Source organism: Thalassophryne amazonica, chromosome 12 (assembly GCF_902500255.1).
Source record: "Thalassophryne amazonica chromosome 12, fThaAma1.1, whole genome shotgun sequence".
Classification (NCBI taxonomy): domain Eukaryota; kingdom Metazoa; phylum Chordata; class Actinopteri; order Batrachoidiformes; family Batrachoididae; genus Thalassophryne; species Thalassophryne amazonica.
Genome location: NC_047114.1, coordinates 81,695,566 through 81,829,293, shown reverse-complemented (window position 1 = coordinate 81,829,293; position 133,728 = coordinate 81,695,566). Strand labels below are relative to the sequence as shown.

Sequence of the window (133,728 nt, the reverse complement as noted above, 5' to 3'; positions counted from 1 at the left end):
ATTTTCAATCCTCTGTCAGAAATCTTGTGAGGAGCACCTGGTCCTGATTCAGAAGTTTAGAAATCCTTCTGTAGCTAAATGCCATCATTAAGTTGTGCAACAATGAGGTGAAGCTCTTGACAGAGCTCTTTGCTTTTACCCTTCATGAGATGTTTCTGTTGTGAAAGTGTCGTGACACGGACCCACAACAGGGGGCGCAAATGAACGGACAATAGGAGAAGTCAAATTTGAACACTTTACTTGTGAATGCCACAACTGCACACCGCAGATTATAGAATGAATACAAAGTCAATCAATCAAGGTGTCGTGTGGGCAGGCTCGACGATAGGAGACGTTCGTCTGAAGAAGAACCGGAACTACACGATTTCCTCCGCCACCGAACCAGGAGAATACTGGAGCCGCCAAGTTCCGAGTCCCCCAGGTGGCCACCGTCTCCGCGTGTCGGATCTGGTACTGCTGGCGAAGAGCAAAAACAGTCAGGTGTGGGTGTGTGTACACCCCGTAACAAGTATGGTGATTATTCCACCTCCACCTCTCATCCACACTCGTGCAGCTACTGTCAATCACTTATCTGGCAGGATGCAGAGCGAAGCAGTCGCGGCATACGCCGGTTCTTCAGGAAGACAGCTGCAACAATGTATTTACTGAAAACAACGTTAGTAACACTCAGGCTGAGATAGTTACCTCCTTGGTAGAACGATATCTCGGCGACGTGGTGGAGGTGTCGTCCTGCTTTTATTTGGGGTGAGGCGCAGATGATTGGTGACAGCTGTCATAGCCGATGAGTGACAGCTGTCACCCAGCCGCTCTTGTGGGGCGGCAGCGCCCTCTCGTGCCTGAAGCCCGCACTTCAGACAGGGCGCCCTCTTCTGGCGGCCCACACAACAGTTTCTTCACCTTGGTAATGACACACTTTTTTTATTGGTCTTCAGTTGGGACTGAACAAGCTGATATTAATTTTAACTGGCAAGAATTACTTCCACAGTTGGCAGAAAGCCGTAGCGCACAATAAGTTTTTACAGGCATCACAGGGTTACATCATAACACCAGTCAGTTGCTGTGTTATTAACTGCACTGATCATTTCCTGAAGGGTTCAGGGATACGTTTCCTGCAAAGTCCAGATCAGGAACTGAAAAGATCTGCTTGGATTACTGCAATGTGACACAAGAACTGGGTGCTGCCGGCTCACTCCTGTGTTTGTTGGATCCACTTCCTGTCGGGTGAGTCGTCAGTAAATTTAAATCATCAGAAATGTCAAAGGAATAATTTTCTATTTTACTTTGGCACACCAATTCAATAAAGTTCCTCACTTTCCACTGAGCAGTAATTTATTTCCAGCATATATAAAGTGGTATAAATGTACAATTTCTAAATAATTGCCCTTTTGAGATTAATAAAATAATCTGAATCATATTTTATTTACATACATTGTTGTAAAATTTTTGTGATCTATTCAAGGGATGATGAGCTCGTCTGTCTGTTTAGACATTATTATTTAAATTTCTGTTCAGCTTCAAAATTACAAATGAATCCTTCAAAAGCCCAGATCTCTGTTTTACACCAGCATTTAAGTGCAGCACACATTTATTGAGGAACGTGGAACTGAACAGTGTGAAAACAGTGTTTTAAACTTCAAGCAACCTGATCCATGTAGAAATGTTCATCTGTAAATAAATGCAAAATGATGTCACAATTTATTTTTTTAAGAACCTATTTAAATGTGGAAAAAAAGAATCAAATATGTGAAGGTGAAGTTAAAAATCTGAAGGTAATATTATTATTTGTTCAGGTTATGATAAGAGTATTTCAGATTTATCGTCCATCAACACTGTAAACAAATCCAAAGTTTTTTTCATCCATGTAGGGGTATCGAACGATGAGCCAACTGACCCAGACTATGTTCCTCACCTGAGGATGGGCTACGACCAGGAACAGGCACCGGGAAGTAAGAGAACAAGAAGCGTTCGTAGAAAAGTCAGAAGTAGGTCAGGTGATGGTGTGTACTTAATTTAACCAACTTCACTTTTCCTGTTTCTTTTCAAGAGGTGTTTGAATTCAGATATCAGAATCAGAATAGCCTTTATTCACCAAGTTTCTGCAAGAATACAAGGAATTTGACTCCGGTTTGAACTGTACTCTCTCTGTACGAGCATGTATCAATACACTAAACACTGAATAATTCACAGTAAAAATGTGGAAATAAAATAAACCAAATGGAGATGGAGATGCACAGGACAGACTGGATGATGAATGTGTAGAAGATGATGAGCAGTTTCTGGGGCAGGTTGAACTTCTTGAGCTGTCTGAGGAAGTGCATCCCCAGCTGAGGCTTTTTCCTCATGGAGTCTATGTGGGAAGTCCACTTTAGATCCTGGGAGATGGTGGATCCCAGGAACTGAAAAGTGTCCACAGTAGGAACAATGCTGTTGAGGATGAAGGGGGGAGTGATGGAGGGTTCCTAGCATCGGGTTCAGCTTCAGGTTGTTCTGACCACACCAGAGGACCAACTGTTCCACCTCCTGTCTGACCTTGGATTGATCTACAGAGCAAAAAGAAGTGGAGTCAACAAATGGGTGTTGCATCACATTTTCAGATTCCTCTTTTTTTATTCATGATTTAGATCATTTTACTATGAAATACAAAGTAAAATGATAATATCTATGGAGGTTAGGGCCTGCTCAAAAACCTGTAGTACTCCTAAACTTAATCCTCGCCTATGAAATTAATGGTTCTAAATGTATTGTGAGAGCATTATTAACATATCTACAGGGTTAAATCTTTTTTTTCTCCTAAAATCTATGCCAGTTGTTTACAAAAAGATTTTGAAAGTTAGAAATACTCAATATTCTGCACATTAAAAATTCCTGAATTTGCCCTTTTATTTCACTTCCGATTATATTTTGGTTTTTATGGAGGCATATTTGATGGCAAATAAATATGAAGATACCTAAAATGTACAAATAATGCTCTTTCAGATATATTGTCCTTCAAAATGGGCTTTAAACATCTTGTACTTAGAGGCAAAATAGACAATGAAGGATTCTTGGAACAACAGGCATACTTCAGCCACTGGTAAATTTGTTGACAACTGTTCTACATGCAAAATTTGGTACCTCTACAACCTTTCCCACATCCCCTTTTTGTGTTCAAATATGAGCTATTTTGTAATCAGCATCATAAAAAAAAACATTGATTTGAGTGTCAATGAGATAAGCAAGCTGTTTGGAAAAAAAAAAAAAAAAGAATTTTAAAGAACTTTTTAAGTCACTTGAAGAATTTTGTCAATTTAATTCTTGATCATTTATTGAAAACCATGAAAAAATACTTTAAACATTAACAATGGCCATTTTCACCATATCTTAGTACTTCATTTAATCACTGACAAATTATTAAATTAACTTTTAACATTTTACATTAAAAGGTTCCACATAACACTTTTCAGCCCTGACTGTCACTAATTGTGGAGCTGCAACTTTCCAAAATTGGCCTTTATACTTAAAATGTCAATTTTTGAGTAGGAAATTTAAGATTTTAACATTTTATAACCTTGTTAACAGCTTTCAGGTTTCAGCTTTATGAGATGGCCTTAGCCATCTCATAAAGCTGAAACTTTACAAAGTATCTATTCTTATATTAGTAAAGCTACAAAAAAAGTTTGAAAGAAATCAGAGGAGGTCATGCAACAAAATTTTCTCAGATTTATTGATTTGAGATGGAACAACTCGTGTACTGTGAGATCATTAATATGCATATGTCGCGGACATGAATGAGCGAAGCTCGTCAGCATCTCACCATGTCATTTAGATCCTTCAGACTTTATTTTGAGTAAATGCTTCAGGGGAGCATTAGCATGGCAAAAACCTTTCAGCTTCTGGGAGGCTGCGTGAAACTGAAAGCAAATCTCTAAAACTTGATAAAACCTGTAAATAATAATCAGTTTTATTGCCAGTTTTCTTCAGACAAGTTGGGGCATGGAAACATGAACAATATGTCTTGGACTTTATTTACATCAATTATGAAGAAATGCTAAAGTTTCTTTCACCAAAACATCAAATCTAGGCTTTCATCTCAAATGTACTTTCTGTCAAATTGTAGCTGAACTTTCAGGTCTTCTTTTTAAGAAAATTCTCCTCTTCACCACTTCATCAGGAAGCTGGATGTTATATTTTTAATTAATTTATATCAATTTGTAGAGATTGCTTCAGTTTGATTTAAGGAAGATAATTTTAGAAAAAAAAAAGTATTTAAAATGGAATAAACAAATTAAAATGTGTGAAATACCAAGTGTTCCAATACTTTTGAGGGCAATTGAGAAACACTGAGGAGCAGCATTTTACATCTCACATATAGTGTAGCAGATAAGAGAATATTTAGAGTGGAATCCTGCAAATGGTGATACAAACATCAAATTTGGCACAAATAATCCATAGACATTAACTCTTTTGAAAAAAAAATGATTGGCCACTTGAATTTTCAATAGACAGCCAGGTAGGGGTCAATTGAAGAATTTCACAGGGGTCTAAATTAAAAGATGCTCCAATCATATAGAAAACTACACCACATTATTTGCCTGATCACAAAGATTCCAAAAAGGTATAGTTCGGACAGTCTGTGACTGAATGTTATGGAGTTATGAGGTAAAAGCAAGAATGGTGACAAAGGTCAGTTTCAGTTTGTACAAGGGTCAAAAGTTAAAGTTGCTCCATTAATTTAGCTCCAGCTGTACTTGTGCAGAATTTGATGCTTGTATCACCATTTGAAGGATTGTTTCAGTTTTCTGCTGCACATTAAGCCAACAGAGCATGAACCAGCTGCTGTCTGTTAGCTTAAACGTGTATATAAGCCAACCCAATTTAAAGGAGAAATGCTGCTTTTAACAACCTGGACCTCATTTCTGGCATAAAATATGGTCGTTTACTCATCAATATAAGTTTGGTGTGATTAGAAGTTTATAGTTCAAACGACGTGTTCAGTTCAAATCTGGAGCAAACATTTTTCTTCTTCTGATAAGGTGGATTATAACTTTTTGTGGTACACAGCACCAGCTACTGGACAGGAGGAACCTAGCAGTCAATGTGACTCATAGATTTAAAAATGCAACTCTTTCAACCAGACGTGTGCTGCTGTGACATGTCAATCATCTATGTCCAATCAGATTTCAGGAGAGTCCAGTGAAACCCCGGCCTCCACTCTAGGAAGTGCCAGGAAGTGCTTGATATTTGAACATTTCGTGTTTCACTGTGACTGATAAATTGGCGCTTCCTGTTTGAGTGTGAGCTTGCCACTGAGTTCCCGCGGGATTTCATGAGATCTCGTCTGTCAATCCAGGAAGTGTCAATCCAGGAAGTGATTGACATTTGAACATTTCCTGTTTTGCTAGGACGCCCTGCACCATGAGCGAGCTTCATGCCACTGCGCGACACTTCACTCATATTATTATTATTATTAGGCCTTTGACTCTGTCAGCCGTGAGGCCTTGTGGAGAATCCTAGCCAAATATTGCTGCCCTGAGAAATTCATCATCATTCTCAAACTTCTGCATGACGGCATGGTTGCAAGAGTCCTTGACAACTGCTCCAATGGTGAACCCTTTGAAGTGCGAACCGGTGTTAAACAAGGCTGTGTGACTGCACCCACACTTTTCTCAATTTTTACATCAGTAATCTTTCAGATAATGAAGGATGACCTTCCTGAAGGAATAAGAATCACCTACATTCTGGATGGGAGCCTATTCAATCTAAGAAGGCTGAAAGCTAAAACCAAGACCTGCACAACTTCCGTTATCGAGCTTCAATACAACCTGACAACTATGTCTGCGCCACATCGCAAGAGAACCTCCAGGCTATTGTGAATGCCTTTGGGCAAGCATACCACTGGCTGGGCCTGTCTGTAAATGTGGAAAAGACTGAGGTTCTTTTCCACCTTTCCCAAGTCAAGCAAATGGCCACTTTTCCTTTAAGATCAATTAGTCTATCCTGGGAGAGGTCAAATCTTTCCCATATCTGGGCAGTTTTCTTTCTGCTAAAGCAAACATCGATGATCCAGCATCGCCTTCGTGCCACCAATTATGCCTTTGGACAAATGCGTGAGAGGGTATTTGAGGAGAGAGGTATACAATCCGACACCAAGGTGAAGATCTACATAGCTGTCGTGTTAACATCCCTTCTCTATGGCTCGGAAACCTGGACCACCTACAAGTACCACTAAAAAACCGTTGAGAAGTACTATGAGCGCTGTCTGTGCCACATTCTAGGTATTAGCTGGGTGAAACGCCAGACCAACAATCGTGTACTAGAGGAAGCCGACTGCAGAAGCATAGAGGCCATGATGATCCAAAACTAACTCCGCTGGACAGGGCATGTTGTCAGAATGGATGAAATGCGCAGACAACTGGGAATCGCTTGCCTTGGATCGGTCCCGATGTAGAAGAACAACCCATGAGGGGGTCACCTCCTTCGAGCTTGCAAGACGACACAGGCAAGAGGAGAAGTGACAAAATTGCAAGGAGCGTGAAAAGACAACTCCTCTAATCGCCTGCTCATTTGTCTGTTCGGTGTGCCAGTGACGTTGCGCCTCCCGTATTGGCCTCATGAGCCACCGTAGGGTGCACAAGTAATCTCAGCCCTACTGCTCTTATACAGTCTTACTCGCAATGGACAATCTTACTCGCTCTGGAGGGATTCCTGATAATGGTGAGATCATTATTACATATACAGATGAAAACACCTTTCATAAGAGTCATTGAGATCACTGCACCAAATGGATGTTGTTGTTATGGTATTCCCAATGATGAATGACTGATGTTCTTATGATGCATCATGTGCTGATGTCCTTTACATTCCAAAAGTACACTAATACACACACACACACACATATACACACTGCCAAACTGAATCTATTAATTTTATACAGTGAGTCAAAAGTAAAAAATGTTTTGACATGAAAAACCTTTTTGCTGGTTATATTGTCATTTGTGCATCTAAATTCTGACCAAAAAGTCTTGGGGGCCAATCAAAATGCATGTTTTACACTGTTTATTGTATGATTTCAAATGTAAGATGAATGTTCATTTGAAGGGTGTCAAACATAAATATGCTGGTTTAAATCTGAAGAACACGTTTTGATTTGCCTGTTCCCGGGATGTAAGACTAAATTATATTTATTTATTTCAGATGTGCACATGTAAAAAATACCAACAGTCCATAGACTTCAAAAGAAAGAAAAAATACAGTGTAAAGGATGGAAAGACACATCAATTTAAAATCCTTAAACTGATCAATTCCCCAGTTCTTATAATAATTTTCTAATTGATCAGTGAGCTTGACAATTGCTGAAAGTAAAACTTGCACTCTGATCTCTTTAAAACATATAAAGGATTCTCTGCTGCCTCCTCGTGGTCAAGCACCGCAAATGTTTTATTGTGACGCATTGAAAGCGGATGTCACATGTCCGCTCAACACGGGTTGTATTCCTTTCAAAATAATATCACAATAAAGTTGAAAAAGTAAAAAAAAAAAAATCAACATTAAGTAATAAGCAGATGACACATTCACTGCGAAATACGAGTATCATCATCTTTTGGCATTTTCTCACATAATTGGATTTTACTGTTTTCTTATTTACTGTACTGTACTTTGATCACTTTCGAACCACCAATATATCCAAAGCATTTATTATTATTTATGGCACCACAAAGGAAATAATTGTTTTCCATTTTTCTGTGTGTCATCCATCCATGTTCTTTTTGTATATTGACTCTCTGGTCAATAAATTAAATTAGATTAGACAGAACTTTATTGATCTCTTGGGAAGACTCCCTCAAGAAAATTGAGGTTCCAGCAGCATTGCATAGCAGCACAAAGGGTGTCAAAAGTGAAAGTAAAAAAGAAAAACAGTTTGCAAATATAAATATGAATACACAATATAAATACAAGACATACTGATCAATACTGGTTACCACTGTTCCTCTCATTCCCAACCTCTGTCTTACACACACACACACACACACACACACACACACATATATATATAATATATATATATATATATATATATATATATATATATATATATATATATATATATATATATATATTTGTGCATTGAATTTGACAGAATGAACTCCATCAGTTCAGAGTATATCAACAGAAGTGATCACCAAATGATTCTTTCTTGTTTCTCGAACAAACTTTACTTCATTCTAAGAAGTTATATTGAATATAGGTTGCACAATTAGTCATGATAACACTGAGCAAGGATACTTTTTTCGTAAAACTTTGAACTGTAAATGCAAAATATTTCTACCAATATTACAAAGTAGATAAACTTTATTGGGATTATTTTCTGAATAAACTGTAATATTCTAAAGAAAAGGTTAAGTAGTATAAGGAATACTTATTTCCTCCACCATGAAGGATGTTACAGTGTGTCATTGCTGGTTTATAAAAGGATTACTCAAATACCCATGAAAACTGAGTGTTGATCAGGATCCAGATCTGAATTCAGGATCCACGTTTCAAGCACACATGAGATCAAAAGACTCACAACCTTCAGACTCGCTGTATGGAATGGGCGGAGTCTGTGGACAGATTAACTCAGACTGTCGTGGTTGTCATGTGACCTGTGTACGCGTCACATGAAGTCTACAAACGCTGTACGTGATTGCTGGAGTAAAGGAACACAACTTGCTTAATAATTGTGTGTGCAGTGTAGTTTGTGAACAGTCTTAAGAGCTCTGAAAAAAGAGGGACTATGTCTGAAAACAGTCAATAAAAATTGAAAGCTAAAAAAACAAACAAGCACATATGAGGGCAGCTATAGCTGGAGCCTGGGCCTGGTGGTGAGCAGTTGGAGCCTGGGCCTGATGTTGGGCGGCTGGAGCTGGAGCCTGGGCCTGGAGGTGGGCGGCTGTAGCTGGAGCCTGGTGGTGGGCGGCTGTAGCTGGAGTCTGTGTTGTGAAAGTGTAGGAACACGGACCCACAACAGGGGGCGCAATGAACGGAAAATGGAGAAGGTAAATAACAAGGTTTACTATTGTGAAACGAGCACAATAAATACAACAATCACAATTTGGGGTTGAATCCGCTGGTGTCGTGTGGGCAGGCTCGAAGGTAGGAGACGTCCGTCTCAGTCGAACCGGAACCACCCAGATCTCCTCTGCCACCGAACCCTGGAAATACTGGAACCGCCAAGTCCCGAATTCCCAGGTGGCCACTGCCTCCGCTCGTCGGATCCGGTACTGCTGGCGGGAGAGAGCAACAACACACAGGTGTGATGCGACCGCACCCAGTAACGGAGAGGGGAGAAGCCGCCTCCACCTCTTGTCAAAGTACAGCAGGAAGGTGAGTACTTATCCAAGCAATGAAGCTATCAGTAGTCAACAGTCCTGAAAAGGTTTAACAAGTTTAGCTGGTTGTTCAGAATATAAATGCAGAGAATATTACCTCAGTCTTAGGCAATATCTCGGCACTGAGGTGGAGACGCCGTCCTCCTGATATACCTCTGTGCTGAGTGGAACAGCTGTGTCTGGTGATGGGTGACAGCTGTCACCCAGGCTACTCCCATAAGGCGGCAGCGCCCTCTGGTGCCTGGAGCCCGCACTCCAGGCAGGGCGCCCTCTGGTGGTGGTGGGCCAGCAGTACCTCCTCTTCAGCGGCCCACACAACAGGACCCCCCCCTCAACGGGCGCCTCCTGGCGCACGACCGGGCTTGTCCGGATGGCGACGGTAGAAGTCGGCCAGGAGGGCCGGGTCCAGGATGAAACCCTTCTTCACCCAGGAGCGCTCCTCGGGTCCGTACCCCTCCCAGTCCACCAGATACTGAAAACCCCGGCCCATCCGACGGACATCAAGGAGCCGGCGGACAGTCCAAGCCGGTGCTCCGTCGATGATCCGGGCAGGAGGCGGCGCCGGACCCGGGGTGCAGAGGGGTGAGGTGTGAAGGGGCTTGATCCGGGAAACATGAAAAACTGGATGGATCCGCAGTGAGGCCGGAAGCTGGAGCCTCACTGCGGCGGGGTTGATGACCTTGAGGATCTTATACGGTCCGATGTACCGTTCTTGGAGTTTTGGTGAGTCAACCTGTAGAGGAATGTCCTTGGTGGACAACCAGACCTCCTGCCCAGGACGATACTTGGGGGCCGGGGCTCGCCGCCGGTCTGCATGTTTCTTCGCCCTCGTCCGGGCCTGCAACAAGGCAGAGCGGGCGGCACGCCACACCCGAGGCACTTCCGTAGGTGGGCCTGGACCGAGGGCACACCGACCTCTCCCTCAACCACCGGAAACAAGGGGGGCTGATACCCCAAGCACACCTTAAACGGGGAGAGGCCGGTGGCTGATGACACTTGGCTGTTGTGGGCGTACTCGATCCAGGCCAGGTGGGTACTCCAGGCCGTCGGGTGCGCGGCTGTCACACAGCGAAGTGTCTGCTCCAGTTCCTGATTCGCCCGCTCTGCCTGCCCGTTGGTCTGGGGGTGGTACCCAGACGAGAGGCTGACCGTGGCCCCCAGTTCCCGGCAGAAGCTCCTCCAGACGTGTGAGGTGAACTGGGGGCCGCGATCGGAGACGATGTCTGATGGTATGCCATGCAGACGGACGACGTGGTGGACCAGGAGGTCCGCTGTCTCCTGGGCCGTTGGGAGCTTCGGGAGGGCCACGAAGTGGGCCGCCTTGGAGAAACGGTCCACTATCGTGAAGACGACGGTGTTTCCCTGGGACGGCGGGAGACCCGTGACGAAGTCCAGACCGATGTGGGACCAGGGGCGATGAGGCACGGGCAGTGGCTGTAGCTGCCCTGAGGTCTTTCTGTGGTCGGCCTTGCCCCTGGCGCAGGTGGTACAGGCCTGGACGTAGTCCCGGACGTCGGCCTCCAGGGATGCCCACCAGAAGCGTTGCCGGACGACTGTCACGGTCCTTCGCACCCCTGGGTGACAGGAGAGCTTAGAACCGTGACAGAAGTCCAGGACTGCAGCCCTAGCCTCTGGTGGGACGTATAGTCTGTTCTTTGGTCCGTTAACGGGGTCCGGGACACGGGTCAGGGCCTCCCGGACGGTCTTCTCCACGTCCCAGGTGAGGGCGGCCACGATAGCGGACTCCGGGATGATGGGATCCGGGGGATCCGACGGTTCCATTTTGACTTCGTCTTCGTGCACCCGGGACAATGCATCCGACCTCTGATTCTTGGTCCCGGGACGGTAGGTAATCCGGAAGTCAAAACGGCCAAAGAACAGTGACCAGCAGGCTTGCCTGGGGTTCAGCCGCTTGGCGGTCCTGATATACTCCAGGTTCTGATGGTCAGTGAAAACCGTGATTGGCACGGCTGTTCCCTCCAACAGATGTCTCCACTCTTCGAGGGCCTCTTTCACAGCAAGGAGTTCCCGATTGCCGACGTCATAGTTCCGTTCAGCGGGGGTCAACCTGCGAGAAAAATAGGCACACGGGTGAAGGACCTTATCGGTCTTCCCGCTCTGGGAGAGCACCGCTCCTATCCCTGAGTCCGAGGCATCCACTTCAACCACTAACTGGCGGCTAGGATCGGGCTGCACCAGAACTGGTGCAGACGAGAAGCGCCGTTTCAACTCCTTGAACGCGGCTTCGCACCGATCCGACCAGGTGAAGGGGACTTTTGGTGAGGTCAGGGCTGTCAGGGGGCTAACTACCTGACTATAGCCCTTAATGAACCTCCTGTAGAAATTAGCAAAACCGAGGAACTGTTGCAGCTTCCTACGGCTTGTAGGTTGGGGCCAATCTCTCACCGCCGTAACCTTGGCCGGATCAGGGGCGACGGAGTTAGAGGAGATTATAAACCCCAGGAAGGACAAAGAAGTGCGGTGGAATTCACACTTCTCGCCCTTCACAAACAGGCGGTTCTCCAACAACCGCTGCAGAACCTGACGGACATGCCGGACATGAGTCTCAGGATCCGGGGAAAAGATGAGTATATCGTCCAGATACACGAAGACGAACCGGTGCAGGAAGTCCCGCAGGACATCGTTTACCAACGCTTGGAAGGTCGCGGGAGCATTAGTGAGACCGAACGGCATGACCAGGTACTCAAAATGGCCCAACGGGGTGTTAAATGCCGTCTTCCATTCGTCTCCCTTCCGGATCCGAACCAAATGATACGCATTCCTAAGATCAAGTTTGGTGAAGATATTGGCTCCATGCAAGGGGGTGAACACCGAATCCAACAGGGGCAACGGGTATCGATTGCGAACCGTGATTTCGTTCAACCCCCTATAATCAATGCATGGACGAAGCCCGCCATCCTTTTTACCCACAAAAAAGAAACCAGCACCCATCGGAGAGGTGGAATTCCGGATCAACCCGGCAGCTAATGAGTCCCGGATGTAGGTCTCCATTGATTCACGCTCCGGCCGTGAGAGGTTGTACAGCCTACTGGACGGAAACTCACTGCCTGGAACCAAATCAATGGCACAATCATACGGGCGGTGGGGAGGAAGCGTGAGAGCCAGATCCTTGCTGAACACGTCAGCGAGGTCATGGTACTCCGCCGGCACCGCCTTCAGATTGGGCGGGACTCGGACCTCCTCCTTAGCTTGGGAGCCGGGAGGAACCGAGGAACCTAGACACTCCCGATGGCAGGTTTCGCTCCACTGAACCACTACCCCGGACGGCCAATCGATCCGGGGATTGTGCTTTAGCATCCATGGAAACCCCAAAACCACACGGGAGGTGGCCTGAGTCACAAAGAACTCGATCACCTCCCGGTGGTTACCTGACACCACCAGAGTTACTGGAGGTGTCTTATGTGTGATTGGTGGGAGTAGGGAACCATCTAGCGCCCGAACCTGCACAGGCGAGGTAAGAGCCACCAGAGGGAGCCCTATCTCCCTGGCCCATCTACTGTCAAGCAGATTCCCCTCAGAGCCCGTGTCCACCAGTGTTGGGGCCTTCAGGGTTGAATCCTCAAACAGGATCGTGACTGGGAGTCGTGTAGCAATGTGGGTGTGTCCCACGTGAATATTTTGGCCCACCCCTGGCCCAGTCTCTAGGGGCGGGCGTTGGAGTTTAACCGCTCGGGGCAGTCGTTTGCGAGATGCTCACTCGAGCCACAAACATAACAAGCTCCGTGGGCCCGCCTCCTTTGTGCTCCAGGTGCCCTAAATGTTGCCTTGCTCGTGTCCATAGCTTCGTCAGCAGGGGGAGCCATAGGCGCACGGAGCGCAGGAACAGAGGAGCGTGGGGAGGGCGGAGCTCGATCGGACCCGGAAGGGAGAGGGACGACGCGTGCCTGGCCACGCCCTTCGCCTCGTTCCCGACGGCGTTCTTCTAACCGGTTGTCGAGTCGTATGACTAGATCGATGAGCCCATCTAAATCCCGCGGTTCGTCCTTAGCCACCAGGTGCTCTTTTAGGACCAGTGACAGTCCGTTTACAAAGGCAGCGCGGAGGGCAGTGCTATTCCAGCCGGATCTCGCCGCCGCGATGCGGAAGGCGACTGCATAGGCAGCTGCGCTCCGATGCCCCTGTCTTATTGACAGTAGTGCGGTTGAAGCGGACTCTCCTCTGTTGGGATGATCGAACACCGTTCTGAGCTCCCGTACAAACCCATCGTATGTATGAAGGAGCCGTGAGTTCTGCTCCCAGAGCGCTGTAGCCCAAGCGCGTGCCTCCCCGCGAAGCAGATTTATCACATAAGCTACTTTGCTAGCATCAGTCGCGTACATCACGGGACGCTGTGCGAAGACGAGCGAACACTGCATCAGAAAGTCCGCGCACGTCTCCACACAGCCTCCGTACAGCTCTGGAGGGCTTATGTATGCTTCTGGGGACGGAGGAAGGGACCGTTGAACGACCAGTGGAATGTCACTTTCGCGCGCAGGGTCCTCGGGAGGGAGAGCCGCAGCGGCGCCCGAAGGGCGCGCCTCCACTTGTGCGGCGAGAGCCTCCACCCTGCGGTTTAGGAGAACGTGCTGCTCGGTCATTAAATCGATCCGAGAGGTGAAAGCGGTGAGGATCCGCTGCAACTCACCGATTACCCCTCCCGAAGCCTCCGCCGCGCCTTGGTCTTCCATTGGCCGTTCAACAGCCGGTTGACGCCCCTCGGGGTCCATGACGCTGGCCGAGATATCCTGTTGTGAAAGTGTAGGAACACGGACCCACAACAGGGGGCGCAATGAACGGACAATGGAGAAGGTAAATAACAAGGTTTACTATTGTGAAACGAGCACAATAAATACAACAATCACAATTTGGGGTCGAATCCGCTGGTGTCGTGTGGGCAGGCTCGAAGGTAGGAGACGTCCGTCTCAGTCGAACCGGAACCACCCAGATCTCCTCTGCCACCGAACCCTGGAAATACTGGAACCGCCAAGTCCCGAATTCCCAGGTGGCCACTGCCTCCGCTCGTCGGATCCGGTACTGCTGGCGGGAGAGAGCAACAACACACAGGTGTGATGCGACCGCACCCAGTAACGGAGAGGGGAGAAGCCGCCTCCACCTCTTGTCAAAGTACAGCAGGAAGGTGAGTACTTATCCAAGCAATGAAGCTATCAGTAGTCAACAGTCCTGAAAAGGTTTAACAAGTTTAGCTGGTTGTTCAGAATATAAATGCAGAGAATATTACCTCAGTCTTACGCGATATCTCGGCACTGAGGTGGAGACGCCGTCCTCCTGATATACCTCTGTGCTGAGTGGAACAGCTGTGTCTGGTGATGGGTGACAGCTGTCACCCAGGCTACTCCCATAAGGCGGCAGCGCCCTCTGGTGCCTGGAGCCCGCACTCCAGGCAGGGCGCCCTCTGGTGGTGGTGGGCCAGCAGTACCTCCTCTTCAGCGGCCCACACAACAATCTGGGCCTGATGGTGGGCGGCTGTAGCTGGAGTCTGGGCCTGATGGTGGGCGGCTGTAGCTGGAGCCTGGTGGTGGGCGGCTGTAGCTGGAGTCTGGGCCTGATGGTGGGGCGGCTGTAGCTGGAGCCTGGTGGTGGGCGGCTGTAGCTGGAGTCTGGGCCTGATGGTGGGCGGCTGTAGATGGAGCCTGGTGGTGGGCGGCTGTAGCTGGAGTCTGGGCCTGATGGTGGGCGGCTGTAGATGGAGCCTGGTGGTGGGCGGCTGTAGCTGTAGCCTGGGCCTGATGGTGGGCGGCTGTAGATGGAGTCTGGTGGTGGGCGGCTGTAGCTGGAGCCTGGGCCTGATGGTGGGCGGCTGTAGATGGAGCCTGGGCCTGGTGGTGGGCGGCTGTAGATGGAGCCTGGTGGTGGGCGGCTGTAGATGGAGCCTGGTGGTGGGCGGCTGTAGCTGGAGCCTGGGCCTGGTGGTGGGCGGCTGTAGTTGGAGCCTGGGCCTGGTGGTGGGCGGCTGTAGTTGGAGCCTGGGCCTGGTGGTGGGCGGCTGTAGCTGGAGCCTGGTGGTGGGCGGCTGTAGCTGGAGCCTGGGCCTGATGGTGGGCGGCTGTAGATGGAGCCTGGGCCTGGAGGTGGGCGGCTGTAGATGGAGCCTGGGCCTGGAGGTGGGCGGCTGTTCCTGGAGCCTGGGCCTGGTGGTGGACGGCTGTAGCTGGAGCCTGGGTCTGGTGCTGGGCGGCTGTAGCTGGAGCCTGGGCCTGGTGGTGGATGGCTGTAGCTGGAGCCTGGGTCTGGTTGTGGGCTTCTGCTCCTGCTCAGTGTTGATGCTGAAGAAAAAGTTGACAGTGCAGCATTGGTTTGTTACATCAATAGTCACAGTTTTGTGGAGGAGTGGAGCAGGGAAGGGTTTTAATAAAACAAATCTATGCTCGCATCTGGCAAACTGTAGCTGAAATTATGAACCTATAATATTCCCAGCAGTAACTGAAGAGCAAACAGACCAATGTTTGGTTAGAAACCTTAGATGAGACTTTTGTAAGATGCTTATGTTACCCTTTAGTGGATGTGACTCTTCAGGAGGATGTTAAGAGGAAATGTTTTGGTCAAATTGTGCTGATGTTAGAATACCGTTCAACTGTCTCCAGCTGCCATCTTTGCCTCACTTGTGGGAATAACATTTGATTGTTGCCAAACTACTTTGTCTGCTAAGCACTTTGTGTTGGTAAATTTCACCTGTTGACCGTTCAAACTCTTATTCACTTCCTGCACACTCACAAGTTATTTTGTATTACCACAACAAGCTTCCTCTTTTTTTCACTTCCCTGCCCCATCCCGTGGTCATTGCATTCATTCTGTTCTGCCATTATGAATGAATGATTAGTGTTATAATTCAATTCAATTTATTTTCATTTATATAGTGCCAAATCACAACAGAGTTGCCTCAAGGCGCTTCACACAAGTAAGGTCTAACCATTCTAACCCCCAGAGCAGCAGTGGTAAGGAAAAACTCCCTCTGAGGAATAAACCTCAAGCCTCGAAGGGGTGACCCTCTGCTTGGGCCATGTTACAGACACAAATTACAGAACAATTCACAAAACGAATATACAGGAAATGTTGCTGGTGCACAGGACAGGAGGGTTACAGAAACAGGCACCACCCCCATCTCTGGATGGAGCTGCACCTTAAACAGAGAGAAAAAACGGAATCAGGCATCAGAAAGACAAGAAATACTGTATAATTTGACAGCATGAAACAACAAGAAAAACAGGATACTAAGGTGATCGCCGGCCACTAGACCTAAACTTCACTAAAAGACCCAGAATTTAGTTAAAGTTGAGGCCGCGGCGCACTCCGTTTCCTAAAAATGAATTAAGAGTAAAAAGCACAGAACTATACTATACCAGTATGCTAGCCATACGAAAGGGAAAATAAGTGTGTCTTAAGTCTGGACTTGAAAGTCTCCACAGAATCTGACTGTTTTATTGACACAGGGAGATCATTCTACAGAGCCGGGACACGATAAGAGAAAGCTCTGTGACCCGCAGACTTCTTATTCACCCTAGGGACACAAAGTAGTCCTGCACCTTGAGAAAGCAAAACCCGGGCTGGTATGTAAGGTTTAATTAGGTCAGCTGGGTAAGGAGGTGCCAGTCCATGAACAATTTTAGAGACTAGCAGAAGAACCTTAAAATCTGATCCCACTGGGACAGGAAGCCAGTGAAGAGATGCCAAAATGGGTGTAATGTGGTCAAACTTTCTGCTTTGTATCAAAAGTCTGGCTGCAGCATTTTGAACCAATTGGAGAGCCCTAATGCTGGACTTTGGTGAACCAGAAAATAGAACATTGCAGTAGTCCAATCTAGAAGAGATAAACGCATGGATCAAGGTCTCAGCATCAGCCATAGACTGGATGGGACAAATCTTCGCTATATTTCGCAGGTGGAAGAAAGCAGTCCTCGTAATAAGGCAGGCAGGTTCCCGCAGCTTTCAAAGGACAGCTCAGTAGCTCAGTGGTAAAGTCTCTGACTGGCAGTCAGAGCTTTTGGAAGGTGCAGGTTTGAGTCTCGTGGGTGGGATGTTTTTTTTCTTTTTTTTTATATTTTCCACATAAGCAGCATGATGTGGTTCCATAGGAGGTACCAGCTGGTTTTTATTTTTTATTTATTCCACATAAGCAATGTGATGTGGTTCCTCAGGTACCAGCTGTTTTTTTATTTATTTATTTATTCCACATACGTGGTCTGATGTGGTTCCACAGGTACCAGCTGGTTATTTTTTTGTGTGTTTTGTTTTTTGATTTTTTTGTTTTTTATTACACATAAGCAGCGTGATGTGGTTCCACAGGTACCAGCTGCTTTTTTTTTATTTTTTTGTTTTTTATTCCACATAAGCAGCATGATGTGGTTCCACAGGGACCAGCTGGTTTTTATTTTTTAATTATTCCACATAAGCGGCACAGTGTGGTGCATCTCACACTGTGTTCCTGCTTGAAAGACACTGTTGCGTGCATGAACTCTCGCACTAGGATCGTGCACGCCTGCCTGTCGGTGCGATGTTTTGTAGTGTGCTAATTCGAACTGTTTTGTGTGGTTTCACCGTATTCGACCAAACTTTGAAGGGGCCCTAACCTTCGTTTTTCATCAAGTGTACAGCAACACACTGATAAGTGTAGGGACAACTGTACTGCATTTGTGAACTGTTTTTTTTTTAACCAAAAGCATGTAGCTCACCAAGCGCTCAAATGGAGAGAAACGTTCAACTGAGATATTTGGTTCAGTGACAGTGCACAGAGCAAAGTTTTGAGCCTCACCCAGAAAAGGTAGGGTGTGGGTCTCCATCTTTTGCATTGTAACATTTCTATATTGCATTTAGTGAGTTATAACTTCACATTTGTGAAAAAATGTTGGTTTCTCAGAACGCAAAAGATGAAGAACCATGCCCTACTTTTACTGGGTGAGGCTCATAACATCTCAGTCGCACCTCATATGATGTGGAAATGTGGTTTGCATTTTGACTTACTGTATTCAGTGGTGGGCACAGCTAACCAAAAAGTAAGTAAGTAAATTTTATTTATATAGCACTTTTCACAGACAGAGGAAGCCACGTCTGGAAGTTAGCTTCGATAACAGCTAATCAGCTGACTGAAAAGTTATCTTTTATGAAGCTAAACCGATAAGTCACCCAAAAAATTATCAGAAGCTACAGCTAACCGATAACTTTCAGTATTGCCTCCGGTACACTTGCAAATACTAACAAGCTGATTATGAGTTTTAACACCACGATCACTTCTGGTAGCAACAGCCCTACACAATGAGTCAGCACTTCTGTCTTTGTGCGCCCTGCCCACTGCTGGAAGCTCCTGTTTACTACATAGCTTGAGCAGTGAAGCAGCTGAGAGGAGCAGCGAAGCTCACGAACACACACACACACACACACACACACACACACACACACACACACACACACACACACACACACACACACACACACACACACACACACACACACACACAACATCATTATTCCTTAACAGAATATAGCAGTGTCGTCGTGAGACAGAGGTCTTGGAAAATAAAGCTGTTTTGACGTATGGTTTTGATTTATAAATCAAATTAATACAGATAGAATAACTCCATTAATGTGAATTCTGTCATTTGTACAAAGGTAAAATATAACATATATCTTTTAATTTTAAATAATGCACTAATTCTGAAGTTTTGTAACAAACACAGACAGATGCCAAAGGGATTATGGGTAAAATGTGCCTCCGCTAACACTGATTTGGTTGAGCACTGATTGGTGAGTGGGTGCATTAACTTCCTGATTTGTGCATGTGACATGAAGAATTTGAGAAAGTCTAACTTGTGTTTATTGTGTCACTTGAAATTTATTGATATACAGTACCTGTGTGATGTTCTTCTACAACCACAAATTTGAATGTCACAGGTGTTCAGGTGTTTTGAACCACATATAGCTATGGTCAGATTTACTGGCATTCCTACAGTGGCTTGTAAAAGTAGTCAGCCCCTTGGTATTCCACGCATTTTAATTTGTTTATGGCATTTCAAATACAAAAAGTAAATCAGGCTTCTCAGTATAAAAATTTCTAAAATTATCTTCCTTAGACTCAAACTGAAAGTAAATCTCTACAACTTGATAGAAATTAATTAAAAATATATACTCAACAAAAATATAAACGCAACACTTTTGGTTTTGCTCCCATTTTGTACGAGATGAACTCAAAGATCTAAAACTTTTTCCACTTACACAGTATCACCATTTCCCTCAAATATTGTTCACAAACCAGTCTAAATCTGTGATAGTGAGCACTTCTCCTTTGCTGAGATAATCCATCCCACCTCACAGGTGTGCCATACCAAGATGCTGATTAGACACCATGATTAGTGCACGGGTGTGCCTTAGACTGCCCACAATAAAAGGCCACTCTGAAAGGTGCAGTTTTGTTTTATTGGGGGGGGATACCAGTCAGTATCTGGTGTGACCACCATTTGCCTCATGCAGTGCAACACATCTCCTTCGCATAGAGTTGATCAGGTTGTCAATTGTGGCCTGTGGAATGTTGGTCCACTCCTCTTCAATGGCTGTGCGAAGTTGCTGGATATTGGCAGGAACTGGTACACGCTGTCGTATACGCCGGTCCAGAGCATCCCAAACATGCTCAATGGGTGACATGTCCGGTGAGTATGCCGGCCATGCAAGAACTGGGACATTTTCAACTTCCAAGAATTGTGTACAGATCCTTGCAACATGGGGCCGTGCATTATCCTGCTGCAACATGAGGTGATGTTCTTGGATGTATGGCACAACAATGGGCCTCAGGATCTCGTCACGGTATCTCTGTGCATTCAAAATACCATCAATAAAATGCACCTGTGTTCTTCGTCCATAACAGATGCCTGCCTATACCATAACCCCACCACCACCATGGGCCACTCTGACATCAGAAAACCGCTCACCCACACGACACCACACACGCTGTCTGCCATCTGCCCTGAACAGTGTGAACCGGGATTCATCCGTGAAGAGAACACCTCTCCAACGTGCCAAACGCCAGCGAATGTGAGCATTTGCCCACTCAAGTCGGTTATGACGACGAACTGGAGTCAGGTCGAGACCCCGATGAGGACGACGAGCATGCAGATGAGCTTCCCTGAGACGGTTTCTGACAGTTTGTGCAGAAATCCTTTGGTTATGCAAACCGATTGTTTCAGCAGCTGTCCGAGTGGCTGGTCTCAGACGATCTTGGAGGTGAACATGCTGGATGTGGAGGTCCTGGGCTGGTGTGGTTACACGTGGTCTGCGGTTGTGAGGCTGGTTGGATGTACTGCCAAATTCTCTGAAACGCCTTTGCAGACGGCTTATGGTAGAGAAATGAACATTCAATACACGAGCAACAGCTCTGGTTGACATTCCTGCTGTCAGCATGCCAATTGCACGCTCCCTCAAATCTTTCGACATCTGTGGCATTGTGCTGTGTGATAAAACTGCACCTTTCAGAGTGGCCTTTTATTGTGGGCAGTCTAAGGCACACCTGTGCACTATTCATGGTGTCTAATCAGCATCTTGATATGGCACACCTGTGAGGTGGGATGGATTATCTCAGCAAAGGAGAAGTGCTCACTATCACAGATTTAGACTGGTTTGTGAACAATATTTGAGGGAAATGGTGATATTGTACATGTGGAAAAAGTTTTAGATCTTTGAGTTCATCTCATACAAAATGGGAGCAAAACCAAAAGTGTTGCGTTTATATTTTTGTTGAGTGTAAAAGCCAAGATGATGGGTTGCATAAATAATCAGCCCCTTTGGCATAATACCTGTAAATAATCACTTTAATTGCCAGTTTTCTTCAGACAAGTCAGGGGATGGATACATAAACATTTCCAAGTCACTGAATATGTCTTGGACTTCATTTCCATCAATCTTTCAGAAATACAAGAAGTATGGTACTGTATGGTAAATCTGTCTGGAGGTGGCAGTTCTGAAAAACTGAGTGACCATGAAAGAAGGAGACTAGTAAGGGAAACCACCAAGACATCCAGACAACACTCAAGAAGTTATAGGCTTCTGTAGCTGTGACTGGAGAAATTTTGCATCGTGTGAAGTTTGAATTTTGCATCACCCCTCATACAGCTTCATGGTGGAGCAAAACAGAGAAGGATTTCTTAAAGATGTGAAATTTTAGCTATAGTTTGCCAGAAGGTATATGAGTGACGCAAGCCTAGATTTGATTTGCTTTGTTGTATGAAAATCCTTCTCTGCTCCACTTCACTATGAGGCTGTGAGTGGTGGTGCAACAGACAAAAGTTGCACTATGCACAATTTTTCCAATCACAGCCACAGAAGCCTATCACTTCTTGAGTGGTGTCTTGGTGGCTTCCCTCACTAGCCTTCTTCTTGCACAGTCAGTCAGTCAGTTTTTGAGAACTGCCTCCTCCTCCAGACAGATTTACCATACTGTTTGTACTTCTTAAAGATTGATTTCACTTTTTATATAGCGCCAATCACAATCACAAATTTATTGATATAAATGATGTCCAATATGACTATATAGCTTCATAAAGAAGAGCACAAAAACCTGGTTTCAACAACCCAACAGATAGGAGGTGCCGTCAACAAGTCTTACAGTGGCATCAGTAGACCAGAGGAGTGATCAAACTAGCGTGGCATCAATCCTGAACTTGGAGTTTAGTCAACCTAACACAAATTATCGAGAGCTATCGATTCCTCAACACCAGTCATAAAGTTGTTCAGTCAGCTCTGTGAGTTGTGTGCATTCATGGCCAACCTATGAAGACATCATCAGTTGGTGTTTAGACACATTTTTGATTTGTCTGACTTCTCCAGCTGCCGTAACTAAAGGGAACCACGAAACATTGCACCTGCTGTCAGGAGGGACGCATGGTCGGGCAGGCATGCACGACACACCTGCGACGGTTTTGTGCACGCCCATGTTTGAGCCCACAGTGACACGTGCCTCGTGGTGATTCTCAGCATGGCACGATATTCACCAGCACTGCGGTTGAAACAGTGTGCTCTTCATCATGTCCACATCTGCTGGCCCGACGTGTCCAGCCGGCCCCGCACACGTGTCCAGTCAGTGGCACGCCGAAGGACAGACACCGCGCCATGTGGACTAGAGCTGGCACGCGGGTGACGTGACATCAAGATCACCAGCTGAGTGTACACATGATCAGACGGTCTGTTTCACCTGGCACAGCCTGTGAGGTGCACGCTGTGTGGCCACTGCAGCCCGTCGCAAAGGCAGTATATTTTTATGTATTTCCACGTGAGGACAGCAGGCACACACACGCGCCTTACAGTGGACAGTTGTAAGGTCATGTACTTCAAAAGACGGTACATGTTCTGCAGCTGTGACGTCCAGGTCCAGAGATCTTAACAGCAGCGGCTCACATGGGCACACCCACCTGTTTGATCAACCCACAGAACAAAGTGTCACTCTCCTTTTTTTTGCTCTGTGATTATTTATTTTAGTTATTTGTTACGTAATTGTGTATGTAGTTAATGTGGTAATTATTTATATACCTGTCCTGGCTGTGGTCTCTGTGTTTTTAATGTAACATTTTGTGTCCACTGAGTCATCATTTCCAGCTGTCAGTGTGTGGCTGGGCAGCAATCATCTGAGAAGCGCCTTGCCGTGCTGTGTGCACTCAGGCGTGGCTGGCTGGTCCCCAAGTGATCATGTCTGTACATACAAATCAGCATTTCATGCAAGTGTGTTCCCCCCCCACCGCATGCGGGGGTACAGGGAGGGTGCATCACAAACGCACACACGTGATACACATGCACGCCACATGTGCTGAGGAGGGAGCAGACACTCTGGCGTGACGTGTGTTGCTAGGTTATGCCACTTACGCACTTAGACACTTTTTACAGACAGCTTGAATGTGGTTGCCTGCTGTCTACTGTCGTGCCAGGAGTGCAAATAGCCCCACCTTTTCTAAGTTACTGGCGAGTGGTGTTAGATGTTCATGTGTGGCACCTGAAATTTGGCCAACACCTGCCGAGAGAGGGGTCGAATGCACACACACAGGGCATTCGCAATCTTTCGGCCGCTTATCTGCGTGAATGGTTGTGGCGACAGCTGTACGAGGCGTTTGAGGCAGTTCCGATTTTTCATGAGTGGCATGCAATTCCTCCTTCGTGTGCCAGTCGGCTTCAATCGTGTTATGTGTGATGTGCCCTGAAGCACATCTGTCTGCTGCGGAATTAACAGTGATTTAATTCTATATTTTCATTGAATTGTTGTCTTACATGTGAGGCACAATATATTGGGAAATACATATTTCCCATCAGCAAGACATTCTAAAAAGCTTTCAGGCATTCTTGAGATGTTCCAGGAGAGACAGAAAAGAACAAATAGTCAGCAGGATGGCTTCCTTGTGGTGAGTGTTGCACAACACTTCACCCCCACTTAAGCGGAAACTAACAAGAAAACTGAACCAGTAAAAATTCGATGTTCTCTGATTCATGCACCGCTTTGTCAACCGCAATCTGCGTCACGTCTGCTTTCCTGTGTAACATATAATCATAAAACAGAAATTTCTTTGTGATTAAGATTGGGGGAAAATAACTTCCAATCTTTGATATTTTGGAAGAGTTCGTTAGTTTAGTGACAGCTACATAGCTCTGAACAATCAAAAGTTAAGCCCTCTCATTGACAGATGTCTGTGTTTGCCTTCACCCATTGGTGTTTCGAAGGTCAGCGAAACATGCACATCCTGTCTGTTTGTTACGCAACAGGACTGGCCAAAACAAATGTGTAAATGTCAGCATTTGGGCAACAGTGAAATTAAGGACACATACAACCTGATCCCTCCTATTCATGAGAATTTTTTTTCCCAAAAAGCATGACACAGTCTTCAAAAGAAAAAAAAAAGTTGATTACATCCGAGCTATTAAGGATCCATTCTTACAACATAGATTCACACAACTTTTAAACATCGCAAGACGATGCACGGACGTTGGCTTCTGTAAGTCACCCCAGAAAAAAAATACCCACAATGAGGATACCGCTTGCAGTTATTCTCCTCCTCATCCAAACATCGATATGTTTGGCTAAAGATGGTACAGTATTCCACATTTTTGTGTGTGTGTGATTGTGTACTGACTGTGTAGACCATGTTTACAGCGTAGATTTTACACTTGCTGCAGTTTAGTTTTCAAAGCAATGGAATAGTTGTTGTCTTAGTTGGAAGTCAAGGAGAAAATTAAATTTCTTTATTGCACCGATAACTCGAACAGATTTGGCATCTATGTTTTGAACAGGAACTACAGCATGAAGCCATGATTGGGTTGATACATTTACATTGTTTGCAAGTTTCTGTAACTGATAACCAACTTTTAGGTTTGAATTTTTCTCTTTATATTTGCAGATTTTTTTTATTTTATTTTTGGCCTGCTTCATGTTGTGTAATGGCTTTTCAATTCAATTTATTTTTAAAAACCAAATCATAACATAGGTCGCCCCAAGACACTTCACAAGGGTAAGGACTAACCTTACCAACCCCATCTGAGCAAGTGTATAGGCAATAGTGGTGAGGCAAAACTCCCTTTTGGCAATTTTGAAGAAGAAACCTCAAGTCAAGTCAACGTTGTCAATTCTGCAATGCATACACAGACATTTTGAGAATTGAAATTCCGTTACTTTTGGTCTTCCAGACAATACAGAGTAAAAAAAAACAAAACCATAAGAACAGTCTCTTATGTTTAGAGCTATCACAACAGTAGAATATAAAATAAATATATAAATACAGTAGACAGTAGAATGTGGTCAGTGAGGTACCTGGTGGTAACAGTATGTCTTGTGCAACTTGAGCAGTGATTCAGTATTGATGAGCTTATTCAAACTAATTTAAAGTGCACGTAGTGCATAACAGTCTTTGGAGATATCTTGTGAGGTGTGTGTCCTCGTTCTCTTGGCTTGGATTACAGGGTGTGTTTCTGCCAGTGTTGAGCGGAAACCCATGTCTGTCTCCGACTAACAGACTAGACTCAGATGGGTGACCAACTGCTTTGCCATGCAACTTAACAATAACAAAAATTAAGTGAACAAAATACAACAACGACTTGTCAAACATGCAAAATCTATCTATAAAACAAGAAGCGTCTATGTGTAGGTATGTGGCTCGCATATCTCTGACTGTTTATCAGATTGACCTCAGCTTTCGGATATGGCTTACGCATGTCGTGATGATGTGCATCCCAACATTGTAACATTCGTACTTCCAAGATGGCCTGGCTTGCTGATGTTACTGGTAGCAAAGTTAAACAGCATCAGATAGTTCATGTTGCTGGCACCATTTTACAATAAAATTAATGCCAGCATCCCAGTAAATACTTTTACTGTGAAAGGCATGCTGTCAGTGTTCCTTGCAACTGAGTTTAACTTGACAACACTGAGAAGACGTTAGCTAAAATCCATTTTTTTTCGTAACACCAACAAATTTCCCACTATTTGTATGTTTCATTAAGTACATAAGTGAGGGGGTGGTGGCCAAGTGGTTAATGCGCTTGGTTTCAGTGCAAAAGTTTCTGGGTTCAAATCCCACCCCTGCTACATTTCTCCATGTAATGTGGAGTTGCATCAGGAAGGGCATCCGGCGTAAAACCTGTGCCAATTCAACATGCAGATCCACCTTGGATTTGCTGTGGTGACCCCGAGTGCAAACAAGGGAGCAGCTGAAGGGACTTACTATTAAGTACATAAGCTTAAAATCTTGTATTTGCTGAGAGTTCAAGTTGAAACAAACTTTGTTCAGGAGGTGGGATATTGATTTGCCTTTTCAAATATTCTAAATGTTCTGTTTAATTTTGTCTGACTCTCTTCCAGTAACCTGTCTAAAAGGCATCCTGTTATTTTCATATAATTGCCTTTTTAAAAACAATATTAAATACTATTGTCAAATAATAACATAATATAACATAAGTACACCTCTTTCTACATCCCACCTTCAAACACAGCCTCATACGACCATCCATGGGAAATCTACTTAAGATCCTAATTTTTTATGAGAATGCATACTTCCTACAGCCACTGTACTAGTAGAAATAGATGTTCCCATGATGAACCCCAAAGGGTATTGGGCTTTTCCCCCATTTTCCACATGAAACTTTTAACAGCTTATTATTTCATGCCTTTAAAGTTGCTGCTGTTGTGCTTTATTTATTTATTTATTTATAGCATTTTTGGACAGATTGTGACTATCAGTCAGTCTGGGTTAGAAGCTTTGCATTTAAATCACACTAATGAGAAAGTGTGTCCAAACCTTTGATGGGTAATGTATCTGTTATTTTACGTGCAAATTGTTGACTAATAAACATGCACTTTTATCCTTATATTTTGCAATTCTTATTTACTTTTATCAATTATTCATTGTACCACTATGTTATATTGTACTTTCTTTTGGTTTTATGCCACTTAAAGCACTCTGAATTGGCTTTGTGCTACTACTACTACTACTACTACTAATAATAATAATAATAATAATGATAATAAAGTGCTCAATAGTGTATATCACTCTTGTCAACGTATATGTGCACCACATTTGGCTCAATTCTTCAGCACAAAAGTGTCTCTCCGCTTAAGCACTACTACTACTACTACTAATAATAATAATAATAATAAAGTCCTCAATAGCCTATGTCAATCCCTGTATGTCACTGTATGTGTGTGCCAAGTTTGGCTCAGTTCTGCAGCACATAAGTGTCTCTCCCCTTAAGTACTACTATCTAATAAAAATAAACAATAAAATAGCCAATGTCACTCTCTGCATGTCAAAGGATATATGTGCCAAGTTTGTCTCAATTCCGAGGTGTTGTTTGGACAGGAGAGGGACACATACATACAGGCATACAGTTGTCTCTTCGTATAGAGACACAGTTAGAGAAGGACTAATAGATGGTTCAGGATACAATGTTCTGAAACTCTCTCTCTCTCTGTCTGCAGTTTCAGAGTTTGAACTTACAAACCCAACTACAGGCTTCTGCTTGTATAAAATACATGACTATTGCTACAGAATGCTTTGGACAACAGGTGATCGGCTTCTCTTCAAATGGTTGGACAAGTGCCTCGGAGTCCAGGGGAAAAGTGTGGGAAGTGAGGTTGCCCTCTATGATTGTGATGAGAAAAGCGAGTTGCAACGGTGGGAGTGCAAAAATGAAACTCTGTTGGCCCTCAAAGGCACTGACTTCTACATCAACCTCAAAGCTGACTCGACAGCTGTTCTCTCCAAAACAGTTGGACCCAGTAACCACTTACACATTTCAGACGTGTCCCAAGGTCCTTGTTCAAGAACAGCCAGAGGTAACCTCCTGTTTTCCTGCTTCCATTTTGCATTAAATTGGCAAAATTTACATTGTGTTGGAATAGAGTAATTACAAGGTAAAATATCTTGATTTCAGCGGTATATCACAAAATTACAGCTCATTTTATTGTGGGAAAAATTTTTGTTTTTAGGGGGGCAAATATGACATTGAAAATAATACCTGTTTCATGTTGTTTTTTTAAAGTCGTAACTAAAGGTCTTCTGCATTTCTTTGACTTAATGATGTGTTGCCACAGTTACTTTGAAAAGTTACTTTATTAGTTATTTTATACAGTTACTTCATTAGTAGCTTTATGCAGTTACTTTATTAACAGGTGCCAACAACTTGTAACTAACAAGTAATGTAACTAATAAGGTAACTAGTAATCTAGCTTAGTTACTGTTGAGATTGAGTAATCAACAAAGTGATTAATCAGCAAAGTAACTAATAGTTACTTTGCTGATTAGTTACTTTGCTGATTTATTAGGAGCTGCCAACAACTTGCAACTAATAAGTAAATAATATTTATTATTACTTTATTAGTTATTTTATACAGTTACTTCATTAGCAGCTTTATGCAGTTACTTTATTAACAGGTGCCAACAACTTGTAACTAACAAGTAATGTAACTAATAAGGTAACTAATAATCTAGCTTGGTTACTGTTGAGATTGAGTAATCAACAAAGTAACTAATCAGCTGATTAATTACTTTGTTGATTACTTTATTGATTAATTTATTAGGAGCTGCCAACAACTTGCAACTAATAAGTAATGTAACTAATAAGGTAGCTAGTAATCGAACTTGAAGATTAGTTACTTTGTTGGTAACTAATCAACAAAGTAACTTTGCTGATTCATTACTTTGTTGATTTATTAGGAGCTGCCAACAACTTGCAACTAATAAGTAATGTAACTAATAAGGTAGCTAGTAATTGAACTTGGTTACTCTGGAGATTAGTTACTTTGCTGATTAGTTACCAACAAATAGTTACTCTGCTGATTAGTTACTCAATCTTAAAAATAACCAAGTTACTAGTTAATTTGTTAATTACATTTAGCAGCTGCCGACAAGTTGTCCACAGCTGCTAATGAAGTAACTGTTTAAAGTAGTTGTAAAATGTTACTGTATAAAGGAATTAAGTAACTTTTCAAAGTTACTATGTCAACACTGCAATGTTGATGCAAACCAAATTTCCCAGCATGCCATTTTGAGGAGCCAATAATCCAACCATTTGAGGATCCAATAATCCAGCCATGTCACCTGTGACATAACCACGAAAGTATGTCATGGCGTTTTGTGCTTTAACCCAGGTGGGTTAAAATTATAAAAATTGTTTCCAGAGAAATTTTATTTTTATTGGCAATATAAAAATGTGGGGTTGTATGTACGTATATGAGATTGTAAATCCTTTTTTAAAAATCCCCTCAAACTTTTTTTCCACTGTGCTGAATAAAATCCTTATTGTGACTTAAACGTTAATACCGTCATGGTGGTACTTCTGTATTTTGTGTACACAATTTAGAATTTGTTCAGAAATACAAGCAAAGCAATTTTGTTTAATTGAAGTATTTAAAAATGTTGAGTTATTTGGCAGCGACAACAAAACAGAATGCTTTCATAAAGTGAAAAAAATACTATCATAAAATGTATGCTGGACACAGTTACCCTTTGATGAATTTACAGTAAATCGAAACTTTTACAGCCAGTTTCCTTTAGACAACTCAGGGGATGGATACATGAACATTTCCAAGTCACTGGTTATGGCTTGGATGTCATTTCCATGAATCTTTAAGAAAAACAAACAGAATGGTACTGTATGGTAAATCTGTGTGGAGGAGGCAGTTCTAAAACACTGAGTGACCATGCACGAAGTAGACTAGTGAGGGAAGCCACCAAGACACCTCTGAAGAAGTGATAGGCTTCTGTGGCTGTGATTGTAGAAATTATGTGTTGTGCAAGCTTTGTCTGTTGCACCACAACTCACAGCCTCATAGTGAAGTGGAGCAGAGAAGGATTTTCATACAACAAAACAGATCAAACCTAGGCTTGTATCTCTCATGTACTGTCTGGCAAACTGTAGCTGAAATTTCACATCTTTTTAAGAAAACCCTTCTCTGCACCGCTCCACTATGAGCTGTATAACTGTTGATTTGTAAAAGTCAAACCTTGCACGATGCATAATTTCTCCAGTCACAGCCACAGAAGCCGATAACTTCTTCATGGTTGTTTGGGTGTCTAGGTGGCTTTCCTCACTCATCTCCTTCTCACACGGTCACTTAATTTTTGAGAACTGTCTACTCCACACAGATTTACCATAGAGTGCCATACTGTTTGAATTTCTTCAGAATTTATATAAATAAAAGCCAAGACCTATTCAGTAACTTGGAAATATTCATGTATCCATCTCCTGACTTGTCTAAAGAAAACTGGCTGTAAAAGTGATGATTTACTGTCAATTCATCAAAGGATGCCCATTCCTGTATTCAGCGTACGTTTACGCCAGGATTTTTTGCTTCACTTTGTGAAAGCATTTCATTTTGTTATTGTTGCCAAATAACTTTGAACATTTTTAAAAATATTTTAATTAAAACAAATTGCGTTGTTTGCATTTATTTCTGACCATATTTTAGAAGGTAAACATAAAATATAGGGCTACTCTGACCACAACTGTAAATGTGGCAGGGACTGCAATTTTAACTGTTCCTACAGAAGAGTATGAAAAATGGCAAATTACACGTTCACCTTATTTTAATCAAAATAATGTTCAACATAAGACCACTTAAAAAAGTTAATCTCTGAAAATCTAGATGTAATTGTCATTATTTATGTTTTGCTTGTATGACGTTTCAGTACTGTACACCATTGAAGGAAATGGTTTTGGTCGACCCTGCATGTTTCCCTTCATGTATAAAGAACGTTGGTACTCAGAATGTACAGAAACCGACTCAGCAACTTCACGTAAATGGTGTGGCATTGAGACTAAATACGAAAACGAACTGTGGGGCTACTGCCCAACTACACGTAAGTATGAACTGTGAGCACTTTAACTCTGCTTCTTAAGTCATAACTGCAGCTTTGTTTTCTCTTGGCAATTATTCTGGCTGTCAGTGTTTTTCAGAGCATCTACAGACAGGTACTTATTTGGTCTGGACCTACCAGATGTTGCACTTCAACCATTTCAAGCAATTACTACATATATTTACAATTTTTCATCTGATGAAATTCTTAGTTTACCTTTTTCACACTTTTATGTGCACATTTTGTAGTCAAAAAAGACTGGACTAAGCATCCTGTAACCGGAGCCTTTTACCAACTCAACCTTGAGTCACTTCTGCAGTGGGCCGAGGCCGATGCCAGCTGCAAGCAGCAGGGAGCATCTTTGCTCAGTATCACTGATCCCCACCAGCACGCTTATGTCCTAGGTAAGGTGCAAGTCAAAAATACCTCCAGAAACAGTCCAATCTGTTTAATATGTGGCACAGTCTACAACAGACCAAGGACGTGCTCAAATTTGAGCAGGTGTTGATTTTTTTTTTTCTGTTAAGGTGTTCAATCTTATATTTACTTACTACTCCAGCAGGGATTTTACTTGGCAGGTCTGTTCCTTACAGAAAGCTTAAAAACATATAAATGAACAATGAAGAAAATTTTAACTCAATGTGTGCAATGTCTTATAGCAGGTTTGTTTTGAACAAATGAAAAAAAAATTATATATGAACAGATATGGTTGTGTGCACTTTAACTGTTTATTGATTTACGTAACCAGGTTAGTCCCTTTGATATCTCTTTTGCAAGGGAGAACTGGACAATTCTAAAGTTTCCAATTCACTTAACCTGCATGTCTTTAAATGTGGGAGGAAACCGGAGCACCCGGAAGAAACCCACACAAACATGGGGAGAACATGGAAACTCCACACAGGTCTAGTGGTTAGGGCTTGAATCCAGAAGATCATGGGTTCAAATCCCCGCCTGACTGGAAAATCACTAAGGGTCCTTGGGCAAGGCCTTTAATCCCCTATTGCTCCCGGTGTGTAGTGAGCGCCTTGTATGGCAGCACCCTGACATCGGGGTGAATGTGAGGCATAATTGTAAAGGGCTTTGAGCGTCTGATGCAGATGGAAAAGTGCTATATAACTGCAGTCCATTTAACTGAAGCAACATCAGACTTAAACTCCTACCATGGTTGCTGTTGGAGACAAAAATGGAACTCTTTCATTCTTGTCCTTTTACTCTATGTTGCTCTCTCTCTCTCACTCTCTCTCACTCTCACTCTCTCACTCACTCACTCACTCACACACACATGCACTCACAAAATGTACTCATTCAAGTAACACATGAAAAATAAGACAATATCAATATGCAGTCATGTACTCGGCTGCATGCAGTGACCATCTGAGCTCTTAATATGTGAGTGGCAATATATGCAGTGAATTAAAACAACTGTTAGATGAAATAAAAGTAAACAGTCATAAAAACACACAAAATTTTACCTTACTGCTTCACCTCAGGAAGCTTTGGTGGCTGCTCTCTGCTGACACATTGCCGCTAATCCACTAACTCTCTAGAAAAATGTTTCACTTGTGTTCAGTTTTTCAGTACCACAATGCTGTAAATGGACTGTATTTATATAACGCTTTTTCATCTGAATCAGAACTCAAAGTACTTTACACTGATGCCTCACATTCACCCACCGATGTCAGGATGCTGCCATGCAAGACACTTAACTGAACACTTGTTTCACTCCCATCCTCTAACTAAGACCCAAAGAGTGTAACATGTTGAGGTTTTGCACTATATCACTTCTCTGTGGACACTTCTGCAAGCGCAGATCAGGTCTGGGAGCATGCACTGGTGCTGCACATCACCACATCCACCACACTACCCAACCACCTTGGGTCCTGGATGGCAACCAGACAGGCAGACAAACAGTCCATTCCCCCTGCTCAAAAGTAACCATCTGTCTGCCACAGCCAGGCGAAACCTAAGTGTGCTTTAAAAGGTCGAGTATGCAAAGACATGAACCTCACTGCCATGATAAGTGAATGCTGATGTTCAACACTCGTGTTTGCCGAGTTCAGGATGTCACTGAAGCCAGGATCTTCATCTTGATCCAAGACCATCCTAAACCCAGACAATGCTGAATCCTCACTCAGCTTCTCAAGTGTTGCAGTCAGGGTATCGACTGATTCTGCATCATCCTCAAAGTCACTAATCATTACAGGGTAGAAATGTAATTAGTGCAGCTTGTGTATGCGTGACTGGGTGGGAAGAAACTAACTTACATTCCCGTCCATTATAATTATTTCTGTCATTTTCCAACAACTGGTGCAAAAATTTTGATTATGTTGTACCTTCACATGTAAATATTTTGAGGGAAAGACTAATTTTTTCATTCCGTTTCTCAAATCCCACCCTCTCTCTCTCACTCACTCACTCACTCACTCACTCACTCACTCACTCACTCACTCACTCACTCACTCACTCACTCACTCACTCACTCACTCACTCACTCACACACACACAGCTCTTCTTGGCAATGGGAATTATAGACTTTGGAATGGACTGATCCTGGATCTAGAACACGGCTGGCAGTGGGCCAGTGGGAGGCCTTATGCTTATCTCAAGTGGGACTCAGGTATGTTTTAGTTCCACTTCACTTTGATACGTTGTTTGTTTGTAGATTTGTCAGCCTTGATCATTTTTGTGTTCATATCTGTATGTATGGTTGCAGAACATTGACAAATGCCAGACGTTTTATTGAATGGTATCAGTAAATATCTGTGTTATTATATATTCTATACAAATTTATTAATGTACCCTTGGCACATATAACTTTCACCTGCTGTATTGTTACACCCATAACTAGCAGTATTTCTTGCAAGAATATTGGTTTTCGTCTGTATGTGCATCCATGTGTGAACATTTTTTGTTTTGGTCAAATTTGGGTCAAACTTGGTGGAGTGATTTTGAGACAACCAAGGTCAAAGTGACTTGATTTTGAGAAAAATCCCTTAAAAGTCCAGATCACAGGCCAAGGTCAAAAGAAAAGAAAACTGGCAGCCAGATAAAAAAAAAAAAAATCCTTTAACTGTTTGTCCAGTTACTTAAAATAGTTGCACCGTGTACGTACGCTGCATTAAAGTATTCACAGCACTTCACTTTTCCACATTTTGTTATGTTACAGCCTTATTCCAAAATGAATGAAATTCATGTTTTCCCTCAAAAGTCTATACACAATACCCCATAATGACAATGTGAAAAAAGTTTGTGTTTTTTGTTGTTGAGATTTTGCAATTTTAATAAAAATAAGAAATCACATGTACGTAAATATTCACAGCCTTTGCCATGAAGTTCAAAGTTTACCTCAGGTGCATCCTGTTTCCAATGATCATCCATGAGATGTTTCTGCAGCTTAACTGGAGTCCACCTGGGGTAAATTCAGTCGATTGGACATGATCCAATCGACTTCTCAGACTGCAGGCTTACTTGTAGTTCCTAGGGTTTGTAAGAGTAGAATGGGAGGCAGAGCCTTCAGCTTTCAGGCTCCTCTCCTGTGGAACCAGCTCCCAGTTCAGATCAGGGAGACAGACACCCTCTCTACTTTTAAGATTAGGCTTAAAACTTTCCTTTTTGCTAAAGCTTATAGTTAGGGCTGGATCAGGTGACCCTGAACCATCCCTTAGTTATGCTGCTATAGACGTAGACTGCTGGGGGGTTCCCATGATGCACTGTTTCTTTCTCTTTTTGCTCTGTATGCACCACTCTGCATTTAATCATTAGTGATCGATCTCTGCTCCCCTCCACAGCATGTCTTTTTCCTGGTTCTCTCCCTCAGCCCCAACCAGTCGCAGCAGAAGACTTCCCCTCCCTGAGCCTGGTTCTGCTGGAGGTTTCTTCCTGTTAAAAGGGAGTTTTTCCTTCCCACTGTAGCCAAGTGCTTGCTCACAGGGGGTCGTTTTGACCGTTGGGGTTTTACATAATTATTGTATGGCCTTGCCTTACAATATAAAGCGCCTTGGGGCAACTGTTTGTTGTGATTTGGCGCTATATAAAAAAATTGATTGATTGATTGATTGATCTGGAAAGGCACACACCTGTCTGCATATAAGGTCCCACAGTTGACAGTGCAGGTCAGAGCACAAACCAAGCATGAAGTCAAAGGAATTGTCTGTAGACCTCAAAGACAGGCTTGTCTCAAGACACAAATCTGGGGAAGGGTGTTGTAGTGACACGGACCCACAACAGGGGGCGCAAATGAACGGTCAATAGATGAGCCAAAAGGTAACAATTTAATGTTGTGAATGTGCACGACTATACAGACAATCTCAGAATATGATAGCAGTCAATACACAAAGGTGACGTGTGGGCAGGCTCGAGGATAGAAGACGTCTGTCCTGAGAAGAGCCGGAACCACACGATTTCCGCCGCCACCGAACCTGGTGAATACTGGAGCTGCCATGTCCCGAATTCCCAGGTGATCACCGTCCCCGACTGTCGGATCTGGTACTGCTGGTGAGGAGCACAAACAGTGAGATGTGGGTGTGTGCACACCCAGTAACAAAAACAGTCAGAAGGTGGAAAGTCACCTCCACCTCTAATCACACACTCGTGCAGCTCCTGTTAACCACTTATCTGGTTGGAGTGTGAAGTGAAGCCGTCGCTGATCACACCAAAACGCCAATCCCACAGATAAGGCAACACCCACAGGAAAACGGCTGCAAAGAAGTTCAGACTATAAAGTCAGTGTTAAGTTCAGACACAGCAGAGAATATTACCTTCACAGGTAGATGATATCTCGGCAAAGAGGTGGAGATGACGTCCGGGTTTTATGGAGTAGTATGATGAAGTGTAGATGGGTGACAGCTGTCATGAGATAATGAGTGACAGCTGTCACCCCCGGCTGTGTCCGTGGCGGCAGCGCCCTCTCGTGCCTGAAGCCCGCACTTCAGGCAGGGTGCCCTCTGGTGGTGGGCCAGCAGTACCTCCTCTTCTGGCGGCCCACACAACAAAGGGTACATAAACATTTCTGCTGCTTTGAAGGTCCCAGTGAGCACAGTGGCCTCCATCATCTGCAAATGGAAGAAGTTCAGCTCCACCAGGACTCTTCCTAGAGCTGGCCGCCCGTCTAAACTGAGCGATCGGGGGAGCTTCCTCGATCACCTCCCCGATCACCTCCCATGATCACCTCCCTGATCACCTTGGTGACCTCCCTGACTATACTCAGGGAGGTGACCAAGAATGTGATGGTCATTTTGTCAGAGCTCCAGTATTCCTCTGTGGAGAGAGGAGAACATTCCAGAAGGACAACCATCTCTGCAGCAATTCACCAATCAGGCCTCTATGGTAGTGTGGCCATATGGAAGCCACTCCTTAGTAAAAGACATAGCAGCCCACGTGGAGTTTGTCAAAAGGTACCTGAAGGAGTCTCAGACCATGAGAAACAAAATTCTCTGGTCTGATGAGACAAAGCTTGAACCCTTTGGTGTGAATGCCAGTAGTAATGTTTGGAGAAAACCAGGCACTAACCCTACAGTGAAGCATGGTGGTGGCAGCATCATGCTGTGGGGATATTTTTCAGCAGCAGGAACTGGGAGACTAGTCAGGATGGAGGGAAAGAGGAATGCAGCAATGTTCAGAGACATCCTGGCTGAAAAACTACTCCAGAGCACTCTTGACCTGAGACTGGGGCAACGGTTGATCTTTCATCAGGACAATGACTCTAAGCACACAGCCAAGATATCAAAGGAGTGGCTTCAGGACAACTCTGTGAATGTCCTTGAGTGGTCCAGCCAGAGCCCAGACCTGAATCAGATTGAACATCTCTGGAGAGATCTGAAAATGGCTGTGCACCGACGTTCCCCATCCAACCTGATGCAGCTTGAAAGGTGCTGCAAAGAGGAATGGGAAAAACTGCCCAAAGAGAGATGCGCCAAGCTTGTGGCATCATATTCAAGAAGACTTGAGGTTGTAATTGCTGCCAAAGGTGCATCAACAAAGTATTGAGCAAAGGGCATGAATACTTACCTACATGTGATTTCTTAGATTTTTATTTTTAATAAATTTCCAAAAATAAATAAATAAATAAATAAATTCATGTTGTCACTATGGGGTGTTGTAAGTAGAATTTTGAGGGAAAAAAATAATTTGTTCCATTTTGAAATAAGTCTGCAACATAACAAAATGTGGAAAAAGTGAGTCAGTGTGAATACTTTCTGGATGCATTGTAAACGGTCATAATTCCGAAATGGTTATCACTATCTTTTTGTTAAACCCCTTGAGCTAAAGCTGAAAGTGTACAAAACAAGAAGATCTTGATTGTTTCTTTTCAGGTCCATTGTGTTGGAGTACAGATGTAAAATTATGAAAGTTGCTCCACTGGCCAATTACTTATGGACTTGATTGTAAGACTTCTTATGGGTATCCATTGGTGTATTTGTACCTAACCCATTGAAATTGCCATTCTGAAAGTGTTTGGCCTGTTAAGGTTGACAAGAGGATAAAGGCAATTTAACCAACAGAAAGGTGATATATGATTTCATATTTGTATTTAATAGTATCCATATCTGTCTTTTTAACCAATTCTTCAAAATAGCCATTCAACATATTCCTTATATGTAAGAACCTGCACCAAAATGTTGACTCTGGCATACAACATTGGTTTTTAACCAATTTCTGTGAAAAATAAACCACTTTGGCCTTGCCTGACCCTGAATATTTCCACCAGTCATTGAGTCATTCACACAGACAGATAGATGGACATGTAGAACACATGTGCTACCGTTGCAAGCAGGGATAATAAAAAGAAAGTTTTTCCAATTTGACAATGCAGAATTGTTCAGTGCACAATAAAAAATAACCAGTTCTATCACTGTCACTTTTTAGGATACCCGCTTCTCAATCCAGGCTATCAATGTGGAGTTATGGACGGTTCTGTCGAGTATTCCTGGCAAAATTCACTGTGCAACAAGAAACTGGGCTATATCTGCTACGGCAAGCCATATGTGCAAAGGCCAACTGAAGGTGAGAAAAAGTCACTTTGCCTACACTGCACTTCTGCTCACTGCTGTGACATGTTAATTGTGTGATGGTTTCTTGATCTTCATCCAGCGTTTCTTCTCATTTTCATGACCAGCTCCTCAGGCAGGTTTTTGTTCACAACACTGGATTCCCTACAGCGGTCATTGCTTCTTCCTTCAACGTACGAGTAAAACATGGTCTGATGCTCAAAAGGAGTGTCGTAAAGAAGGAGGGGATTTAGCGAGCATCCACAACGTGGAGGACCAAAGTTTTGTCATCTCTCAACTTGGATATGGTACATGAAATTTTTTTTAACAGGTCATAATGTGCATTCTCAGCACACGGTCTACAGGACACAAGTTTGTCTTTTGTCCTTATCTGCAGCGTCCAATGATGAGCTTTGGATTGGTCTGAATGACATCAACACAGAGGGGCTGTTTCAATGGAGTGACCATTCCACTGTCACCTTCACCAGCTGGATGTTTGGGAATCCTGCCATCTCTACTCAGCAAGAGGACTGTGTTCTCATCAAAGGACAGGTGAAATCAGCATACGTTTTGTAAATCACTCCAGAGGTGTTACAGAAACAGTAATTTCAGTTTTAGAAGTGTTTGTGACTAGCTTTTACATAAGATATGACAAAGCTGTTATATTTACACAGAAATGAACCAGAGTTAGCAGCTAGCTAGACCAGTCAGTGATGTGCGTCCACGAGATGTCTTGTAAATGACTCCAGAGGCGTTAACACTTAACAAAAACATTGTTTTCAGTTTTAGAAGTGTTTATTTGTCACTAGCCTTTACAGAATATATGACGAAGAGGCTATATTTATACACAAACAGAGTTTGCATCTTGCTAGACTACTCACTGATATCACAGTGCCCAGGGGCATAGGTTTGCATATGGACCATAGTGCTTAATTTGTAAAGTGGGAGGTCCCGGAGCACAGAGGATGGGTGGCTCCGGTGCAGAAAAACAAGAAGGGCGGGGGGGCTTGCGAACAGTGCTGTGCGCCACACTTAAAATAAACTGCACACCCACACAAACACGCACACACACCTTCACAAATGACACTAACACCCTGCCTTTTCCTCAAAAATTGCTACATTTATGTTTGCTGTCTGTCTCTGTACTTTTCTGTCACTTTTGCGCTCTTTTTTGTTGTGTGAAAGTGTAGTGACAAGGGTGGGTGTGTGCACACACCCAGCAAACAGTCAGCAGAGTTCTGATAGTGAAGGGAGAAAAACACCACCTCCCACTTCTCACAATATCACAGTCGTGCAGATCCTGATTTCACTTAACAGCTGAGGAGTGGAAACGCCAACTTTGGGCTCCATGCAGGGGCGTGAACACCGAATCCAGAAGGGGTAACGGGTATCGGTTGCGAACCGTGATCTCGTTCAGCCCTCTGTAATCAATGCATGGACGGAGTCCGCCGTCCTTCTTGCCCACAAAAAAGAAACCAGCACCCTTCGGGGAGGTGGAGTTCCGGATCAACCCGGCAGCTAATGAGTCCCGGATGTAGGTCTCCATTGATTCGCGTTCCGGATGTGAGAGGTTGTACAGCCTGCTGGACGGGTACTCAGCGCCCGGTATCAAATCAATGGCACAATTGTACGGACGGTGCGGGGGCAACGTGAGCGCCAGATCTTTGCTGAAGACGTCAGCAAGATCATGGTACTCAGCTAGCACCGCCGCCAGATTGGGGGGGACTAAAACCTCCTCTTTAGCTGTCACACCGGGTGGAACCGAGGATCCTAAACACTCCCGGTGGCAGGTTTCGCTCCACTGCGTCACAACCCCAGATGGCCAGTCAATCCGGGGATTGTGCTTTAACACCCATGGAAAACCCAGAATCACTCGGGAGGTAGAAGGTGTTATATAAAACACAATTTCCTCCCTGTGATTTCCAGACACAACCATTGTCACTGGCTGTGTCTGATGTGTGATTAGTGGAAGTAGGGTGCCATCTAGTGCCCGCACCGACAATGGTGACGGTAAGGCCACTAGAGGGAGCCCAACCTCCTTTGCCAATCTGCTATCCAGCAGATTCCCCTCCGACCCCATGTCCACCAGTGCTGGGGCATGAAGGGTTAAATCCCCACTTAGGATCGTAATTGGGATTCGTGCGGATTTGTGGGATTTCCCCTCATGAGTGTTATGGCCCACCCTTAGCCCAGTCTCTAAGGGCGGGAATTGTAGTTTGACCGTTTGGGGCAATTTCTCTGTATGTGCTCACTCGAGCCGCAGAAAAAACACTCCCCACGGACCAGCCTCCGTTGTCTGTCTTCTGATTTTACTTTAGCCCTGCTCGTGTCCATAGTTTCGTCAGCAGGGGGAGCTGTCGCTTCACAAAGGGCTCTGTCAGTGGAGCGGGGGAACGACGACATCCATTCAGACCCGGAAGGAAGAGGGACGGCTCGTGCCCGGCCACGCCCTTCGCCTCGCTCCCGGCGATGTTCTTCTAGTTGGCTGTCTAGCTGTATAACGAGATCAATAAGCCCATCTAAATCCCGCGGCTCATCCTTCGCCAGCAAATGCTCCTTCAGGACCGGAGACAGTCCGCTTACGAAGGTGGCGCGGAGCGCAGCGTTATTCCAGCCGGACCTCGCTGCCGCGATGCGGAAGTCGACTGCATATTCGGCTGCGCTCCGACGCCCCTGTCTCATCGACAGCAGCACGTTCGAAGCGGTCTCGCCTCTGTTGGGATGATCAAACACTTGTTTGAACTCCCGCACAAACCCAGTATATGTAGTAAGGAGCCGTGAGTTCTGCTCCCAAAGTGCTGTAGCCCAGGCGCGTGCCTCTCCTCGAAGCAGATTCACCACATAAGCCACCTTGCTAGCGTCAGACGCGTACATGACCGGACGCTGTGAAAAGACGAGCGAACACTGCATTAAAAAATCAGCGCACGTCTCGACACAGCCTCCATACGGCTCAGGAGGACTTATGTATGCTTCAGGGGACGGGGGGGCGGGGTTCGTGGAACGGCCACTGGAATATCTGTATCTGGCACTCGGGCAGCAGGAGGAGGTGCCGCAGCGTGCGCTTCCACCTGGGCGGTGAGAGCCTCCATCCTCCGATTGAGGATAACGTTCTGCTCGGTTACCAAGTCCAACCGAGCAGTGAAGACGGTTAGGATTTGCTGCAGCTCACCTAGTACGCCTCCTGCTGGTCCCTGTGCCTCCTGCGTTTCCATTGGTGGTTCACTCGATGGTTGACGCCCCTCAGGATCCATGACAATTGGCCGAGAAATCCTGTTGTGTGAAAGTGTAGTGACACGGACCCACAACAGGGGGCGTAAATGAATGGTCAATGGAAATAAAGAGTAACACTTTTAATGTTGTGAAATGTGCACAACGGATACAGATACAGTTCAATACTACAGTCAATTAGTATAGTTGGTGTCGTGTGGGCAGGCTCGAGGATAGGAGACGCCTGTCCAGATAAGAGTCGGGACCCACACGATTTCCACCGCCAACGGATCTGGAACACACTGGAGCTGCCAAGTCCCGAGTCACCAGGTGACCACCATCTCCAGCTGTCAGATCGGGTACTGCTGGCAGGAAGCAGAAACAGTCAAGGGTGGGTGTGTGCACACACCCAGCAAACAGTCAGCAGAGTTCTGATAGTGAAGGGAGAAAAACATCACCTCCCACTTCTCACAATATCACAGTCGTGCAGATCCTGATTTCACTTAACAGCTGAGGAGTGGAAACGCCAACTCCTCCTGACCAGCTGCAAGTGTACTGAAACGTCTGCAAACTCAGAATATAAAGTACAGCTTTTCAAGCTTAGCAGCAAAGTACGTTGCAACAATAAGCTTAGCTGAAACAGACAAAAACGGCTGAGAGTTTACCTGAGTACCTCAGAAGCTTTCTCGGCAGGGGTGTGGTGTCTGCTCCAGGATTTTATGGATGGCTAGATGAGATGATGAAGGACAGCTGTCAGGGTCCCTGGCGGCGAACTGCGCCCTCTGGTGCCTGAAGCCCGTCTACAGGCAGAGCACCCTCTGGTGTTGGCCAGCAGTACCTCCTCTTCGGGCGGCCCACACAACACTTTTTCATACTTTTCCCTCGTTTCAAAAGTCACCGAATGCACTTTACCGTAATATATGCAACATATAGCATACTGTTGGAAAGCACGGGTTCTTGGCTTGCTGTCAGTGTTGAAATTTTTCAGAGTGAGGGCTTACATGAGAACTTACCGTAAAGAGAATCAGCGGCACACTAGTGTGAAACTTCCGTGTTTTTCCTTTGCGTTATGACATCACAGGCTTACGTTTACCGTAATACACCATATATCATTGGAAAGCCCTTTTTTGGCAAATTAGGTTGCCAGATACCTACAACTGCATTATTGATGAAGAGAATAGATTATACATCTTGGTTGCAAAAACTTTTTTTTTTTTTTTTTTGTTAGCTCCACAAGTATTTTTTTTGTTGTTGTCTTGTTCTCTCAGGTGTAGGCCTATAGAATAGATTCGTGATTTTGGGTGAAATTTTGTTAAAGCTATTTGTTTGTTTGCCTACACACTTAATAATGTAAATAAAGTGTTAAATTATTCAGCATTATGTCGTCATATGTATTATGCTGTACTTGTGCGTCTAATGGTATGAGTGGGTTAGGGGGTGGTGGTGGTGGGCAGGGGGGCCGGGGGGGTATTGTCCCTACCAAAGCTGAAACCAAACCTACGCCCTTGACAGTGCCGCTCTACTCTGATTGGCTGTTTCATTGGCTAAAAACAGAACAGAATGAAAAAGAATGTGATTTTTTTTACCTTCTTAAAATACCTCTTTAAATACTTGATGGTCAAGGTTAGCCATCTTTATACATTTACACAGAAATGAACCGGAGTTATCAGCTAGCTAGACCAGCCAGTAATGTCACCACGCTAATGTCCACGAGATGTCTTGTAAATCACTCCAGAGTTGGGTTATGAAAACAGTGTTTATTACTTGCTAGTGTTTACATAATACAAGTACATATTGCTGACTTCACACGTGGTTAAAGTATGTATGGTTGTGTAATATCTTTCGTGTTTGGTGTGTCTTGTTTTGCAGAATGGTAACTGGGATGACCGTCAGTGTAAGGAGAAACACGGCTTCATCTGCATGAAGCCAAGTGCTGCAGAAGCATCTAGTGATGAAGAAGACCTGAATGCAGGATGCAAATCTGTGAGTTTATATTGTTTTTCCTAATGTCTGTGTACACAAGTGGTAACTGTATTTGGTGAAAAAGAAGTCAGCTGTGGACTGGGTTTTCTCCTACCAGCATCTACTACTGTGTAGTAATCTGCATGCTGAGGTTAAGCAGACAACATTTTTACTCTGGGACCTATAATTTTTAACTTGGTCTTATTGTATTATGGTACTTTTAATGACTTGGGAGACCATCAGCTTCAGTGCCTTTGTTGGCCATGAAGGTTTACTGACCTTAACTTCACTCTGTGATCTTCGTGAAATTTCTGATCACAGCACTTGAGAAGCAGTTGGATGGCTTCGAGACTCTGTTTGTGATCGTCGTGGATCAAGGCTGAGATCCAGACTTTCAATGACATCCTGGACTCATCCATCAGAAGTGTATGCGCATGCAGTAAAAGTGTTGATCTTGCAGAGACATTCCTTTATCACAGCAGTGAAGAGCTTAACAAGTCATGACATCAGTGGACAGAAGTGTTTGCGATGCTGAGATCTTTACAGGTCCATGTCATTGTGGTACTGATGCTTCCTGTCTGACTGTAAGGTCATGAGACCTTGATGCTAACCAGCAACCGAAGACAAAGACTCTTCAAAGTATCCTTTGGTCCCACTGACCAGTGTATCAGTGTTATGAGACTCCAGCGGCTGGGGGAAGGCCAACGGGACCTCCATGTTTCACCTGGCTGCAGCAGACAGAGGGTTCCTTTCGAAAGGAAGAGATGAGTTGGTGGTCTAGTCATCCAGGATCTAAGCTACTTTTGCATGCTCCCAGACCTGAACTGACATGACATGACCTCTGATCTTTATGTATAATGATTTCATATTGCTTTTAATTGTCTTTCATGAGTATGCTTTTCAAAGTTTCTGTGTAGGCTCTCAGTTGTCCAGGTGGTTTCCATAGTAGAGAAGCTTGACGCTTCGACTGGACTGGGTTAAAAAAGCTTTGTTGTATTTTGATGCCAGAAAGCAATTAACATTTTATTTTAAATAATCCCTAAATAAATAATCATTAGATTGAAATTTATTGATCCCTTAAGAAGACTCCCTCGGGGAAAGTGAGGTTCCAGCAGCAATGTATAGCAGCACACAGGGTAAGAAGCACACAGAGTGTCAAAGGTGAAAGTAAAAAAGAAAAATAGTTTGCAACCAGACATACTGATCAGTACTGGTTTACTGGCTACTACTGTTCCTCTCATTCCTATCCTATGTCTCCCTGTTGTTATGTTATGAAGTTATTAATAGGTTATTAATTACAGCTGAATAATTTGTCTTCCTGCATTCCAGGGCTGGAAAAGACACGGTTCCTACTGCTACTTTATAGGGTCACAGACCAAGACGTTTGATGAAGCGCAAGAAGACTGCAAGACCTCAGATTCCTACTTGGCTGATATTTCAACTGGGTAAATAATTAGATTAAAACAAACAAACAAACAAACAAACAAAAAACTGAGTAGTCTTATGAGAGCAGCAAACCTGATAATGTTGTTTCTCTAAATATTTCCAGGATAGATAATGCATTTCTTGTCAGCTTGGTGGGGATGAGGCCAGAGAAATACTTTTGGCTTGGGCTCTCAAACCAGAAAAACATTGATAATTTTGTGTGGACCAACTCAGCCTTGGTGAAATTTACTCACTGGAACGCAGAAATGCCTGGTATGAAGAAATTAGAAGTTCTGTCTTGTTCAGCAGAGAAGTAGGTACACAATTAACATTTTGTCATTCCTCCCTCAACAACACAAGGTCGAGAACAGGGATGCGTTGCCATGGCAACTGGGATTTTTGCTGGACTTTGGAATGTGCTGCCTTGCACCAATAAGGAGAAATACATCTGCAAGCACCTGGCAGAAGATGCGACTTTAACCCCTGCACCACCGACTCTTACCCCGCCCAACTGCTTTGAGGGATGGACTCGAGTGGGAAAAAGATCTGATTGTTATAAGGTACAGCCATAAAATAAGCTACGCACAGTGTTTACCAAAATCAGACCTGAGCGCACACCTGTTTCAAACAAGGAATCAAACCTCGTGTTGCAGAATTATTGGATAGAGAAGCAAAGTTCACAACTGCTGATGCTGCACAATCCAGATAAGGATACAGCTTCAACTCACCTTTTTATTCCTACCTTAGAGATGTTGTTGTCATTTTGTTATGTCCACTAAGGACATAATAAAATGACCTGTGATTATTTGTCTGTCTGTCTGTTAGCAGGATTATGTCAAAACTACCGCACTAATTTTGACAAACTTTTCACCACAGATAAATATTAGGCCATGGAAGAACCCATTAAATTTTGGAGTTGATCTGGATCCGGATTCTGTATCAAGTTTCAGTTTAAATAGGCTTTGAAGGATTACTGTTAGTAGGATTACGTCAAAATTACTGCACGGATTGAAGAAATTTTCAACACAGATACATATTATATCATGGAATACTCCATAAAGGTTTGGGGGCGATCCAGATCTGGATCTGGATTATAGATCAAGATTCAATTTATATAGTCTTTGAGGGATTACGTCAAAAGTGCTTCACAAATTCTCACCACAATTTCACCACGGATAGCTATTACACCATGGAAGGCTCCATTAAATTTTAGAGGTAATCCGGATCCCAATCCAGTTTCTGGATCAAGATTTCACTTTATATACACTATACACTTGGAATTTTCTGAATATTGTTCGCACCAGTTAATATGAAAGTCTGCTTACAGTCTCCTTACAATGGATGCTTTAAAAATTGTTTGTGGCCAGAATAACTTCTACTGCACATGCCTGATTGCCACTAAACTTTGTGTCTATGTTACATGGCCCAACTCAAACAGCCTTATTGAATTTAAATACAGAAGATCAAGCAGGAATTTTATTTTAGCTTTTTGTAAACCACAAATTTGATTGTGTGCACAATATTCCAATCATTTCCAAACATGGTATACTGTATATATTAGATATCCTGATGCCAAGATGCTACAGATGTTGGTGTCAGACTCAGAATACCAAAGACCGAGGTCACTGAATGGCTTTATTTGATAGAAGGGGAGATATGTGAAATGATTGTTCATTTTATAATTAATGACACCACATTTTACACAGACATTGTCTGTTATAAAAATAAATTTAGATATCTTGGCGTCTCTGTTTTTCATTTTTTTTTAAATCAATGCAATTGGGGTTAGAATGGATTCAGTGCACAAGAAGATATAGAAAAGGACACTTTATTTGAGCCTGTATGACTTATATTAATAAAGACAGAGTATTTTAAGATATTCTGGAATTGCATGTCCACCATCTTGGATTATGCTATTTATGATGGTCAAGAGAATGGCAGAAATTTCTTTTTACATCAAACAATGTATCTACAAATTTGGTGGTTTTACCATAAAACTTACAGTTGTGTCATTCAGACACAAATGGCGTTTTTGTGTTTGTTTGTTTTGTTTTTTTCTATTTCAAACACAAAAACTATGAAAAAAAATTGTGAATCTCTCTCTCTCTCTCTCTCTGTGTGTGTGTATATATATATATATATATATATATATATATATATATATATATACATATATATATATATATATATAAACAAAATTACATATTTAATATAAAATATATAATTCCTTCACATATGTACCCTGCTGTATGCCATACAGATGCAAATTAAGTGTCTTTTTCTGTTTTCTTACATGCCAAATCTATTCCAAACACAGTTACATTGATAAAAAAAATATTTAAAAAGACCTTGGCAGATATGTATTTTTTTTTATTATATATAAAACAATGTCTGTGCAAAATTTGGTGCTTTTACCATAAAATGTACAAGCATTGTAATATTTACATCTGGCCAGCGATGATATTATCTACTGCATGTGGTTGATTGTTACCAAACTTGATATGTATGATAGGTAGCCTGAAACCAAGAATCATACTGACTTATTCTATATGCACATGGTTGTAACTTTTTTCCACATCTGCTGGGAGACTAATATTACACTGTTAAAATCCCATTAATTATTCTGGTCAGAGGGGTAATTTGTCTGATCTACCTGTTTTCTTCTTTTATCTGCTTAACTTGCTAAAACCCAAAATATAAAATTCATTGTTTCTGAATTGTCTCCTTCACTCTTATTAGTACTGTAATACAGTTAATTTGGGCATTTAATATTTCAAAGTGATGTGACAAAATCCTCTTATTATATTTCAATCCTTCTTTTCAGAAAACCACCCCGCTGATTACAATAGAAACCACTTTATGACATCATCTTTTCACAGTTCAAGCCGATATTGATTGTGCTTATAGTATTAAACAATATCTCAAAATAATAACTTGGAATCACCAGCAGATTTACACATTTAACACACCAATAAGTAAAAAAGACCAAAACAGAACTGATTTTTTTTTTTTTAACCACAGCTACTGGCATTATAACTACACACCCCTTGGGTACATCTGTGAAAATCTGGAGGAGTCATCTCACACTGACTAAAGTACCTTTTTAATTTTCCTATTAACATATTATTTAATAAACCTTTCTCTGTTGTTGTGCTTGTTTTTACATTTCTTATATCTCCACACATCAAGACAGTTTTAGGTCCTTTATAGACTTTTAAAAAAGCACGAGACCACAACCGCATTTGTCGTTCCTACTACTGCAATTATTCTTATTGTTGAAAAGTGACTGAGATGACTCAGTCGTCTGCCTACCCACCATCAGTTAAAATTTAATGTCTAGACAGGCTCAAAATGAATTTGTTGTTTCACATGAAAGAGTTACAGCACAACCTGAAATCAGTTTTAATCTGTTGGGCACTTTGTATGAAAGTATATTTTTTTTATTATTATTTTAATTTGAAGAGATCTGTGAGGTTAAATGTGACAGATTAGTTGTTTGTTTTTAATGTGGTAAAGCTACATTGTGTTAGGATTTAGGGGTATTTATGAGCAGAAAAGGGATGTGGGACATTTCTTTATAACAACGTACCAAGTTGTGACATGATAGTCAGATTTTCAAACTGATTAAATTACGATGAAATAGTGCTCGTTACAAAGATTCATGTAATATATTTCACGAAATTGAAACAAATGATACATTTATGGAATACATTTTTTTGTCACATATGCCAAATGCAGCAGTATCTTTATCCCAAGCTCACTGCCTAAAACAACAATGGCTCCTTGAGGAAAGTACGTGATGAGGTAGTTTGCATCTGCGTAGTTTATATCATGTGGTTGATTCATTCATAAAATTCCCAGACAGGGCTTGATGCCATAAGCTTTGTAAGCTGTAAGCGATGTAAGAAATCATGCACAAAGTGGTGGTTCGACCAACAATTTGACTAAAAATGCACAGTAGCTGTTCCGCAAATGAAATGTATTATTTTCAGCCAAATAAATAATAAGCAAGTATATAAAAACACTTTGTGAATGTAAATTTCCCATCACGTTTTGTTCTCACACAAATCCAAATTAAGCAACTACAACATAATCAAGGGGACATGAAAGATTACATCATGAACATCGAAATTTGTGGTTAAAAAAGAGAATTGCAATTTGCGTGCAGATTATATCTAGTATGTAATAATACATGACAAATTCAGTGGAATCTTGGGCTTTCTAATATATCTTAACATTGACTAAAAAAGTTGCTTTATTTGTGTTGCAAAAATATGCAAAAACGTTGTGGACACAACAATTTTTTTCCTGTAAAATGAAACAGTTTTCGCTGTCAACACCCTTGAGATGTACTATGTCTACATAATAGATAATAGTAATAATCATTTACATATATACGTAGGGTTTTCCCAATAATCAGAAAAATCCATCCAGCTGATTTTTCTTTTTGTTCTAACTACATTAAATCGCATCCAACATGTTTTCCGTCACATTTATTTGTTCATGTTGATTATTTTTGCACTATACAAGTTCATATGTTGCACACTGCTTCCGGTGTCGCAGACTGAATGGTCCCCCCTAAAACTCAGTCTTCTCTGCCTTCACTACGCATGCGTCATCAGCTGCAATTTACCAATTATCACCTTGTTTCTGCTTAAAACTGTACTCCAGTCATCTTCTATCAGCAACAGATATCTGAAGGTTTTGTACAACGATTTCCACATAAAATCAGCGTTATTTCATCATAAAAGACAGAGAAAGCGATCAGAGCGGTGCAGCAGCACGAGCTGCTACCTGATGTGTTCACTGCGCCTCCGTCATTTCAAAGTGTCACGGATTATTGCCTCGTTTCTGCTTAAAATGGCCTCGTTTCTGCTTAAAACTGACTTTTGAATGATTTAAGAGGTTTTACCTTGTCATCTGATGGTTAATAATCCCATTAATCCATTTAATCGCTTTGGGTGATGAGACTCTGTCTGAGACGTGCTGCTGACGCTTCGAAATGATGCCTGCACAGTGGAGGCAGGGGAGACCAATTTTTAGGGGGGACTGTTCAGTCTGCGACAACGGCAAAGGTCATCTGTTCACTTCTGCATCCACGTCCATCTGACTTTTTTTTTTTATTGTTGCTAAGATCCAAAGTGTTGTTATTCACATGTTGTATATGTTCCTTTATTTGTTTACTTGACTATTTTTTAAATTTAAAAGTCTCACACAAGTTGATCCCAGTGTGTAGTGAGCGCTTTGCATGGCAGCACCCTCACATCGGTGTGTGAGTGTGTTTGTGTGAATGGGTGAATGTAAGGAAGAATTGTAAAGCGCTTTGAGCATCTGATGGAGATGATAAAGCACTATAAAAATGCAGTCCATTTACAGGGAAACACTGTTAGAAAATTGTGTTCCACATACAGAAAACAACTCCACACTGACTTATATATATTTTTTTTCTGATGAAGGCAGAGTGCAATCTGCAACCTCACCACTAGATGACACTCAATGCTACACACTGCGGCTTTAATGAAAAGAAATGTGTATGCCAAAAATGTATTGTCCATGTTTTCATAAATGGTGCAAAAAATTTTAAATGATGTGACATAATCAAACCTTTAATGAGACTTGCTCCAATTGTGCTCCAGCTATTTTCACTGACTGATCCCGGGAATGGTAAAACCTGGTATGAAGCCAGAGACTTCTGCAGAGCCATTGGAGGAGACCTGCTCAGCATCCACAGCGCTGCTGATCAAGATATAAGAGGGTACAGTATGACCTACAACTTCCTACTCTCTGCAAAATTCCACCCAAAATATATCCATCATCCTAAATTGCACTGTTGATGCATCAAAACTGAAAGGAGGGGTGATATCCTTCACATGCACGTGATACTCCTTAAAAATGCAGGCGTATAGTAATTAGATTAGATCAAATAGAACTTTATTGATCCCTTGGAAAGACTCCCTCAGGGAAACTGAGGTTCCAGCAGCATTGTATAGCAGCACACAGGGTAAGAAGCACACAAAGAATCAAAAGTGAAAGTAAAAAAGAAAATCAGTTTGCAGAATAAATACACAATATAAATACCAGACATAGTGATCAATACTGGTTTACTGGCTACTACTGATCCTCTCATTCTCAACCTCTGTCTTCCTGTTACTTCTCCTCCCCTGAGTGAGGAGTTGTACAGTCTGATGGCCTGAGGGACAAAGAAGTTTTTCAGTCTGTTGGTCCTGCCCTTGATAAGGAACAGTCTGTGGCTGAAGAGGCTCCTCTGGTTGCTGACGGCAGCATATAGAGGGTGACTGACATTGTCCAAACTGTCCAGCAGTTTGATCAATGTCCAGATTTATTTTGCCAATAAATCTAATATTTATGTATCAAACATAATGCGTGATACATAAATAATGTTTGATACTGCTGCTCCATTCAGTTTCCATTCAATTCAGTGGGAATGTGTGTCCAAACCTTTGACTGGTTTAACACACACACACACACACACACACACACACACACACACACACACACACACACACACACACACACACACACACACACACACACACACACACACACACACACACACACACACACACAGTCTAATTTTAAGCAAGAAATTATTGATGTTAGGGACAGTCACTGGAATTTTAATTTTGTTTTGTAAACAAAAACAACAACAAAAATGCTTCAAGACAATCTGTCATATCTGTGACATTTGACAAAAGGTTCATAATTAAACTTGTAACAGGCTGCAGATGCATACAAAAATGATTTATATTAGCTTGTGCTTTATAGGTACAGCAGTGCGTGGATTGGACTCAGTGCCCCCGACCCAGTCACTGCTTATGTGTGGAGCGATGGATCCCCAGTAAGTTGACAGTTTTGATGTTGTTTAACATTATTATTATGATTATGATTATAATTATTATTGGCAGCAGTGGTTTTGTGGTTAGCATTGTTGCCTCATTGCAAGAAGGTTGTGGGATCGCTTCCCACCTGCGTCCTTTCTGTATGAAGTTTGCATGTTCCTGTGTTTGCGTGGGTTCTCTCTGAGTGCTCCGGTTTCCTCCAACTTCCAAAGACAAGCAGGTTAGGTGAACTGGAAACTTTAAAATTGGCCATAAGTGTGTGTGTGGGTGTGAATGTGTTTGTCTGTCTCTATGTGGCCCTATGATGGACCGGCATCCTGTACAGGGTGTACCCAGCCCAGCCTCATTTTTTTTCATGCCCGCGTGGTTTTTAAATTTTGCTATTTCTAATCCCCCTTCCCGCCCCTGCTAACTATAACTATAACCATAATATAAGTATCTCACGTCCCCTTACCCTAACCATAATCTCCCCCAGATCGCTATGTCACCCCTCATTTTGTACCCCCGTCATGAATTGAATATGTGCTCCCATCACAACAAGCACTCCATTTTCGTGACAGTATGAGGAAATAATAGATTAATTTACTTTTTGTGATGCCTTCACAAACTACTGTGAGATTGACCCCGCCTCACACCTTATGACTGCTAGAATATGACTGCTGGGATAGGCTTCAATCCCCTGTGACCATTAATTAGAGTAAGTGGGTATAGAAACTAGATGGGTGGTGTTGTGAAAAGTGTAGGAACACGGACCCACAACAGGGGGCGCAAATGAACATGAACGGACAATGGAATAAGCCAAATATAACAATTTAATGTTGTGAATGTGCACAACAGAGCAACAGACAACACAATTGAGATCAACAGTCAAATAAGTTACAGTGATGTGTGAGCAGGCTCGAGGATAGGAGACACCCGTCCAGAAAAGAGCTGGATCCCACACGCCTTCCACTCCACCGGACCTGAAGCAATCCTGGAGCCACCAAGCACTGGGTCCCCAGGTGGCCACTGCCTCCGGCTGTCAGATCGGGTACTGCTGGCAGGAAGAACAGACAGGTGATGGTGGGTGCGTGAACACCCAGCAAACAGTTCAACATAAAGGTGGAAAGCACCTCCACATCTCAATCACAATGCACACGGAGCTTGTACAGATCCTGAAGTCACACTTAAACAGAGTCTGCAAACTCAGAATAATGTCAGTCAGTACAGAAGTAAAAACGTTACCACTGTATGATACCAAAAGGCTGAGACGTTTACTTGTTGGTAGACGATTTCTCGGCAGTGAGGTGAAGATGCTGCCCGGCTCTTATGGAGGTGTGGATGATGGTGATGAGTGACAGCTGGCATTGTTGATGAGTGACAGCTGCCACTCCCGGTGCTCCGGCGCCTTCACATGCCTGAAGCCCGCACTTCAGGCAGGACGCCCTCTGGTGGTGGGCCAGCAGTACCTCCTCTTCAGCGGCCCACACAACAGGACCCCCCCCTCAACGGGCAACTCCTGGCGCCCGACCAGGCTTGTCCGGGTGACGGGTGTAGAAGTCGGCCAGGAGGGCCGGGTCCAGGATGAAGCTCCTCTTCACCCAGGAGCGCTCTTTGGGTCCATAACCCTCCCAGTCCACTAGGTACTGGAACCCCCAGCCCTTACAACGGACATCCAGGAGCCGGCGAACTGTCCACGCAGGCTCCCCGTCGACGATCCGGGCAGGAGGCGGCGCCGGTCTGGGGGCACAGAGGGATGAGGTGTGGTGAGGCTTGATCCGGGAGACATGAAAGACTGGATGGATCCGCAGTGAAGCTGGCAGCCTCAGCTTCACCGCGGCAGGACTGAGGACCTTAATGATGGGGAAGGGGCCGATGTACCGATCCTTCAGTTTTTGTGAGTCCACCTGCAACGGAATGTCTTTAGTCGACAGCCAAACCTCCTGCCCGGCCGGGCTGGTATGCAGGGGCCGGGGACCGCCAGCGGTCTGCATGGGCCTTGGCCCTCGTCCGGGCTTTGAGCAGGGCAGAGCGGGCAGAGCGCCACACCCGACGGCACCACCTCAGATGGGCCTGGACCAAGGGCACCCCGACCTCTCCCTCCACAAGTGGAAACAATGGGGGCTGGTACCCCAAACACACCTCAAACGGGGAGAGGCCGGTGGCAGACGAGACTTGACTGTTGTGTGCGTACTCGATCCAGGCCAGATGGTTGCTCCAGGCCATCGGGTGCGCCGAGGTCACACAGGGAAAGGCCTGTTCCAATTCCTGGTTGGCCCGCTCTACCTGTCTGTTGGTCTGGGGATGGTACCCAGACGAGAGGCTCACGGTGGCCTCCAGTTCTCTACAGAAACTCCTCCAGACTTGCGAGGAGAACTGGGGACCACGGTCAGAGAAGACATCGGATGGAATCTCATGCAGACGCACGACGTGGTGGAACAGGAGGTCTGCAGTCTCCTGGGCCGTCGGGAGCTTCGGGAGGGCCACGAAGTGGGCCGCCTTGGAGAACCGGTCCACTATCGTGAGGATGGTGGTCATGCCCTGGGACGGCGGGAGGCCCGTGACGAAGTCCAGGCTGATGTGGGACCAGGGGCGGTGGGGCACAGGTAACGGCTGGAGGAGACCCTGTGCCCGTTGGTGGTCTGCCTTTCCCCTGGCACAGGTGGTGCAGGCCTGGACATACTCCCGGACGTCGGCTTCCATAGACGCCCACCAGAAGCGCTGCCTGACCACTGCCACGGTTCTTCGCACCCCTGGGTGACAGGAGAGCTTGGACCCGTGACAGAAGTGCAGGACAGCAGCTCTGGCTACCGGTGGGATGTAGAGTCTGTTCCTTGGGCAGGTCCCCGGGTCCGGGTTCCGTGCCAGGGCCTCCCGGACGGTCTTCTCCACATCCCAGGTGAGGGCTGCCACGATAGTGGACTAGGGGATGATAGGTTCCGGTGGATCTGACAGCTCGACCTTGACCTCCTCTTCATGGACCCGGGACAGGGCGTCAGATCGCTGGTTCTTAGTCCCGGGATGGTAGATAATCCGGAAGTCAAATCGCCCGAAGAACAGTGACCAGCGGGCTTGCCTGGGGTTCAGACGTTTGGCGTCTGTTCCGATGGTCCGTGGAAACCATAAATGGTACCGCAGCTCCCTCCAACAGGTGTCTCCACTCCTCAAGAGCCTCTTTCACCGCAAGAAGTTCCCGAATGCCGACGTCATAGTTCCGCTCCGCCGGGGTCAACCTGCGGGAAAAATAGGCACATGGATGGAGAACCTTGTCGGACTCTCCGCTCTGGGACAGTACGGCTCCTATCCCTGAGTCCGAGGCATCCACTTCAACAACAAACTGGCGATTGGGATTGGGCTGCACCAGAACGGGTGCAGATGAAAACCGACGTTTCAACTCCCTAAACGCGGCTTCGCACCGATCTGACCAGGTGAAGGGGACTTTAGTGGAGGTCAGGGCCGTCAGGAGGCTAACTACCTGTCTATAACCCTTAATAAACCTCCGGTAGAAATTTGCAAAGCCGAGGAACTGTTGCAGCTTCCTACGGCTTGTCGGTTGGGGCCAATCCCTCACTGCCGCAACCTTGGCCGGCTCGGGTGCGACGGAGTTGGAGGAGATGATGAACCCCAGGAAAGACAAAGAAGTGCAGTGGAACTCGCACTTCTCGCCCTTCACAAACAGCCGGTTCTCCAACAACCGCTGCAGGACCTGACGTACATGCTGGACATGGGTCTCAGGATCCGGGGAGAAGATGAGGATGTCGTCCAGGTATACGAAGATGAACCGGTGCAGGAAGTCCCGCAAGACGTCATTAACCAATGCCTGGAACGTCGCGGGCGCATTGGTGAGGCCGAACGGCATGACCAGGTACTCAAAGTGACCTAACGGGGTGTTAAATGCCGTCTTCCATTCGTCTCCCTTCCAGATCCGAACCAGGTGGTACGCATTTCTAAGATCCAATTTGGTGAAAATTTGGGCTCCATGCAGGGGCGTGAACACAGAATCTAACAGAGGCAGCGGGTATCGATTACGAACCGTGACTTCGTTCAGCCCTCTGTAGTCTATGCATGGACGGAGTCCACCGTCTTTCTTGCCCACAAAAAAGACACCTGCACCCATCGGAGAGGTGGAGTTCCGGATCAACCCGGCAGCTAAGGAGTCCCGGATGTAGGTCTCCATTGATTCGCGCTCAGGACGAGAGAGGTTGTACAGCCTGCTGGACGGGTACTCAGCGCCTGGGATCAAATCAATGGCACAATCGTACGGACGGTGCGGGGGAAGAGTGAGTGCCAGATCTTTGCTGAAGACGTCAGCAAGATCATGGTACTCCTCAGGCACCGCTGACAGATTGGGGGGGACTTTAACCTCCTCATTAGCTGTCACACCGGGTGGAACCGAGGATCCTAAACATTCCCGTGGCAGGTGTCGCTCCACTGCGTCACTACCCCAGACGGCCAATCAGTCCGGGGATTGTGCTTTAATATCCATGGAAACCCCAAAATCACTCGGGAGGTAGAAGGTGTTATATAAAACACAATCTCCTCCCTGTGATTTCCAGACACCACCAATGTCACTGGTTGTGTCTGATGTGTGATTAATGGGAGAAGGGTGCCATCTAGTGCCCGTACCTTCAATGGGGAAGGTAGTGCCACTAGAGGGAGCCCTACCTCCCTGGCCCATCTGCTGTCCAGCAGATTTTTTTCAGACCTCGTGTACACCAGTGCTGGGGCGTGAAGGGTAAGATCCCCACAAAGGATCGTCACTGGGATGCGTGTTGATCTACGGGCTTTTCCCGCGTGGATGTTATGGCCCACCCTTAACCCAGTCTTTAAGGGCGGGCATTGTAGTTTAACCGTTTGGGGCAGTTTCTTTGTATGTGCTCGTCAGAGCCACAGAAAAAACACTCCCCGTGAGCCAGCCTCCGTTGTCTGTCATGTGATTTTACTTTGGCCCTGCTCGTGTCCATAGCTTCGTCAGCAGGGGGAGCTGTGGCTCCACGGAGCTCTCTGACTGTGGAGCATGGAGCGGGCGGCACCCTTTCGGACCCGGAAGGAAGAGGGACGGCTCGTGCCTGGCCACGCCCTTCGTCCCGCTCCCGACGGTGTTCTTCTAACCGGTTGTCTAACCGTATAACCACGTCGACAAGCCCGTCAAAATCCCGTGGCTCATCCTTAGCCAGCAGGTGCTCCTTCAGGACCGGAGACAGTCCATTTACGAAGGCGGCGCAGAGTGCAACTTATTCCAGCCAGACCTCGCAGCCGTGATGCGGAAGTCGACTGCGTACTCGGCTGCACTCCGACGTCCCTGTCTCATAGACAGCAGCACAGTCGAAGCGGTCTCGCCTCTATTGGGATGATCAAACACTTGTTTAAACTCCCTCACAAACCCAGTATATGTCGTTAGGAGCCGTGAGTTTTGCTCCCAGAGCGCCGTAGCCCAGGCGCGTGCCTCTCCTCGAAGCAAATTGATGACATAAGCCACCCGGCTGGCATCTGACGCGTACATGATGGGACGTTGTGCAAAGACGAGCGAACACTGCATTAAGAAGTCCGCGCACGTCTCGACACAACCTCCGTACGGTTCCGGTGGGCTTATGTATGCTTCAGGGGATGGGGGGGGGGGTCTCGGTTACTAAATCCAACCGAGCAGTGAAGGCGGTTAAGATTTGCTGCAGCTCTCCTAACACGCCTCCTGCCGACGCCTGTGCACCCTGTGTTTCCATTGGTGGTTTAAGCGATGGTTGACGGCCCTCGGGATCCATGACGCTGGCCGAGAAATCCTGTTGTGGAAAGTGTAGGAACACGGACCCACAACAGGGGGCGCAAATGAACGGACAATGGAATAAGCCAAATATAACAATTTAATGTTGTGAATGTGCACAACAGAGCAACAGACAACACAATTGAGATCAACAGTCAAATAAGTTACGGTGATGTGTGAGCAGGCTCGAGGATAGGAGATGCCCGTCCAGAAAAGAGCCGGATCCCACACGCCTTCCACTCCACCGGACCTGAAGCAATCCTGGAGCCACCAAGCACTGGGTCCCCAGGTGGCCACTGCCTCCGGCTGTCAGATCGGGTACTGCTGGCAGGAAGAACAGACAGGTGATGGTGGGTGCGTGAACACCCAGCAAACAGTTCAACATAAAGGTGGAAAGCACCTCCACCTCTCAATCACAATGCACACGGAGCTTGTACAGATCCTGAAGTCACACTTAAACAGAGTCTGCAAACTCAGAATAATGTCAGTCAGCACAGAAGTAAAAACGTTACCACTGTATGATACCAAAAGGCTGAGACGTTTACTTGTTGGTAGACGATTTCTCGGCAGTGAGGTGAAGATGCTGCCCGGCTCTTATGGAGGTGTGGATGATGGTGATGAGTGACAGCTGGCGTTGTTGATGAGTGACAGCTGCCACTCCCGGTGCTCCGGCGCCCTCACGTGCCTGAAGCCCGCACTTCAGGCAGGACGCCCTCTGGTGGTGGGCCAGCAGTACCTCCTCTTCAGCGGCCCACACAACAGATGGATTATTATAATCATTATTATGATATGCTATGTGCTGGTGAACTTGCTGGAGGGGACTGGTAAGGTTAGACCTTACTTGCGTGAAGCGCCTTGGAGAAGCTTTCTTGCAGTTTGACGCTATATGAATGAATTGAATTATTATTAATATGCATATGTCGCGGACATGAACGAGCGAAGCTCGTCAGCATCTCACCATGTCATTTAGGTCCTTCAGACTTTTTTCATTAAAATGATTCTTGGGAGCATGAGCATTACTAAAACCTTTTAGCTTCTGGAGGGGCTCCACTTCCCCCAGACCCCCCGCCTTTTTAAGCATTTTCCTTGATTTGCCTCTCACATACTTGGAAAAACTCCTCGCCATCTCACCATGTCCTTTAGGTCCTTCAGACTTTTTTCAGTAAAATGGTTCTTGGGAGCATGAGCATGACTAAAACCTTTTAGCTTCTGGAGGAGCTCCCCCCCCCCCCCCCCCCCCCCTCGCCTTTTTAAGCATTTTCTGTAACCATGTCCTTTAGGTCTGTCTCCGCCCTTTAGGACCCTCTGCCTTTTTAAGCATTTTCCTTATTTCGCCTTTGAGAGAAATCATTGTCATTTTATGGTTTTGCTTCTGTTTGCAGTTAAACTTCCAACACTGGGAAGAAGGAGAACCAAACAATAAAAATAACGCAGAATCATGTGCAGAATTTGCTATCTATAGGCACAATTCTGAAGGCTCTTGGAACGATGTGCACTGTGAAAAGCTCAACAGATGGATTTGTCAGATACGTGCAGGTATCTTGTTTGGTTTTGCCTTGTTTGCTGTGAAATGCTTTTGACCGGTATGCTTTTCCTTTTACCCTACACATTCTCTGCATGTGTAATTATCTCCTCTTTCCATATAGGATTCAGTCCACATCCGACTCCACAACCTGTTGCACCTGGTAAGTTGTCTCTGTGATGGCTGTCATCTGCCACCTGAGTGTCAAAGGAGAGTAATGAGAATGCTGGTTTATGCTTCGGTTTAATGACATAACTCAAAACCTGTTGCTGCTAATTGGAATAAAAATGTTAAGGTAAAAAAAAAATCTTTCCCTATGTTTCAACTAAATATCTTTGCTACTAGCTTTCTTTGGAGGAGCGTAGAGTACCACTGGAATGACATTGCATCAAACGAGTGGTTATTTACACCCCATCACACTAGAAGCCGAATGAGCTCGAATGCCATCTGAATGAAAATTTGACCTCCATTTGGACAAAGTCAAGGTGTAGTCGAAACTGTCGGACAGCATTCTGCGTGCATTCCAAACAGTCAAGCAAATTTGTGTTGCCGGCCCGAATGTTTAGCTCATGCACTCAACAGTCGAGGTGCAGTCAAGGTGAGAAAATATCGTACGGCAGTCGAGGTGTACTCGAAGTACAATCTGACTGTGTTTTAATCATTATCACGGTCTCAAAACAGCATTTGAAACAGTCTAATCTTGTTCAAGGGAAATTCAGCATGGGCAGGCACGTCGAATCCTGCCAGCATGTCGCACACTGCACCCCCCCCCCCCCCCCCCCCCGTGCATCCCGTTTGGGGCGTGCAAAGGAAATATTGCAATGTGCAGTGTCTGTGGTACGCATTAATTTTGTGAACTAGATGTGAACATTGTGCAGTCAAACCGAAAACACTGTGTGCCACTGCGGGTCAGCGCGTCTCTGCACAGCAGAGTAAAACGCACAGCTGAACGCAGTCTTACATCCATAATGAGCATTATATTACAGATCCACAGTCAGTACAGCTCATGTGTTAGAATGTGTATCTGTAATATTATGTTACCATGGCTGTAACACCCCGTTCAGACAGCCGCGCTGCGCCTCAGCACATCACACTGATGCACCTCTGTGCCTACCCCACCTCTGTCTCTGTGATGGAGGTAGGGGAGGTAATGGTCTTGTGGTTAGGCGTTGGGCTTCAGACCAGAGGATCCTCAGTTCAAACCCCAGCCTGACCGGAAAATCACTAAGGGCCCTTGGGCAAAGTCTTTAATCCCCGAGTTGCTCCCGGTGTGTAGTGAGCACCCTGACATCGGTGTGTGAGTGTGTCTGTGTGAATGTGAGGCATAATTGTAAACCACTTTGAGCATCTGATGCAGATGGAAAAGCGCTATATAAATGCAGTCCATTTATCATTTATAATGAACATGATGTAACAGATCCATTGTCAGTCCACCTCATGTGTTAGAAGCTGTATCTGCAATACTATGTTATCATGGCTGTAACACCCCATCCAGATGCATCAACACATCACTGAGACACCCTGACGCTCAGCGCTTGTGAACGTGGTGTTACAGCAGTAATAAACATATAATGACCAACGCATCTTCTAAACCATTAGAAGGACTGACGATGCAACCATTTACCAAAGCCCTACAATGTAAATAAAGTAAGTCATCGCCTTTGGAACACCTCCAGATGCGCTTCCCACCACAGGGTGGTCACCAGCTACACCGCAGCCATCAGCTGTCATGTCATCCATGTGACATCGGCATCGATTTCTATTTATACACTAGATGGCGGATGCAGCTCATGAGCTGTTGCCAGGCAGCCGCCATCTTGCTTAGTGTAATTACGCATTGCTGAATAAAGGTTAGAAAATTATTTTTTGTGTCAATCTTCAATCAATATTCTGTAAACTATTTTGCTTCCTGAATGCTTTGTCGTGATAAATATCGCCCCATTCGTTTTGCAATTCATTTCGAAGTCTCGCTTTCATAAGTCTCAATTTATCCCTTTTTAATTAGCCTTTTCTTCATTCTGTAAGAGCAAATTCACAGAATGGAAATGTTTTTTTCTCTCAGTTTGGTGTGTGACATGACAGTCATTAACATCTTTGACATATTCTGCTACTAATTTAGGAATATCCATGAATGAGATTAATTTCTCTATAATATACTACATATTCCAATGTAGTGCTTTTAGATCACGCTGGAGTGGCGCGCACACAATCTGAATTAACAGGGAAAAACTTCAGCACCAACAAAACTGGCCAGTTTTGTTTTATTTATTTTATTTGAAAGTGAAGTGCTGTGTAAAAGCGGTGCCGCAGGTGAGCAGTCTTTAATATTAATATCTTTAATATGATGTGAGCACGTGAAGCTCTTACTTTCACCCCTGATTATTTCCCATCTTTAACATGAATGAATGAATGAAAATTTTATTTTGGACATGAAAAACCAAACAAATAAAGGACAACAACGAACATAGAAACCAACAAATCATTAAAAAAACTTAACTTCATAATGGCATTAAAGCTAGAATACCGGCAATCCTCAATGTACACCGTCAGACACCAGTCACCAGGCAACTCACCTGTCCAAAAGCAGTGCTGCAAAATCCTTGTGAGTTCGATCGCCAGTCTTCTGTCGCAGTTGCTCCCAATGATCTCTCACCGTCGCTGATCTTCTCTTTTTCTCTCGCTCCAAATGATGTCTTTTCTTCGCACTTTCTGTGTATATCGCTGGTCTTCCTCGCTTTCTTCCACTTCTACTTTCTCTCTCCCCCATGTTGCCTTCTTCATGCATCGCAGCTAGTGGTGAAACCCCCCCATGTGACCTGTGACGTCACCCCGATGGTGTCCTGGCTTTCGAATTTTTGGCACGTGCCAATAATTCAGAATTTGCTTCGATATGGACGACTTTTAATCACGTTCAGACTAATATTTTGGGAATCCTTTATATTCACACTAACGAACAAAATTACTTTGGTCCCCATCAAAATTCTAACAATCGTCTCAATTTCAATATGCTTCCTGGCACTCTAGCTTTAATTAAGGGTCAGACTAGTATCTTGTGTCATGGCAGTTATAGTGTGTATATGTATGTTTCTGTTTGACAAACTGATGGTGTTATTTTCTATCTTGATAAAGATAATGATTTCAGTGATTGGGATAGTATCACCAAAATTCATAACTCCAGGTGAACTCGTCATAACATATGGACTGGAAATAACAAATTCATTCAAGGCTGTTATATAAACAGTCTGATCTTTTCTGTATTTGTTTTGACAAATATTGGCTTTACAAATGTGGGACAGAGTTTGAATAAATGTAACATCACAGTTATACCATGGAAAATGCAGATTTATTGTGAACTCTCTTGGAAACATTGATCATGCCCATCGATTTCTATTTATGCCTGGTTGTTATATGATAACCAAGATAGCGTTGCTCTGGCAACAGCCAATGAATGAGTGGATTGCTCCGGTCCTCCATCTAGTGATTCAATAGAAATCGATGGACATGGGTGCGAAGTGGGATGGTGACATCCACCATGATCCGAGAGCAGATGCATCGTCCACTACGAATTATTTATTCCATATGACACCGCGTCCAGACAGTGCTCACTGCTCGCTTGCTCACCTGGTGCCATCTCTCTCTCTCGCTCTCTCTTACTCCTTCTTATTCACCTGGCATTCACGCCAAAGAGTTCAATCTTTGTCTCATCAGACCAGAGAATTTTGTTTCTCATGGTCTGAGAGTCCTTCAGGTGCCTTTTGTCAAACTCCAGGCGGGCTGCCCTGTGCCTTTTACTAAGGAGTGGTTTCTGTCTGCGCACCATACAGGCAGTGGTGGACATAGCTAACCAAAACGTTAGCTTCGATAACAGTTAATCCGCTAACTGAAAAGTTAACTTTTATAAAGCTAAACTGATAAACCCCTAAAAAATTTAGCGAAAGTTACAGATAAAAGCTAAACCGAAAACGTTTAGTATTGACTTCAGTACACTAGCAGCTACTGACACAACAATGAGCCAGTGCTTCTGTGTGAGATCAACCTTCTCTCAGCAAAAGAGACCTGGTGACCAGAGAGAAAGGAAAGAGAAGTGCAAAAGTAAGCGGGAGGGGAAAAGTAAAGACAATTTCTCTTCACACACATGCAGCAGTGCATTATGGGTAAATTCGTTTCCGGTTGGTTGGCCGGTATGACACACAACTTACTGAAATGTGTAGTGGGTTTTACAAATAATTCTGTATTTGTAAATATGTCATTTTTTTCATTTGTAATAAAAGGCAATTTGCCACACACATTCGCTAAAAATGCTGAATCCGCTTAAACAGAATTTTCAGTTTTCAAATTGCCTTTTTTACAAATGAAAAAAATGACATATCTTCAAATAAAGATTAATTTGTAAAACCCACCAAACGTTTCAGTAAGTTGTGTGTTGTACCGACCAACAAACCACTCTTCTCAGGAAACTAATTTACCCATAATGCACTGAGGCATGGGAGTCTCAACGCTAAAATCTTCAAAATTATTGCATTACTTTAAAACTAAAACATACACCTGATATTTTCACTTTATAAAAAAACAGACGTGATGTTAATTTAAATAACGTGTCTGGAATTAGTTTGTTTAAAATTTTAACCATAAGTCAAAATTATTTGTGCATGACTTGCGTGCTATGCCAGAAAGTCTGTATTGGTGTGAAGAGAAATGATCTTTTTTTTCCTCCCTCTTCCTTTCTCTCTGGTAGTCAGCTCTTCTCTGCCTGCAGAGGATAGAGCTGTACCTCTGGTGAGCAGCCAACTCTAGGAAGAGTGCTGGTGGCACCACAGTTCTTCCATTTACAGATGATCGAAGCCACTGTGCCTACTGGGACTTTCAAAGCAACATTAATGTTTCTGCACCCTTTCCCAGATTTGTGCTTCGAGACAATCCAGCTTTTGAGGTCTGCAGACAATTCCGGTTTGTGCTCTGCCATGCACTGTCAACTGTAGGACCTTATATGTAGACATGTGTGTGCCTTTCCGAGTCATGTTTAATCAACCTAATTTACCCCAGGTGTTCTCCAATTAAGCAGTAGAAACATCCCAAGGATGATCAGTGAAAACAGGATGCACCTGAGCTCAGTTTTGATCTTCATGGCAAAGGCTGTGAATACTTATGTACTTGTGATTTCTACATTTTTTTAATAAATTTGAAAAAAATCTCAACTTGTTTCACATTGTCATTATGGGGTATTGTGTGTAGAATCTTGAGGGGGAAAAATGAATTTCATCCATTTTGGAATAAGGCTGTATAGATATATAAGAAAATGTGCAAAAAGTGAAACGCTGTGAATACTTTCCAGAGGTACTATAGACGACATTTCTTCCTTCTAGACTACAATAAGACGTCTGATGGGTGGTTGCAATGGAACGGGAGTCAGTATTATTTGAACAACCAGCGGTTGCATATGGAAGGAGCACGTGATTACTGTAAAAAGAAGCATAGCGACTTGGTTGTCATCAACAGTGAAGCTGAAAGTATCTTTTTATGGAAACAGGTGGGCACTGACATTTACACAACATTAGCTCTAAAAATCTATGTATTTGTCAACATTATTGATAATACCTTTTGTCTCTGTTAGATCATCCGATCGTATGGGTCTTACTACATTGGCCTGACAGTGGACCTCGATGGAACATTCGGGTAAGCCTGAAGTGAATGTTTGAAGATTATTTGGAATTTCTCTCTGACACTTTAATGAAGTCTACCTGAAAATGTGACAGGTTGTATCCCAAGAATGTGAAACATATACTCATCTAAGGCGATCACTTGATGTTTTTGGTGCTCTGTTTCATTTGTGTAATGTAATTCTGCTGGAATCTTGCTACTTTGAAGTCACTTGAAAATGCATGTATTCCTTTTCCACAACCAAGCTGGGCAGTTTTTTAAAATGTATTATTTATTTAATAGAACAGATATTATATGATAGTTTTCAGGTATTGCATGTCTTTGTATATAATTCCATGTTTACACTGTTCAGCAAAAAGTTGCAAAGATTTTTTTATATTTGTTTTGTGAATTGTTTTGTAATTTGTGTCGGTAGCATGGCCCAAGCAGAGGGTCACCCCTTTGAGTCTGGTCTGCTTGAGGTTTCTTCCTCATAGGGAGTTTTTCCTTACCACTGTCACCTGTTGCTTGCTCTGGGGGTTGGTAAGGTTAGACCTTACTTATGCGTTGTGCCTGAGGCAGCTTTGTTGTGATTTGGCACTATATAAATGAAAATAAATTGAAAAATTTAAATTTTTGAAAAGTGCATGGAAAATCTTGTCTTAGTCCACCCAGTGGTAAATGGGTAGTGACCTTGGTTGAGTAGTAACTGTCATTTGTATAATGCTACAGAATGCAGTGATAACCACTAGTATCAGTTGGCCTTGGTGACTGTATGGACTGCCTTCTGTTATTACGTCTGTCAAGGACATAATAAAATCATTGCCATTTATTTGTCTGTCTGTCTGTCAGCAAGATAATGTCAAAACTACTGCATGGATTTTGATTAAATTTTCACCACACATAGATATTAGACAAAGGAAGACTCCATTAAATTTTGGAGGTGATCCGGATTTGGATCAGGTTTCACTTTATATAGGATGTGAAGGATTACTGTTAGCAATATTACGTCAAAACTACTGCAGAGATTTTGATGAAATTTTCAACACAGATATATATTTGGCCATGGAAGACTCCTTTAAATTTTGGAGGTGATCCGGATCAAGTTACACTTTATGTAGACTTTGAAGGATTACGTAAAAACTACTACACGGATTCTCATCAAATTTTCATCATGGACACATATTAGGCCATGGAAGATTCCATTAAATTTTGGAGGTGATCGGATCCAGATTCTAAATCAAGATTTCACTTTAAATACGCTTTAAAGGATTACATCAAAACTCCTTCATGGATTGTCACCAAGTTTTAGGGCATGGAAGACTCCACTGAATTTTGGAGGTGATCCAGATCTCGATTGGTGGATGTCAAAAATCTTTGATTGCTCTTGTTCTCTTATATGTTTTACCCAAAGGTGGATGGATAGATCTCCAGTGGTATTTCAAAGATGGCAAGACGGTCAACCTGATTTTAAACTCAATGATGAAAATTGTGTCATTATGACCACCGTTAATGGTGAGTGATATATATATATATATATATATACATACATACATACATACATACACACAAAATCACAATGTGCCGACTATAACATATAACAAAGGTCTTATATATCTTGCCTTTGCCTGCAGGGTTCTGGCATGATACTAATTGTGGGACTGAGTACAGATCCATTTGTAAACGCAATGGATCACCTCCTGCCAATACCACTGTAGCACCTACAGTGCTCCCTAAAGGTGGCTGTTCACCAGAATGGGAAAAATTTAACTCAAAGGTTAGTAATCACCTTTAAAAAGTTTAACTAAGAAAATATTTTGAATTTGACAACAGTCTTTGAAACTTGAGCACATTCGTGTATCGACATTTATTCACTGCTCTACAGAGATGATATGAGAGGTCACTATAATAGTTAATTTGTTAACGGAAGTGCAGTGTTGTACTGAGCATATTTGCATTTTTTTCACCTTCAGTGTTATAGAATCTTTAATGACCGCAAAGTCACTTGGGAAGATGCGAGACAACAATGCCAAAGTGCAGGTGGAAACCTGGTCTCTATTGGCTCAAGACGGTTGGCAGGTCTGTTGAAATTTTCTTGTCAATTAAATATTCATCATGTTATCTACCGTACCACTTCTCTTAGGATCCTATCCCAGAAAGGTATAGTTAGATGCTGGACAAGCTGCCAGAGTATTTTGGCTTCAAGCTATCTTCCACTCATTTCATGGTTGGAAAGACGAAAGAGCTGAAAGTGAAGGCTTTTTCTTCTTCTTTTTCTTCTTCTTCTTCTTCTTATTATTATACACCATTTTATGAGCCAGACAGTGATTTGTCCAAAATTCCATTTCAGCTCAAAATCTACATAAAAAGTGGAATAAGTGAATATCTTTGACAACATGTGCTCCATATTTAATGAACAGCACATTTATTCAAACCAAGGAAAAACTCATGTCTAAAAGTAATTGATCAATTTCTCTTCCCATTGCAGTGTTTTTGATCACTAAAATGGCTGCAACGCCAACGACAGACATGTGGATTGGTATGCATAGTTTTCATGGCGGTCAATTTTTATGGACCGATGGGCAACCAAAGACATACACCAACTTTGAAGTTGCTGTAAGTAGACATAAACTGTTTCTTGCAGTATGTTGTTAAATGAATGTTGTAATATAAATGACTACCAATCTTTTGCTATGTTTATTCAAATGTCATTGTTTAATTTTGTCGCTCCAGAGACGCCGACACCTGGTATTATCAGACAGTGATGCCATTGACCGTTATATGGTATGATTAAACTAAATTACTGTAATTACTGCACATGAATCATAACTCTGTCAGATAGATAGATAGATAGATTTGGTGTAAAGGAACACACAGAGCAAGTGTTGTTGGTACTGTCCACTCAATGCTTTTGTGTTTTTGGCCCATTCCTCACCATCATTTTATTGATATAGCACTTTAACACCAACCAAGTGCTTCAATTAATAAAACATGAACAAACAAAACACAATTAAAACAATGTGATACCATGAGTTAATACGAGGGCTGTCAATAAAGTAACGGTCCTTTTTATTTTTTTCAAAAACTATATGGATTTCATTCATATGTTTTTACGTCAGACATGCTTGAACCCTCGTGCGCATGCGTGAGTTTTTCCACGCCTGTCGGTGACGTCATTCGCCTGTGAGCACTCCTTGTGGGAGGAGTCGTCCAGCCCCTCGTCGGAATTCCTTTGTCTGAGAAGTTGCTGAGAGACTGGCGCTTTGTTTGATCAAATTTTTTTCTAAACCTGTGAGACACATCGAAGTGGACACGGTTCGAAAAATTAAGCTGGTTTTCAGTGAAAATTTTAACGGCTGATGAGAGATTTTGAGGTGATACTGTCGCTTTAAGGACTTCCCACGGTGCGAGACGTCGCGCAGCGGTCCCAGGCGCCATCGTCAGCCTGTTTCAAGCTGAAAACCTCCACATTTGAGGCTCTATTGATCCAGGACGTCGTGAGAGAACAGAGAAGTTTCAGAAGAAGTCGGTTTCAGCATTTTATCCGGATATTCCACTGTTAAAGGAGATTTTTTTAATGAAAGACGTGCGGACGGGTCCGCGCGTCGGGACGCAGCCGACGCGGTGCGGCGGCACAGGAAAAACACCTCCGTGTTGATAACCATTTGTAAAATGCAGGCGGCTTTTGATGGCTTTCAGTGGAGTGAGTATATGAGAAATTGTTTAACAGCAGGACATGTTCCAACTTGTCCATAAGGCTTCCAACAGAGGTGTTTTTCCTGTGGCGGAGCGTCGCGGCGGCTGCGAGCCGACGCTGCAATCCGTCTGCACGTCTTTCATTAAAAAAATCTCCTTTAACAGTGGAATATCCGGATAAAATGCTGAAACCGACTTCTTCTGAAACTTCTCTGTTCTCTCACGACGTCCTGGATCAATAGAGCCTGAAATGTGGAGGTTTTCAGCTTGAAACAGGCTGACCATGGCGCCTGAGAGCGCTGCACGACGTCTCGCACCGTGGGAAGTCCTTAAAGCGACAGTATCACCTCAAAATCTTTCATCAGCCGTTAAAATTTTCATTGAAAACCAGCTTAATTTTTCGAACCGTGTCCACTTCGATGTGTCTCACAGGTTTAGAAAAAATTTTGATCAAACAAAGCGCCAGTCTCTCAGCAACTTCTCAGACAAAGGAATTCTGACAAGGGGCTGGATGACTCCTCCCACAAGGAGTGCTCACAGGCGAATGACGTCACCGACAGGCGTGGAAAAACTCACGCATGCGCACGAGGGTTCAAGCATGTCTGACGTAAAAACATATGAATGAAATCCATATAGTTTTTGAAAAAAATAAAAAGGACCTATACTTTATTGACAGACCTCGTAATCATTACATAAATAAAATAAAGTATTAGTACATAAAAACAGGCATACAACACTGAATAATTTCCTGTTACCAGCAGCTGTGGACAGCTGAGAACAAATGTGCTTACAGTGTAGGTTTGAAAATGTCGATAGAACCCGTTCGACAACAAAATTTGTTGTCTGCATTTAAACCATCCTAATTACAGTTAGACACAATCCAACCACTATGGAGCAGTGGGCAACCGCAGTCCAGCGCCCGGGGATCAACGCCAGATGTAGGGACCCTGCCTTGGTCAGGGGCAGAGAACAGAGCCAACACTAAATAAGCATGTTTTTTTAATTGTTGGAAGAAACCCACGCATACACAGGGATAATATGCAAACTCCACAGCCTTATTACAAAAATAGAGTAAAATCATTTTTCCCTCTAAATTCTTCTCACAACACCCCATAATGACAACATGATGTCAGGGCAAGCGGTTGCCCGACACCAGGAGCGGTTGGACCCATGAAACAGACTCCCAGACTTGTTTTTGGCATGTGAGTAATCATGGTCTTTATTCCATGCTCAGGTTCGGCACACAGGTGATCAGTCAGCGGAGCAGAAGCACAATATGGATTTGTCAAGAACGCAGTCATATTCAGGCAGGATTCACAGGCATGAGCAAACACAGTTATCAAGGGTGAGGCAAAAAGGCGTGGTCCAGGAAAACAGAGCAAAACACGGTACACGGCAAAGCAAGAAATCAGGACAAAATACAGAGGCTGGGATGTGTGGATAAAGCGACAACAACCTGGCAGTGAGCTGTGAGACTGTGATGGTTTAAATAAGGAGCAAACAATATAGGGTGATGTGAAGCAGGTGCGTGGAAGTCTCTGGAAGGGGGCGTGACCGGGGTAGCCAAAGGTTGTGCAGAGTACAAGATAGTGAAGGAAGGAAAGCACAGAGTGGAGTGAAGTAATAGACAAAGACACGAGAGCTGGAGCCAAGAGTGTAAGTAAGTGAGAACACAAAGCAGACTGGAACAAAGTGTGAGAGCAGGGCACAAAGCTAGTGGAATGACGTGACAACACAGACAGAGATGTGAGAGGGATGAGAACAGAGCAGAAGCAGGGCATGGAGTGAAACAGAGCTACAACTGAAGACAAAATACACCAAACTGGAACATGACAAACTGATCAGAAAACATGGAGCATAGATAGTAAAGCAAAACTAAACAAGTATTAATAGTAAATTAAACAAGTGATAACCTAATAAAAACGCATGAGAAAATAGAGATAAATACAAAATTAAACCAAAACTGACTTAACAAGGCGGTAAGACAAACCATAAGAAAAAGCAGTGACTAAATAATAACAGAAAACACATCCTGACATAACTGTACAACAAATATTACAAATGAGAGGAACTAGATAAAACAAGTGATAAATTAAACAATAAATAAAACACAACTGACTGAAGAACACTAGAACAAAATGATAAGCCAAAGAAACAAGTAAAGAAAACAAAGTGACAAATCAAAACAGAACAGAGAATAATCACATGATGAAAATAAAATAACTAGTAAATCAAGACCGGGGCATGAGAAGGGGAAAAAAGAAAGAGGGAAAACCCAAATCAAACCCGAGATCAGGCTGAAATCGTGACATGAAAACAGTTTGTTGAAATTTTTGCAAATTTATTAAAAATTAAAAAATAAACCTAAGAAATCACATGTATGTAAGTATTCACACCCTTTGCGCAATACTTTGTTGATGCACCTTTGGCAGCAATTACAACCTCAAGTCTTCTTGAATATTATGCCAGAAGCTTGGTGCACCTATCTTTAGGCAGTTTTTCCCATTCCTCTTTGCAGCACCTCTCAAACTCCATCAGGCTGAATGGGGAGCATCGGTGCACAGCCATTTTCAGATCTCTCCAGAGATGTTCAATCAGATTCAGGTCTGGATTCTGGCTGGCCCACTCAAAGGACATTCAGTACAATTAATCCTCACATTCACCCCTGACATTGGGGTGAATGTGGAGCATAATTGTAAAGTGCTTTGAGCGTCTGATGCAGATGGAAAAGTGCTATATAAACGCAGTCCATTTACCATTTACCATTCACAGAGTTGTCCTGAAGCCACTCCTTTGATATCTTGGCTGTGTGCTTAGGGTCATTGTACTGCTAAAAGATGAACCATCACCCTATTCTGAGGTCAAGAGCGCTCCGGAGCAGGTTTTCATCCAGGATGTGTCTGTACATTGCTGCATTCATCTTTCCCTCAATCCTGACTAGTCTCCCAGTTCCTGCCCCTGAAAAACATCCCCACAGCATGATGCTGCCACCACCATGCTTCACTGTAGGGATGGTGCCTAGTTTTCTATCAAAAACGACGCCTGGCATTCAGGCCAAAGAGTTCAATGTTTGTCTCATCACACCAGAGAATTTTGTTTCTCATGGTCTGAGAGTCTTTGAGGTGCCTTTTGGCAAACTCCAGGTGGGCTGCCACATGCCTTTTTCTAAAAAAGGGATTGTTTTTTCTAGGAGTGGCTTACGTCTGGCACTCTACCATACAGGCCTGATTGGTGGATTGCTGCAGAGATGGCTGTCCTTCTGGAAGGTTCACCTCTCTCCACAAAGGAATGCTGGAGCTCTGACAGAGTGACCATTGGGTTCTTGGTCACCTCCCTGACTAAGGCCCTTCTCCCCTGATCGTTCAGTTTAGATGGGCGGCCAGCTCTAGGAAGAGTCTTGGTGGATCTGAACTTCTTCTGTTTACAGATGATGGAGACCACTGTGCTCATTGGGACTTTCAAAGCAGCAGAAATATTTCTGTCTGCACAATAGGGCAGTGTGTTACATCAACATTTTGACAGTTGTATGCCAGTTGTCATTTGTATATTTGCAACTTTTTGTAAAAAAGCCTCTTGATGGTATTTCTAATACCCATTTGTTTTAATTACAGTTGGAGGACTACTTTTCCAGAAGGCACCAAATGGATCCTGAGGTAACATCTTATTTTGAAATTTCTTCTGCAGAGTACACATCCACTGCACAGATGAGATTTCCTTTGTTGTTAATTTTTTCCAAAGTCCACTGTGTACTACTTAAGAACAGAACCAAAATTAAATTGGGTGGCACATGTCAGCTGGTCCAGATAGGCCCCGTCCCTTTGCTTCCTCCCTTGATATCACTCGGGGGTGGCCACAGCAAAAGCGGGAACCAGGGACCTTCCGCACTGAAACCAAGCCGCACTAACCACTTGGTCACCACCCCTGCCTACAGTCCTGAGCGGGAATTATCTCCCAACAGATGCCTGGCTCAGGGGTGCAGTGATCTGCATCTTGGCACCTGGTTAGCCAGCTCACAGCCTCCAGAATAACTACAGGAGTTGGATGGAATAATCTATTCCCAAGTGAATTGAACTTAAGTTCCTGTTTGATCTCACCGCTGCAGATCGTCAAGTTCAGAGGAGGAAGACTTCTCTTGGGTTTCTTACAAAAAAAAAGGTTCCCGGAGTCTTTCAAAAGTGAGAAGAAAATTAATAATCAAAAAAAAAATTGGAAGATCATAAACAGGTCTGGTGGCCCCAAAGCAGGGGTGGTGGCCAAGTGGTTAGTGCACTTGGATTCGGAGCAGAAGGTTCCTGGTTCAAATGTAATGTGGAGTTGCGTCAGGAAGGGCATCCGGCGTAAAACCTGTGCCAATTCAACATGCAGATCCACCTTGGATTTGCTGTTGCGACCCCAAGTGAAAACAAGGGAGCAGCTGAAGGGACTGACTATAAAAAGTTTAATATTGAGAATAAAGAAAATTGCAAATTAATAAATCTTAAAATTAAATTAAACTTTGCCATTAACCCTCTGGAGTCCAGGGTATAATTGGCTGTTTTTGACTTTTGGTTTTACTTTCAAAATTTACCTTAAACAAAGGAAAACTCAGAAAACCTGGGAATTTTATTTGTAGGCTGCACTCAGAAGTCTCCAGCAGTGATCAGTAATCTTGACAAATGAGTTGGAATGCTTTGGAATAAAATTTAAGAAAGTTATCAAATAAAAGAAAAGTTAACACCCTGATCGCCGATATGCTTGGAGGAGGAAAAAATGAGCAGAGAGATGAAAAACAAAAAGGGAGCCAAGAGTAGATCCCATAAGTAAGAGGATGACAAGGAAGAGGACAAGAGAGAAAAAGCGACTCTTTGTCTTGGGATTTTTAAAGGGGCTGTAAGCTCCGCCCACCTAGTGGAGCAGATTGTTTTAAGAAAGAAATGTTTGAGAAGAAAAGGAACAAAATATAAAACGAACATAACATAACATAATATAATATCTCCCCCTTTTAACTTTGTGATCCTTTACGAAAGATTTTTTTCCGCTCAATTTAGAGTACAGGATGAGAGAAAAAGAAAACTATTGATCAAATAAAGTTAACTGAGAAATCAATTTCTAGCATGTACAGGTAAAATCATTCACTGACATTCCACATGCATGACAACAACTGTAATGGCTATGCTATAACTCCAGTTTTCACAAATAATTATTTAACAGAAGAAAGAAAAGAGAACAAAGAGACATTTAGGTGTAAATTTCCTTGTACAGTCCAAAATGGTCACACTTCCACCACGATCAGTAGATGGCACTGTGGCACAATTGGTATTAATGGTGAAAACTGTTTGAGCTGGAATTTGTCACTTGTCAAAGACATATGTGAAAGAAAAGAAAGAAAAGGTAGAGTTCAGGCTGTTGGCGTTTTCTTTGCAGAAAATGCCATAGAAGTTCCTGGATCTTCTCCATTCTTGACAGCTACCATAAAAGATGGTCCTGAAAAGTGGACTTGCTGCCCTCAGATCAAATTGACCTGCTATTGGCCTTGATAAAGAATTTGGTTGAACATTTGGTTGTTTGTGTGGTTTCTGAGATAGGTTTCAAGAGGTCTTAAAGGACATGTCACACATTATTTACCAATCCAATCCAATCGAGTTTATTTACAGAGCACATTTAAAAACAACAAAGTTGACCAAAGTGCTGTACAAAGACATTAAATAAATAAATAATCACATGTTAAATAACAGTGGCAGCGATAAAAGTTTTAAAACAGTAAAATTATCAACCCCCTAGTCAAAAGCCAAAGAAAACAAATATGTTTTAAGGTGAGATTTAAAGACTAGATGTGACTCCGCCTGCCTGATACAGGGAGGCAGGTCATTCCACAATCTGGGACCAACAATAGAAAAAGTTCTATCACCTCTTAGTTTGAGCTTGGTCTGAGGAACTACAAGCAGAGCTTGATCTCGTGACCTAAGAGAACGTGATGGGGAATAAGACACGAGCAGGTCAGACAGATACTGTGGAGCAAGATCATTGAGACATTTAAAAACAAACAATAAAATTTTAAAATTAATACGATAGCGAAGTGGCAGCCAGTGAAGGGAAGAAAGAACGGGTGAAATATGGTCATACTTCCGGGATCCAGTTAAAAGACGAGCTGCAGTATTCTGGCAGGACGGGCGGCTGCCCAGCTACCAAGGCAGCTGGACACCCAATACAGACTCCCAGACTAGGCTTAGGTGTGGAGGTAATCATGGTCTTTATTCCAGCATCAGGTTTGGTACACATGTAATCAGTCAGCATGGCAGAGGTACAAGCAGGCAGAGACACAGTCATAAACGAGCAGGATTCAGAGGCACGAGCAAACACCGATATCCAGGATGAGGCAAGAGGCATGGTCGAAGACGACAGAGCAGGATTCCTAACATGGCAAGACAAAATCAGGACTACGAAGGGCGCTGGAAAGTGTACAAGACAACAGTCTGGCGGGAAAGTGAAAGACTGTGGGTTTTAAATACATGTGGGCTAATTAGTGTGGAATGAGGGACATCCATCCATCCATTTTATTCTGCTTTATCCAGAGTCGGGTCGCGGGGGCAGCAGCTCAAGCAAAGCCGCCCAGACCTCCCGAGCTGCACACACCTCCCCCAGCTCCTCCGGGGGAACCCCAAGGTGTTCCCAAGCCAGCTGAGAGATGTAGTCCCTCCAGCATGTCCTGGGTCTTCCCCGGGGCCTCCTCCCAATGGGACGTGCCCGGAACACCTCTCCAGCGAGGCGTCCAGGAGGCATCCGGAAAAGATGCCCGAGCCACCTCAACTGACTCCTTTCGACGTGGAGGAGCAGCGGCTCGTCTCTGAGCTCCTCCCAAGTGACCGAGCTCCTCACCCTATCTCTAAGGGAGCGCCCAGCCACCCTGCGGAGGAAACTCATCTCGGCCGCTTGTACTCGCGATCTCGTTCTTTCGGTCATGAGCCAAATCTCATGACCATAGGTGAGGATCGGAACGTAGATCAATCGGTAAATCGAGAGCTTTGCCCCCCACACAGCTCTCTCTTCACCATGATGGTCTGATACAGCGACCGCATCACTGCAGATGCTGCACCGATCCATCTATCGATCTCACGCTCCATCCGTCCCTCACTCGTGAACAAAACCCCAAGATACTTAAATTCCTCCACTTGAGGCAAGGACACTCCACCGACCTGAAGAGGGCAAAGCACCTTTTTCTGGTTGAGAACCATGGCCTCGGATTTGGAGGTGCTGATTTTCATCCCGGACGCTTCACACTCGGCTGCAAACCGCCTCAGTGCATGCTGAAGGTCCTGATTTGACAAAGCCAACAGAATCACATCGTCCGCAAACAGCAGAGATGAGATTCTGTGGTTCCCAAACCAGATCCCCTCTACACCCTGGCTGCACCTAGAAATTCTGTCCATAAAAATAATGAACAGAACCGGTGACAAAGGGCAGCCCTACCGGAGGCCAACGTGCACTGGAAACAGGTTTGACTTAGTACCGGCAATGCGAACCAAGCTCTTGCTGCGGTCGTACAGGGACCGAATAGCCCTTAGCAAATGACCCCGGACCCCGTACTTCCAGAGCACCCCCCACAGAGTGCCCTGAGGGACACGGTTGAATGCCTTCTCCAGATCCACAAAAAACATGTGGACTAGTTGGGCAAACTCCCATGAACCCTCGAGCACCTGATGGAGTGTGTAGAGCTGGTCCAGTGTGCCACGACCAGGACGAAAACCACACTGCTCCTCCTGAATCCGAGGTTCGACCATTGGTCGAATTCTCCTTTCCAGTACTCTGGAATAGACCTTACCGGGGAGGCTGAGGAGTGTGATCCCCCTATAGTTGGAACACACCCTCCGGTCCCCCTTCTTAAATAGGGGGACCACCACCCCGGTCTGCCAATCCAGAGGCACTGTCCCTGATCGCCACGTGATGTTGCAGAGGCGTGTCAGCCAAGACAGTCCCACAACATCCAGAGACTTAAGGTACTCAGGACGGACTTCATCCACCCCAGGAGCCTTGCCACCGAGGAGCTTTCTAACCACCTCAGTGATTTCGGCCTGGGTAATGGATGAGTCCACTTCTGAGTGCCCAGTCTCTGCTTCCTCTTCGGAAGACGTGACGATGGGATTGAGGAGATCCTTGAAGTATTCCTTCCACCGCCCGACAACATCCCCAGTCAGGGTCAACAGCTCTCCACCTGCATCGTAAACAGTGCTGGTGAAGAGCTGCTTCCACCTCCCGAGGCGTCGGACGGTTTGCCAGAATCTCTTTGAGACCGACCGATAGTCCTCCTCCATGGCCTCCCCAAACTCCTCCCAGACCTGAGTTTTTGCCTCTGCGACCGCACAGGCTGCGGCACGCTTGGCCTGCCGTTACCTGTCAGCTGCCTCCGGGGTCCCACCTACCAACAAAGATAAGTAGGACTCCTTCTTCAGCTTGACGGCATCCCTTACTTCCGGCATCCACCACCGGATTCGGGGATTGCTGCCGCGACCGGCACCAGCGACCTTGTGACCACAGCTACGAGCGGCCGCACCGACAATGGAGGTGGAGAATATTTTCCATTCGGACTCCATGTCTCCAACCTCCCCCGGGATCTGGGAGAAGCTCTCCCGGAGGTGGGAGTTGAAGACCTCACTGACAGAGGGTTCTGCCAGTCGTTCCCAGCAGACCCTCACGATACGTTTGGGCCTGCCAGGTCTGACCGGCTTCCTCCCCTCCCAGCGGATCCAGCTCACCACCAGGTGGTGATCGGTCGACAGCTCTGCCCCTCTCTTCACTCGAGTGTCTGAGACACGTGGCCAAAGGTCAGATGATACGACTACAAAGTCGATCATCGACCTCCGGCTCAGGGTGTCCTGGTGCCATGTGCACTTATGGACACCCTTATGCTCGAACATGGTGTTTGTAATTGACAAACTGTGACTAGCACAGAAGTCCAACAACTGAACATCACTCAGGTTCAGATCGGGGAGGCCGTGCTTCCCGATCACCCCCCTCCAGGTCTCACTGTCGCCGCCCACGTGGGAGTTGAAATCCACCAGGAGAACAATGGAGTCCCCAGTTGCAGCGCTATCTAGTACCCCTCCCAGGGACTCCAAGAAGGTTGGGTACTCTGCACTGCCGCTCGGCCCGTAGGTCGAGACAACGGTGAGAGACCTGTCCCCGACCCGAAGGCGTAGGGACGTGACCCTCTCGTTCACTGGAGTGAACTCCAACACATGGCGACTGAGCTGGGGAGCAATAAGCAATGCGACCCCAGCTCTCCGCCTCTCCCCGTGGGCAATGCCAGAAAAATGAAGCATCCAGCCCCTCTCCAGGAGTTGGGTACCAGAGCCCAAGCTGTGCGTGGAGGTGAGCCCGACTATCTCTAGTCGGTATCTCTCAACCTCCCGCACAAGCTCAGGCTCCTTCCCCCCAGCGAGTTGACATCCCATGTCCCAACAGCCAGGGGCTGTGACCATGGACCAGGCTGCCGGGCCATCCGCCCTCGACCGCCACCCAATCCTCTCTGCACCCCACCCCCATGGCCCCCTCTGCAGGTGGTGGACCCACAGGAGGGCGGGCGCACGTCACTCTTTTGGGCTGAGCCTGGCCGGCCCCATGGGCTAAGGCCCGACCACCAGGCGCTCGTGCGCGAGCCCCAGCTCCAGGGTGGGGCCCCGGCTCCGCCATACCGGGCGACGTCTCGGTCCTTGATTTTTTACTGGTCATGGAGGTTCTGAACTGCCCTTAGTCTGAGGGACTAAGGGCAGGGAATGAGGGACAGTTGGTGACAATGAGGTGCACGTGAGGAACAATCTAGAAGGGGGCGTGGCCAGCGAACAAAGATAACACACAGTCACGATTGTGAGGGGCGTGTACACAATGAAGTGATGTAATAGACAAAGATAAGTGAACAGGTGCCAAGAGCGTGAGTGAATGAAAACACAAAGCAGACAGAAACAAAGAAGGACAAAGACATGGGGCAAGTGCAGTGAAGTGAACATATTTAGATATAAGTGAAGGACGAAGACATGATGGCAGGTGCGGAGTGGAAACAAATGGCAAAAACAGAACAGAGCTAAAATGGAAATCAGGGGCAAAATATAATGCAATAGCAAACCAGACCTGAACATGAGAACTGAAAGAAAACACCAAGACAAAACTGAACTGGACTGACTAAGAAAACAGAGTGGTAAAACAAACCAAAAATAAAACAGACTGTAATAAAACCTGACACCAAAGCACAACAGATAATATAACAAATGAGAAGAACAAAATAAACAAATGGTAAACAATGGAAACACAAACTGGCTGAATATCACAAGAACAGAACCGGACAATGGCTAAAGTATAAAAGTAGCAAAGAGACAAAGTAGCAAAGCAAAATAGAACACAATAAACCCAAGATAAATAGCTAATAAAACAGAGCTGGGCAGACGGTGGGTAAAAGAAGGAGGAAAAATTAGGATTGAAGCCCAGAGCCGGCCAAAATATGACACATTTTGAACCAGCTGCAGCTGTTCAAGTGAGGCCTGGCTAATACCAGTGTACAGCGCATTACAATAGTCCAGCCGAGTTATGACAAAAGCATGGTTTAAAATCTCTAAATGATGCTTTGAAAATGAGGGCTTTATCTTAGCTAGCTGCCTCAAGTGAAAGAAACTTGCCTTCACAACAGCACTGATTTGTTTATCAAGTTTAAAATCTTCATCCATTCTCACACCAAGGTTACAAACAGTAGATTTAATACATTGTGTCAATGGTCCAAGGTTTATTGAACCACAACTACCTGCTTTACTTGACCCGACCAGAAGAACTTCAGTTTTCTTTTCATTAAAGAGTAGAAAGTTTGCAGACATCCAGTCTTTAATGTTCTCAGTGCACTCTAGAAGTTAGCAACACATAGGGTTGCCACCTGTGTCTGTCAAAAATTCTTGACATTTTGACCATCGAATCAACCTTTTTGTTTGTAAGCAACGGCGCCCTTCGCACATCTAACCCAAGACAAAAATTGCCCTTCTACACTGAAATTGTATTGCTCTAATTAGTAAAAATGACACTTTTGATAATTATTTGTTTAGTTAATTGCTTTACATAATAGCAGGTCTTTATTATTTTGGTTTATTTCCAACAGTTTTTAGTTGTGGACACCTGGGGGCAGTAGTGGGCACAGGTAAAAGGGGAATAAATAATTAAGTTCTGTTTGTTTGCTTATGTGGAATAAAAACAAATAATGTAATTTTTCACCGTCTGTAAGAATATCTGAATGTAGCAATGTAAGGTGTAGTGTCAAACAGCTTACCTGATTGCTTAGTGTGTTGTGTGCTTTGCTTGTGCTTGCCTGCCCTTACCAAAAAGTAGTATATGCAAGTATGTTTCAAGTATACTTCTAGTTTACTTTTTATATACTTATGAGTACTGTTTTTGGTAAGGGTGTGCCTCTGCTGCTTGCTGCTCTTGGCTAAACAAATACATAGGAGGACATGTAACTGATATAACTGGGCACATACAGTACATACAGGAGTAGGCAGATAAGACTATTTGGATTTCATTTAATTCACCAAAACCTTACCTAATCTTCCATTTGTATTTGGTATTTTTCTTTGCTGCTGCTATGAGTCCTGGCTGATTTTCAGTGAATGTCTTGAACTCAGTACAGGACAACTGAAAGTTTAGCCTGACTTGAAGCTCAGCCTTCACCATTGCAACAGAGAGTCTGTTTCTTTTATCAGTCCAAGCATCGTCCATGTGACTGAACACACGTTCTGCATAGGCATTGCTCACTGGTATTGAAAAAATGAAAGCAATCAGTTTTAACAGCTCTGGGATGTCTTGCTTTAGTGAAAAAATGGGACCATTTAGGTCTGTTGGGAGGGTGTGAAACACTTCATTTAGGATGCTCACATCACTGTACAGACGGTCTTCGTCCAGATCCAGGGCTAGTTTCTCCATCAAAAGTTCAAATTCAGACCATTGAGGTGCTTCTTTTAGGCTCAGACAGCCAATGTTTGCAAGCATCTCATCATTGAAGTCAAATCTATCCTCAAGGTACAGCACTAATCGGTCTACCAGGCTTCTGAATTGTTCCTGCTGATTGGGTAAAAGATTCCTCAGCGTCTGCTTTGCTTTGCTCCCATAGAATTTGTCTGTGCACCTAGAGATAAGCTGACTCCACAAGCGGTTCATCACTGTGTAAACATCAACAAGAGTAGCACTGTCACTCTCAAGCACTCTAATAGAGGCATCAAACTCTTGCATCACATTGTACATGAATGCCAGGACACATTCACCCAAAGTACAATCCACATCTTCTGTGTCAGCTGCACCACACACAAATGTCCAGATAATATTTGGGCAGTCCTCCTTTCCTTGTGACACAAAGCTGGCCAACACTCAAGAATTCTCTGGATTGCTGGTAACAAAGACAGCCACCATGTGGGAACATGCCTGAGAATCTCCTTGTATGCTGTATTTGTAAATTCACAGAACTCCTTGAACACTTCCACTTTTTTAGCAGAGCAACTGAATTCACTGTAGACCTTCAGCACAAAAGCCTCCACGTCACACCCAGCTGCACTGAAGACACAATTTGCTGTTTTCACAGTGTTGTGTATCATGTGGCACTTGCAGTTGCCCTTCATAATCCGTGGGTTAGCCCCTTTCAGTTTTTGGTACACTGAATTGTGCCTGTCGTAGTTGACAGATGCATTATCCGCACCATAGGCACTGATTTGGTTTAATGACAGCCCGTTATTCTCGGTAATGGACGCTATTTGCTTGAATATTGCGTCACTAGACTAAACTAATCAGAGTCCTCATAGAAATCCAGCAATCCGTATTTCGCTCCCTCCGATGGACTAAAATACTGAACGGTGTAAGGAAACACCTTCGTGTGACCAGAATTTGATGCATCAGAACAGACGCTGAAATACTGGGCTTTGTCAAGCTCTGCTGACAAACGTTGTTGACTAAATGGTGCCAACACGTTTTCAACTAAAGCCTCGGTTTTCATTCGACCACAGGACAGCTTTGTTGCAATCTCGCTGTCACTGAATATTTTTGCATTCAGCTTGTTTCCACAGTCAGTGGAGAGATAACTGTGACCATGACGTACACTGTGATAAGTGCTTGTTAGTTCAGCCACTGTAACTTTGTCCTGTGAGGATTTTGTGACCATAAAGGACGAAATTGCCTTGGTTTGACGTGAGCTCTGGATTCGGTTTAGATGTTTTTTAGACTTGGCGTGGTCATCTAATGCGGTTTTACCTTCATGTTTCAGGAGAATTTTCGCTGGGCACAGGGAGCAGCTAGCATAAAATGGATCGCCTGGACATGGACTTGGCGTGGTCATCTAATGCGGTTTTACCTTCATGTTTCAGGAGAATTTTCACTGGGCACAGGGAGCAGCTAGCAGAAAATGGATCGCCTGGACATGGTCTTAGCCACATAGCATATTTCTCCTGTTTTAACCACTCATTGTTAAAGCATGTTGACCTTTTACATTTTTTCTTTACTGGCCTGTCACTGCCATCGCCTCCTGTAGCACCCTCGTCATCGGTCTCTCCACCCATTTTCATGTTAAAAAAATCACTGATTTTAGTCACTGGATCCTTTCCTTTCGTTGTCTCTCCTTGTCCCACACACTCTCCGTCTCCACCCCACCATTCCGAATGAGCCGCCAGCCCCACCACACAGTATGCTACATCATTTTTCTAGAGCCAATAAGGCTGTGCACAAGTTTATGGATGTAGGCATGCTACAGTTAAACTGAAATACAGTGGTCCCTCGTTTATCGCGGGAGTTACGTTCTAAATAACCCGCGATAAGCGAAATCCGTGAAGTAGTCAGCTGTTTTTTACAATTATTATAGATGTTTTAAGGCTGTAAAACCCCTCACAACACACTTTATACACTTTTCTCAAACAGGCATTAACATTTACTCACTTTTCTCTCCTGTGTAAACACTCTCTTTTTTTTTTCTGTGTGAGAAGATTCTAAACAGACACACGCAGAACTCTCCCTTCGCTCACTGCCTCTGGAGGTACAGATGCGGGACCTGCAAACAATCCAAGTCCTCTCTCGGTGGCCACGGAGCTCTGCAGCTGCAGTCAAGATCCGCATCAAAACAGCGAGCGTAATCTCTGGACCTGTTGCCAGATTTGGCGCAGTTCTGCACAGCAGAGAGGAGGGTGGTGTGAGTGGCCCGCTGCTGCATTTACCGAGCCCGCAGAAAGCGCATCGGAGGCAGTGAGAGCAATCGCGGTGATGCCGACTGGTGCCGCGACCGGCCCGCCTGATAAGGACGCAGAACATAATGCGCCGTTTAAAAAAAAAAAGCATGCAAAATTGCACTAAAAAAATCCGCGAAACTATGAGGCTGTGAAAGGTGAACCGCATTATAGCGAGGGAACACTGTAAACATTTTGCCCAACATGTACAAAAATCCGGGACATTCAGTGTCCCGGATTTTTATTATTTTTTCCGGGACAGACCATGAAAATGCAGGACAATCAGGAAAAACCGGGACAGGTGGCAACACTAGCAACACAGCATCAAAATATTCATGATTGTAAGTCTCTCTAATAATTAGGGGTCACTGATGTATTTTATTGCTAATTATTTCTCTAACTCTGAGCATTAGGAGGTGCATTTCCGGGAAAACGTCTGCAATTCTTGGCATTTCTCAGCATGTGACGTACATTTTAGTAAAAGCCGAAACATCTCTATTGCTGACAGACAGAGTTTGCTATGTGCAATAACAAAGCTTCTGAGCTTTCATTTGAAAGTAATGGCTCAGATTTACAGAGGATATACAGACAGGAGACAACACATGTCACCCCAAAACTCTTAACTTTTTCAGGGTCTGCCAGATTTTGGAACCTAACATAGTGACACATTGTTTGCCACAGCACGCTGTCTTACTTCAATTGTGAACATGGACTGGAATGTTTCCAAGATGCTGTTTTTCACAGGCTGCCTGAACATGCAGATATATTTCTTACAATTTAAAAAGTCAGAATACATTGTTTTCAGGAGATAATGGGCTTTCTATTTGAAGTGCCAGAATCATGAGAGAACTTGAAGAGCTGACAGGAGAGATGCAGTCGGTAGAGGTGTCAAATCCAGCTTCAGAAAGTAAAAGTCCAGCCACATATTGGTTCCATCTTCCCAATAAACCAGCTGATTGTAATTAGTTCAGCTCTTCATGCAGGTGGATGAGCTAATTATTGAGATCACCTGTTTTAGGTGCACAGGTAGAAGCAACACATGGGAGGGTTTTTACTTTCTGAAGCCGGATTTGACACCTCTTGCAGTCAGACATTTTTCTCCGGCTGATTCGTGTATGAGGACTTATAGTAGACCTGGACATGTTCTGTGGCTGACAATCCATGTGTGAGGACCTATAGTGGAACTGGATATGTTCTCTGGTTGGCGAACCGTGTGTGAGGACTTATGGTGGACCTCGACATATTCTGCGGCTGGCGATCATGCGCATGATGCGTGTGTGTGGGGGCTTCTTTGATGGTGTGGACTTTACATATTTAATCTGGGAAATCATTCTACAACTGGGTGAGTGGCCTGTTCACTTTTTCCTGCTTTTGTATTTTGTTCTTGTCAGTGGAGCTGATAGGTTATATTTTTGTTTTACTTTGAGAGAGTCCATCGGAATTTGGATCTGCATGTGTGTACAGCAGCACACTGTTTTAACACACACTTCTCAGCTGTTTTACTGCTGCTGTGAACATGGACGTGGAATGTCTGCAAGACGTTTTTCACAAGCTGCCTGATCACACAGATGTATTTTTTTATTTTTCACAGTTATATTCATGACAACACTTATAAGCATGCACAAGCTGAGACTGTTTTTAACAGGCTGGGTTTATGACTAATGGCTGTGCACGCACATTGAATCTTCTCACAGCTGCTGCTTTTACCATGACTGCATCAAAATTAACAGTTATCACTTAAAAATTAGTCATCATAACACAACATCCAGTGTTGCCACAGTAACTTTGAAAAGTTACTTTACTATTTACTTTATGCATTTTTATTATAGAGTTACTTTATATAGTTATTTCATTAGCTGCTGTGGACAACTTGTTGGCAGCTGCTGAATGTAACTAAGAAAGTAACTAGTAATCTAACTTGGTTATTTTAAGACAAAGTACTCAGAGAAGTAACTATTAGGGTTTTTTGCTGATTAGTTACTTTCCTGATTACTCAGTCTTAAGGGTAATCAAGTTAGATTACTAGTTACCTTATGTAGTTAACTAATTAACTAGGTAGTTATCTAGGTAACTAGCTACTAGTTACCACACTGCACACTAGGCCAGTGTGTTACATTTGGACAGTTGTATGTCAGTTGTATGTTTGCAACTTTTTGTAAAAAGCCTCTTGATGGTATTTCTAAAACCCATTTTTAATTTCAGTTATATGACCAATATTCCAGAATGCGCCAAATGGATCCTGTGGTAACATCTTTTTTTTTGTTATTTCTTCTGCAGAGTGCAACTTCACTGCATTGATGAGATTTATGTAACATTTCCAAAGTAATTTGAATGTTTTGTTAATTTTATCACTGCCATGACATAAAAGGAGAAGAAAATCAATGCATGAAAGGTCTACTGCATCACTGCATTAAATCATTAATAATGAAAGTATATCTAAGTAAGTTTTAATCATGAATCAGGACTGTCAAAAAAGTTACAATATTTGCAAAACATATATCTATATTGGCTCTGCAATATGCTGGTGGACTGTCTAGGTTGTACCTTGCCCAGTGACTGCTCAGATAGGTTCCATCCCCTGTGACCCTTAATTGGAATAAGTGGGTATACGAGGGCTGTCAATAAAGTATAGGTCCTTTTTATTTTTTCAAAAACTATATGGATTTCATTCATATGTTTTTACGTCAGACATGCTTGAACCCTCGTGCGCATGCGTGAGTTTTTCCACGCCTGTCGGTGACGTCATTCGCCTGTGAGCACTCCTTGTGGGAGGAGTCGTCCAGCCCCTCGTCGGAATTCCTTTGTCTGAGAAGTTGCTGAGAGACTGGCGCTTTGTTTGATCAAAATTTTTTCTAAACCTGTGAGACACATCGAAGTGGACACGGTTCGAAAAATTAAGCTGGTAAGCTGAAAACCTCCACATTTCAGGCTCTATTGATCCAGGACGTCGTGAGAGAACAGAGAAGTTTCAGAAGAAGTCGGTTTCAGCATTTTATCCGGATATTCCACTGTTAAAGGATATTTTTTTAATGAAAGACGTGCGGACGGGTCCGCACGTCGGGACGCAGCCGACGCGGTGCGGCAGCACAGGAAAAACACCTCCGTGTTGATAACCATTTGTAAAATCCAGGCGGCTTTTGATGGCTTTCAGTGGAGTGAGTATATGAGAAATTGTTTAACAGCTGGACATGTTCCAACTTGTCCTTAAGGCTTCCAACGGAGGTGTTTTTCCTGTGGCGGAGCGTCGCGGCGGCTGCGAGCCAACGCTGCAATCCGTCCGCACATCTTTCATTAAAAAAATCTCCTTTAACAGTGGAATATCCAGATAAAATGCTGAAACCGACTTCTTCTGAAACTTCTCTGTTCTCTCACGATGTCCTGGATCAATAGAGCCTGAAATGTGGAGGTTTTCAGCTTGAAACAGGCTGACGACGGCGCCTGAGAGTGCTGCACGACGTCTCGCACCGTGGGAAGTCCTTAAAGCGACAGTATCACCTCAAAATCTCTCATCAGCCGTTAAAATTTTCACTGAAAACCAGCTTAATTTTTCGAACCGTGTCCACTTCGATGTGTCTCACAGGTTTAGAAAAAATTTTGATCAAACAAAGCGCCAGTCTCTCAGCAACTTCTCAGACAAAGGAATTCCGACGAGGGGCTGGACGACTCCTCCCACAAGGAGTGCTCACAGGCGAATGACGTCACCGACAGGCGTGGAAAAACTCACGCATGCGCACGAGGGTTCAAGCATGTCTGACGTAAAAACATATGAATGAAATCCATATAGTTTTTGAAAAAAATAAAAAGGACCTATACTTTATTGACAGACCTCGTAGAACATAACTGAACTTAAAGCAGTTTCAGAAATAATAATATACTGAACAACAAAAGAAATGCAGATATATTTTAATGTTACTTTATGAGTAAAATCTTTGTCAGATTTTGTACAGGATGTCACATGTAATAGTAAATGAAAGTGTGTTTGCGTTTATCAAGTCGATAAATAGAAGGGCAAAGGATTGGATCACAGGCAATAGCACGTGTGACCACCATGTGCTGTAATTAATGCAGTTAAACCTCTGCACATGGAACCCACTAAATGATAAATTTCCTCTTGAGGAATGGCTTGCCACTCCTGGAGTTGAACAACAGTGTTCAATATCGGGATTCGGCTGCGAATACAACAATCCAGAATACCCCATAACCGTTTTATGGGTCTGGCACACGCCCTCCATGTACTATGGAACCTCCTCATTCACTGGCTGATAGTTGACTCATTATCATTTAAACATCAGGCTGTGGTCTCCACTGTCAAACCACAATCCAGCATGCCAATGGCACATTCACAAAGACTTTCAGTGAGACCTGGCATAGCAAAAATGCAACAAATTTTATCATTTGCTTTTATAGGCCCCTCATACCCCTACAAAATCGCCACTCTTAATTGTTCCAGACAGTTATTGCTGAAAACGTCCCACACCTCCATAATTGTTCAGGTGCTCCCCAGCGTCTGTGGTTATGTTTGTATGCAAACGCATGTTACATGACTTAAAACTCACTTTTTATAATTGTAGACTTGAAAAGACAATTACGCTCCTAGTGTTTGCAGAAAAACACTTGCGTTTCCTTTGTTGTTCAGTGTGTATTTTGTTATTTTCCAAAAGTCCACTGTATACCACTTAAAAACAGAATTGGATGACAACAAACTTTATTCCAACTACTCTATCAACGCCTTTTCATGAGAGTACATAAAAAAGAAAACAGCATCCATCCATCATCCCTTTTCTATACTATTACTGTTGATATTAAAGGTATTGTTCATTCAAACAGATCCTAAAAAAAACTCCCCTCCAATAAAATCATCTTGAACATTGTCACAGTCTGGCTTTAATCTTGTAACTATACAAGGGATGTTTCTGCAGAATAAGTGTGCTGTGATTACAACTAAACCCTCCATTGGTATTGGGAAATGGGTCCCAAGGTCCTGCAATGACACCAATGGATTCATCTGTCATAAAAATCTGGGTAAGACTTTATTCATTCTTTTTTGAAAATATCACTGATTGTCATACAGTACAAACTAACATCAAGATATCAGCATGATGTCCATTTTGCAAAATTACATCTATCAGCACTTTTTTGTGTGATGTTTTGTTATGTCTTTGCAACATCTTTTAACTTGGGAATCAAACAGATATATAGTAGTTCATAAATTAGTGATGAACAGTAAAAAATGTGTTGCAAGTATATTTCACATTCATAAATATTTTTTATTTCATTTTTACCCGAGGCCATCAAATATAGTCATCGGGTATTGCAAAGACTTTGTGACAGTCCGTCCATCTGTACTCAGCATAAGTCCAGTCCTATTACTACCAGAGTCTTCAAATCAAATTACAAAGAACATTCTTGGAACACAGACCTTGGACAAGTTCAAAGATGGCTAACTTTGACCTATTTTAAGAGGTTAAAAAGTGTCATTCTGTTATGTTTTATTTTTTATTTTTTTAACTTTGAGTGGCGGGGGTGACGGCCAATCAGAGTAGATCGGCACTGTGACGTCAGTGGCTGGTCTAGCTAGCTGCAAACTCTGTGTGTAAATATAACCTCTTTGTCACTGTGAAAACGCCAACAAGAAATAAACACTTCTAAAACTGAAAACACTGTTTTTGTAACCTGATAACACCTGTGGAGTGATTTACAAGACATTTCACAACGTGTATGCCAACTTCCGCTAACTCAAAGCTAACGTCCGCTCTTGTCAAAAGCGCATGTACACGCACTCGTATGCCCTCCTGCAGATGCTGTTAAAACCTAAATATTGTTTATGATTGACTGACTGATTGATTGATAGAGGGGACTGATTGAACATGTACAAATTGTACGTAAGACAGTAGGATCTTAATAATTAATTAAATAACTGCAAATTATAAAGGCCAAGGGAATTTTAGCACTGTGCTGCTTTTTTATTTTATTTATTTATTCATTGATAATGTGATGGCATGTCTCGTGGTGCAGCTGGACATTTAAAACAGAGAGAAAGAGAGAGGGCGGCTCAGATTTCTTGTCTGATTTTATTCTGCTCACAGTCAGTTTTCTCTCCCTTCAACAGACTCATCTCGTCCCGATTCCCCTGAATCAACTCCCAACATATATGTGACAGTAGCTAATGACTCCATCAGACTTGTACCTAAAAATCTGACTTGGGGTGAAGCCAGAAAGCTCTGTGAAGGTGAAAATGCCAAACTGTCAAATGTGCGAAATGAGTGGGCACAGGCTTACGTGGAGCTACTGGCTTCAACACTCAAAACCCCTCTGTGGATTGGACTGAACAAATTAGAGGTATGGAGTGTTACACTACACTGCAAAATGATTAAACCTACACTGACTCATGGTACTGAATAAATCCAGAGTTGATGATAAGGTAAAAACTGGTTGTTATGTCAGTGTTTCTAAAGTAAAATGTAGTGACAAGATTTATGAACAGTGCATTAGAATGAATATTTTTTATTAAATTAACTTTCTATGGATTAAAAATAGTGTCATGTACTTATTCACTCTTTATGACAAACTGCTAAGTCATTAATGCCCCTCACACACAATTAGATTAGACAGAACTTAATTAATCCCTTAGGAAGACTCCCTCAAGGAAATTGAGGTTCCAGAAGCATTGTATTGGAGCACACAGGGTAAGAAGCACACAGAGTATCAAAAGTGAAAGTAAAAAACAATTTTCTAATAAGTAAATAATAATAAATAAATACACAAATAGAAATACTGGTCGCTACTGGTTTACTGGCTACTACCTTTTACATTTGTACAGTCTGATGGTTTGAGGGAGAAATGAGTTTTTCAGTCCATTGGTCCTGCACTTGGGAAGGAGCAGTCTGCAGCTGAAGAGGCTCCTCTGGTTGTTGACGGCAGCATGCACAGGGTGACCGGCATCGTCCAAACTGTCCAGCAGTTTGTCCAATGTCCAGATTTATTTTGCCAATAAATCTAGTATTTATGTATCAAACATAATGTTCAGACATAAGGAATAGCATGTGCCCATCTCTATAATCACACCATGCGCTCACATGCAGAGTAAAAGACCATGAGAAACAATATTCTCTGGTCTGATGAGACAAAGATTGAACCCTTTGGTGTGTTTGCCAGGTGTCATCTTTGGAGGAAACCATGCACCATCCCTACAGCGAAGCATGGTGGTCGCAACATTATGCTGTGGGGATGTTTTTCAGTGGCAGGAACTGGGAGACTAGTCAGGATTGAGGGAAATATGAAGGCACCAATGTACAGAGACATCCTGGATGAAAACCTGTTCCAGAGCTCTCTTGACCTCAGACTGTGCTGGCGGTTCATCTTTCAGCAGGACAGTGACCCTAAGCACACAGCCAAGATATCAAAGGAGTGGCTGCAGGACAACTCTGTGAATGTCCTTGAGTGGCCCAGCCAGAGCCCAGACCTGAATCTGATTGAACATCTCTGGAGAGATGTGAAAATGGCTGTGCACCGACACTTCCCATCCAAACTGATGGAACTTGAGAGGTGCTGCAAAGAAGGATTGGGCAAAAGTGCCAAAAGATAGGTGCGCCAAGCTTGTGACAGCATATTCAAGAGGACTTGAGGCTCTAACTGCTGCCAAAGGTTCATCAACAAAGTATTGATGCAAAGGGTGTCAATACGTATTTACATGTGATTTATTATTTTTAATTAATTTCCAAAAAACAAAAAAAAAAAAAAAAAAAACTTTTTTCATGTTGTCATTATGGGGTGTTGTTAGTAGAAGTTTGAGAGAAAAAATGCATTTAATCCATTTTGGAATAAGGCTGTAACAAAAAGCGGAAAAAGTCCTGGGAATACTTTCTGGATTTACTGTAAATTATGATATAGTGTCCACAGAAATGTACCTGCACAGTCAGTCAGAATTTACGTATGGCACTATACAATTTTTTATTTTTTTATTGGTTGGTTGACATGTAGCTTGTGTAATCTTTAGGCATTTACATTTTCTTCAAATAATACAAGTTCATTAGTTGTTTTTTTATCCATCTCTGATTTCAGGGTGGGTACTTCAAATATGTTGATGGCTGGCATTTAAGATATTCCAATTGGGATTATGGTGAACCACGAAGAGACGGGGCTTGTGTGTATGTGGACAAAGATGGAAAGTGGAAAACAGCTTCCTGCAATCGCACCATGAACAGTGTTTGTATGCAGTCTACAGGTATGGAACAATTAGCTGGCTATTGTAACTTAAAATGAATTCAGACTTCCTAAATTCCAGCATCTCTCACCTCCAAGTTATTATTAATGCCGTAATATATCAGTGAAATTGTGTCCTCACTGTTTGTCTTTCACAGCTGTGCCACCAACAGAGTCCAGTGAGTTCCCAGGACAGTGCCCTGAAGATCCAGAATTATCATATGGCCAGAGAAACACCTGGTTACCATTTAAGGGCTATTGTTATATCTTTTTCCCCAATGGAGATAGGTGGTCGGATGCAGCTACCAATTGTGTAAGACACAGTAAGTCATTTCTGTCAAGGTAAGGTTATTTTTAAATAACACACCACATTTGCCAGTCATCACAGGTCTCTTGCATTGTTCTGTGAAGGTGGTGCACTAACCAGCATTGAAAACCCTGATGAGCAACAATTCATCCAAACACAACTAAAAAGATTTGAAGACAGTCATAATTCTTTTTGGATCGGCCTTTTTCAAAATCAGAGAGGTACAGTTTCATCATATGTGTCACCAGTGTCTGCTTGTTTGTTTGTGGAATTGTTGGTTTATTTGTTTTGAAAATTAAACAGAACTATTTTTGAAGAAACCTGGTGGAGGTGTATAAGCCAATAAAGGTCCCATTACATTTCGATGTGGGTCCAGATCAAGAGGCAGATCTCGACTACAACCCCTGGCAAAAATGATGGAATCACCGGCCTCAGAGGATGTTCATTCAGTTGTTTAATTTTGTAGAAAAAAAGCAGATCACAGACATGACACAAAACTAAAGTCATTTCAAATGGCAACTTTCTGGCTTTAAGAAACACTATAAGAAATCAAGAAAAAAAATTTTGGCAGTCAGTAACGGTTACTTTTTTAGACCAAGCAGAGGAAAAAAATATGGAATCACTCAATTCTGAGGAAAAAATTATGGAATCACCCTGTAAATTTTCATCCTCAAAACTAACACCTGCATCAAATCAGATCTGCTCGTTGAAATTGACCCTATGCCATGACATTGACCCTACGTGTCTTCTTGCAAGGAATGTTTTCGCAGTTTTTGCTCTATGGCAAGATGCATTATCTGTTATGTGTCGGACGCAGCTCGGAGAACCGACCAGCGTTTGAAGGACCCAGTATGAAATAAGCCGAGCACGGTTCAAAGGCTAACTGAATTTAATACATAACAGTGATAATATAATAACAAAAAGGTGCGGCCTGGCGTGGTGCGCTCCCAGCAGCGCTAACGGTCCGGAGCCAGAAGCTGTTTCGGACCCAAGGACCCCGCCGACACCCCCCAGGTGGCCGCAACAACCGAGTCTGTGAAAGAAGGAACCATTATGTGAGTCCACACTCTACACACAGAACACTTAAAGGTGTACAAACAGCAAACACTTCCTGGCTTGATTACTGATCAGCTTCCCAACCTGCAGGCATGGAACATCCAGTTCACAAAACTCCACTGCAGTGGAAGCTGATACATGACTAACAAACAGCTCAATACAATAAGGTGTGAGGGACACCACATTTACTGACTGTATAACTGTTAGTCACAAAATCTAACGTACCTCAGGAAGTGTGCTGACGAGCGTGAGACCTCACCCCCTCCTCTTTCACAGACTGTGCATCAAACCTGGACGTTCTCAGCATCCGCTGTTGATGAGATAGCTCCCGAGACGACGATCTCACCCGTCTGGTCACAAGGTCGAGTCTCTGGCAAATACACACTGTGCACTCCAGTCTTAAATGCCAACATGTTCCAATCCATCCAGATGCACCACAGCTGTGAGTCCTGACGAGTCGCAGGTGATCAGGGTGAGGTCCTGACAGCCTCAGCAACACAGCCACTTAGTCCCAAACGCAAGCCACCTGGGAGGAAAACCAAAAGACAGGAACAAACCGGCAGCCAGGCCCCCCCAGCCATATAACATTATCATCTTGAAAAATGATTTCATCATCCCCAAACATCCTTTCAATTGTCCAAAATATCAACGTAAACTTGTGCATTTATTGATGATGTAATGACAGCCATCTCCCCAGTGCCTTTACCTGACATGCAGCCCCATATCATCAATGACTGTGGAAATTTACATGTTCTCTTCAGGCAGTCATCTTTATAAATCTCATTGGAACGGCACCAAACAAAAGTTCCAGCATCATCACCTTGCCCAATGCAGATTCGAGATTCATCACTGAATATGACTTTCATCCAGTCATCCACAGTCCACGATTGCTTTTCCTTAGCCCATTGTAACCTTGTATTTTTCTGTTTAGGTGTTAATGATGGCTTTCGTTTAGCTTTTCTGTATGTAAATCCCATTTCCTTTAGGCGGTTTCTAACAGTTCGGTCACAGATGTTGACTCCAGTTTCCTCCCATTCGTTCCTCATTTGTTTTGTTGTGCATTTTTCGATTTTTGAGACATATTGCTTTAAGTTTTCTGTCTTGACGCTTTGATGTCTTCCTTGGTCTACCAGTATGTTTGCCTTTAACAACCTTTCTCATGTTGTTTGTATTTGGTCCAGAGTTTAGACACAGCTGACTGTGAACAACCAACATCTTTTGCAGCATTGCATGATGATTTACTCTCTTTTAAGAGTTTGATAATCCTCTCCTTTGTTTCAATTGACATCTCTCGTGTTGGAGCCATGATTCATGTCAGTCCACTTGGTGCAACAGCTCTCCAAGGTGTGTTCACTCCTTTTTAGATGCAGACTAATGAGCAGATCTGATATGATGCAGGTGTTAGTTTTGGGGATGAAAATTTACAGGGTGATTCCATAATTTTTTCCTCAGAATTGAGTGATTCCATATTTTTTTCCTCTGCTTGGTCTAAAAAAGTAACCATTACTGACTGCCACAATCTTTTTTCTTGATTTCTTATAGTGTTTCTTAAAGCCAGAAAGTTGCCATTTGAAATGACTTTAGTTTTGTGTCATGTCTGTGATCTGCTTTTTTCTACAAAATTAAACAACTGAATGAACATCCTCCGAGGCCGGTGATTCCATAATTTTTGCCAGGGGTTGTATGATCTGTAATGATGATTTGATTCTGATTATTTCATTCATATTTCAGGGTCAAAACAATCAATGATCAAGCTCTAAATTCATGAATCTGGATCAAGTATTGCGATCAAGGATGAGTGATCAGGACAAAAAATCACCAAATAGGATCATCAGGGACATGAGCCACAAGTACGAGTGATCGAGTATCAAAGGATGAATGTCAGGAACAATGATCAAAATTAAGATCAAGTCATCAATCCAAAACAAAGCTTCTCATTAAGAGTGAAGTTCGTGATCAGGATCACAGCTCAGTGAATAGGATCAAAGGTCAAGAATGTGTGCAGTGATGATTGATCAGTATTTAAGATCAGGATGAAATATGAGTCATCAGGAACAAAAGTTAGAGTAAGGATCAAACTTCCACAATCAAAATCAAGGCTGATCAATCAGGATCAAGGTCATGTTCCAGAACAAAGGTCAGCAAATAGGATCAAAGGTCAGCAACATGGTCACATATAAATGGTTCATATTAGAGATGAGTTATAAGGAACAGGGAACAGAGCCAGAATCACAGGTCATGAATCAGAAACAAAGCTGATCCTTCATGATCAAGATGAAAGGTGAGGGTTTAGGATACAGTGATTGTCTGTCCATAAGCGTAAGCATAACCAGAAAATGATTGGGATCTCTTGAACAAAAACATATTTTTGTACAGGGGTGGAGTAAGGACGAGTTTGGTTTGGGACTTTGGAGGAGGTGTGCACCCGCATAGTTCATAATTTTATTGTAATTTCCACTGAGAAACTAAAGATACCAAGACCATGTGGACATATTAATGATACAGTTAATGTTAAAAGTACCTGCTTTTAAAAATATAATGTAAAATCACATTGACTGCAGCTACAAACCAGCAGTGTTTTGTTTCCTTCCATTGTGAAATTGAAAGAAATGATATTCATTTAAAGCATTTATGTATAACTGGTGAAAAAGAGTAAACCATGAATGTCTTTCTTCACAGGTGAGTGGAAGTGGCTTGATAGAACAGTTATGGACTACTCAAACTGGGAGCTCGGAGAGCCTATGTCTGGGTACACATATGGTTCAATGAAAACTTCAGATGGAAGCTGGACAGCAAGTCGGAATTTTTATCGCAGACCGTATGTCTGCAAAGCACACAAAGGTGAGACCACAAACTTACTTATCCTGGAAAACCTATTCACAGCTTGAGGGAATTTTAGTTTTGTAATCCGTTCTGAGCAGATCAAGTTGGGCGGAGGTTATGTTTTCGCACCAGTTTGTTTGTGAACAGCCTGGAACCTACAATTTTTCATATATCATTGTGAAATTTTTACAGAGGATTCATATCCTGATAGGCTAGAACTGATAGAATTTTCAAGGACAAAAGGTTAAAGTCAGGAAAAATCTTGGAAAATCTCAATACTTTAACATTGAATGAACTTTCAAAAAATCATAACTCTGTCAGAAAAGATCAAATTAATTTCATATTTGAGAGGATTATGTAGGACGGCAGGTTTTATTGACAGGGAATGTTTGATCCGGATCTGATCCAGATTACAGATCTTGTGGCCATTTAAATTTAATGTTGAAAACCCCATTTAATGTATATTTTACATTATATCTTAATCAACCATGCCCCAATCACTCTCAAATTTAAATGTGCAGTGCAGACTGGCACTCACTGTCACCTGACAAAGTTTGATCCGGATCTGATCCAGATTGTGGATTTCGTGGATATTTGAATTTAATATTGAAAAGCCCTTTTGGTTTGTTGCATTATATCTCAATCAAAAGTGCCTCAATTGCTCTCATTTTTTCCTGTTATGGATTTACCTACACCATTGGATGGAGGTTCCAGTTTTATGCCTGTGTGTCTTCCAGTTATCAGTCAGAAACCAAGTGCCAAAAAGCATAGCAGTACATAGCAGATATAACTAATGTTCTGTGAAAATTACCTGAAAAAGAATTCAGAAACTGAAAAATTTGAAAAAACCTGACAACACCACAAAAAAGTTCAGTTCAAGTGCATGAATTAAATGCATACTCGTGACATTTGATCACGTCTAATTTAGCTTATGAAAAGCCACTTCAAACAGGACTTTGATGTTGCAAATTCTTTCTAAGGTAAAAATTTGTGTAATTGGAAACTAGTGTTGGTGGCGGTTTACACTCTGAGCGCAGTGCTCGAGTTTGATGGTGTGTCTGCTGCAATTTCACACAATGCACTTACTGCAAATGGTGAGAACATGACTGAAGTACAAGCAACACAACAATAGGACTTTGTGGTTAGCACTGTTGCCTCACAGCAAGAAGGTCATGGGATCACCGGTTCTTTCTGTATGGAGTTTGCATGTTCCTCCTGTGTTTGCATGGGTTTCCTCCGAGTGTAGCTACTACTTTAAACAGTAAAATCATCAAATGAAATGAATAACTAAACTTACCGTACTCAGCTCTGCTGACCAGGTACTGTATGTGCTGCAGCCCAAACTCAAAGCACTGAAAGGTCCGTTATTAAAAGTCCTCCCAGCAGAAACCTGTTTGTGTTGCTTGTACCTCCATTATATTGTGGCTTTATTTTGATCTTCTCGTATATTGTGCTGTTAAATGTTTTCTGCATTAACATGTCAGTAAAATACCCAATGTAAAAATTACAGATGTTAACAATTATTTGACACTAACCAAATGAAAAGCCTGATATCATGTTTAGATTTGGAATACCGTGTAGACATCTGTTTCTGTTGAACAATCTAAAAGTGTTTGTAAATGTAGGTACATATATTTTAGCAGTTAAAACAAAACAGAAGAATCACTAACATGCAGTACTGCAAAATAAACGTGAAAACTAGTCAAAATTACTTAATTGATATAAGTTTAAAAAATTATCTATAAAATGAATACAAGGAAAATCTTGCATTGATTTTCATTTTCTCTTTCATTCATTTTCATTGATGATCATCAGTCAAAAATTCAGGAAGCAAAACTTTTATTGTTTGGTCTGACATGATGTTTTATTGTCTAACAGCTATTTTTTCTCTCCCTCTTCAGTAGTACGATCAGCACCGCCTACACCACCAGGTGAGTGAAAGCCCTTTAATTATTTTCTTTTTGTGAACAAAACTCATAGCTATGCTTTTTTGACCGATTGTCATCTCCCTCATTCTGTGCAGTCGTTCACATCCTGGATATTCATCACCCCAAACGTTGGGCAGTTGTGGTCATTGTGGTGACTGTCATTTTAGTGGGAGTGATTGCTCTTGTCCTATTCAAGAAATATGGGAAGCGCATACAAATCCCCAGCAAATTAACCACCTTTGACAACCCACTCTTCTTCAACAATGAGCGCTCCCAGCCTGATGTGGTTGACACCTCGAAATTGGTAGAAAATGCTGCAGAAGAAAATCCGGAGCCTGTTATAACTCTGTGATGGAAGAAGAAATATGAGATCTATAAAATGGACAAACACGGTAAACAGTCGCTATGTTCTTATTTGTGTGGACAATATTTCTATAATCTGTTTATGAAATGGAAGGACTTTCACTTCATATGATGATGAACTGCTGTAAATTACACATAAAAGCAACTGGCTATGGGTCTTCCTGAAAGATCTTGTTTTGCCTAATTGTGTGTTTTATGAGAACAAGCAGCTGATTTATTATCAGGATGAGCTACTTTATAATATTGTAACTTTTCCACTAAGGGTTCCAGCCATAACTATTTGTTGGCATTTTAGCATGGCTTTTAAAAAAAAAAAAAAACAAAAAAAAAAAACAATGGGATATGATGTAGAAACCCCTAAAATGTAAGATGGATTTGTAAAACATACAGTCAGGAAATTTTTACTTTTTTAAAAGTCATTCAATTAAGATGTCAAAGCATGATTTGATAAGTACTTAACCTACAATCAAATAGTTTAAATAGACAATTGAGAAACATGTTTGGAAATGTTCACCCCGCAAAATAAGAAAATGTAAGAAAAATTATTTTATAGGGATTTAAAAAAGTGTTCCCAGTTGTATGCCATTGTGGTGCACATTTATTTTTAGTGAACAGCCATGGGTTATTTAAAAGTGGGATGGGTGAAATGTTAAAAAAAATTACAAAAGTATTTAATACAAAGCTTACTTTCCATTTCCAGTCTCATCCTGCAAAGCCAACTGAATTATCTGTACAGTCTGTATGTTTAGTAATTTGTTTAGCAGTTAGTATGTAGCATATGCTAGTTATGTACGTAGCTTGCTGATATTCCAGCCAATATGTACAATTTAACAATATTGCAATTATTATTTTTCAAGCACGGTTCTATTTTTTAGATGTTTTTGTGTTCATGTTTTTTTTCTTTTCTTTAAGGTTTTAATTGGTTAAGTAGTAGTTGATGTTGAATGCTAATACCATCATGGCTCTTGCTTGCCTCTACTGGTGGTTGGCTCTCACTGCGGTATTGTATCACTTCCTGTTCCGGAGCACAGCGGTGTTTTTCTGTATCTGTTAGCTGTTTAATCTGCACAGTTAGATTGATCTAGTTAACTAGATAACGATTTGTTTCACAGTGTAATCTTCACGTGCCTTAAATAAAGCACTCCCTCTGCTGAATCACCTCTAAATTATTTACACATTATTCACTTTGTGTGTTTTTAGGAATCCGCTAGCTTAGCGCAGCTACTAGCTCTTAGCAGATTTAGCATGGCGGCTTCTCCTGTCTCTCCTGCACTTTTCTGCTCTGGGTGTGAAATGTTTAGTTATTCCTCGGCCTCCTTTAGCAGTAATGGTACTTGTAATAAGTGTAGCTTATTCGTAGCTTTGGAGGCCAGGCTGGGCGAATTGGAGACTCGGCTCCGCACCGTGGAAAATTCTACAGCTAGCCAGGCCCCTGTAGTCGGTGCAAACCAAGGTAGCTTAGCTGCCGTTAGTTCCCTTCCAGCAGATCCTGAGCAGCCGGGAAAGCAGGCCGACTGGGTGACTGTGAGGAGGAAGCGTAGCCCTAAACAGAAGCCCCGTGTTCACCGCCAACCCGTTCACATTTCTAACCGTTATTCCCCACTCTGCAACACACCCACCGAGGCTCAAACTCTGGTTACTGGCGACTCTGTTTTGAGAAATGTGAAGTTAGCGACACCAGCAACCATAGTCAATTGTCTTCCAGGGGCCAGAGCAGGCGACATTGAAGGAAATTTGAAACTGCTGGCTAAGGCTAAGCGTAAATTTGGTAAGATTGTAATTCACGTCGGCAGTAATGACACCCGGTTACGCCAATCGGAGGTCACTAAAATTAACATTGAATCGGTGTGTAACTTTGCAAAAACAATGTCACACTCTGTAGTTTTCTCTGGGCCCCTCCCCAATCGGACCGGGAGTGACATGTTTAGCCGCATGTTCTCCTTGAATTGCTGGCTGTCTGAGTGGTGTCCAAAAATGAGGTGGGCTTCATAGATAATTGGCAAAGCTTCTGGGGAAAACCTGGTCTTGTTAGGAGAGACGGCATCCATCCCACTTTGGATGGAGCAGCTCTCATTTCTAGAAATCTGGCCAATTTTCTTAAATCCTCCAAACCATGACTATCCAGGGTTGGGACCAGGAAGCAGAGTTGTAGTCTTACACACCTCTCTGCAGCTTCTCTCCCCTGCCATCCCTTCGTTACCCCATCCCCGTAGAGACGGTGCCTGCTCCCAGACCACCAATAACCAGTAAAAATCAATTTAAGCATAAAAATTCAAAAAGAAAAAATAATATAGCACCTTCAACTGCACCACAGACTAAAACAGTTAAATGTAGTCTATTAAACATTAGGTCTCTCTCTTCGAAGTTCTTCTTAGTAAATGATATAATAATTGATCAACATATTGATTTATTCTGCCTTACAGAAACCTGGTTACAGCAGGATGAATATGTTAGTTTAAATGAGTCAACACCCCGAGTCACACTAACTGCCAGAATGCTCGTAGCACGGGCTGAGGCGGAGGATTAGCAGCAATGTTCCACTCCAGCTTATTAATTAATCAAAAACCCAGACAGAGCTTTAATTCATTTGAAAGCTTGACTCTTAGTCTTGTCCATCCAAATTGGAAGTCCCAAAAACCAGTTTTATTTGTTATTATCTATCATCCACCTGGTCGTTACTGTGAGTTTCTCTGTGAATTTTCAGACCTTTTGTCTGACTTAGTGCTTAGCTCAGATAAGATAATTATAGTGGGCGATTTTAACATCCACACAGATGCTGAGAATGACAGCCTCAACACTGCATTTAATCTATTGTTAGACTCAATTGGCTTTGCTCAAATGTAAGTGAGTCCACCCACCACTTTAATCATATCTTAGATCTTGTTCTGACTTATGGTATGGAAATAGAAGACTTAACAGTATTCCCTGAAAACTCCTTCTGTCTGATCATTTCTTAATAACATTTACATTTACTCTGATGGACTACCCAGCAGTGGGGAATAAGTTTCATTACACTAGAAGTCTTTCAGAAAGCGCTGTAACTAGGTTTAAGGATATGATTCCTTCTTTATTTTCTCTAATGCCATATACCAACACAGTGCAGAGTAGCTACCTAAACTCTGTAAGTGAGATAGAGTATCTCGTCAGTAGTTTTACATCCTCATTGAAGACAACTTTGGATGCTGTAGCTCCTCTGAAAAGAGAGCTTTAAATCAGAAGTGCCTGACTCGTGGTATAACTCACAAACTCGCAGCTTAAAGCAGATAAACCGTAAGTTGGAGAGGAAATGGCATCTCACTAATTTAGAAGATCTTCACTTAGCCTGGAAAAGAGTCTGTTGCTCTATAAAAAAGCCCTCCGTAAAGCTAGGACATCTTACTACTCATCACTAATTGAAGAAAATAAGAACAACCCCAGGTTCTTTTCAGCACTGTAGCCAGGCTGACAAAGAGTCAGAGCTCTATTGAGCCGAGTATTCCTTTAACTTTAACTAGTAATGACTTCATGACTTTCTTTGCTAATAAATTTTAACTATTAGAGAAAAAATTACTCATAACCATCCCAAAGACGTATCGTTATCTTTGGCTGCTTTCAGTGATGCCGGTATTTGGTTAGACTCTTTCTCTCTGATTGTTCTGTCTGAGTTATTTTCATTAGTTACTTCCTCCAAACCATCCACATGTCTATTAGACCCCATTCCTACCAGGCTGCTCAAGGAAGCCCTACCATTAATTAATGCTTCGATCTTAAATATGATCAATCTATCTTTATTAGTTGGTTATGTACCACAGGCTTTTAAGGTGGCAGTAATTAAACCATTACTTAAAAAGCCATCACTTGACCCAGCTATCTTAGCTAATTATAGGCCAATCTCCAACCTTCCTTTTCTCTCAAAAATTCTTGAAAGGGTAGTTGTAAAACAGCTAACTGATCATCTGCAGAGGAATGGTCTATTTGAAGAGTTTCCATCAGGTTTTAGAATTCATCATAGTACAGAAACAGCATTAGTGAAGGTTACAAATGATCTTCTTATGGCCTCAGACAGTGGACTCATCTCTGTGCTTGTTCTGTTAGACCTCAGTGCTGCTTTTGATACTGTTGACCATAAAATTTTATTACAGAGATTAGAGCATGCCATAAGTATTAAAGGCACTGCGCTGCGGTGGTTTGAATCATATTTATCTAATAGATTACAATTTGTTCATGTAAATGGGGAATCTTCTTCACAGACTAAGGTTAATTATGGAGTTCCACAAGGTTCTGTGCTAGGACCAATTTTATTCACTTTATACATGTTTCCCTTAGGCAGTATTATTAGACGGCATTGCTTAAATTTTCATTGTTACGCAGATGATACCCAGCTTTATCTATCCATGAAGCCAGAGGACACACACCAATTAGCTAAACTGCAGGATTGTCTTACCGACATAAAGACATGGATGACCTCTAATTTCCTGCTTTTAAACTCAGATAAAACTGAGGTTATTGTACTTGGCCCCACAAATCTTAGAAACATGGTGTCTAACCCAGATCCTTACTCTGGATGGCATTACCCTGACCTCTAGTAATACTGTGAGAAATCTTGGAGTCATTTTTGATCAGGATATGTCATTCAATGCGCATATTAAACAAATATGTAGGACTGCTTTTTTGCATTTGCGCAATATCTCTAAAATTAGAAAGGTCTTGTCTCAGAGTGATGCTGAAAAACTAATTCATGCATTTATTTCCTCTAGGCTGGACTATTGTAATTTATTATTATCAGGTTGTCCTAAAAGTTCCCTGAAAAGCCTTCACTTAATTCAAAATGCTGCAGCTAGAGTGCTAACAGGGACTAGAAGGAGAGAGCATATCTCACCCATATTGGCCTCTCTTCATTGGCTTCCTGTTAATTCTAGAATAGAATTTAAAATTCTTCTTCTTACTTATAAGGTTTTGAATAATCAGGTCCCATCTTATCTTAGGGACCTCATAGTACCATATCACCCCAATAGAGCGCTTCGCTCTCAGACTGCAGGCTTACTTGTAGTTCCTGGGGTTTGTAAGAGTAGAATGGGAGGCAGAGCCTTCAGCTTTCAGGCTCCTCTCCTGTGGCACCAGCTCCCAATTCAGATCAGGGAGACAGACACCCTCTCTACTTTTAAGATTAGGCTTAAAACTTTCCTTTTGCTAAAACTTATAGTTAGGGCTGGATCAGGTGACCCTGAACCATCCCTTAGTTATGCTGCTATAGACTTAGACTGCTGGGGGGTTCCCATGATGCACTGAGTGTTTCTTTCTCTTTTTGCTCTGTATGCACCACTCTGTATTTAATCATTAGTGATTGATCTCTGCTCTCTTCCACAGCATGTGTTTTTCCTGGTTCTCTCCCTCAGCCCCAACCAGTCCCAGCAGAAGACTGCCCCTCCCTGAGCCTGGTTCTGCTGGAGGTTTCTTCCTGTTAAAAGGGAGTTTTTCCTTCCCACTGTAGCCAAGTTCTTGCTCACAGGGGGTCGTTTTGACCGTTGGGGTTTTTCCGTAATTACTGTATGGCCTTGCCTTACAATATAAAGCGCCTTGGGGCAACTGTTTGTTGTGATTTGGCGCTATATAAAAAAATTGATTTGATTTGATTTGATAGGCTAAGCATAGGTAAGCGAATCATTAAGTTTTAATGCCACACAAAAGCAGCCTGTTTATATGAACCAATGCACAGTCCCAAAAAGTATGATTTTGGAAGTGCCTGTTAGCTAAACTTGTCATTATGTTAAAGATGGGGGCGGAGGTGAGGAGAGCTTTATTTGTCCCATCCAGGTCATAAAATTTTAATAAATAAAATGCAGGGGTCACTCATGCACAATCTTTTTATCCAAATATGGGTTAGTCGTGACGAGTGCACTGTAATTGATGCCAGAGCAGCAAATTTAAGCTTCATATCGGCTCAGGGTGCAGTTTGCTAGTATATATACAGTCTATAGTCACCAAAACAAAAGGAGGCTAAGGTAAGACGCTAACTGTATAATCAGTCAGTCACTGAGGTAAACATGCATGCATGTCCATCTATAGAAATTCTTTCCATTTGTACCATACACCTCTAAAGGCGTTTTCAGCAAGTCTGTGTTGACAAGAAGCAGTTTACTTTGAATATTTTAGCTTGTGCCATAGTATTACAATATAAAGCTGTTTAGGTGATGATGGTGTTAGCGTTGTACCTCAATACAAGCACGATAAAATAAATTTTGTCGCAAGTGAAAAGTAAAACCCAAAAAAACATCTAATATTAAGGGTCAGGTTGAAAAATTATGGAGTCTGCCTTTAATCATCACAGTCAATCAATCAGTTCAATCAATTTTATTTATATAGCGCCAAATCACAACAAACAGTTGCCCCAAGGCACTTTATATTGTAAGGCAAGGCCATACAGTAATTACGTAAAAAACCCCAACGGTCAAAACGACCCCCTGTGAGCAAGCACGTGGCGACAGTGGGAAGGAAAAACTCCCTTTTTACAGGAAGAAACCTCCAGCAGAACCAGGCTCAGGGAGGGGCCAGTCTTCTTGCTGGGACTGGTTGGGGCCTGAGGGAGAGAACCATGAAAAGACATGCTGTGGAGGGGAGCAGAAATCAATCACTAATGATTAAATGCAGAGAGGTGCATACAGAGCAAAAAGAGAAAGAAACAAACAGAGACTTATGTCTTGATTTCAGCTTTGTGTCTACAACAATCATCAATTCTGGTTGGCATTTCACTAAACTGGATGTCAAATGTTTACAGTGTTCATCCAAATATAATCACCCTTATTGTATATTATGGAAAAATCCTAAACTTCTAACATTTTCATTATGAAAATAAAGGTGTACAATTTTCAATTTGAAGACTTTTTTTTTTTTTAGCACTTCTTACATTGTGATTGAAGTTGATGTTGAAGTTGTTGTAGACAGTACAGGTGGGGTGGGAGGTATTGTGACTGTAATGGTAAGATCTGGTATGTGTACCCCAATATAGCGTAATTTGGTTGTTACTGATTTGTTGCGTTGTTGCTGATTAAAGATGAAGTACTTTTCTTTAGAAAGAGTGATGGGCTACAATCAAGAAATCAAAATTACAGTGTTTTTGCATTTACTATTGCTAAAAAAATATGACAAATTGTTCAGTTTGTAAAGCCAATGTTGTGTTCAATCACATTTTTACAAGGCAGTAAATGTAACATACGCTTCCTTTACCATGGTATTATTACTTTACAAAATGACAGTCATTTATGAAGTCTACCAATAAATTTTCAGTTGACATAGTTTTTGTTGTATATTTTAATGATTTTCAACAACAGAATGTTTTTTTGTCAAAAGTAACTTGGTACAAAACAATATAATAAATCATTGTGAAATGAACACAGGCATATAGACTTACATACACACACACACACACACAACACACACGCGCGCGCGCGCGTAACAGACTCTCTGGTTCTCCCCACATTTACCAACAAGGCAGTTATGAAATATTTACAAATGCATAGAGATTGTATTCAAGCAATATATTTGTCACAAGAAGATGCATAGAGTATCCAGTATATACAAAGGTCGCTGTCAACAACAATTATTCATGCTTCCACACAAATGCAAGCAAGTTCGCATGTTTGAACTCTGTTTAGAAAAGTAAGAATTACTGTATAATTTTCTTTCCGAATCATGTAGAAAAATAGTTTTGGAGTTTTGCTACTAATGCTTAAAATAAAATGATTGGCGTTTTGAGATCTGTATCTATGAGGGCAGTTCTGAGTGTGACACAGAGCACACTTGTTTCGCAGTGTATTGAAGGATAAGTCAACTTTCAATAACACAAGTCACATTAAAGCAACATAAAAAACCAAATCAGGTGTCTGAGTGCACTACTCACTTTAGGCAATTGCAACCCCCTGCCCCCCCCCCCCGTTAAAAAAAAAAAAAATAAAAAAAAATAAAATATATATATATATATATATATATATATATATATATATATATATATATATATATATATAAAACTCTGTTATCGTTTCACAACCTTCCGATTGCACTGTATAGTGATTAACATGTCTTCAACTTTATGAATACTTACAACATATATTCTGTCAGGACACTTTATTGTGTGTGATAAACAAACTGATTGGAAGAATCTTCTAAATGCTAATTTATGCTACTTTATGTACGTACTCATATCTATCCATGCCTTTTAAATGTTGTAACCATCAAGTCTGGGAGCGTATGTTGATGCCACACGTTGCCGTACCCATCATACCATCAACCACCAACAGGTCCTAGAAGGGAAACCACCCAGGCAGACAACTTAAGCATCCCCACCATCAATCTGACACGTCCAGTGATGCGTAGGTGTCCCCTTTGGCCTCTCCCAAATGCTGTGAACCTCAGCACTGAGGCACTTGCATGCTGAATCATGCCCAGAGAAATGCGCCAAGCTGGCTAAAATGTCATAGCTGATATTTGCTCAAAATACAAGTGATACTCCTCATCTGAGTCTCCTAAGAAATCATTTGTTTGACACAGGTAATTCCAGTGGCACTCAAGAATCCTCGGAAAAGATGTACAACTCCAATTCAATGAAGTTGGGACATTGTGTAAAATGTAAAAAACAGAATACAATGATTTGCAAATCCTCCTCAACCTACATCAATTGAATACACCACAAGACAAGATATTTAATGTTCTCACTGATAAACTTTATTGTTTTTGTGCAAATATTTGCTCATTTTGAAATGGATGCCTGCAACACATTTCAAAAAAAGTTGGAACAGGACAACAAAAGACTGGGAAAGTTGATGAATGCTCAAAGGAACACCTGTTTGGAAACAGGTGAGTGTCATGATTGGGTACAAAAGGAGCATCCCCAAAAGTCTCAGCCATTCACAAGCAAAGATGGGCCAAGGATCACCACTTTGTGAACAACTGCGTGAAAAAATAGTCTAACAGTTTAAGAACAATGTTTTCTCAACATTCAATTGCAAGGAATTTAGGGATTCCATCATCTACAGTCCATAATATAATCAGAAGATTCAGAGAATCTGGAGAACTTCTTCACGTAAGTGGCAAGGCGAAAAACCAACATTGAATGCCCATGACCTTCGATCCCTCAGGCGGCACTGCATTAAAAACCAAGATCATTGTGTAAAGGATCTTATCACGTGGGCTCAGGAACACTTCAGAAAACGACTGTCAGTTAATACAGTTCATCGCTTCATCTACAAGTGCAAGTTAAAACTCTACCATGCAAAGCGAAAGCCATACATCAACAACATCCAGAAACGCCACCGCCTTCTCTGGGTCCGAGCTCATTTGAAATGGACAGAAGCAAAGTGGAAAAGTGTGCTGTGGTCTGAGTCCACATTTCAAATTGTTTTTGGAAATCATGGACATCGTGTCCTCTGGACAAAAGAGGAAAAAGACCATCCAGATTGTTACCAGCGCAAAGTTCAAAAGCCAGCATCTGTGATAGTATGGGGGTGTGTTAGTGCCCATGTCATGGGCAACTTACACATCTGTGATGGCACCATCAATGCTGAAAAGTACATCCAGGTTTTGGAGCAACACATGCTGCCATCCAAGCAACATCTTATTCAGGGACATCCCTGCTTATTTCAGCAAGACAATGCCAAGCCACATTCTGCATGTGTTACAACAGCGTGGCTTCGTAGTAAGAGTGTGGTTACTAGACTGGCCTGTCTGCAGTCCAGACCTGTCACCCACTGAAAATCTGTGGCACATTATGAAGCGCAAAATACAACAACAGAGACCCCGGACTGTTGAACAACCAAAGTTTTACATCAAGCAAGAATGGGAAAGAATTCCACCTACAAAGCTTCAACAATTAGTGTCCTCAGTTCCCAAACGCTTATTGAGTGTTGTTAGAAGGAAAGGTGATGTAACACAGTGGTAAACATACCACTGTCCCAGCTTTTTTGAAATGTGTTGCAGGCATCCATTTCAAAATGAGCAAATATTTGCACAAAAACAATAAAGTTTATCAGTTTGAACATTAAATATCTTGTCTTTGTGGTGTATTCAATTGAATATAGATTGAGGAGGATTTGCAAATCATTGTATTCTGCTTTTATTTACATTTTACACAACGTCCCAACTTCATTGGAATTGGGATTGTAGTATGAAAGACATCTACTATAGTTTATAGTATCGCCTCAAGGTCACTGTTTAGCATCCAAGTCTCACAACTATACAGTAAGACAAGACACACAAGTACCCGAAAGTCTTGGTCATTCATTCTCCTGCAAACACACCAAACACTTCTGTCCATTGACCTCATGACTCCATAAGCTCTTCCCAGAGGTCTCTTTTTTCTCAAAGGCCAAGGACACAGAGAAGTGAATGTCAGTGCCAAGACAAGAGAATGTGTGACTGTGACTTCCCACATACTGTCTGTCCTTCATGTCAATGGGAATATTAAGACCATTTGTAAGTTTAGGACAACATCAAGCATGGCAACAGTTCAGGAAATCGTAATAGAGTATCTACTGGATAAGAGACAAACGCGTATGCAAAGGTGTACATGGAGGTGGTCTGTGAGGCCACTAAATACTTTACTACAAGAGTAAAAACATAAAATCAAAGTGTTCTCTTCATTGTGTATTTTTGCCAAGGGTTGTGTCTCACTTGAACTAGGACTACATTACCCCCTTGATTTCTTGGGCTATGGCTCTATTTCATCCGTATCGGGAAGCTTTCAGAAAAACAGACTCAAATATGGACAAAATTTTATCCATATCATATTTAACGGTGAGCATAAATTAGCCTTAAGACTGATTCAGGGTTGAAAATAAACAAACAGATCTGAGCATATTTCTTCAGATGTTGTAGTACCACTAATACCTATAATTACAAGGTGAGTTGCGAGGATACTTTCATTGCCATTTTAAATATATGGCTAATTATATTCTCCCAGTGCAGCTGCTCCAATAAGTCTCCTTCATTTTCCGTAATAGCAATTAAAAAAAAAGACTTCTCACAAATAAAGCAATCATCAAAGGTGAGTAGAGCACACAGAGGCTAGATTGGTAACAATGTTTGATATGACCAGGATTTTATTACATTAATAATTTGAGAAGAAGAGACATAGTCACTCAGTTGAAACAAAATGATCAAATACATTCTTTGTCGCGAATACTGTAAAGTGTATACAGATAAGACTGATCCTGATTGAGTGTGCTGAAAATGCACACAGGTACTGTATATCCATGTGGATTTGATGATTGTACAACAGACAAAAATATAACCACAAATGTAAACAAATGTTTTGCTAAATAAATGGGTTTTGAAAAGAAGTCTTACATAGGACCTGAGGATCACTGATGCCAGTGCTGATCCCCTGATTATGTAGCATGAAGCAGATGAGAGTCTACAACTCCAACGGGATGGGACGCCAGTTCGACACAGGTTACTTCCCCAACCAAGGCTGTTACCCATTTACAGCTGGGTGGGCTTGGATGGTGCAGATGAAATGTCTTGTGCAATGAAACAGGTAACGTGACCAGGAATCAAACACAGGTCTACATACTGGTAGCCCAACTCCTTATCCCATTGAGCTCTCTGCGCTTTTTTTTTGAAAAGGGTCTTGCAAATAAATAAATAAAATATCTGGGAAAAAAAAAGGCAGAATTGATGATGAGAAAGACGGCTCATTCTACCATCCATTAGTGCATTACAAGTTGAGTAAGGTAAAGTCATGCACCTACAAACAGTAGGAACAACTCTCACGAGTGTATATAGGACGTTCTGTGCCACTGTTATCCATCTCTGTCTCTATTTCGATCCCGGTCCCTGTCTCTGTCTCTATCCCTGTGTCGGTCTCTGTCTCTGTCCCTGTCCCTTCCATGGTAGTGATGATAGTTGTGATGATTGTGTACAGGTTTGTGGTCAGCATGGTGCATTCTTGCCGGAATATGCTGGTGGTGCCGATGGTGCCGGTTGCGTTCATTGTGCTCCTGCTCATAGTCCTCTCTGCCATGAGGCTGGCTGTTTCCACGGTGATGGTGTGGCGGTGGTGATTGCTATTATGGTATTGGTGGTGACCCTCATCATCTTCTTCCACATCTTCCACCACCTCTTCCATCTCCTTAGGTGGGTGCCTGCGAGGAAGCCTCTGGCTGTGATCTCCTCTCGAGGGCTCCTCCATACCTCCAGAGATTTGGCTGTGCTGAGTTTGACTATGGTGTTCCATCTTTCGGTGATGGTGGTGGTGGTGGTGGTGGTGATGGTGGGTGTGCTGAGGTCTCTTTGATTCAGTCTTCAACATCTGGGCCTCTTCATCCTCTCTTTGACTTTCCTCAGCTCTCTTCTCCTGAACTGGAGCTGAAGGAGAGTCCTGATCTAGATGGTTCTCACGAGAACCTTTCCTCTTCGTTGCTGTTGACTTCTTTTTCTTCTGCTCATCCTGTAACAAGAACACAAAGTCATACGACTGCTCACACACACATATGTGGTAAAGATTCATGGTCTCACACTGAGATGGCCGCATCTTGGCAACTGTGTGGCTAAAAAATACAAAGTGGTACCATGTTCCCTTTTCACAGTACAGCGTCCAGTAACAAACACTGTGATCATATGCCATCCAAAAGAATCTAATGTGATTATCGCAAGATAAAGAGTGACATCATGGTGTTGAAGTGCAATTGCTGAAATTCAAGCTCAACAGTTAAAGCTAGGGTTGTGCATGGACATTGGTGTTGGGTAGTTTCAATAATAATGGGTTGTACAAATAGCAGAGGTGGGAGTAAGTCACTGTCAAGTCATCATTCTGCAAGTCCCAAGTCAGCTGTCAAACACTTGGTGGTCATTATGACTTGAGACTTGACTTGGGACTTGCTGATTCATGACTTGAGAGTGACTTGATGGTGACTTACTCCCACCTCTGTCTAATAGTGATTCACAGTTGCACCTATCCAAATAACACAGGTGACTATAGAGTTGTCACATGACAGGAACATAAAAATGTTCAGACAACATGGCAAATGTGTATTACCATAATTTAACCTGTTCTGTTTCCGATTTGGCTCTAATTATTGGAAGGTTTATTTGACATTTATGCATGTCAGGTTGAGATAGGGTTTCTGTTTCCCTTATGTAGTTAACTAATTAACTAGGTAGTTATCTAGGTAACTAGCTACTAGTTACCACACTGCACACTAGGCCAGTGTGTTACATTTGGACAGTTGTATGTCAGTTGTATGTTTGCAACTTTTTGTAAAAAGCCTCTTGATGGTATTTCTAAAACCCATTTTTAATTTCAGTTATATGACCAATATTCCAGAATGCGCCAAATGGATCCTGTGGTAACATCTTTTTTTTTTGTTATTTCTTCTGCAGAGTGCAACTTCACTGCATTGATGAGATTTATGTAACATTTCCAAAGTAATTTGAATGTTTTGTTAATTTTATCACTGCCATGACATAAAAGGAGAAGAAAATCAATGCATGAAAGGTCTACTGCATCACTGCATTAAATCATTAATAATGAAAGTATATCTAAGTAAGTTTTAATCATGAATCAGGACTGTCAAAAAAGTTACAATATTTGCAAAACATATATCTATATTGGCTCTGCAATATGCTGGTGGACTGTCTAGGTTGTACCTTGCCCAGTGACTGCTCAGATAGGTTCCATCCCCTGTGACCCTTAATTGGAATAAGTGGGTATACGAGGGCTGTCAATAAAGTATAGGTCCTTTTTATTTTTTCAAAAACTATATGGATTTCATTCATATGTTTTTACGTCAGACATGCTTGAACCCTCGTGCGCATGCGTGAGTTTTTCCACGCCTGTCGGTGACGTCATTCGCCTGTGAGCACTCCTTGTGGGAGGAGTCGTCCAGCCCCTCGTCGGAATTCCTTTGTCTGAGAAGTTGCTGAGAGACTGGCGCTTTGTTTGATCAAAATTTTTTCTAAACCTGTGAGACACATCGAAGTGGACACGGTTCGAAAAATTAAGCTGGTAAGCTGAAAACCTCCACATTTCAGGCTCTATTGATCCAGGACGTCGTGAGAGAACAGAGAAGTTTCAGAAGAAGTCGGTTTCAGCATTTTATCCGGATATTCCACTGTTAAAGGATTTTTTAATGAAAGACGTGCGGACGGGTCCGCACGTCGGGACGCAGCCGACGCGGTGCGGCAGCACAGGAAAAACACCTCCGTGTTGATAACCATTTGTAAAATCCAGGCGGCTTTTGATGGCTTTCAGTGGAGTGAGTATATGAGAAATTGTTTAACAGCTGGACATGTTCCAACTTGTCCTTAAGGCTTCCAACGGAGGTGTTTTTCCTGTGGCGGAGCGTCGCGGCGGCTGCGAGCCAACGCTGCAATCCGTCCGCACATCTTTCATTAAAAAAATCTCCTTTAACAGTGGAATATCCAGATAAAATGCTGAAACCGACTTCTTCTGAAACTTCTCTGTTCTCTCACGATGTCCTGGATCAATAGAGCCTGAAATGTGGAGGTTTTCAGCTTGAAACAGGCTGACGACGGCGCCTGAGAGTGCTGCACGACGTCTCGCACCGTGGGAAGTCCTTAAAGCGACAGTATCACCTCAAAATCTCTCATCAGCCGTTAAAATTTTCACTGAAAACCAGCTTAATTTTTCGAACCGTGTCCACTTCGATGTGTCTCACAGGTTTAGAAAAAATTTTGATCAAACAAAGCGCCAGTCTCTCAGCAACTTCTCAGACAAAGGAATTCCGACGAGGGGCTGGACGACTCCTCCCACAAGGAGTGCTCACAGGCGAATGACGTCACCGACAGGCGTGGAAAAACTCACGCATGCGCACGAGGGTTCAAGCATGTCTGACGTAAAAACATATGAATGAAATCCATATAGTTTTTGAAAAAAATAAAAAGGACCTATACTTTATGACAGACCTCGTAGAACCATAACTGAACTTAAAGCAGTTTCAGAAATATCATATACTGAACAACAAAAGAAATGCAGATATATTTTAATGTTACTTTATGAGTAAAATCTTTGTCAGATTTTGTACAGGATGTCACAGGTAATAGTAAATGAAGTGTGTTTGCGTTTATCAGTCGATAAATAGAAGGGCAAAGGATTGGATCACAGGCAATAGCACGTGTGACCACCATGTGCTGTAATTAATGCAGTTAAACCTCTGCACATGGAACCCACTAAATGATAATTCCTCTTGAGGAATGGCTTGCCACTCCTGGAGTTGAACAACAGTGTTCAATATCGGGATTCGGCTGCGAATACAACATCCAGAATACCCCATAACCGTTTTATGGTCTGGCACACGCCCTCCATGTACTATGGAACCTCCTCATTCACTGGCTGATAGTTGACTCATTATCATTTAAACATCAGGCTGTGGTCTCCACTGTCAAACCACAATCCAGCATGCCAATGGCACATTCACAAAGACTTTCAGTGAGACCTGGCATAGCAAAAATGCAACAAATTTTATCATTTGCTTTTATAGGCCCCTCATACCCTACAAAATCGCCACTCTTAATTGTTCCAGACAGTTATTGCTGAAAACGTCCCACACCTCCATAATTGTTCAGGTGCTCCCCAGCGTCTGTGGTTATGTTTGTATGCAAACGCATGTTACATGACTTAAAACCAACTTTTTATAATTGTAGACTTGAAAAGACAATTACGCTCCTAGTGTTGCAGAAAAAACACTTGCGTTTCCTTGTTGTTTCAGTGTGTATTTTGTTATTTGTCCAAAAGTCCACTGTATACCACTTAAAACAGAATTGGATGACAACAAACTTTATTCCAACTACTCTATCAACGCCTTTTCATGAGAGTACATAAAAAAGAAAACAGCATCCATCCATCATCCCTTTTCTATACTATTACTGTTGATATTAAAGGTATTGTTCATTCAAACAGATCCTAAAAAAAATCCCCCTCCAATAAATCATCTTGAACATTGTCACAGTCTGGCTTTAATCTTGTAACTATACAAGGGATGTTTCTGCAGAATAAGTGTGCTGTGATTACAACTAAACCCTCCATTGGTATTGGGAAATGGGTCCCAAGGTCCTGCAATGACACCAATGGATTCATCTGTCATAAAAATCTGGGTAAGACTTTATTCATTCTTTTTGAAATATCACTGATTGTCATACAGTACAAACTAACATCAAGATATCAGCATGATGTCCATTTTGCAAAATTACATCTTATCAGCACTTTTTGTGTGATGTTTTGTTATGTCTTTGCAACATCTTTTAACTTGGGAATCAAACAGATATATATGTAGTTCATAAATTAGTGATGAACAGTAAAAAATGTGTTGCAAGTATTTCACATTCATAAATATTTTTTATTTCATTTTTACCCGAGGGCCATCAAATATAGTCATCGGGTATTGCAAGACTTTGTGACAGTCCGTCCATCTGTACTCAGCATAAGTCCAGTCCTATTACTACCAGAGTCTTCAAATCAAATTACAAGAACATTCTTGGAACACAGACCTTGGACAAGTTCAAAGATGGCTAACTTGACCTATTTTAAGAGGTTAAAAAGTGTCATTCTGTTATGTTTTATTTTTTATTTTTTTAACTTTGAGTGGCGGGGGTGACGGCCAATCAGAGTAGATCGGCACTGTGACGTCAGTGGCTGGTCTAGCTAGCTGCAAACTCTGTGTGTAAATATAACCTCTTTGTCACTGTGAAAACGCCAACAAGAAATAAACACTTCTAAAACTGAAAACACTGTTTTTGTAACCTGATAACACCTGTGAGTGATTTACAAAGACATTTCACAACGTGTATGCCCAACTTCCGCTAACTCAAAGCTAACGTCCGCTCTTGTCAAAAGCGCATGTACACGCACATCGTATGCCCTCCTGCAGATGCTGTTAAAACCTAAATATTGTTTATGATTGACTGACTGATTGATTGATAGAGGGGACTGATTGAACATGTACAAATTGTACGTAAGACAGTAGGATCTTAATAATTATTAAATAACTGCAATTATAGAAAGGCCAAGGGAATTTTAGCACTGTGCTGCTTTTTTTATTTTATTTATTTATTCATTGATAATGTGATGGCATGTCTCGTGGTGCAGCTGGACATTTAAAACAGAGAGAAAGAGAGAGGGCGCTCAGATTCTTGTCTGATTTTATTCTGCTCACAGTCAGTTTCTCTCCCTTCAACAGACTCATCTCGTCCCGATTCCCCTGAATCAACTCCCAACATATATGTGACAGTAGCTAATGACTCCATCAGACTTGTACCCTAAAAATCTGACTTGGGGTGAAGCCAGAAAGCTCTGTGAAGGTGGAAAATGCCAAACTGTCAAATGTGCGAAATGAGTGTGCACAGGCTTACGTGGAGCTACTGGCTTCAACACTCAAAACCCCTCTGTGGATTGGACTGAACAAATTAGAGGTATGGAGTGTTACACTACACTGCAAAATGATTAAACCTACACTGACTCATGGTACTGAATAAATCCAGAGTTGATGATAAGGTAAAAACTGGTTGTTATGTCAGTGTTTCTAAAGTAAATGTAGTGACAAGATTTATGAACAGTGCATTAGAATGAATATTTTTTATTAAATTAACTTCTATGGATTAAAAATAGTGTCATGTACTTATTCACTCTTTAGGACAACTGCTAAGTCTTAATGCCCCTCACACACAATTAGATTAGACAGAACTTAATTAATCCCTTAGAAGACTCCCTCAAGGAAATTGAGGTTCCAGAAGCATTGTATTGGAGCACACAGGGTAAGAAGCACACAGAGTATCAAAAGTGAAAGTAAAAAACAATTTTCTAAGAAGTAAATAATAATAAATAAATACACAAATAGAAATACTGGTCGCTACTGGTTTACTGGCTACTACCTTTTACATTTGTACAGTCTGATGGTTTGAGGGAGAAATGAGTTTTTTCAGTCCATTGGTCCTGCACTTGGGAGGAGCAGTCTGCAGCTGAAGAGGCTCCTCTGGTTGTTGACGGCAGCATGCACAGGGTGACCGCATCGTCCAAACTGTCCAGCAGTTTGTCCAATGTCCAGATTTATTTTGCCAATAAATCTAGTATTTATGTATCAAACATAATGTTCGACATAAGGAATAGCATGTGCCCATCTCTATAATCACACCATGCGCTCACATGCAGAGTAAAAGACCATGAGAAACAATATTCTCTGGTCTGATGAGACAAAGATTGAACCCTTTGGTGTGTTGCCAGGTGTCATCGTTGGAGGAAACCATGCACCATCCCTACAGCGAAGCATGGTGGTCGCAACATTATGCTGTGGGGATGTTTTTCAGTGGCAGGAACTGGGAGACTAGTCAGGATTGAGGGAAATATGAAGGCACCAATGTACAGATACATCCTGGATGAAACCTGTTCCAGAGCTCTCTTGACCTCAGACTGTGCTGGCGGTTCATCTTTCAGCAGGACATGACCTAAGCACACAGCCAAGATATCAAAGGAGTGGCTGCAGGACAACTCTGTGAATGTCCTTGAGTGGCCCAGCCAGAGCCCAGACCTGAATCTGATTGAACATCTCTGGAGAGATGTGAAAATGGCTGTGCACCGACACTTCCCATCCAAACTGATGGAACTTGAGAGGTGCTGCAAAGAAGGATTGGGCAAAAGTGCCAAAAGATAGGTGCGCCAAGCTTGTGGCAGCATATTCAAGAGGACTTGAGGCTCTAACTGCTGCCAAAGGTTCATCAACAAAGTATTGATGCAAAGGGTGTCAATACGTATTTACATGTGATTTATTATTTTTAATTAATTTCAAAAAACAAAAAAAAAAAAAAAAAAAAAACTTTTTTCATGTTGTCATTATGGGGTGTTGTTAGTAGAAGTTTGAGAGAAAAAAATGCATTTAATCCATTTTGGAATAAGGCTGTAACAAAAAGCGGAAAAAGTCCTGGGAATACTTTCTGGATTTACTGTAAATTATGATATAGTGTCCACAGAAATGTACCTGCACAGTCAGTCAGAATTTACGTATGGCACTATACAATTTTTATTTTTTTATTGGGTTGGTTGACATGTAGCTTGTGTAATCTTTAGGCATTTACATTTTCTTCAAATAATACAGTTCATTAGTTGTTTGTTTATCCATCTCTGATTTCAGGGTGGTGTACTTCAAATATGTTGATGGCTGGCATTTAAGATATTCCAATTGGGATTATGGTGAACCACGAAGAGACGGGGCTTGTGTGTATGTGGACAAAGATGGAAAGTGGAAAACAGCTTCCTGCAATCGCACCATGAACAGTGTTTGTATGCAGTCTACAGGTATGGAACAATTAGCTGGCTATTGTAACTTAAAATGAATTCAGACTTCCTAAATTCCAGCATCTCTCACCTCCAAGTTATTATTAATGGCCGTAATATATCAGTGAAATTGTGTCCTCACTGTTTGTCTTTCACAGCTGTGCCACCAACAGAGTCCAGTGAGTTCCCAGGACAGTGCCCTGAAGATCCAGAATTATCAATGGCCAGAGAAACACCTGGTTACCATTTAAGGGCTATTGTTATATCTTTTTCCCCAATGGAGATAGGTGGTCGGATGCAGCTACCAATTGTGTAAGACACAGTAAGTCATTTCTGTCAAGGTAAGGTTATTTTTAAATAACACACCACATTTGCCAGTCATCACAGGTCTCTTGCATTGTTCTGTGAAGGTGGTGCACTAACCAGCATTGAAAACCCTGATGAGCAACAATTCATCCAAACACAACTAAAAAGATTTGAAGACAGTCATAATTCTTTTGGATCGGCCTTTTTCAAAATCAGAGAGGTACAGTTTCATCATATGTGTCACCAGTGTCTGCTTGTTTGGTTGTGGAATTGTTGGTTTATTTGTTTTGAAAATTAAACAGAACTATTTTGAAGAAACCTGGTGGAGGTGTATAAGCCAATAAAGGTCCCATTACATTTCGATGTGGGTCCAGATCAAGAGGCAGATCTCGACTACAACCCCTGGCAAAAATGATGGAATCACCGCCTCAGAGGATGTTCATTCAGTTGTTTAATTTTGTAGAAAAAAAGCAGATCACAGACATGACACAAAACTAAAGTCATTTCAAATGGCAAACTTTCTGGCTTAAGAAACACTATAAGAAATCAAGAAAAAAATTTTGGCAGTCAGTAACGGTTACTTTTTTAGACCAAGCAGAGGAAAAAAATATGGAATCACTCAATTCTGAGGAAAAAATTATGGAATCACCCGGTAAATTTTCATCCTCAAAACGTACACCTGCATCAAATCAGATCTGCTCGTTGAAATTGACCCTATGCCATGACATTGGACCCTACGTGTCTTCTTGCAAGGAATGTTTCGCAGTTTTGCTCTATGGCAAGATGCATTATCTGTTATGTGTCGGACGCAGCTCGGAGAACCGACCAGCGTTTGAAGGACCCAGTATGAAATAAGCCGAGCACGGTTCAAAGGCTAACTGACATTTAATACATAACATTGATAATATAATAACAAAAAGGTGCGGCCTGGCGTGGTGCGCTCCCAGCAGCGCTAACGGTCCGGAGCCAGAAGCTGTTTCGGACCCAAGGACCCCGCCGACACCCCCCAGGTGGCCGCAACAACCGAGTCTGTGAAAGAAGGAACCATTATGTGAGTCCACACTCTACACACAGAACACTTAAAGGTGTACAAACAGCAAACACTTCCTGGCTTGATTACTGATCAGCTTCCCAACCTGCAGGCATGGAACATCCAGTTCACAAAACTCCACTGCAGTGGAAGCTGATACATGACTAACAAAAACAGCTCAATACAATAAGGTGTGAGGGACACCACATTTACTGACTGTATAACTGTTAGTCACAAAATCTAACGTACCTCAGGAAGTGTGCTGACGAGCGTGAGACCTCCACCCCCTCCTCTTTCACAGACTGTGCATCAAACCTGGACGTTCTCAGCATCCGCTGTTGATGAGATAGCTCCCGAGACGACGATCTCACCCGTCCTGGTCACAAGGTCGAGTCTCTGGCAAATACACACTGTGCACTCCAGTCTTAAATGCCAACATGTTCCAATCCATCCAGATGCACCACAGCTGTGAGTCCTGACGAGTCGCAGGTGATCAGGGTGAGGTCCTGACAGCCTCAGCAACACAGCCACTTAGTCCCAAACGCAAGCCACCTGGGAGGGAAAACCAAAAGACAGGAACAAACCGGCAGCCAGGCCCCCCCAGCCATATAACATTATCATCTTGAAAAATGATTTCATCATCCCCAAACATCCTTTCAATTGTCCAAAATATCAACGTAAACTTGTGCATTTATTGATGATGTAATGACAGCCATCTCCCCAGTGCCTTTACCTGACATGCAGCCCCATATCATCAATGACTGTGGAAATTTACATGTTCTCTTCAGGCAGTCATCTTATAAATCTCATTGGAACGGCACCAAACAAAAGTTCCAGCATCATCACCTTGCCCAATGCAGATTCGAGATTCATCACTGAATATGACTTCATCCAGTCATCCACAGTCCACGATTGCTTTTCCTTAGGCCCATTGTAACCTTGTATTTTCTGTTTAGGTGTTAATGATGGCTTTCGTTTAGCTTTTCTGTATGTAAATCCCATTTCCTTTAGGCGGTTTCTAAACAGTTCGGTCACAGATGTTGACTCCAGTTTCCTCCCATTCGTTCCTCATTTGTTTTGTTGTGCATTTTTTCGATTTTGAGACATATTGCTTTAAGTTTTCTGTCTTGACGCTTTGATGTCTTCCTTGGTCTACCAGTATGTTTGCCTTTAACACCTTTCTCTGTTGTTTGTATTTGGTCCAGAGTTTAGACACAGCTGACTGTGAACAACCAACAGCTTTTGCAGCATTGCATGATGATTTACTCTCTTTAAGAGTTTGATAATCCTCTCCTTTGTTTCAATTGACATATCTCGTGTTGGAGCCATGATTCATGTCAGTCCACTTGGTGCAACAGCTCTCCAAGGTGTGTTCACTCCTTTTTAGATGCAGACTAATGAGCAGATCTGATATGATGCAGGTGTTAGTTTTGGGGATGAAAATTTACAGGGTGATTCCATAATTTTTTCCTCAGAATTGAGTGATTCCATATTTTTTTCCTCTGCTTGGTCTAAAAAAGTAACCATTACTGACTGCCACAATCTTTTTTCTTGATTTCTTATAGTGTTTCTTAAGCCAGAAAGTTGCCATTGAAATGACTTTAGTTTTGTGTCATGTCTGTGATCTGCTTTTTTCTACAAAATTAAACAACTGAATGAACATCCTCCGAGGCCGGTGATTCCATAATTTTTGCCAGGGGTTGTATGATCTGTAATGATGATTTGATTCTGATTATTTTCATTCATATTTCAGGGTCAAAACAATCAATGATCAAGCTCTAAATTCATGAATCTGGATCAAGTATTGCGATCAAGGATGAGTGATCAGGACAAAAAATCACCAAATAGGATCATCAGGGACATGAGCCACAAGTACGAGTGATCGAATATCAAAGGATGAATGTCAGGAACAATGATCAAAATTAAGATCAAGTCATCAATCCAAAACAAAGCTTCTCATTAAGAGTGAAGTTCGTGATCAGGATCACAGCTCAGTGAATAGGATCAAAGGTCAAGATGTGTGCAGTGATGATTGATCAGTATTTAAGATCAGGATGAAATATGAGTCATCAGGAACAAAAGTTAGAGTAAGGATCAAACTTCCACAATCAAATCAAGGCTGATCATCAGGATCAAGGTCATGTTCCAGAACAAAGGTCAGCAAATAGGATCAAAGGTCAGCAACATGGTCACATATAAATGGTTCATATTAGAGATGAGTTATAAGGAACAGGGAACAGAGCCAGAATCACAGGTCATGAATCAGAAACAAAGCTGATCATTCAGGATCAAGGTCATGATCAAGATGAAAGGTGAGGGTTTAGGATACAGTGATTGTCTGTCCATAAGCGTAAGCATAACCAGAAAATGATTGGGATCTCTTGAACAAAAACGTATTTTTGTACAGGGGTGGAATAAGGACGAGTTTGGTTTGGGACTTTGGAGGAGGTGTGCACCCGCATAGTTCATAATTTTATTGTAATTTTCCACTGAGAAACTAAAGATACCAAACCATGTGGACATATTAATGATACAGTTAAGGTTAAAAGTACCTGCTTTTAAAAATATAATGTAAAAATCACATTGACCGGCAGCTACAAACCAGCAGTGTTTGTTTCCTTCCATTGGGAAATGAAAGAATGATATTCATTTAAAGCATTTATGTATAACTGGTGAAAAAAGTAAACCATGATGTCTTTCTTCACAGGTGAGTGGAAGTGGCTATTGATAGAACAGTTAGGGACTACTCAAACTGGAGCTCGGAGAGCCTATGTCTGGGTACACATATGTTCACTGAAAACTTCAGATGGAAGCTGGACAGCAAGTCGGAATTTTTATCGCAGACCGTATGTCTGCAAAGCACACAAAGGTGAGACCACAAACTTACTTAATCCTGGAAAACCTATTCACAGCTTGAGGGAATTTTAGTTTTGTAATCCGTTCTGGAGCAGATCAAGTTGGCGGAGGTTATGTTTTCGCACCAGTTTGTTTGTGAACAGCCTGGAACCTACAATTTTCATATATCATTGTGAAATTTTTACAGAGGATTCATATCCTGATAGGCTAGAACTGATAGAATTTCAAGGACAAAAGGTTAAAGTCAGGAAAAAATCTTGGAAAATCTCAATACTTTAACATTGAATGAACTTTCAAAAATCATAACTCTGTCATAAAGAGCAATTAATTTCATATTTGAGAGGATGATGTAGGACGGCAGGTTTTTATTGACAGGGAATGTTTGATCCGATCTGATCCAATTACAGATCTTGTGGCCATTTAAATTTAATGTTGAAAACCCCATTTAATGTATATTTTACATTATATCGTAATCAACCATGCCCCAATCACTCTCAAAATTTAAATGTGCAGTGCAGACTGGCACTCCTGTCACCTGACAAAGTTGATCCGGATCTGATCCAGATTGTGGATTTCGTGGATATTTGAATTTAATATTGAAAAGCCCTTTTGGTTTGTTGCATTATATCTCAATCAAAAGTGCCTCAATTGCTCTCATTTTTTTCCTGTTATGGATTTACCTACACCATTGGATGGAGGTTCCAGTTTATGATGCCTGTGTGTCTTCCGTTATCAGTCAGAAACCAGTGCCAAAAAAGCATAGCAGTACATAGCAGATATAACTAATGTTCTGTGAAAATTACCTGAAAAAGAATTCAGAAACTGAAAAATTTGAAAAAAACCTGACAACACCACAAAAAAGTTCAGTTCAAGTGCATGAATTAAATGCATACTCGTGACATTTGATCACGTCTAATTTAGCTTATGAAAAGCCACTTCAAACAGGACTTTGATGTTGCAAATTCCTTTCTAAGGTAAAAATTTGTGTATTGAAACTAGTGTTGGTGGCGGTTTACACCTCTGAGCGCAGTGCTCGAGTTTGATGGTGTGTCCTGCTGCAATTTCACACAATGCACTTACTGCAAATGGTGAGAACATGACTGAAGTACAAGCAACACAACAATAGGACTTTGTGGTTAGCACTGTTGCCTCACAGCAAGAAGGTCATGGGATCACCGGTTCTTTCTGTATGGAGTTTGCATGTTCCTCCTGTGTTTGCATGGGTTTCCTCCGAGTGTAGCTACTACTTTAAACAGTAAAATCATCAAATGAAATGAATAACTAAACTTACCGTACTCAGCTCTGCTGACCAGGTACTGTATGTGCTGCAGCCCAAACTCAAAGCACTGAAAGGTCCGTTATTAAAAGTCCTCCCAGCAGAAACCTGTTTGTGTTGCTTGTACCTCCATTATATTGTGGCTTTATTTTGATCTTCTCATATATTGTGCTGTTAAATGGTTTTCTGCATTAACATGTCAGTAAAAATACCCAATGTAAAAATTACAGATGTTAACAATTATTTGACACTAACCAAATGAAAAGCCTGATATCATGTTTAGATTTGGAATACCGTGTAGACATCTGTTTCTGTTGAACAATCTAAAAGTGTTTGTAAATGTAGGTACTATATTTTAGCAGTTAAACAAAACAGAAGAATCACTAACATGCAGTACTGCAAAATAAACGTGAAAACTAGTCAAATTACGTAATTGATATAAGTTTAAAAATTATCTATAAAATGAATACAAGGAAAATCTTGCATTGATTTTCATTTTCTCTTTCATTCATTTTCATTGATGATCATCAGTCAAAAATTCAGGAAGCAAAACTTTATTGTTTGGTCTGACATGATGTTTTATTGTCTAACAGCTATTTTTTCTCTCCCTCTTCAGTAGTACGATCAGCACCGCCTACACCACAGGTGAGTGAAAGCCCTTTAATTATTTTCTTTTTGTGAACAAAACTCATAGCTATGCTTTTTTGACCGATTGTCATCTCCCTCATTCTGTGCAGTCGTTCCAATCCTGGATATTCATCACCCCAAACGTTGGGCAGTTGTGGTCATTGTGGTGACTGTCATTTAGTGGGAGTGATTGCTCTTGTCCTATTCAAGAAATATGGGAAGCGCATACAAATCCCCAGCAAATTAACCACCTTTGACAACCCACTCTTCTTCAACAATGAGCCGCCTCCCAGCCTGATGTGGTTGACACCTCGAAATTGGTAGAAAATGCTGCAGAAGAGAATCCGGAGCCTGTTATAACTCTGTGATGGAAGAAGAAATATGAGATCTATAAAATGGACAAACACGGTAAACAGTCGCTATGTTCTTATTTGTGTGGACAATATTTCTATAATCTGTTTATGAAATGGAAGGACTTTCACTTCATATGATGATGAACTGCTGTAAATTACACATAAAAGCAACTGGCTATGGGTCTTCCTGAAAGATCTTGTTTTGCCTAATTGTGTGTTTTATGAGAACAAGCAGCTGATTTATTATCAGGATGAGCTACTTTATAATATTGTAACTTTTCCACTAAGGGTTCCAGCCATAACTATTTGTTGGCATTTTAGCATGGCTTTTAAAAAAAAAAAAAAAACAAAAAAAAAAAACAATGGGATATGATGTAGAAACCCCTAAAATGTAAGATGGATTTGTAAAACATACAGTCAGGAAATTTTTACTTTTTTAAAAGTCATTCAATTAAGATGTCAAAGCATGATTTGATAAGTACTTAACCTACAATCAAATAGTTTAAATAGACAATTGAGAAACATGTTTGGAAATGTTCACCCCGCAAAATAAGAAAATGTAAGAAAAAATTATTTTATAGGGATTTAAAAAAGTGTTTCCCAGTTGTATGCCATTGTGGTGCACATTTATTTTTAGTGAACAGCCATGGGTTATTTAAAAGTGGGATGGGTGAAATGTTAAAAAAAATTACAAAAGTATTTAATACAAAGCTTACTTTCCATTTCCAGTCTCATCCTGCAAAGCCAACTGAATTATCTGTACAGTCTGTATGTTTAGTAATTTGTTTAGCAGTTAGTATGTAGCATATGCTAGTATGTACGTAGCTTGCTGATATTCCAGCCAATATGTACAATTTAACAATATTGCAATTATTATTTTTCAAGCACGGTTCTATTTTTTAGATGTTTTTGTGTTCATGTTTTTTTCTTTTCTTTAAGGTTTTAATTGGTTAAGTAGTAGTTGATGTTGAATGCTAATACCATCATGGCTCTTGCTTGCCTCTACTGGTGGTTGGCTCTCACTGCGGTATTGTATCACTTCCTGTTCCGGAGCACAGCGGTGTTTTTCTGTATCTGTTAGCTGTTTAATCTGCACAGTTAGATTGATCTAGTTAACTAATAACGATTTGTTCACAGTGTAATCTTCACGTGCCTTAAATAAAGCACTCCCTCTGCTGAATCACCTCTAAATTATTTACACATTATTCACTTTGTGTGTTTTTAGGAATCCGCTAGCTTAGCGCAGCTACTAGCTCTTAGCAGATTTAGCATGGCGGCTTCTCCTGTCTCTCCTGCACTTTCTGCTCTGGTGTGAAATGTTTAGTTATTCCTCGGCCTCCTTTAGCAGTAATGGTACTTGTAATAAGTGTAGCTTATTCGTAGCTTTGGAGGCCAGGCTGGGCGAATTGGAGACTCGGCTCCGCACCGTGGAAAATTCTACAGCTAGCCAGGCCCCTGTAGTCGGTGCAAACCAAGGTAGCTTAGCTGCCGTTAGTTCCCTTCCAGCAGATCCTGAGCAGCCGGGAAAGCAGGCCGACTGGGTGACTGTGAGGAGGAAGCGTAGCCCTAAACAGAAGCCCCGTGTTCACCGCCAACCCGTTCACATTTCTAACCGTTATTCCCCACTCTGCAACACACCCACCGAGGCTCAAACTCTGGTTACTGGCGACTCTGTTTTGAGAAATGTGAAGTTAGCGACACCAGCAACCATAGTCAATTGTCTTCCAGGGGCCAGAGCAGGCGACATTGAAGGAAATTTGAAACTGCTGGCTAAGGCTAAGCGTAAATTTGGTAAGATTGTAATTCACGTCGGCAGTAATGACACCCGGTTACGCCAATCGGAGGTCACTAAAATTAACATTGAATCGGTGTGTAACTTTGCAAAAACAATGTCACACTCTGTAGTTTTCTCTGGGCCCCTCCCCAATCGGACCGGGAGTGACATGTTTAGCCGCATGTTCTCCTTGAATTGCTGGCTGTCTGAGTGGTGTCCAAAAAATGAGGTGGGCTTCATAGATAATTGGCAAAGCTTCTGGGGAAAACCTGGTCTTGTTAGGAGAGACGGCATCCATCCCACTTTGGATGGAGCAGCTCTCATTTCTAGAAATCTGGCCAATTTTCTTAAATCCTCCAAACCATGACTATCCAGGGTTGGGACCAGGAAGCAGAGTTGTAGTCTTACACACCTCTCTGCAGCTTCTCTCCCCTGCCATCCCTTCGTTACCCCATCCCCGTAGAGACGGTGCCTGCTCCCAGACCACCAATAACCAGTAAAAATCAATTTAAGCATAAAAATTCAAAAAGAAAAAATAATATAGCACCTTCAACTGCACCACAGACTAAAACAGTTAAATGTAGTCTATTAAACATTAGGTCTCTCTCTTCGAAGTTCTTCTTAGTAAATGATATAATAATTGATCAACATATTGATTTATTCTGCCTTACAGAAACCTGGTTACAGCAGGATGAATATGTTAGTTTAAATGAGTCAACACCCCCGAGTCACACTAACTGCCAGAATGCTCGTAGCACGGGCTGAGGCGGAGGATTAGCAGCAATGTTCCACTCCAGCTTATTAATTAATCAAAAACCCAGACAGAGCTTTAATTCATTTGAAAGCTTGACTCTTAGTCTTGTCCATCCAAATTGGAAGTCCCAAAAACCAGTTTTATTTGTTATTATCTATCATCCACCTGGTCGTTACTGTGAGTTTCTCTGTGAATTTTCAGACCTTTTGTCTGACTTAGTGCTTAGCTCAGATAAGATAATTATAGTGGGCGATTTTAACATCCACACAGATGCTGAGAATGACAGCCTCAACACTGCATTTAATCTATTGTTAGACTCAATTGGCTTTGCTCAAAATGTAAGTGAGTCCACCCACCACTTTAATCATATCTTAGATCTTGTTCTGACTTATGGTATGGAAATAGAAGACTTAACAGTATTCCCTGAAAACTCCCTTCTGTCTGATCATTTCTTAATAACATTTACATTTACTCTGATGGACTACCCAGCAGTGGGGAATAAGTTTCATTACACTAGAAGTCTTTCAGAAAGCGCTGTAACTAGGTTTAAGGATATGATTCCTTCTTTATTTTCTCTAATGCCATATACCAACACAGTGCAGAGTAGCTACCTAAACTCTGTAAGTGAGATAGAGTATCTCGTCAGTAGTTTTACATCCTCATTGAAGACAACTTTGGATGCTGTAGCTCCTCTGAAAAAGAGAGCTTTAAATCAGAAGTGCCTGACTCTGTGGTATAACTCACAAACTCGCAGCTTAAAGCAGATAACCCGTAAGTTGGAGAGGAAATGGCATCTCACTAATTTAGAAGATCTTCACTTAGCCTGGAAAAAGAGTCTGTTGCTCTATAAAAAAGCCCTCCGTAAAGCTAGGACATCTTACTACTCATCACTAATTGAAGAAAATAAGAACAACCCCAGGTTTCTTTTCAGCACTGTAGCCAGGCTGACAAAGAGTCAGAGCTCTATTGAGCCGAGTATTCCTTTAACTTTAACTAGTAATGACTTCATGACTTTCTTTGCTAATAAATTTTAACTATTAGAGAAAAAATTACTCATAACCATCCCAAAGACGTATCGTATCTTTGGCTGCTTTCAGTGATGCCGGTATTTGGTTAGACTCTTTCTCTCTGATTGTTCTGTCTGAGTTATTTTCATTAGTTACTTCCTCCAAACCATCAACATGTCTATTAGACCCCATTCCTACCAGGCTGCTCAAGGAAGCCCTACCATTAATTAATGCTTCGATCTTAATATGATCAATCTATCTTTATTAGTTGGTTATGTACCACAGGCTTTTAAGGTGGCAGTAATTAAACCATTACTTAAAAAGCCATCACTTGACCCAGCTATCTTAGCTAATTATAGGCCAATCTCCAACCTTCCTTTTCTCTCAAAAATTCTTGAAAGGGTAGTTGTAAAACAGCTAACTGATCATCTGCAGAGGAATGGTCTATTTGAAGAGTTTCCATCAGGTTTTAGAATTCATCATAGTACAGAAACAGCATTAGTGAAGGTTACAAATGATCTTCTTATGGCCTCAGACAGTGGACTCATCTCTGTGCTTGTTCTGTTAGACCTCAGTGCTGCTTTTGATACTGTTGACCATAAAATTTTATTACAGAGATTAGAGCATGCCATAAGTATTAAAGGCACTGCGCTGCGGTGGTTTGAATCATATTTATCTAATAGATTACAATTTGTTCATGTAAATGGGGAATCTTCTTCACAGACTAAGGTTAATTATGGAGTTCCACAAGGTTCTGTGCTAGGACCAATTTTATTCACTTTATACATGTTTCCCTTAGGCAGTATTATTAGACGGCATTGCTTAAATTTTCATTGTTACGCAGATGATACCCAGCTTTATCTATCCATGAAGCCAGAGGACACACACCAATTAGCTAAACTGCAGGATTGTCTTACCGACATAAAGACATGGATGACCTCTAATTTCCTGCTTTTAAACTCAGATAAAACTGAGGTTATTGTACTTGGCCCCACAAATCTTAGAAACATGGTGTCTAACCAGATCCTTACTCTGGATGGCATTACCCTGACCTCTAGTAATACTGTGAGAAATCTTGGAGTCATTTTTGATCAGGATATGTCATTCAATGCGCATATTAAACAAATATGTAGGACTGCTTTTTTGCATTTGCGCAATATCTCTAAAATTAGAAAGGTCTTGTCTCAGAGTGATGCTGAAAAACTAATTCATGCATTTATTTCCTCTAGGCTGGACTATTGTAATTTATTATTATCAGGTTGTCCTAAAAGTTCCCTGAAAAGCCTTCACTTAATTCAAAATGCTGCAGCTAGAGTGCTAACAGGGACTAGAAGGAGAGAGCATATCTCACCCATATTGGCCTCTCTTCATTGGCTTCCTGTTAATTCTAGAATAGAATTTAAAATTCTTCTTCTTACTTATAAGGTTTTGAATAATCAGGTCCCATCTTATCTTAGGGACCTCATAGTACCATATCACCCCAATAGAGCGCTTCGCTCTCAGACTGCAGGCTTACTTGTAGTTCCTGGGGTTTGTAAGAGTAGAATGGGAGGCAGAGCCTTCAGCTTTCAGGCTCCTCTCCTGTGGAACCAGCTCCCAATTCAGATCAGGGAGACAGACACCCTCTCTACTTTTAAGATTAGGCTTAAAACTTTCCTTTTTGCTAAAACTTATAGTTAGGGCTGGATCAGGTGACCCTGAACCATCCCTTAGTTATGCTGCTATAGACTTAGACTGCTGGGGGGTTCCCATGATGCACTGAGTGTTTCTTTCTCTTTTTGCTCTGTATGCACCACTCTGTATTTAATCATTAGTGATTGATCTCTGCTCTCTTCCACAGCATGTGTTTTTCCTGGTTCTCTCCCTCAGCCCCAACCAGTCCCAGCAGAAGACTGCCCCTCCCTGAGCCTGGTTCTGCTGGAGGTTTCTTCCTGTTAAAAGGGAGTTTTTCCTTCCCACTGTAGCCAAGTTCTTGCTCACAGGGGGTCGTTTTGACCGTTGGGGTTTTTCCGTAATTACTGTATGGCCTTGCCTTACAATATAAAGCGCCTTGGGGCAACTGTTTGTTGTGATTTGGCGCTATATAAAAAAATTGATTTGATTTGATTTGATAGGCTAAGCATAGGTAAGCGAATCATTAAGTTTTAATGCCACACAAAAGCAGCCTGTTTATATGAACCAATGCACAGTCCCAAAAAGTATGATTTTGGAAGTGCCTGTTAGCTAAACTTGTCATTATGTTAAAGATGGGGGCGGAGGTGAGGAGAGCTTTATTTGTCCCATCCAGGTCATAAAATTTTAAATAAATAAAATGCAGGGGTCACTCATGCACAATCTTTTTATCCAAATATGGGTTAGTCGTGACGAGTGCACTGTAATTGATGCCAGAGCAGCAAATTTTAAGCTTCATATCGGCTCAGGGTGCAGTTTGCTAAGTATATATACAGTCTATAGTCACCAAAACAAAAGGAGGCTAAGGTAAGACGCTAACTGTATAATCAGTCAGTCACTGAGGTAAACATGCATGCATGTCCATCTATAGAAATTCTTTCCATTTGTACCATACACCTCTAAAGGCGTTTTCAGCAAGTCTGTGTTGACAAGAAGCAGTTTACTTTGAATATTTTAGCTTGTGCCATAGTATTACAATATAAAGCTGTTTAGGTGATGATGGTGTTAGCGTTGTACCTCAATACAAGCACGATAAAAATAAATTTTGTCGCAAGTGAAAAGTAAAACCCAAAAAAACATCTAATATTAAGGGTCAGGTTGAAAAATTATGGAGTCTGCCTTTAATCATCACAGTCAATCAATCAGTTCAATCAATTTTATTTATATAGCGCCAAATCACAACAAACAGTTGCCCCAAGGCACTTTATATTGTAAGGCAAGGCCATACAGTAATTACGTAAAAACCCCAACGGTCAAAACGACCCCCTGTGAGCAAGCACGTGGCGACAGTGGGAAGGAAAAACTCCCTTTTTACAGGAAGAAACCTCCAGCAGAACCAGGCTCAGGGAGGGGCAGTCTTCTTGCTGGGACTGGTTGGGGCTGAGGGAGAGAACCAGGAAAAAGACATGCTGTGGAGGGGAGCAGAAATCAATCACTAATGATTAAATGCAGAGAGGTGCATACAGAGCAAAAAGAGAAAGAAACAAACAGAGACTTATGTCTTGATTTCAGCTTTGTGTCTACAACAATCATCAATTCTGGTTGGCATTTCACTAAACTGGATGTCAAATGTTTTACAGTGTTCATCCAAATATAATCACCTTATTGTATATTATGGAAAAATCCTAAACTTCTAACATTTTCATTATGAAAATAAAGGTGTACAATTTCAATTTGAAGACTTTTTTTTTTTTTAGCACTTCTTACATTGTGATTGAAGTTGATGTTGAAGTTGTTGTAGACAGTACAGGTGGGGTGGGAGGTATTGTGACTGTAATGGTAAGATCTGGTATGTGTACCCCAATATAGCGTAATTTGGTGTTACTGATTTGTTGCGTTGTTGCTGATTAAAGATGAAGTACTTTTCTTTAGAAAGAGTGATGGGCTACAATCAAGAAATCAAAATTACAGTGTTTTTGCATTTACTATTGCTAAAAAAATATGACAAATTGTTCAGTTTGTAAAGCCAAATGTTGTGTTCAATCAACATTTTACAAGGCAGTAAATGTAACATACGCTTCCTTTACCATGGTATTATTACTTTACAAAATGACAGTCATTTATGAAGTCTACCAATAAATTTTCAGTTGACATAGTTTTTGTTGTATATTTTAATGATTTTCAACAACAGAATGTTTTTTTGTCAAAAGTAACTTGGTACAAAACAATATAATAAATCATTGTGAAATGAACACAGGCATATAGACTTACATACACACACACACACACACACACACACACACACGCGCGCGCGCGCGTAACAGACTCTCTGGTTCTCCCACATTTACCAACAAGGCAGTTATGAAATATTTACAAATGCATAGAGATTGTATTCAAGCAATATAATTTTGTCACAAGAAGATGCATAGAGTATCCAGTATATAACAAAGGTCGCTGTCAACAACAATTATTCATGCTTCCACACAAATGCAAGCAAGTTCGCATGTTTGAACTCTGTTTAGAAAAGTAAGAATTACTGTATAATTTTCTTTCCGAATCATGTAGAAAAATAGTTTTGGAGTTTTGCTACTAATGCTTAAAATAAAATGATTGGCGTTTTGAGATCTGTATCTATGAGGGCAGTTCTGAGTGTGACACAGAGCACACTTGTTTCGCAGTGTTATTTGAAGGATAAGTCAACTTTCAATAACACAAGTCACATTAAAGCAACATAAAAAACCAAATCAGGTGTCTGAGTGCACTACTCACTTTAGGCAATTGCACCCCCTGCCCCCCCCCCCGTTAAAAAAAAAAAAAAAAAAAAAAAAAAAAAAAAATATATATATATATATATATATATATATATATATATATAAACTCTGTTATCGTTTCACAACCTTCCGATTGCACTGTATAGTGATTAACATGTTCTTCAACTTTATGAATACTTACAACATATATTCTGTCAGGACACTTTATTGTGTGTGATAAACAAACTGATTGGAAGAATCTTCTAAATGCTAATTTATGCTAATTTATGTACGTACTCATATCTATCCATGCCTTTTAAATGTTGTAACCATCAAGTCTGGGAGCGTATGTTGATGCCACACGTTGCCGTACCCATCATACCATCAACCACCAACAGGTCCTAGAAGGGAAACCACCCAGGCAGACAACTTAAGCATCCCCACCATCAATCTGACACGTCCAGGTGATGCGTAGGTGTCCCCTTGGCCTTCTCCAAATGCTGTGAACCTCAGCACTGAGGCACTTGCATGCTGAATCATGCCCAGAGAAATGCGCCAAGCTGGCTAAAATGTCATAGCTGATATTTGCTCAAAATACAAGTGATACTCCTCATCTGAGTCTCCCTAAGAAATCATTTGTTTGACACAGGTAATTCCAGTGGCACTCAAGAATCCTCGGAAAAGATGTACAACTCCAATTCCAATGAAGTTGGGACATTGTGTAAAATGTAAAAACAGAATACAATGATTTGCAAATCCTCCTCAACCTACATTCAATTGAATACACCACAAAGACAAGATATTTAATGTTCTCACTGATAAACTTTATTGTTTTTGTGCAAATATTTGCTCATTTTGAAATGGATGCCTGCAACACATTTCAAAAAAGTTGGAACAGGACAACAAAAGACTGGGAAAGTTGATGAATGCTCAAAGAACACCTGTTTGGAAACAGGTGAGTGTCATGATTGGGTACAAAAGGAGCATCCCCAAAAGTCTCAGCCATTCACAAGCAAAGATGGGCCAAGGATCACCACTTTGTGAACAACTGCGTGAAAAAATAGTCTAACAGTTTAAGAACAATGTTTCTCAACATTCAATTGCAAGGAATTTAGGGATTCCATCATCTACAGTCCATAATATAATCAGAAGATTCAGAGAATCTGGAGAACTTCTTCACGTAAGTGGCAAGGCGAAAAACCAACATTGAATGCCCATGACCTTCGATCCCTCAGGCGGCACTGCATTAAAAACCAAGATCATTGTGTAAAGGATCTTATCACGTGGGCTCAGGAACACTTCAGAAAACGACTGTCAGTTAATACAGTTCATCGCTTCATCTACAAGTGCAAGTTAAAACTCTACCATGCAAAGCGAAAGCCATACATCAACAACATCCAGAAACGCCACCCGCCTTCTCTGGGTCCGAGCTCATTTGAAATGGACAGAAGCAAAGTGGAAAAGTGTGCTGTGGTCTGAGTCCACATTTCAAATTGTTTTTGGAAATCATGGACATCGTGTCCTCTGGACAAAAGAGGAAAAAGACCATCCAGATTGTTACCAGCGCAAAGTTCAAAAGCCAGCATCTGTGATAGTATGGGGGTGTGTTAGTGCCCATGTCATGGGCAACTTACACATCTGTGATGGCACCATCAATGCTGAAAAGTACATCCAGGTTTTGGAGCAACACATGCTGCCATCCAAGCAACATCTTATTCAGGGACATCCCTGCTTATTTCAGCAAGACAATGCCAAGCCACATTCTGCATGTGTTACAACAGCGTGGCTTCGTAGTAAGAGTGTGGTTACTAGACTGGCCTGTCTGCAGTCCAGACCTGTCACCCACTGAAAATCTGTGGCACATTATGAAGCGCAAAATACAACAACAGAGACCCCGGACTGTTGAACACCAAAGTTTTACATCAAGCAAGAATGGGAAAGAATTCCACCTACAAAGCTTCAACAATTAGTGTCCTCAGTTCCCAAACGCTTATTGAGTGTTGTTAGAAGGAAAGGTGATGTAACACAGTGGTAAACATACCACTGTCCCAGCTTTTTTGAAATGTGTTGCAGGCATCCATTTCAAAATGAGCAAATATTTGCACAAAAACAATAAAGTTTATCAGTTTGAACATTAAATATCTTGTCTTTGTGGTGTATTCAATTGAATATAGATTGAGGAGGATTTGCAAATCATTGTATTCTGCTTTTATTTACATTTTACACAACGTCCCAACTTCATTGGAATTGGGATTGTAGTATGAAAGACATCTACTATAGTTTATAGTATCGCCTCAAGGTCACTGTTTAGCATCCAAGTCTCACAACTATACAGTAAGACAAGACACACAAGTACCCGAAAGTCTTGGTCATTCATTCTCCTGCAAACACACCAAACACTTCTGTCCATTGACCTCATGACTCCATAAGCTCTTCCCAGAGGTCTCTTTTTTCTCAAAGGCCAAGGACACAGAGAAGTGAATGTCAGTGCCAAGACAAGAGAATGTGTGACTGTGACTTCCCACATACTGTCTGTCCTTCATGTCAATGGGAATATTAAGACCATTTGTAAGTTTAGGACAACATCAAGCATGGCAACAGTTCAGGAAATCGTAATAGAGTATCTACTGGATAAGAGACAAACGCGTATGCAAAGGTGTACATGGAGGTGGTCTGTGAGGCCACTAAATACTTTACTACAAGAGTAAAAACATAAAATCAAAGTGTTCTCTTCATTGTGTATTTTTGCCAAGGGTTGTGTCTCACTTGAACTAGGACTACATTACCCCCTTGATTTCTTGGGCTATGGCTCTATTTCATCCGTATCGGGAAGCTTTCAGAAAAACAGACTCAAATATGGACAAAATTTTATCCATATCATATTTAACGGTGAGCATAAATTAGCCTTAAGACTGATTCAGGGTTGAAAATAAACAAACAGATCTGAGCATATTTCTTCAGATGTTGTAGTACCACTAATACCTATAATTACAAGGTGAGTTGCGAGGATACTTTCATTGCCATTTTAAATATATGGCTAATTATATTCTCCCAGTGCAGCTGCTCCAATAAGTCTCCTTCATTTTCCGTAATAGCAATTAAAAAAAAAAGACTTCTCACAAATAAAGCAATCATCAAAGGTGAGTAGAGCACACAGAGGCTAGATTGGTAACAATGTTTGATATGACCAGGATTTTATTACATTAATAATTTGAGAAGAAGAGACATAGTCACTCAGTTGAAACAAAAATGATCAAATACATTCTTTGTCGCGAATACTGTAAAGTGTATACAGATAAGACTGATCCTGATTGAGTGTGCTGAAAATGCACACAGGTACTGTATATCCATGTGGATTTGATGATTGTACAACAGACAAAAATATAACCACAAATGTAAACAAATGTTTTGCTAAATAAAATGAAAGGGTTTTGAAAAGAAGTCTTACATAGGACCTGAGGATCACTGATGCCAGTGCTGATCCCCTGATTATGTAGCATGAAGCAGATGAGAGTCTACAACTCCAACGGGATGGGACGCCAGT

At 42.3% G+C, this 133,728-nt stretch overlaps 1 protein-coding gene and 1 long non-coding RNA gene across 2 annotated transcripts; both read left to right on the top strand.

The window, feature by feature from the left end:
• The first annotated feature begins 24,214 nt into the window (after positions 1–24,214).
• Positions 24,215–97,481, top strand: LOC117521104 (macrophage mannose receptor 1-like). The gene is made up of 32 exons (XM_034182418.1): positions 24,215–24,413; positions 27,295–27,651; positions 30,506–30,676; positions 30,922–31,077; positions 33,180–33,290; positions 37,538–37,675; positions 37,788–37,967; positions 38,057–38,211; positions 42,736–42,849; positions 44,158–44,273; positions 44,378–44,526; positions 44,614–44,813; positions 49,890–50,008; positions 51,040–51,112; positions 58,233–58,386; positions 58,497–58,535; positions 63,736–63,899; positions 63,984–64,045; positions 65,424–65,524; positions 65,644–65,786; positions 65,983–66,088; positions 66,498–66,625; positions 66,743–66,793; positions 71,317–71,358; positions 86,829–86,931; positions 88,019–88,248; positions 89,971–90,133; positions 90,270–90,434; positions 90,523–90,639; positions 94,154–94,315; positions 96,199–96,228; positions 96,321–97,481. The coding sequence occupies exons 1-32, from the start codon at positions 24,350–24,352 to the stop codon at positions 96,575–96,577; spliced, it is 4,320 nt and encodes a 1,439-aa protein (XP_034038309.1). The 5' UTR covers positions 24,215–24,349; the 3' UTR covers positions 96,578–97,481.
• Positions 97,482–115,709: 18,228 nt separating this feature from the next.
• On the top strand, positions 115,710–119,898 carry LOC117521105. The gene is made up of 4 exons (XR_004563889.1): positions 115,710–115,861; positions 115,999–116,162; positions 116,251–116,366; positions 119,884–119,898. It is a non-coding gene; the product is annotated as an uncharacterized LOC117521105 (long non-coding RNA).
• Positions 119,899–133,728: the final 13,830 nt, after the last annotated feature.

What these genes read in the sequence shown, in the direction of transcription:
- LOC117521104 (XM_034182418.1), top strand. Translation starts at nt 24,350, where the DNA reads ATGAGGATACCGCTTGCAGTTATTCTCCTCCTCATCCAAACATCGATA. An exon ending in TGGCTCAAGACGGTTGGCAG is followed by an intron (nt 66,089 to 66,497) that starts GTCTGTTGAAAT and finishes TTCCCATTGCAG; the next exon opens with TGTTTTTGATCACTAAAATG. An exon ending in ACACCAACTTTGAAGTTGCT is followed by an intron (nt 66,626 to 66,742) that starts GTAAGTAGACAT and finishes TTGTCGCTCCAG; the next exon opens with AGACGCCGACACCTGGTATT.